Raw genomic sequence first — 144,179 nt, forward strand, 5'->3', positions numbered from 1 at the left:
AGTGTTGGTCCAACCTGTCAGCAGCCGGTGGCCACCAGGGGCAACTCTGGGCTGGCCTACCGGAATCTTGGACAATCCGGTGTGCCCTGAGAACGAGATATGTGCAGCTCCTATCAGGATTTGTCGGCACATTCGGGCGGCTTTGCTAGTCTTGTTTTACCATTGTCGAAATGTCTTGTATCCGGGATTCCGAGTCTGATGGGTCTTCTTGGGAGAAGGAATATCCTTCGTTGATCGTGAGAGCTTGTGATGGGCTAAGTTGGGACACCCCTGCAGGGTTTGAACTTTCGAAAGCCGTGCCCATGGTTATGTGTAGATGGAAATTTGTTAATATCCGGTTCTAGAGAACTTGACACTTACCTTAATTAAAATGCATCAACCGCGTGTGTAGCCGGGATGGTCCCTTCTCGGCGGAGTCCGGGAAGTGAACACGGTTTTGAAGTTATGTTTGTGCGTAAGTAGTTTCAGGATCACTTCTTGATCACTTCTAGTTCACGACCGTTGCATTGCTTTTATTCTCTCTCTTATTTGCGTATGTTAGCCACCATATATGCTAGTGCTTGCTGCAGCTCCACCTCACTACCCTTTCCTACCCATAAGCTTAAATAGTCTTGATCTCGCGGGTGTGAGATTGCTGAGTCCCCGTGGCTCACAGATACTTCCAAATAGTTGCAGGTGCCGTTGATGTCCGTGCAGGTGACGCAACCCAGCTCAGGTGGGAGCTCGATGAAGTCCTTGTTTGTTGTGTTGTTTTGTTTTCCTATTGATCAGTAGTGGAGCCCGGTTGGGGCGATCGGGGATCTAGCAATTGGGGTTGTCTTTTCTTTATGTTGGTTCCGTAGTCGGACCTTGATTGTATTCTAGATGATGTAATGCTATATTTATGTATTTTGTGAAGTGGCGATTGTAAGCCAACTCTTTATCCCTTTCTTATTCAGTACATGGGATGTGTAAAGATTACCCCTCTTGCGACATGCCTACTATGCGTTTATGCCTCTAAGTCGTGCTCCTACACGTGGGAGATATAGCCGCATCGTGGGTGTTACACCCAAACTTGGGGATGCTATGTTTAATGAAGATGATATTTTTAGTCTCCCAAGTTTTGATATGCAAATTTATAATGATGATAGCATGCCTCCTACTTATGATGGTTATATTGATGAAAGTGGGTTTGGAAGAGTGTCAACTTTAGGAAGTAATGATCGCACTATTTTGGAGGATGTTGAATCTTATTATGATAATTATGAAAGTGCATTTGGAGAGGTCATTACTTTATTTAGTGATGATTCCACTATCTTGGAAGAGGTTTCCATCGATTATGATGAGAACAAAGTTGCTACTTATGATGATTATTGCGATGACACGTATGCTATAAAAAGTACTGGTGATTATATTTGTAAAACTTGTCATGATTATGATTACCTTTTTTCTGAACATTACTCTTTTAATGTGGAAACAATTTATAGTATTCGAGTTTCTTATGATACTCCCACTATTCCAAATGAAAAGAATTTTGCTTATGTGGAGAGTAATAAAATTTCTATGCTTGTAGATCATGAAAATAATGCTTTAGGTGCTGGTTATATTGTTGAATTCATTCATGATGCTACTGAAAATTAGTATGAGGGAGGAACATATGATTGTAGGAATTGCAATAATATCAAGTTTCCTCTCTATGTGCTTAAAGTTTTGAAGTTATGCTTGTTTTGCCCTCCTATGCTAGTTGATTATTGTTCCCGTAAGTTGTTTGCTCACAAAATCCCTATGCATAGGAAGAGGGTTAGACTTAAATGTGCTATTCATATTCTTCATGATGCTCTCTTTATGTTCCAATTCTTATCCTTTATGTGAGCATCATTGAAATCATCATGCCTAGCTAGGGGCGTTAAACGATAGCGCTTGTTGGGGGCAACCCAACTTTATTTTTGTTCCTTGCTTTTTGTTCCTGTTTAGTAATAAATAATTTATCTAGCCTCTGTTATGATTGAGTTTTTATGTTTTAGTGAGTGTTTGTGCCAAGTAGAACCGTTAGGAAGACTTGGGGAAAGTCTTGTTGATCTTACTGTAAAAAACAGAAACTTTAGCGCTCACGAGAATTGCTGCCATTTTTATTGGAGAGTGCTATTTAGTTAATTATTTTAGCAGATGATTAATAGAGAAATTCCTCACGTCCGGCAATTTATTTTAGAATTTTTGGGGTTCCAGAAGTTTGCGTTAGTTACAGATTACTACAGACTGTTATGTTTTTCATAGATTCTGTTTTTCATGTGTTGTTTACTTATTTTGATGAGTCTATGGCTAGTAAAAGAGTTTATAAACCATAGAGAAGTTGGAATACAGTACTTATTTTTTTTGCTTGCTGTTTGAATAAAATACCAAGATCTGAAATTATTAAATGTTAGAGAGTCTTCACATAGTTGCATAATTATTCGACTACTCATTGATCTTCACTTATATCTTTTGGAGTAGTTTGTCATTTTCTCTAGTGGTTCACTTATATCTTTCTAGAGCACGGTGGTAGTTTTATTTTATAGATATATATGAACTATTATGCTTCACTTATATTATTTTGAGAATCCTAAACAGCATGGTAATTTGCTTTGGTTATGAGTTTAGTCCTAATATGATGGGCATCCAAGAGGGATATTATCGGTGTCAAAACTGGCGGATCTCGGGTAGGGGGTCCCGAACTGTGCGTCTAAGGCGGATGGTAACAGGAGGCAGGGAACACGATGTTTTACCCAGGTTCGGGCCCTCTTGATGGAGGTAAAACCCTAAGTCCTGCTTGATTAATATTGATGATATGGGTAGTACAAGAGTAGATCTACCACGAGATCAGAGAGGCTAAACCCTAGAAGCTAGCCTATGGTATGATTGTATGTTGTCCTACGGACTAAAACCCTCCGGTTTATATAGACACCGGAGGGGGCTAGGGTTACACAAGGTCGGTTACAAAGGAGGAGATATAGATATCTGTATTGCCTAAGCTTGCCTTCCACGCCAAGTAGAGTCCCATCCGGACATGAGACGAAGTCTTCAATATTGTATATTCATAGTTCAACAGTCCGGCCAAATGATATAATCCGGCTGTCCGGAGACCCCCTAATCCAGGACTCCCTCAGTAGCCCCTAAACCAGGCTTTCAATGACGATGAGTCCGGCGCGCAGTATTGTCTTCGGCATTGCAAGGCGGGTTCCTCCTCCGAATACACCATGGAAGAATTTGAATACAAGGATAGTGTCCGACCCTGCAAAATGAGTTCCACATACCACCGTAGAGAGAATAATATTTCCAAAAATCTAATCTTCTGACTTGTTTTGGCAACACGACATTAAGCCATGGCCCGGTGATTACTCGAACCGTTTCCTTTAACTATCTCCGCACATAACGCGAGGCAGTTTTTTGACATGTCTTGTCAAAGCAGAGATCGTGTCCCCCTTATTACGGGATTCTCATCAATATGGGCGTGGGTAACCCAACCGCGCCATCGATTACGGTGCTTGGGGGATAAGAGAGTTTTACCAGGCTAGTGAGGACGAATAGTTTCGTCCGCCCATATAAAGGGATAAGGATTCACCTTTTCATCCACGCCTTCTTCCTCCTTTGCTCATCCATTTTCGCACACTTGAGCTCCAGCGCCCAAGTCCGCACTTCCCACCTCAACCCTATCCAACCATGTCCGAAGCGGGAGGCAGGTGGATGGTCTCCTCCATTATGGAGGGACACATCAAGAAGCTGAGGAGAGCCGGATACCTGCCCGACGACATCGTGCACCGGCTCCCAGATGAGGGGCAGCTCATCCCCACCCCCAGGCCTCATGAGAGGGTAGTGTTGCTTACCCATTTCCTCCACAGACTGGGATTCCCTCTCCACCCATTCGTCTGGGGGCTCATGTTCTACTACGGCCTGGATTTCCACGATCCGGCCCTGAACTTCATCCTCAATATCTCTGCGTTTATCATCGTGTGCGAGGCCTTTCTCCGCATTCAGCCCACTTCGGCTTATGGCTGAAGACCTTTAATGTCAAGCTGAAGCTAGGGAGTGGCCGCCAGGTGGAGTGCGGAGGCACCATGTTGGGCAAGATGCCCGACGTCACCTGGATCGAGGGCTCCTTCGTGGAGACTGTAAAGGGGTGGCAATCGGGGTGGTTCTATATCACCGAGCCGCGTGACCCCGAATGGGCAGCGGCCCCCGAGTTCCGATCTGGCATCCCCACGCGGCTCACCTCCTGGCAAGAGAAGGGCATGTCCTGGGGTAGTTCAGTAGAGCTGACCGGACTCCAAACATGTATCCCAAACATGGTGAGCAAGAAGCTCAAACTCGTCAACATAGTCCAGGTCATGCTCATCCGCTGGATCCTCCTATGTCAACGACGGGCTTTCAACTTGTGGGAGTTCGACCCGGCCCAGCACCAAACTCTGAACAGGCTCTTCGACACAACACACGAGGATGCCTGGAAGGTGCTATTCAAGGGCGTCGAGGTCCCTCCCTCCCTCACCGACGACCGCGGCCTAAGCGCGAAGAGCCGAGCGCATTCGGTGAGTTCTTATACATCCGATAGGATATTTTATTTCCCCTAGGTTAATTATGCATGGGGTCTGATCTCCATGCCTTTGATAGGACTGAGTGGAGACGTCAGGGTAGATTAACTGTCTGGCCCCTCTGCCCGAAGACACTGCGGACGCTCTCCTTACGGAGATGCTGACTTCGGCCCCTTATAAGGTGCCGGCGAAGACCAAGAAGGCCAAGGGAACCCGAAAGAGTTCCCGATGCCAGGCGTCATCGGACTCATTGTCCGATAACTCTACGACACACTCCTCCCCCGAAGACGAGGAGGAAGAAGAAGATGCTCCCCCTTCAGTTGGGGGAGACAAGAAAAGGAAGGCCGCCCCAACTGGGGAGGCCGAAGGGTCCAAGAAGGGAAGGACTCTCCTTCCGGACAGTTCCACCACCGCCGCCGAAGGAGAAGACGAGTGGCTGCTTAGGGCCAAGCCCCTGGCGAAGTCGTAAGTATTCGGATACCAGAGTAACTCATAGCATTCCTTTGTCGCACTGCTTTCCCTAACGCCGAATATGATTATGCAGGCCGCCACGAGCCCGTATCGATGTATCGTTGGATGGCTCCCTGTGCTTGTCGGATATGGATAGCGACCCACTTTCGACCGCCACCTCCCCTTGCCCTGCGGACGACGCCGAGGTATTGTCTCAAGAGGCACCGGGTCGAGGGGAGACAGTCCCGGAGGCGCCTCAAGGCGACCTTCCGGACTCCGGGAGCAGAGGGAACAAGGCCCCTGAGGTCTCCGAGTTCGGCCCTCAGCCGAACATCGCGCCGGAACCTCTAGTGGTTCTGGACTCGGGCAGGCGGCCTCCTTCCAAGAGGGGCAAGACGCCTATGCCGGTGACCTTTGTCCATCCAGAGGCGCCGGACAATCTATTGGGAGCGCTTCGCAGCGCTTCCATCGACGAGGAGCACCGTACTATTATGAGTGCGGTGGTCCAGAAGGTTCAGTCCGCCAAGAGCGGATTGACTAAAGCCTGTGCCAGCCTTCTAATAGGCTTTGAGGTAAGTGTTTAAAATATAGGAAAAATATTACCGCATAGACAGTAGCCCCTGATGCTCTGTTCGGTGTTCACAAAGAAAAGCCGAACAGAGGATCAAACAATATCGCAGGAGTCTAATATAAGTATGTCAATATGCGTATGCAGGCTTCGCTGCTGGCATCTGCCACACTCACTACGAAGGTCGCCACACTGAAGCAGGACCTTAAAGGGTCCAAGGACGAGCTCGGCCTTGCCAAGAGGCAGCTCGAGGAGAACAAAGGTAAGTAGTACCTAGTCTATGGATATGTATAAAAAGAATGCGATTGCAAAATGACAGGATCATCATGAATTTTCCAGGGGCCACGACCGAAGTGGCGACCCTAAAGCAAGCGCTGTCCGAGGACGAAGATAAAGCAGCCAAGGAGCGCACCGAGCGGGAAAGGCAAGAGGCTCGAGTGGGCGAGGTGCAGCAAGAGCTCCAGGCTCTCATGACGAAGCACGAGGCGTTGGAGCTTGACTCGAAGACGCGAGAGTCTGAGCTTGCCGCGGCCCTTGAGAGCGCAAAGAGTGCCAAGGCCGAAGCCCAAAAGGCCCTCCAGGAGATTGATGTGATGAAGAAAATGGTGGCGGGTAAGGCATTCTATATGCAAAGCAAGCATGTGAGAGTAAATTACCTATTACTTACCCGAATCCGGAGCTCTCCAGGAGCATTCACAGATTTGCCCCGCAGCATGTCAGATGCCGCACAGTTTTACCAGGCCGAGGAGGGAAGCTCAACGAAGAAGCTGTTCTGGTCTCAGTATACTGGGACCGAACACCTGATGCCTCTGAGCGACCAGCTAAAGCAGCTGGTCGAGCTACACAAGGCGGCCGAACAGGCCATGAAGGGCCTTATAGTCCGGCTATGGCCTGGCGACGCCCTTTCGAACAGCTACTTCGGCCTGGTGAGGCGGCTTGTGGATGCCTGCCCACGGCTGGAAGTCGTCAAGCGGTCCGTCTGCATTGAAGGTGCACGCTGGGCTTTCGCCCGTGTGAAGGTGCAATGGGCCAAGCTAGACGCCGTGAAGCTGATCAAGGAAGGACCACCGCAGGGCAAGGAGCATCGCACCCCCGAAATTTATTATGAGGGTGTCCTGAAGGGTGCCCGTCTTGTAGCGGATGAATGTCCAAAGGATGTAATATTTGAGTAAACTTGCTCGTATGATGAAAACTTGTTTCATATGCGCTATGCAACGCTTGTTTGAACTTAAAATATTACCTTCTGTTTGGCTGTTTATCCAATCTGAGAGATGGCTAGTCCTCGGCTTCTGCCCCCATGCCACGAGTGCTGGGGTGTTCGGGATAAACCTGAGCACTCTTGTTCCCATTTTTGGGTCCTTCGAGGGAGGTGCTCAGCACAGCGAACAAGGCAACCGGACTAATAATGCTTTATCACTCTCACTTAGCCATAGAATTCTATAATTTTAAATTTCGGCGAAGCCCCTGGTATTCGGAAGGCCGAATTCGGGGCGCGATACACGCCTTTAAGCCGGACAGGACCGGCTCCTCGCTCTAAGCGGCATAAGTCTTTAGGGACTCGAAACCTCGCCGAACAGCGACCAGTCTCTCGCCTTATCATGACAGTCAGTTTTAGCTTTCTCTACTGAGGTGCTTAGCCCAGCAGAACCAGGGCACAATCACAGTAGTTCTCCTAGTGCTACCTTAGCCGATAGAGCGGAACGTAAGGTACCAAAACATAGGAGCCGGGCAAACCCAACATTTGACCAAAGACATGATTCGGAGCTGATGCATATAATGCTATAAGTTCGGGGTGCCGCACTTGTGGAAGTGTTCGGACTTCTCACACCATATTGTGGGGTACTTAAGCCCCTGGTGTATTGGCCGTACCAAAGTGTACGGTTGCAAGGCGTCATTAATGAACACACATATAAAAAAAGAATGCAATAATAGTCTTAATGCTATGCATTGTTTATTCAAAAAGGTGCATTAAAGCAGAATGATACAGATAGTGCGATAAGCAAAAAGTAGGACTATGTCCCTTCCAAGGGCAAGCTGAGGAATAGTATTAAAGCAAATATTTCATTCGTTATCGTAATCCACCTGGGGGTTCCGTGGTGTGACGTAGCTTTCTGCCTCCTTGGTTGCTGCATCATGTGTTCGGCAATCATGCTGCCAGACAGGGTTTCCACAGATTAAAGTCCTAAAAGAGAAAAATAACAAAGCGGGAAGCCCCTAGTGCGGTTTAAGCCACGTATTGGGGCGTGCCGTAGTTGTGCCCCCCTCCCCGCCTGTGCCCATGGTATTTTTAATGCGTAATTATGTACGTGTGGCATGAATTTCGCCGTTTGGCTTGGGCTGGGGTGGGGGCCGCATTGCTACGCGAGCTCAGATCGTGCCAGGCGGTCTAGTTGTCGATTACTCTGAGCGCGCTTGAAGCTGTCCCGGTCTTGAAACGCCGAACTGGTGTATTGCCTTGAGAGGCTGCTTTGCGCTTCTGCTGCAAGGGCCGCAGTGTGCTCCTCCGTGCGGAGAGAGCGCTCTTTGTTTCCATTAACTATGATGACCCCCCGAGGTCCTGGCATCTTGAGCTTGAGGTATGCATAATGTGGTACCGCGTTGAATTTCGCAAATGCGGTTCGCCCGAGCAGTGCATGATAGCCACTGCGGAACGGGACTATATCGAAGATTAATTCTTCGCTTCAGAAGTTATCTGGGGATCCGAAGACCACTTCCAGTGTAATTGAGCCCGTGCAATGGGCCTCTACACCTGGAATGACGCCTTTAAAGGTCGTTTTTGTGGGTTTGATCCTTCAGGGGTCTATACCCATTTTGCGCACTGTGTCCTGGTAAAGCAGGTTCAGGCTGCTGCCGCCATCCATAAGGACTCGAGTGAGGTGAAATCCGTCGATGATTGGATCTAGGACCAGTGCGGTGAATCTGCCATGACGGATACTAGTGGGGTGGTCCCTGCGATCGAAGGTGATCGGACAGGAGGACCATGGGTTGAACTTTGGGGCGACTGGCTCCAACGCATATACGTCCCTGAGCGCACGCTTCCGCTCCCTCTTGGGGATGTGGGTTGTGTATATCATGTTCACCGTTCACACTTGTGGGGGGAACCTCTTCTGTCCTCCGGTGTTCGGCTGCCGGGGCTCTTCCTCGTCATCGCTATGTGGCCCCTTATCTTTGTTTTTGGCAATTAACTTGCCGGCCTGCTTGAATACCCAACAATCCCTATTGGTGTGGTTGGCTGGCTTGTCGGGGGTGCCGTGTATTTGGCACGAGCGATCGAGTATGTGGTCCAGACTGGACGGTCCCGGAGTGCTTCTTTTAAATGGCTTTTTCCGCTGACCGGGTTTAGAGCCTTTGAATCCGGCATTGACTGCCGTATCCTCGGTATTGTCGCTGTTAATGCGGCGCTTATGTTTATTCTGACATGACCTGCCATTGCCGTCCTTGGTATCCGAAGTACCATGGTTCTTTGATATGTTATTACTGCGAGCCAGCCAGCTGTCTTCTCCCGCACAAAAGCGGGTCATGAGTGTCGTGAGGGCTGCCATAGATTTCGGCTTTTCCTGACCAAGGTGCCGGGCTAGCCACTCGTCGCGGATGTTGTGTTTGAAAGCTGCTAGGGCCTCTACATCCAGACAGTCGACGATTTGATTTTTCTTTGTTAGGAAACGAGTCCAGAATTGCTTGGCCGATTCTTCTAGCTGTTGAATTATGTGGCTCAAGTCATCGGCATCTGGTGGTCGCACATAAGTGCCCTAAAAGTTGTCGAGGAATGCGGCCTCCAGATCTTCCCAGCAGCTAATGGACTCTACTGGCAAGCTGTTAAGCTAATGTCGCGCTGGTCCTTTGAGCTTTAGTGGGAGGTATTTGATGGCGTGTAAGTCAACACCGTGGGCCATGTGGATGTGTAGGAGGAAATCCTCGATCCATACCGAAGGATCTGTTGTGCCGTCATATGATTCAATATTTATGGGTTTGAAACCCTCTGGGATTTGATGATCCATTACTTCGTCTGTGAAGCATAGGGGGTGTGCGGCGCCTCTGTACTGGGCTATGTCACGACGCAGCTCAAATGAGTCGTGTCCGCTGTGGTCGGCCCGACCAGACTTACTTTTACTGTATCTGGCGTGATGTTTATCGTCTTGCATAGTGGCGCGCCCTCGTGATCCATAGATCGATCTTGCATGTTTTGCTTTGTCCTCCAATACGTCTCGCAGGTCTGGCGTATTTCCCCGTGCCTTTTTATTTGAATGGCGTCGGGGTGCAGGCTGAGTTTTTACTGGAATGCCTCTCGATCGCGGCCACGAGGTGGCCGATCAGCCGCGTCATATGCTTCTTCCTCCAGTCGGGGTAGCAACCTGCATTTTGGGTAACTCTTGGAGGGGCGCTCGAGTTTATATTCCTCGACCGCGAGGACTTCAGTCCATCTGTCAGCTAGCAGATCTTGATCAGCTTGAAGCCGCCGCTGCTTTTTCTTAAGGCTATTTGCCGTGGCTATAAGCCGGCGCTTGAAGCGCTCTTGTTCGACGGGATCCTCTGGCACGACGAATTCGGCATCGTCGAGGCTTGCCTCATCTTCGAAGGGGGGCATGTAATTATCATCCTCCGCCTCTCCATCTGCCGCTCTCTCTAGAGGGCTGGCCTTTCCATCCTCCTGTCCTAGATCGTGTTGGAGGGGATTGTTGCCATCTTCGACACTATCCGGAGTGTTATTATCTCCTCTGCCGGTATCACCACTTTTTCTTTGGCGGGACTTAGAGCGGCGCCGCTGACGTCGGCGCTTGGGTTGCTTCTTGGAGGGGTCACCCTCCACTGTCTCATCGCTGTTGCCTTCTTTGGGTGTGTCCATCATGTATATATCGTATGGTGAGGTGGCTGTCCAGTGCCCTGTGGGCAGTGGTTCCTCTTCGTCTCCCGCATCGTCGTCCATACTGTCGATGTCTTCGGAGTCGAAGTCTAGCATGTCGGTTAAGTCATCGACAGTGGCTACTAAGTGGGTGGTGGGTGGGCAGCGAATTTCTTCGTCATCCGCATCCCAATCCTGCCGGACATAGTTCGGCCAGGATCCTCCTGACAAGGAGAGAGACCTGAATGAGTTCAGTATGTCGCCAAAGGGCGAGTGCTGAAAAATATCCACGGAGGTAAACTCCATGATCGGCGCCAATCAGATTCGCTAGCAACTGGCTCCGAATTGAGGGTTGGAGCGGCTGCCGGTGCGATCTCCTGAACATTGTCTGATGGTAGAGCTAAATCGTACTCATCGTGACCGCGTGACGCACAAGGCAGAGGCTCGAATCCGTCAAAGATCAAGTCTTCGCGGATATCGGCTGTGTAGTTTAAGCTTCCAAACCTGACCTGGTGGCCAAGGGCGTAACTTTCGATCTGCTCCAGATGGCCAAGCGAGTTGGCCCGCAGTGCGAAGCCGCCGAACACAAAGATCTGTCCGGGGAAAAAAGTCTCACCCTGGACTGCATCGCTATCGATGATAGAAGGAGCCATCAAGCCTAACGGCGATGACACAGAGGAACTCTCAATGAAAGCACCAATGTCGGTGTCAAAACCGGCGGATCTCGGGTAGGGGGTCCCGAACTGTGCGTCTAAGGCGGATGGTAACAGGAGGCAGGGAACACGATGTTTTACCCAGGTTCGGGCCCTCTTGATGGAGGTAAAACCCTACGTCCTGCTTGATGAATATTGATGATATGGGTAGTACAAGAGTAGATCTACCACGGGATCAGAGAGGCTAAACCCTAGAAGCTAGCCTATGGTATGGTTGTATGTTGTCCTACGGACTAAAACCCTCCGGTTTATATAGACACCGGAGGGGGCTAGGGTTACACAAGGTCGGTTACAAAGGAGATATACATATCCGTATTGCCTAAGCTTGCCTTCCACGCCAAGTAGAGTCCCATCCGGACACGAGACGAAGTCTTCAATCTTGTATCTTCATAGTCCAACAGTCCGGCCAAAGGATATAATCCGGCTATCCGGAGACCCCCTAATCCAGGACTCCCTCAGATATAATAAAAACTTTCATATAAAGTGCATTGAATACTATGAGAAGTTTGATGCTTGATAATTGTTTTGAGATATGAAGATGGTGATATTAGAGTGATGATAGTTGAGTAGTTGTGAATTTGAGAGATACTTGTGTTGAAGTTTGTGATTCCCGTAGCATGCACGTATGGTGAACCGTTATGTGATGAAGTCAGAGCATGATTTGTTTATTGATTGTCCTCCTTATGAGTGGCGGTCGGGGATGAGCGATGGTCTTTTCCTACCAATCTACCCCCCTAGGAGCATGCGCGTAGTACTTTGTTTCAATAACTAATAAATTTTTGCAATAAGTATGTGAGTTCTTTATGACTAATGTTGAGTCCATGGATTATACGCACTCTCACCCTTCCACCATTGCTAGCCTCTCTAATACCGTGCACTCCTCGCCTATATCATACACCCACCATATACCTTCCTCAAAACAGCCACCATACCTACCTATTATGGCACTTCCATAGCCATTCCGAGATATATTGCCATGCAACTTTCCACCGTTCCGTTTATTATGACACACTCCATCATTGTCATACTGCTTTGCATGATCATGTAGTTGACATCGTATTTGTGGCAAAGCCACCATTCATAATTCTTTCATACATGTCACTCATGAGTCATTGAACATCCCGGTACACCGCTGGAGGCATTCATATAGAGTCATATTTTGTTCTAAGTATCGAGTTGTAAGTAAATAAAAGTGTGATGATCATCATTATTAGAGCATTGTCCCAGAGAGGAAAGGATGATGGAGACCATGATTCCCCCACAAGTCGGGATGAGACTCCGAACGAAAAAAAAAAAAAAAAAAGAGGACAAAGAAGCCCAAAAAAAAAAAAGAGAAAAAAAGAGGCCATAAAAAAGAGAAAGGCCCAAATAAAAAATAAAAAAATGAGAGAAAAAGAGAGAAGGGACAATGCTACTATCCTTTTACCACACTTGTGCTTCAGAGTAGCACCATGATCTTCATGATAGAGAGTCTCCTATGTTTTCATTTTCATATACTAGTGGGAATCTTTCATTATAGAACTTGGCCTGTATATTCCAATGACGGGCTTCCTCAAAATGCCCTAGGTCTTCGTGAGCAAGCAAGTTCGATGCACACCCACTAGTTTCTTTTGTTGAGCTTTCATACACTTATAGCTCTAGTGCATCCGTTGCATGGCAATCCCTACTCACTCACATTGATATCTATTAGTGGGCATCTCCATAGCCCGTTGATACGCCTAGTTGATGTGAGACTATATTCTCCTTTTTGTCTTCTCCACAACCACCATTCTATTCCACCTATAGTGCCATGTCCATGGCTCACGCTCATGTATTGCGTGAAGATTGAAAAAGTTTGAGAACATCAAAAGTATGAAACAATTGCTTGGCTTCTCATCGGGGTTGTACATGATTTAAATATTTTGTGGGGTGAAGATAGAGCATAGCCAGACTATATGATTTTGTAGGGATAGCTTTCTTTGGCCATGTTATTTTGAGAAGACATGATTACTTGGTTAGTATGCTTGAAGTATTATTATTTTTATGTCAATATTAAACTTTTGTCTTGAATCTTATGGATCTGAATATTCTTGCCACAATAAAGAGAACTACATGGATTTTATTCCACATCAAAAATTTTGTTTTTATCATTTACCTACTCGAGGACGAGCAGGAATTAAGCTTGGGGATGCTGATACGTCTCCAACGTATCTATAATTTTTTATTGTTCCATGCTATTATATTATCTGTTTTGGATGTTTATGGTCTTTATTATACACTTTTATATTATTTTTGGGACTAACCTATTAACCCAGAGCCCAGTGCTAGTTTCTGTTTTTTCCTTGTTTTAGAGTATCACAGAAAAGGAAAATCCAATGGAGTCCAATTGACCTGAAACTTCACGGAACTTATTTTTGGACCAGAAGAAGCCCACGGAGTATCGGAGTTGGACCACCAGAGTCCCAGGCTGCCCACGAGGGTGGGGGCGTGCCCACCCGCTGGGCCCGCCCCCCTGCCTCGTGGACAGCCCGGAGGTCCACCGACGTACTTCTTCCTCCCATATATACCCATATACCCTAAAAACATCGGGGAGCACAATAGATCGGGAGTTCCGCCGCCAGAAGCCTCCGTAGCCACCAAAAACCAATCTAGACCCGTTCCGGCACCCTATCGGAGGGGGGAATCCCTCTCCGGTGGCCATCTTCATCATCCCGGTGCTCTCCATGACGAGGAGGGAGTAGTTCTCCCTCGGGGCTAAGGGTATGTACCAGTAGCTATGTGTTTGATCTCTCTCTCGTATTCTTGAGGTGATACGATCTTGATGTATCGCGAGCTTTGCTATTATAGTTGGATCTTTTGATGTTTCTCCCCCTCTACTCTCTTGTAATGGATTGAGTTTTTCCTTTGAAATTATCTTATCATATTGAGTCTTTAAGGATTTGAGAACACTTGATGTATGTCTTGCGTGGGATACCCGTGGTGACAATGGGGTATTCTATTGATCCACTTGATGTATGTTTTTGTGATCAACTTGCGGGTTCCACCCATGAACCTATGCATAGGGGTTGACACACGTTTTAGTCTTGACTCTCCGGTAGAATCTTTGGGGCACTCTTTGAAGTTCTTTGTGTTGGTTGAATAGATGAATCTGAGATTGTGTGATGCATATCATATAATCATACCCACGGATACTTGAGGTGACATTGGAGTATCTAGGTGACATTAGGGTTTTGGTTGATTTGTGTCTTAAGGTGTTATTCTAGTACGAACTCTATGATAGATCGAACGGAAAGAATAGCTTCATGTTATTTTACTACGGACTGTTGAATAGATCGATGAGAAAGGATAACTTTGAGGTGGTTTCGTACCCTACCATAATCTCTTCGTTTGTTCTCTGCTATTAATTACTTTGGAGTGACTCTTTGTTGCATGTTGAGGGACAGTTATATGATCCAATTATGTTATTATTGTTGAGAGAACTTGCACTAGTGAAAGTATGAACCCTAGGCCTTGTTTCCTAGCATTGCAATACCGTTTGTGCTCACTTTTATCATTAGTTACCTTGCTGTTTTTATATTTTCAGATTACAAAAACCTTTATCTACTATCCATATACCACTTGTATCACCATCTCTTCGCCGAACTAGTGCACCTATACAATTTACCATTGTCTTGGGTGTATTGGGGACACAAGAGACTCTTTGCTATTTGGTTGTAGGGTTGCTTGAGAGAGACCATATTCATCCTACGCCTCCTACGGATTGATAAACCTTAGGTCATCCACTTGAGGGAAATTTGCTACTATCCTACAAACCTCTGCACTTGGAGGCCCAACAATGTCTACAAGAAGAAGGTTGTGTAGTAGACATCAGTCGTCGCCATGGCCGAGCTCAACCGCATGGCTATCGTGCTCCCAGGCACGTGATACGCTGTCGAGAAGCCTCCTCGTCATTGTCTCCTTCATCTTTGTTGCTGGATCGAGGCCAACACGCCGCATCGCCGTCGCTGTGTCGGTCGTCTTCAACCTCGGTGTTGTGCCGTCCGCCGCTCGATCTGCGTCACCTCGTCCACCCCGGCCTCCCTGAGCACGCCACCGACCTCCACTGTGAGCCCCTCCTCCGATTCCAGGCCCTTACTCCGTCGACCGGTCGCCGTATGTCGCACCCCCACTGCCATGGCTGGACCTCACTCTTGCCGCACCCGAGCTCATGTGCTCGCCGCCCCCCGCATGTCCGGCCGCACTCCCACACGCGGGGTTCGCCCTTGTCCGCCCCCTGTGTTGCCCATGCGCTCGCCGGCTACTTGCCCCATGCCCTCTTGCTCTTCTGTCGACTACTGCCACTGCTCCCGGCCATCCTCTGCTACTTCTTGCCATAGCTCTGCTTCCAGCACTGCACCAGCTGCTCTCTACTATAGTTGCACCATCGCGCCCGCCGGAGCTCACCTATTGCCCTGCCTGCCCGCGGCCCGTGTTGCTGCTGCCGCCCCCTACTGTTGTCGTCGCACACTTGCTTGGCCTTACCCCTGCCTCCCCATTCCACAGCTGCCTCGCTCCCTCCCACCGCGCCCTGTCATGCCGCGTCGACCGCGCCTCCCCGGCAGCCCCTGCTCGCCCGGCTCGCAGGTGCTCTTGCCCGCTCCCGGTAGCCCGCCCCATTTGGCCTCTGGGCCTATGGCAAAGGGGCCCCACGCCTTGGAGATAGGATAAAAAATATAAAAATAATAAATTAATTAACCTAAATAATCCTGTTAATTAACCTCAACACTTAGTTAAAACTAATTAACTCAGTTTAGCTAATTTGTGACATTGACAAACGGGACCCACACATCTGTTGACCCAGTCAAACCCATTGTTGAGTGCTAACATCATGATGACCTCACGCTGACATCATAATTACATTTTTAATTAAATTAATTATGTTAATTCTAAAAATGAATTAAAACTTTGATAATTAATAGAAAATAAACCGTATCTCGGATGAAAATACTTGTTACATGAAAGTTGCTCAGAACGACGAAACGAATCCGGTTGCGTAGCCCGATTGTCTGCCACACATCCCTAGCATGGCGAACATGCAACTTTCCCCCTCCGGTTCATCTGTTTGAAAACCCAAAACACCGGGGATACTTTCCGGGATGTTTCCCCCTTTCACCGGCATCGCCTAGTACCGCGTTAGGGCATACCTAGCACCTCGTATTACCTCGTTATGTTTTGTGATGATTTGTTTGCTCTGTATTTATTATTTCTTCCCCCTCTTCTCTCGTTAGACACCGAGACCGACGCTGTTGCTACCCAGTACGACTACGGTGTTGACGATCCCTCCTTGCCAGAGCAACCAAGCAAGCCCCCCTTGATCAACCCGATATCGCCTATTCCTTCTCTCTACTCCTTGCATTAGAGTGGTGTAGCATGTTACTGCTTTCGGTTAATCCTATTCTGATGCATAGCCTATCTTTGCTACTACTGTTGTTACCTTTACCTGCAATCCTAAATGCTTAGTATAGGATGCTAGTATTCCATCAGTGGCCCTACATTCTTGTCCGTCTGCCATGCTATACTATCGGGCCGTGATCCCTTAGGAGGTGACCGCGGTTATATTACTTATATACATAATATATGATACATGTGGTGACTAAAGTTGGGTCGGCTCGTAGAGTACCCGCAAGTGATTCACGGATTGGGACCAAAAGGACATTTGTCCTGACAGCCCTCTTAGTGGACCTTTGTGGCAGAGTGACAGGGCATGTTGAGACCACCTAGGAGAGAGGTGGGCCTGGCCCTGGTCGGCGTCCGTGGTTACATCAATTAACATGCTTAACTAGATCATGTGATTTGATCCGAGTCTGGCCACTGGCCTATACACACTAACCAACTACGCGGGAACAGTTATGGGCACTCGACGTCGTGGTATTAGCCGAAGCCTTCTTGACATCAGCGACTAAGTGGCGCGCGCCAGATTGGACCGTAAGCCTGTGCTTGTATTAAGGGGGCTAGGTCTGCTTTCGGCCGCATTTGCAACATGCTGGTGTGCAATGGGCGATGGGTCCAGACCCCTGCGCGCATAGGATTTAGACCGGCGTGCTGACCTCTCTGTTGTGCCTAGGTGGGGCTGCGACGTGTTGATCTTCCAAGGCCGGGCATGACCCAGGAAAGTGTGTCCGTCCAGTGGGATCGAGCGTGTTGAGTTATGTGCTGCACCCCAGCAGGGAAGTTTATCTACTCGAATAGTCGTGTCCCTCGGTAAAAGGACGACCCGGAGTTGTACCTCTACCTTATGATAACTAGAACCGGATACTTAATTAAACATACCCTTCCAAGTGCCAGATTCAACCCGATGATTGCTCTCTCATAGGGCGACGAGGGGAAAATCGTTAGGTAGGTTTATGCTATACGATGATACTTGGTGAACTTACCATCTACTTCTCTTCTATATGCTTCAAGATGGAGGCTGCCAGAAGCGTAGTCTTTGATAGGACTAGCTATCCCCCTCTTATTCTGGCATTCTGTAGTTCAGTCCACAGATACTACCCATTTCATTGATACTAATGCATATGTAGTGTAGATCCTTGCTTGCGACTACTTTGGATGAGTACTCACGGTTGCTTTGCTACATCTTTTTCCCCCTTTTCCGATTATTGTGATCATATGATGGAGTCCAGGAGCCAGAAGATCCCGAGGATGATTCTACATGGAGTTCGGCTTCGAGGTGTTGTTAGGAGGTCCCAGGCAGGAGGCCTCGCCTTTTCGATCGTTGCTACTTTTGTGCTAGCCTTCTTAAGGCAAACTTGTTTAAGTTATGTGTGTACTCAGATATTGTTGCTTCCGCTGACTCTTGTGTATTCGAGCCCTCGAGGCCCCTGGCTTGTAATATGAAGCTTGTATTATTTTATTTGTGTCTAGAGTTGTGTTGTGTTATCTTCCCGTGAGTTCTTGATCTTGATCGTACACATTTGCGTGTATGATTAGTGTACGATTAAATTGAGGGCATTACATTAGAGGTGAAACCATATGGTCTTCCGACCAACTCATCATCTTAGGCCGTGATTGAGTCGTCATTTTCCAACCAAAACCTCTTGTAAAACTGACACTTGTAAATAAAAGAAGATGGTCTTGGGCGAAACGCTTGGGTGGTCGATTTTGACTAGTAAAATATACACTGGTCTCTCAAATTACATGCATAACTCGCCGGTTTTTGTTATAGACCTCGGGCCCTCGGTTTCATTACGCCTGTATTTTACCCGTTGTTTCCGATGATGAGTAAATTACACTTGTATCTTAATACAGGTGTGAAACCACTACAAAAAAGACACTTTCGTGATGATATGTGTTTGTCACGGTATGTCATGTTTTCTGTCATGCATGTGCATCCATGACGATTTTATGACAGAATCAAGACAGTCATACCTGTGCTATCGTACAAGTGTTCCATGACATTACCAAAATTATCATCACGGAAGTGTTCACTTCCATGACGATAAATGCCGCGTCATGGAAGTGCTTTCGTCAAGGGTGACTGACACGTGGCATCCACCATAACGGGTCGCCGTTAAGCTATCAGGTCCGGTTTTGTATTCGATAACCCGCTAACAGCCACGACCAATGACGATTTTCTACGTGTAAAATTGTCATTGGCCGATAGAACCACGTGTCAGCTCCGCGTTGGCACATGTGTCACTCATCTAATGGGCAAGATGCACCTATGATATGTTGACACGTGGGCCGGCCCAAAAGTGGCCCATAAAGATTAAATGGGCCGGCCCAACTAAAGGCCCATGAGATTTCACCGACCATAATGGGCCGTCCCAACTAAAGGCCCACGAGATTTCGCCGACCATAATGGGCTGGTCCAGCTAAAGGCCCACAAGATTTCGCCGACCATAATGGGCCGGCCCAACTAAAGGCTCACAAGATTTTGAGGACACTAATGGGTCGGCCCGTTAACAGGCTGCCATGTTTTGGGCCAAATGTTGGCCCATAATTGATCCAGTCCATTAATAGCCTACCACGTTCCGAGCCCAATAAAGGCCCATATGAGATCCGGCCTGTTAAAAGCCTACCACGTTTTGGGCCAAATAATGGCCAAGATCAGATTCGGCCCTTTAAGAGGCTTTGGGCTAAATTATGGCCCATATCAGATTCGACCCGTCAACTGGACGCTATGCGTTTGGGCCCACTTGCTAAAGACCCATTTAGTAATTCGGCCTGATATTAGTTTCGGCCTATTTAACATTTCATCCCTATATTTATTTCGGCCTGTTAAAATCTCGTCATATAGTTGGGCCTAACTACGGCCCGGTTTGCATCCGGCCTGCTCACCGCCGATAATCTGATTGGGCCAAACAAGGACCGAGACAATTTTGGCCTGTTAACGGCCCGTGACGTGATTGGCACAATCATGGGCCGCGGTCTATTTCGGCCTGCCGTCGGCCCGTGAGCTGTTCAGCACGTTTCAGGCCCAACCTACTTTTCAGCCTCCTAAAAGCCCATCAAGTTTTCTTGCAGAAAATAGGGCCGGCGGTTTACTCGGTCTATTAGTGGCCCAAATCTACTAGTGGGCCGGTTTACATTTAGGCCTGTTAATAGACCGATTATGTAGTGATTTGCATGACGGCCCAATTATGTACCATAATTTTACGGTTTGGCCGGTTTACTACGAAGACGGGATATATATATATAGTAAAATAACTGCAGCATCATGAATAAGAAAAAACCTAGACTATACAATAAAGAAATTATAGCATATTAAATCCACTGGGCATCAAAGTTCGCCACTATGATAATAAAGCACAAGCAGACAGCAGATTACATACACTGTGCATCAAAGATCGCCACTAGTGCAAATAAACACGCCGACAAAATAATATACAAAACCGACAACACTTCAATAGAGTTCAAGAAAGGTTCCTGCTCGGGAGCTGCAGCGCAAGCAGCTGAGCAAGCTGATGAAACTGTGCTTGTTTGACACTTATATCCTCCTCACTCTGAAAGATAAACAAGCAGACAGGTGACAGGTTTTGCACATATAAGTATCAGTGTTGACAATTCATCACATTTCTTACTGACGAATAAAGTGACACAGTTTAAAATAGCATTAACACAATATGGTATTGTTCAGGTAACGCATGGCAGGAAATGACATTGTGAAGGAGTTGGCAGCTTCACGACACCACTGGATTACAGATCAAGAACTCATAAGTATCAATGGTTAGTGTGCTGTCAATTTATCGCATTTCATATTGCCAAATAAAGAGATGGTTTAAATAATAGTAGAATGATATGACATTGCTCATAGTTAAGATGTTGCAGAATATGACATTGTGTTGTAGTGGGTAGGTTCACCACACCACTTGATTACGGATCAAGAACAGAAGCATACATGCAGTGGAAAAGAAGATCACTTGCTCTGTATAGTTTAATTACATGGTATGAAGAAGGAACTTGGTTGTACAACTGAAAACTTAAAATGAGAAGGACAAACTTTTGTTTATGAACTACATGACAAACTTTAAACATGCAGTTTGATACAAACACCAAAAATAAATAGTTGTTCAGTCATGCCTAACCAAATATACACAACAAAGTTTGATTATTGGTAAAGACAGGCTCTATAAAGCCAGGCTTGAGAAGGACAAACTTAGATTATTGGTAAAGACAGGCTCTATAAAGCCCTTGTCCATGCTGATGGGGGGGGGGCAATTCAAGAAGTTTACCACAAAATCTTCTTCATAAGCATTGGTATGATGACAGATGGAATATGTATTGATAATGGATGGGATGGCATCTTGACATATATGATGAGTAAACTAAGCACATGGCAGTGCAACAAAGTAGAAGAAATGCAAGAAAACATATGCAAGATACGTGCAATCAATAAAACCTTGCTAAACTAGAATAGACACCTTGATGGGTGAAAAGGACAAGCCATCTGCCTTTGACCCCTCGAGGTTAGAATAGTCATTAGGATCATATTCTGAACAAGAATCTACAGGTGGGGAGCGTATGAGTCTCATTGCATCTATAATGGCACTCAATGCCTTGGTGCCAATTTTGTAAGTCATTGCAGTGTTCCAGAATATTCTTCTGATGCGCGGATTCACTGTAATTTCATATAATATCTGAGAACCATGAAAACATAAATAGTAGTGATATTATCTTTGTAATGCAGAGGATATTCTAATATAGGGGCGCCCCTGTAAACCCTTGTGTGCTATCACTGGATTCTGATGAGAGATCTCATGTGTGCTGTAATATGGTGCGTACGTTAATATAATCTGGCACAAGTACACACAACAATAGGTTCCAGAAGTAAGGATAGTTGGCAGATGATAACAAGAGCACACAACAACTAGGCAGATCATAGTGTACATGAATGGGGTACACCATAACCACGATATATAAATCGGGAAAGTAGAACTGGATGGAAAATACGGTGTTGTATTGCCGCTACTAATTGAAAGCCTATCGATTACAGGCCAACTCTATCAGCTGTTGACTGCAGATGTCCCTGCTCCCCTTCCAGACAAGGAACATACTGTACGTACTAAATACAAAATAACAAAAGAGGAACATGTTAAAGAACAGAAGAGGAAGCATATTCTTCAGGTTCCGCTGCATTGCATACAATGTTGGTTGCCCACTCATGATGAATCACAGCGCCCAAAGAAATGCAATTCCATCCAGTCTCTCTATATTTGGCGACATGCATTTGGAAAATAAAGTGGGAGCATTACCCGACCAATTAAATGTGTGTCTTTTAACTAATATCAGTATCATATCATGATTCGTATTTGAAGAAGTAAGCTTTGGACTTATGATTGGTGTGTTGTTTAGCTTCAAGAGTGGACTGCTGCTAGTGCGACACATAGCAGCTACACAGATCATAGTGTAGATATAACGGGAAAACCGTAAGCATCAGGAGTAAAATCAGCAAAGTGGAACTTGCTGGAATATATGTGCTAGTATTGCCGGTATGGCTAGAAAGGCTTCGGATACCAGCTCTCTTCAACTGAAGGTGCGGTACTGTTAATCTCTATGTAACTCTCAAAGGCGACACAGCTCCCTGCATTTCCTTGCTAATCTTATAGGATTCAAGTGGGCAGGCCACTACAAATCATATTCCTATGTTTACAAAATCGTACAAATCAAAGAGGCCCGAAGAGTTCAATGTGTCCATCACAACCGACCGTATAGACCTCTACACTGCAAATGCCCCTGCTCATCTTCACTACAAGGAACATATTGTACTACTATCATACTCCCTCCGTTCCAAAATATAAGTCTTTGTAGAGATTTCCACTATGGATCACATACAGATGTATATAGATACATTTTAGAGTGTAGATTCACTCATTTTGCTCCATATGTAGTCCAAGGTGGAATCTATACAAAGACTTGTATTTAGGAACGGAGAGAGTACTCATTAAAGAAGAACAGAAGAGGAACATGCGAAAGAAGAGCAAGCAAATTTTGGATAATAAAATGTTCGTTGCGCAGTGCCCACACATGATGAACCAGAGCGCATTAAGAATGCAACTCCCTGCTGTCTCTCTATATGTGGTGCACATGCTTTTCGAAAGTAAAGTAGGAACATTAGCTGACCAATTAAACATTATCCGTTTTAGTAATATCAGCATCATATCAGATTCATATTTGAGAAACAAGTTTGTAATTATGAGTGGCACGTTGTTTAGCTTGATGGATTCAGGAGCAGTGCTAAGCAGGTACAATGATGGTATTGAATATAAAGGCATGTCTGCATGCAAGTCGCGTGACTTTTGTCATTTGGGCCAGTCGACCATTTTAGGCGGTTGGATGAAGATCCTATGTCTCCTAACCCTTCTTATTCCTCGTCTCTGATTCTTGCCATACAGAACACTGCACGGGCCTCCGGCCAAACCACCAGCCCCCACCACCTGTGTTCCTCCGCCACCCCCACCCCACCCATGCCCCCACCCGCGTCGAGTTTTCTTCATTCGTAGAGGCCCCACCACCGCCCCCACAACCACCGTCGCCACCCGGGCCCCTTCCTTCGTACCGGCAAACTCCGGCGAGCTCTCAAAAATCGACTGATTGAAATTTAGTCTATTGTCATTTAACTAGTGTGAAATATAAAAGGGGAAAACCATAAGCATTGCGAGTATAGTGTTGAGCGTGCCATGGTGGATCTGAAGGTGCAAACTGGACAAAGGCAACTTCGCAACCAATGTTTGCTTTCAACTAGCAAGTAAGTGATGGACAAGAAATTGGAGTGAAGCAGTGCTGATCTATTTTCTTGCCGCGATAAATAAGTTGAGAAGATACGAAAGAGTACCGCCTCTGGTGCGGCGCCGTGTATGCATCTGCTGAGAATTTGACGGTGCTGCTGTAGCGATGGCTGTCGGCGGCGTGCAAGCAGATCTAGTAGGGTAGAGGGTGGTGGCGGGGCGCAGTGGACGAGACAGTCATAGGAGCGGCACCAGCAAGGTGGTCGACGGCAGGGATGAAGCGAGAGGACGGGATGCAAGGATCCCGGTCCGAAGCCGCGGATGAGAGAGGTCGATCTCTTGTAATGGACGATGGTGTCGGGGTATCAGCTCTGGCATGGTGGAGGAGGACGGCGGTGGATGGGGTGTCGGATGGAGGAGGCTAGGGTGGAGAGGTTGTTTTGGCGCCCACGGAGTACGAATGGGGAAATGAAGGGAGAGAGGAAGGGGTGAACCATGTCTTCAAGGCACGCTTGTCCCAAATGCGAGGAAATCTACAAAGTTAGCCCCCGTTTAAAATTTCCTACATCACATCAATATTAGTCGGTTGGGGATAGGGCGGTAATCTCGCATACACCGAATATTTGCCGACGAGAGTTTGTTTTGGTGCCCACCATGTATGAATCGGGAGGGAGTCGATTTCGGTCGAGGAGACACTGTGTTTTGGCGCCCACCATGTATGAATCCGGGTGAGAGGCGGTTATGTCACATTTGAGTGAAATTACAAACCTACCCCTATCGAAACCTATAGAAATCAAGCCGATATGCTTTGCGTGTTAGGGATAGGCAGTAATTTCCATCTCGCAGATTTTGGTTTTGGGCGGTTACTACGACTTTCCCTGCTTCGTTCATATTTTTGCAGAGCAAGAGTGCATGTTTACTGTGACAACTCAATTCGAATCCTGTTTGTATTCTATTTTTGTTCGGGCAGGATCCATTTGCAATTTGAATAAAATTATATATACATCATTTTTTATATATACTTTCAAAAGAACAACAAAGAATTCTGCTCCTTTATATGTATATAATATGATTTACAAATACAATGATCTCAAAATCATAGGGTTGAATTCAAAAAAAATTAAACCAAATTATGTTCTACTAAAATGTATGGATCAGTAATATCTACATATTAAATAACATAGATGCGCGTGAATTCATATGAGTATGCAAGTTAGATAGATCAATTTTGGTTCGAGTATGAATTACATGTATCATCATCTCGAGTTCAAATATTTGAATCCCTTTTATGTTGACTCCTTTCACGCCCATCTCTCTGGCATGCTCCTTCATGTAGCTATCATTCTCTTTTCTCCAGCTCACCCGCACTCTCATTTCATGTTTCTCCTATCTTTGCAAACATGGTCTCTCAACATCTCCCTTGAGAAGTGTCACACTCTCCCTATCATTATACATTACATGGTTTTCATTATCTCTCACGTCTCTACCGTTCTCTGGTATCACTAGGTACCTAAGCTTTCTTTTTCACCACCACACACACAGTCTCACTCGTCTTTCACTTTGTCTTTCTCTCTATGGGGTTCTCTCACACACCCTATATGTCTCTAGATATGACTCATACCACTAAAATTACTCTCTTCCACAGACACAACATTTGTTGCGGTCTCCTTTCCATCTCCATCCTAGTTATAAACCGACATTATTCATTTGTTTACCGATCAGACAAACTCCCCCCGCTCTCTCTCTCTCACACACACAGCTCCTGCTTCCACTCCCCTTCCCGACTATCATCTCTCTCTCTCTCTCTCACACACACACAAAACTCCCGCTTTCGCACCCCCCGACTCGTATTTCCCTCACATCATTGATCGACTAGCCTCTGATAGCTTTATACACCCGCACACTCGTGCTTCCACTATCGTGTACATGTCTATTTCGCGCTCCTTTAATCTATGTAGATTTTTCATCCCTTCTTGAGACACGCCCTCTTGATCGTGCACACACACACTATCGCCTCATTTTAAGCTGATACCTCTCGCAAACACACTCTTTGTGTCTTTGTCACGCATGCAGTCCGTCCTCCTCCTCTCTCCCTCTCTCTCACTCACACAACACACACACATGGGCTTTTTGCAACAACTAGCAAGATGCCCATGCGTTGCACGGAACATCAAGATGCATTTGTATGAGTAGTTTATCTTGTGGGAGAAAAGGATGAACGAGGGAAGGCCTTATTTGCAAATGTGGAGAGGGGTCTGGGTATCTTTTTGCAAAATTTCCATAGTTTCCTTCCTATCCGTCTGATATAAATCGAACGACTTCTATTGCAGGATGGCAGGCACACCATCATCACCAACTCCGTTTTTATCTCTAACTAGCAAGATGCCCGTGCGTTGCACGTAACACCAATATGCATTTGTATGACTAGTTTATCTTGCGAGAGAAAAGGATGAACGAGGGAAGGCCTTATTTGCAAATGTGGAGAGGTGTGGGGATACCTTTTTGCAAAATTGCCATAGTTTCCTTCCTATCCGTCAGATATAAATCGGACGGCCTATATTGCAGGATGGCAGGCACACCATCATCACCAACTCTGTTTTTATAAGAGTGTAGATATATATATTATATTATATATTACTCCTATAAAAAGCATAGTCGGTGATGATGGTGTGCCTGCCATCCTGCAATATAGGTTGTCTGATCTATATCTAACAGATAGGAAGGAAACTATGGAAATTTACCTGCACTCCTCTCCACATTTATAGGTAAGGCCTTCCCTCGTTCATCCTTTCTCCCACAAGCTCTTGATGTTCTGTGCAACGCATGGGCATCTTGCTAGTAAGAATAGAAATTAGAGATATACCACTTCTCGAATCTTGAAACCAATAACATTCCTCCCTTATCTCATCAAAACCGCCAAAGGAATATATTTTAAGTGAAACATAAGATATTTTTAGTGATACACGTATTTCAAAACTAGACTCTTTTTTCTATCAAATCAGTGAATATGTATTAATCTACTTTGATCGTGTGGCAACGCATTGGAACATTGCTAGTAGTTATTACTAATGTAATTTTTTGGACACCAGACAAATGGTGGAGTACATATACGAAGAGAAGAGGCGCACGCACGCATTCGGTCTCTCACTGTCTCGCACGCATGAGAGTTACGTAAAGGCACCGTTAACAAATAAACCCTAAAACCCTTGGTGCACGATTGCTGCATGCGCGAGTACCAGGTACGTGGTGGATCGCACCTTTGTAGGAATAGTCAGCTCACATGATAATTTGATTCGTAGGAGTTGATGGTTTGGACCATAGGTGAACGACCTGTAGGCGGTGGCTCGCCAGTTGCCACAGATCGAGTAACCATGTTTAAAATATCATTTTTAGCGGGGTGAGAGTTTTGATTTTCAAGGGCGCGTTATAAGTACTTAAGTAGTTTTTAGAACGATTGGTATGGAGCGAAAATGGAATTCATAACTACTACCTCCTTGGCGTATGGTTGTATGGGTTTATGTTGCGAGATGTTGAACCTGGTAGTTCTATGGCAAATACTATGGTTTAGATGTTGGTTTTCAGTAATGAAAATCGGAAGGGGAAACCCTTCTTTGATAAAAAACTACTACCTCCATCCTGGTTTACTAGTCCCCATCGTATTTTGGGTCAAAGTTGTCCACGAATTTTACTTGTAAAATGTGAAGGGAAAATGAGATTTTCTTATACCCAAACAAAAAAGGACTAGAGGGAGTGATTGCTCTGACAGGGACATAACCTCTCATAGCGCAGGCATTGAATCAGCGCGCCGGCCAAGAGGGCCCCACTCGTTGCAGGCCAGGCTGGACACGCCTCCTTGCCACATGCAATCGGCTTCAAACTGCCCCACCTGCCTCCATCGAATCCGCGCGTGTGGCGGCAACACGTCCTTCCGCGAGCCAGCTGGCATTTTAGAACACAATGTCGGCTGGCTCCTCTCGTCCGCTCTCTATTTAAACGAGGCCAGATGCCTGGCAAGAACCGCACCACACCGATGCTCCCCATATCCTCCTTGCACCATTTCTCCACACTCTCCATAACATCCGATGAGCAGGAAGACGTGTTCTCCATCATAAAAGCCGGCTGGGTGCCCCGACAAGCCAGGCAACTCGCTGCCCACCTCCCTCCCCGCCCCAGGCCGTCAGTATGATGGGCGAGGCTGCAGGTGGGCAAGCGGAGGAGCAAGCCGCCGCTCCAAGCTGGCCCCTGGTGCATCAACTCGATGCTCCAAGCCTGCTCGCAGAGGAGTGGCCAGTTGCTGCACACCGGCACACGAGGGACCACGACGTCCAGTGCACCGTGGTTGGTCGCGCCACCCGACGCAAACGTTGGCGGAACCATGGCATGTTGGTGGAGGTGGCCAACACATTTGCAGCCATCGCCGACACTAAGGAATAGTAGACCACGGGAGCCGCCGCCGCTCTGAACCCACGAATGCTACAACCACCGCGTTGCCGGCATAGACACCCGGTGTGTTGCCCGGTTTGGCTCAAAACATCATGGACCCCAGCCGCGGTCGGCATTAGAAATTAGACCTGCTTCCAGAAGTTATTCGTGATTAGTCAAAAAATTACCGAAATATAATTAATTACGCATGGTCTTGACTTGTTGTGCTTGCACTGGTAGTAGGAACTAGAGGTTATTCTATATTTATAACTCTCCTCACATTTTTTTAGCTTTGAAGTGAATCATGGTTGTGGACATTATCTATGAATGTGTAGATATCTGTGAACATGAGTTTGATGTGGAAGTTGAACTTAGAATGTTGGGCTTGCGCGTGAACTATACCATGTCCAATACTTCGTTTGTTATTGTTTAGAAAGTAATTGTTGTTATTACATGACCCGAAAAAAATTATTTTGTGCCACATCAGTAGATGCACGGACATGACAACAGGCATCCTGACTGGATAAACATTTGAACCTAGCTATTATGAAGGAAAATTTGTATTGACAACAGTTTTAGATAGCAGGAGACGCCTAGCCTGCTCTGCCTCTGCTAGCTTCTTTCTGGCTTCTTCCATCTCTTCTTTGGCTTGGGTGAAGAGAGCATTTGGTTGCTCTTTTCGCATCTTCAGGAACTCAGCTACATTCTCAAGGGCTGCTGAATGCTTTCTTTCACCCTTTACTAGAGCCACGAGGACACGAACAGTTGACGACTCCACCTGGCTTGTGTGTAATCCAGCATCATCTGGGAATTTGCACCTTGTGTCTAATCCAGCATCATTAGGGAACTGGCACCTTGTGTGTAATCCAGCCTCATTTTGGAAACATGATCTCGAGGTTGACCATACTTCCCTCCTCGCAGGAACTGCATCCTGACATGAAGTAACTTCTTTTTTAGATCAATACTCAGACCAACCCAGATCCATTTAGTAGAAGCCAAATAAATAGGACTCGGAGAAGTGAATTCAAAAGGAAAATATAAAAATAGACTACAAGGTGAGAACACCCACTTCCTACATCAAGCTAAAAATGGAAGCACTAGGACGATTAAGACTCTTCTTATTACACATCGAAGAACATGAGGCTAAGAGAAACAGGAAAATACAACATATACACATCGAAGCTCGTTTTACAGGTTCGGTGCAACTCCTCTTTAACTTGCCACGCTCCTTGAAGATGTCCCCAATATCCCGTGCTTGGTCTTCATTTCTCCTTTGCATGTTCGCACTCGTGGGCAACATTTCTCATTTAAAATCTCAACATGGCAAGAAAAATATACTAGTAATACTCACGCATCTTGTGGGCAACATTAAAGCACTTGTCTGCCATGTTAGAGCATCTCCAACAGAAGCGCAATGCGCGGTGCTTTAAAAAAGTGTTTACAGTGCTGAGATCGAGAAGTAGAGATAGAGAGTAGAGACATAGATAGTTCTCGGCATAGATAGATAGATAGATAGATAGATAAAAAATAGATAGTTCAACTACTCCTCGTCATCCGACTCCTCCTCGGCGATGTCCTCCTCCGACGTCTCAATGTAAGCATGAAGATACCGATCATTGCCGAATTCCTAGGGCGACACTGCTCCTAGCCTCATGTTGAATTGAGCGTCAGCTTTTCGCGTACGCTTGTCCTCGCGATAGGAGGCTCGCTCCACCCTCCTCTTCTCCCTCTCTGCCCTCCTTTGTGCGTAGAACTCGCGCTCGTTGATGATGTCCTATAGGAAGCTTTGGCGCCACAGCGCCATAGCTTCCTCGTCCATCTCGGCGATGCCGAGACGGTGCTCCCGCCTTCGGTTGTCTGGACGATCCTCGTCGGTGATAAGCCGCAGCAGAGGCGCGAGCTCCTGCGCCTGCTCCCGTGTCGGCACGTTGGGGAAGTTCAATGTTCTATGAGGCCACCGGAGGCGCCACGTCGCCCCATCATACGCGTAGGCGGCCTCGTTGGTGGTGTTGAAATTGCTGAGGCCAAGGCGCATCCCACGGAACCGGATCTTGGTGGAGAAGCCGCTGGAGGGGCGCGCGCGGACGTTGCGGTATCCCTAAGTTTCCCGGTGGCATGGTGGCACAGCGGCGGCGAGGCGAGAAAGAGCAGGGAGAGAGCGGTGGCGAGGCAAAACTAGCATGTGCCCAGCCGTTTTTCCCGCGCGCGCGTGATCCTTTCCCAATGTCCCTACTATCTCTACTCTCTTCTTTACTGTTATATTTATTTTATATTTTAAATTTATCTCTCCTCTCTTCTCTACTGTTATATTTATTTTATATTTAATATTTATCTCTAATACTCTACTCTCTACTCTTTTTTTTCTAATTTCTTTTCTTTTCTCTTCTCTCCACTCTTATAAAACACCTAGGTGGTGATGATGGTGTGCCTGCCATCCTGCAATATAGACCGTCCGATCTATATCTGACGGATAGAAAGCAAACTATGACAATTTTGCAAAGAGATACCCGCACCCCTCTCCAGATTTGCAGATAAGGCCTTCCCTCATTCATCCTTTTCTCCTACAAGATAAACTACTCATACAAATGCCTCTTGATGTTCCGTGCAACGCATGTGCATCTTGCTAGTTCTAAAAAAATTCCATCATTTGCCACACTACTGGTTGCAGATGAAGAACCTACCCAAGCACGGCACAATACAAGAGCGACACACAATTACAAGCTGATATTTTGTTGGAAAATGGAGGCTATAACCAATTACTTTTATGGGAACAATAGCAACCGAGAAATTTGAATGGTAGGTATGAACAAAATTGGAACTGTACATGTACTACTAAGTGATTCAACACACACATAACCAATCGAGGAGGAGACGATGGTCGCGGCGGCCTCTGTGCATCATGGTCAGCAATGGGAGTCTGTCAATTGTCCACGACGGTGGTGCTTCTGCGCTTGGCGTCGGCTTCCGGGAAGCAGATCCAAGACCATGGAAGACGGTGCCGGGGAAGAGGCTCCGTGTACGACAACGACGATGGACGAGTGCACCGATGGAGAAGGGGAGGAGCACGAAGGCTGTGGTGCCATGGAGAAGTCTATTTTGGTGTGGGGATAGAAAATGGGGAGTATTCAGGTGTTCTACTCTGGGTGCCGGGGTGGGGTTGGCTAGGTAGGGTGAACCTGAAGTTACGAAAACAGGCCCCTACCAAGCGTAATCCGTAGACCTGTTCTGAAGGTTATGATGGTAACTTCGCACTGCTCGGATCAAGGTCATGGGTGATTTTCTCGCCGACCTCAAAATTTTGTGACACTGAACTCCCCGCATGGCATGTTGGGTGATTAGGCTAATCAACTAGCGAGTAGTACTAGTAACTACTAGTACTCCCTCCGATTTTATTAACTCTGAATATTAGGTTTGACTGAAGTCAAACTTCCTAAAGTTTGGCCAAGTTTATAGAAAAACATAAACATTTACCATAACAAATATGTATGATGTGAAAGTAAATTCAATAATGAATCTAATGGTATTTATTTGTTATTGTATATGTTAATAATTTTTGTTATAAACTTTCTCAGAGTATACAAAACTTGACTTTGACCAATGCTAATACGCAGACTTAAATAAAAACGGAGGGAGTACACATTTTTTTCTTAGTTTGTAGTGAATTGATCATCTGTTGTAATTGTGAAATAAATATATTAGGCTGCTGACTTCGAATGTAATGGTCTATACAATTCAATAGTTACAATCATTGTTGAATTCCAAGATGTATACGAGGTCTATAGTACTTCACTATATGCTCAAACTCACATAATCCCAATCAAATGAGAATCTAAATGCATTTCATAGTTATTACTTCATAGGATGCACCAAAACCAACCCTAACTCTACATCATCCATTATAAAATCAACATTTTGAACACATCCCAATGTGTGAATGAAACGTGTAGAGAGAGCTTGCGAAGATGGAGCATATAGGGCGGTAAAGATTGTGTCTATGTGGACAAGACACTAGGAGACAAACCTAAAGAGAGAGAGAGGAATAAGTTAGGTTTGTGATATAGATGGAGACATGTAATATACGTGAGATGTGTGTGCATCCAGATTCTGTAGACGTGGAAGGAGAAGAGACAACAGGTTTGATGAGAGAACTGAAAAAACATGGGCGAGAGGGGAAGGATCTCATGGGTTGAGGGATTGATAATTTTGTGCGGGAGAGAGAGGGATTGGTAATTTTGTGCGGGAGAGAGGGGGGGGGGAGGAATCAGTCAACCATCGTCACATCATCCTGCTTCCACATGGCCCCGCATTCTCTAGTGCAGTGTGGTCGCCGTCTTCGATCTCCTTGATGCCCTCTTTGAAGGATGAGGTGTTGTGCATGCTGGGGTGCAGAGAAGCACAAGCGAGAGTGGTCGCCATATAGCCTTGGATGGGGATGAATTGTGTGCTCGGGGGAGGGGGATGATACGTCTCCAATGTATCTATAATTTTTGATTGCTCCATGCTATATTATCTACTGTTTTGGACATTATTGGGCTTTATTATCCACTTTTATATTATTTTTGGGACTAACCTATTAACCGAAGGCCCAACCCAGAATTGCTGTTTTTTTTTCCTGTTTTAGGGTTTCGAAGAAAAGGAATATCAAACGGAGTCCAAATGGAATGTAACCTTCAGAAACATGATTTTCTCATCAGATAAGATCCAAGAGACTTGGACCCTCCGTCAAGAAAGCCACGAGGAGGCCACGAGGGTGGAGGGTGCCCCCCTAGGGAGCGCCCCCTGCCTCATGGGCCCCTCGAAGATCCACCGACGTACTTCTTCCTCCTATATATACCCACGTACCCCCAAACGATTAAATACGGAGCCAAAAACCTAATTCCACCGCCGCAACTTTCTGTATCCACGAGATACCATCTTGGGGCCTGTTCCGGAGCTCCGCCGGAGGGGGCATCGATCGAGGGATTCTACGTCATCATCCAAGCCCCTCCGATGAAGTGTGAGTAGTTTAGTTCAGACCTACGGGTCCATAGTTAGTAGCTAGATGGCTTCTTCTCTCTTTTTGGATTTCAATACAATGTTCTCCCCCTCTCTCATGGAGATCTATTTGATGTAATCTTCTTTTTGCGGTGTGTTTGTTGAGACCGATGAATTATGGGTTTATGATCTAGTCTATCTATGAATAATATTTGAATCTTCTCTGAATTCTTTTATGTATGATTGGTTATCTTTGCAAGTCCCTTCAAATTATCAGTTTGGTTTGGCCTACTAGATTGGTTGTTCTTGCCATGGGAGAAGTGCTTAGCTTTGGGTTCGATCTTGCGGTGTCCTTTCCCAGTGACAGAAGGGGCAGCAAGGCACGTATTGTATCGTTGCCATCGAGGATAACAAGATGGTTTTTTATCATATTGCATGAAACTATCCCTCTACATCATGTCATCTTGCTTAAGGCATTTCTCTGTTTTTAACTTAATACTCTAGAAGCATGCTGGATAGCGGTCGATGAGTGGAGTAATAGTAGTAGATGCAGGCAGGAGTCGGTCTACTTGTCTCAGACGTGATGCCTATATACATGATCATACCTAGATATTCTCATAACTATGCTCAATTCTATCAATTGCTCAACAGCAATTTGTTCACCCACCGTAGAATACTTATGCTCTTGAGAGAAGCCAATAGTGAAACCTATGGCCCCCGGGTCTCTTTCTCATCATATCAATCTCCATCACTTTATTATTGCTTTGCTTTTTTACTTTGCCTTTTACTTTTCACTATGCATCTCTATACCAAAAATATTATTTATCATCTCTTTCAGATCTCACTTTCGTAAGTGACCATGAAGGGGCTGACAACACCTAAGCGCGTTGGTTGCGTTGAGATATTGTTTTTGTGTAGGTACAAGGGACTCGCGCGTAGCCTCCTACTGGATTGATACCTTGGTTCTCAAAAACTGAGGGAAAGACTTACGCTACTTTGCTGCATCATCCTCTCCTCTTCGGGTAAATCCAACGCAGTGCTCAAGAGGTAGCAAGAAGAATTTCCGACGCCATTGCCGGGGAGTCTGCGCAAAAGTCAACATACCAAGTACCCATCACAATCCCTATCTCCCGTATTACATTATTTGCCATTTGCCTCTCGTTTTCCTCTCCCCCACTTCACCCTTGCCGTTTTATTCGCCCTCTCTCTCTATCCTCCCTCTCTTTCTCTATTTGCCTCTTTTTGCCCGTTTGCTTGCTTGTGTGTTAATTTGTTTGCTTGTCGTTATGGCTAGTCCTTTACCTTCTGCCTCTATGTCTGAAATTAGGGAAACTATTGCCGATAATAATTCTGATGCTCCTACTAAAGAATCCACTATCTCACATATAAAAAGATTCCGTGTTGGTAGTGGTAATATTATTGGAAAAGGAGTTATTCAAGATTTCTTTACTTGTGCCGGTGCTTTACCTTCTATGGGTAGTTCTATTCTTCATAGAACTAGTAGTCTTGCGGACGCTATTGCCATGCTTGTAGTTGAGCTTGAAAGACAATTCATGCACATGCATCCTTCTATACAAAGGATTTTCCTAGAATTTTCTAATATTGAGCATTCTTTTGTTAAGCGTGCCATTACTATCTTTTTGGCTCATGAGTTTCGATTCATAATAAAAGAGGCCAAAGAAATCTTTGCGCATTATAGGGTGGATGCTTGCCGTCCTCCCATAGAGACTATCCTCTTTGATCAAGAAGAAATAATGCGTTTTCAATCTCTAGACTATGTTGCTTTCAATGAAAATCTTAGAAAAAGGGTTCCTACCAATGTTTTAGTTGATAGAATTTCTGAACTTAATGATGATTTAGCTATTCGAGATAATGAATTGGGATATTCTCTTGAATATAGGCTCACAAAGTTGGTTGTGCAATACGAAGGACCAAAGGAGGAACCTATACCTCCCAAGGTTGATCTTGGAGACTTTTGTCCCGTTAAATTTATCCCTTTTGATTACTTTTGCTTGCCTCAAAGAAAACTTTCTGCGGAACATAGAGAATATGAAATGATTTTTAATAATCTATCTTACTATTATGGCAATACCTAGATCTATTCTTGCTTGTTATGCCTAGCTAGGGGCGTTAAACGATAGCCTTGTTGGGAGGAAACCCAATTTTATTTTTATTCCTTGCTTTTTGCTCCTGTTTAGTAATAAATAATTTATTTAGCCTCTGTTTTGGTTGTCCTTTTTGTGTTTAATTAGTGTTTGTGCCAAGTAGAACCGTTGGGAAGACTTGGGGAAAGTCTTGTTGAACTTGCTGTAAACAACAGAAACTTTAGCGCTCACGAGAACTGCTGCCATTTTTATTTGGAGAGTGCTATTTAGTTAATTCTTTTTGCAGATGATTAATAGATAAATTCCTCACGTCCAGCAATTTACTTTAGAACTTTTGGGGTTCCAGATCTTCCGCTAGCTACAGATTACTACAGACTGTTCTGTTTTTGACAGATTCTGTTTTTCGTGTGTTGTTTTCTTATTTTGATGAATCTATGGCTAGTAAAATAGTTTATAAACCATAGAGAAGTTGGAATACAGTAGGTATAGCACCATTATAAATAAAGAATGAGGTTCATTACAGTACCTTGAAGTGGTCTTTTGTTTTCTTTCGCTAACGGAGCTCACGAGATTTTCTACTCTAAGTTTTGTGTTGTGAAGTTTTCAAGTTTTGGGTAAAGATTAGATGGATTATGGAACAAGGAGTGGCAAGAGCCTAAGCTTGGGGATGCCCATGGAACCCCCAAGATAATATAAGGACACCTAAAATCCAAAGCTTGGGGATGCCCCGGAAGGCATCCCCTCTTTCGTCTACTTCTATCGGTAACTTTACTTGGAGCTATATTTTTATTCACCACATGATATGTGTTTTGCTTGGAGCGTCTTTTATGATTTGAGTCTTTGCTTGTTAGTATACCACAATCATCCTTGCTGTAGACACCTTTTGAGAGAGCCATACATAATTTGGAATTTGATAGAATACTCTATGTGCTTCACTTATATCTTTTGAGTTATATAATTTTGCTCTAGTGCTTCGCTTAAATCTTTTAGAGCACGGTGGTGGATTTGTTTTATAGAAACTATTAATCTCTCATGCTTCACTTAGATTATTTTGAGAGTCTTAATAGCATGGTAATTTGCTTAAAATCCTAATATGCTTGGTATGCAAGACTAATAATAAAACTTTCTTATGAGTGTGTTGAATACTAAGAAAAGTTTGATGCTTGATGATTGTTTTGAGATATGGAGGTAATAATATCAAAGTCATGCTAGTTGAGTAGTTGTGAAATTGAGAAATACTTGTGTTGAAGTTTGCAAGTCCCGTAGCATGCACGTATGGTAAACGTTATGCAACAAATTTGAAACATGAGGTGTTATTTGATTGTCCTCCTTATGAGTGGCGGTCGGGGAGGAGCGATGGTCTTTTCCTACCAATCTATCCCACTAGGAGCATGCGCGTAGTGCTGAGGTTTTTGATGACTTGAAGATTTTTGCAATAAGTATGTGAGTTCTTTATGACTAATGTTGAGTCCATGGATTATACACACTCTCACCCTTCCATCCTTGCTAGCCTCTTCGGTACCATGCATTGCCCTTTCTCAAATTGAGAGTTGGCGCAAACTTCGCCGGTGCATCCAAACCCCGTGATATGATACGCTCTTTCACACATAAACCTCCTTATATCTTCCTCAAAACAGCCACCATACCTACCTATTATGGCATTTCCATAGCCATTCCGAGATATATTTCCATGCAACTTTCCACCATTCCGTTCATCATGACACATTCATCATTGTCATATTGCTTAGCATGTTCATGTAGTTGACATAGTATTTGTGGCAAAGCCACCGTTCATAATTCTTTCATACATGTCACTCTTGGTTCATTGCATATCCCGGTACACCGCCGGAGGCATTCATATAGGGTCATCTTTGTTCTAGTATCGAGTTGTAATCATTGAGTTGTAAATAAATAGAAGTGTGATGATCATCATTATTAGAGCATTGTCCCAAGTCAGGAATAAAAAAAAGAGAAAGGCCATAAAAAAGGAGAAGGCCCCAAAAAAAGAAAGGCCATAAAAAAAGAGAAGGCCCAAAAAATGAGAGAAAAAGAGAGAAGGGACAATGCTACTATCCTTTTACCACACTTGTGATTCAAAGTAGCACCATGATCTTCATAGTAGAGAGTCTCTCATGTTATCACTTTCATATACTAGTGGGAATTTTTCATTATAGAACTTGGCTTGTATATTCCAACAATGGGCCTCCTCAAGTGCCCTAGGTGTTCGTGAGCAAGCAAGTTGGATGCACACCCACTAGTTTCTTTTGTTGAGATTTCATACATTTATAGCTCTAGTGCATCCGTTGCATGGCAATCCCTACTCCTTGCATTAACATCAATCGATGGGCATCTCCATAGCCCATTGATTAGCCTCGTTGATGTGAGACTTTCTCCTTTTTTGTCTTCTCCACATAACCCCCTCATTATATTCTATTCCACCCATAGTGCTATGTCCATGGCTCGCGCTCATATATTGCGTGAAAGTTTATAGGTTTGATATTACTAAAGTATGAAACAATTGCTTGGCTTGTCATCGGGGTTGTGCATGATGAGAGCATTCTTGTGTGACAAAAATGAAACATGACTAAACTATATGATTTTGTAGGGATGAACTTTCTTTGGCCATGTTATTTTGAGAAGACATAATTGCTTTGTTAGTATGCTTGAAGTATTATCATTTTTATGTCAATATGAACTTTTGTCTTGAATCTTTCGGATCTGAATATTCATACCACAATTAATAAGAATTACATTAAAATTATGCCAAGTAGCACTCCGCATCAAAAATTCTGTTTGTATCATTTACCTACTCGAGGACGAGCAGGAATTAAGCTTGGGAATGCTTGATACGTATGATACCTATCTATAATTTTTGATTGCTCCATGCTATATTATCTACTGTTTTGGACATTATTGCGCTTTATTATCCACTTTTATATTATTTTTGGGACTAACCTATTAACTGGAGGCCCAGCCCAGAATTGCTGTTTTTTTGCCTGTTTTAGGGTTTCGAAGAAAAGGAATATCAAACGGAGTCCAAACGGAATGAAACCTTCGGAAACGTGATTTTCTCATCAGATAAGATCCAGGAGACTTGGACCCTCCGTCAAGAAAGCCACGGGGCGGCCATGAGGGTGGAGGGCGCCCCCCCAGGGAGCGTCCCCTTCCTCATGGGCCCCTCGAAGCTCCACCGACATACTTCTTCCTCCTATATATACCCACTATCGGTGTCAAAACCGGCGGATCTCGGGTAGGGGGTCCTGAACTGTGCGTCTAGGCGGATGGTAACAGGAGGCAGGGGACACGATGTTTTACCCAGGTTCGGGCCCTCTTGATGGAGGTAAAACCCTATGTCCTGCTCGATTTATTCTTGATGATATGGGTATTACAAGAGTTGATCTACCACGAGATTGGAGAGGCTAAACCCTAGAAGCTAGCCTATGGTATGATTGTATGTTGTCCTACGGACTGAAACCCTCCGGTTTATATAGACACTGGAGGGGGTAGGGTTACACAAGGTCGGTTACAAAGGAGGAGATATACATATCAGTATTGCCTAGCTTGCCTTCCACGCCAAGTAGAGTCCCATCCGAACACGAGACGAAGTCTTCAATCTTGTATCTTCATAGTCTAACAGTCCGGCCAAAAGATATAATCCGGCTGTCCGGATACCCCCTAATCCAGGACTCCCTCAGTAGCCCCTAAACCAGGCTTCAATGACGATGAGTCCATTGCGCAATATTGTCTTCAGCACTGCAAGGCGGGTTCCTCCTCCGAACACATCACAGAAGAGTTTGAATACTAGGATAGTGTCCGACCCTGCAAAATAAATTCCACATACCCCCGTAGAGAGAATAATATTTCCGCAAATCTTAATCTGCTAACACGCTTTGGCAACATGACATCAGGCCATGGCTCGGTGATTATCCGAACCGTTTTTCTTCAACCAGCTCCACACATAACGCGAGGCGGTTTCTTGACGTGTCTTGTCAAAGCAGAGATCGTGTTCCCCTAATTACGGGATTCTCATGAATACGGTCGTGGGTAACCCAACCGCGCCTAGGACTCCTAGATTTTAGGCAAGTCCCAAACGGCCACTAGGAGGACGCTTGATATTCACCCTCTTTATAAAGGGACAAGGCTTTTACTTTTTTCCCTCACGTGCTCAACCGAATCCTTCCCCCGCCTCGAGTTCTAACACCCAAAGCCCAGGTCAGGTGCTTCAGACCTTCAATCATGTCCGGATCTAGCCTTCAAAGCCGGTGGATGCCCTCCTCCGTTACGGCAGAGGATATCAAGAAGTTGAGGGAGGCCAGATACCTGACCGCCGAGATTTCGCATCGGCTGCCTGCCCGAGGGCAGGTCGTCCCTACTCCCGAACCCAACGAGAACGTCGTGTTCATCTCCCAGTTCCTCCGAGGTCTAGGCCTCACTCTAGATTCCTTCGTTAGGGGTTTGATGTTCTATTAGGGGCTAGATTTCCACGATCTATCCCCGGACTCCTTTCTCCACATCTCGGCATTTATTGTCGTATGTGAGGCCTTCCTCCGCATTACCCCTCACTTCGGCCTGTGGCTCAAGACCTTTGACGTGAAGCCGAAGATGGTCGAGGGGCAGCATGTAGCGTGCAGAGGCGCATTGATAAGCAAGATCGCTGGAGCTCCGTTGCCAAAGGGTTCCTTTCCAGAGGTGTCCGGATTATGGCAACGGGAGTGGTTTTACATCACAGCTCCCAGAAGTGCCAAGTGGGTGGCTGCCCCTGCTTTCCGCTCGGGCCCTCCACCACAACTGATGTCATGGATTAGCAGAGGGCTGAGCTGGGGTCCAGCCAAGGATGTGCCTATACTGCAGAGCTGCATTCAAGATCTCTTCAAAGGAGATTTCAGTCTGGTTACAGTGGTGCAAGTCATGATGGTTCGTCGAGTCCAGCCTTGCAAATGTCGGCCCCTCCGGATGTGGGAGTTCAACCCAGAAGGACCGCGCACTATTCAGAATTTCCTCGGCCTGACGAACGAGGAGATGTATAAATCATTCTTCGGACCCCAAATAGAGTGTCCGGATACTACCGAGGACGTGGGCCTGAGCAGCAACTGCACTGCCGACCAAGTAAGTAATCCTCTAGCCGAACACATCGTCTTTCATTTATCATGACGTCATTCTGAGAAATCGCTCTTTGACCAGGACTGGCTAACAAAGGCGAAGATGATTCGGTGTTCGGCCCCCCTTCCCGAGGGTTTGGACAATCCGGTACTGGAAAAGATGCTCGAGCTAGAACCTTGCCTGGAGCCCTCAAAGGAAGATAAAGGGGGGAATAATGAGGGCGAAAGCGAGCCCCCACCGCTACCAATTCCAACCGAGGGAATGAGCGCCTCTGCGAGGGAGGATAACAAAGGGGAAGAATCCAACATTCTATTGCCCCGGGGAAGGAAGAGGACCGCCTTTGAAGATCCGAAAGCCAAGGCTTCCAAACAGGAGAAGAAATCTCCACCAGAGGGTCCGGCCCCGGAGGGTGTTCTTGCCACACAAAGTCCATGCAGAGATCAGCCCTCTAACGAGCTGTAAGTTATTGAAAAATACTTGATAGTAAAGATATTCTACCTTTCTTCCAAGGAAAATAACCGAAGCATTTATCTCGCAGTTCGGATCTTAGCCCTTCTCAACAAAGCTCCTCTTCGGGGGATCTTCTTCCAGAGATGATGGAGAGCGAAACGCCTCCCCCGGACTCCTCCGCTCAAGAAGCGGGCGACCTTGAAGTGTCGTCTCGGAGGGCCTCCCCGGATCCGGTGAGGCCAAAAGATAATCCTATGGTCACCTGAAGTCCCCAGTATCCGGCTCTTGAAGAGAGCAAACAGAAGAGTCCGGCACCGTCTGGTATGTGGTCGGATGTACTGAGTGAGCTGTTGGAGCGAGCGGCCATCTGAGAAGAACACCGTATGTTGATGGGTACGGTGATGGAAAGAATTTTGTCCACCGAAAGCGGGTTGCATGAAGCCTTTATGAGTCTACTGACGGGCTTTGAGGTACGTGAAAAGATATACTTTTTGACAGTACCGCACATTTTTAGGTGTGCCCTGTGTAGATAGTAGCCCCTGAGACTCTGGTTGTCGTCGAGAACGGCGGTGAACAGAGGATCGTAGTCCCAGGTAATAACCAAACTGCCTTCATGTGCAGGTGGTTGAAGCTCCGGTGGCTAGCCGGACTAAGGAGTTTGCCGAACTAAAGCGGCAACTGGATGCAGCAGATGCCGACATCGAGCTTGTTAACAAGAGGCTTGACGAGGCACAGGGTAAGTGATGTTTTCTGGTGAATGTCACATAGGAAGAGCAGCGTAACGCCAATATCTTTAATATGTTGTGACTGCAGATGGAGCTGCCACCGTGGAGACCCTTCGGGCGGAACTTGCCCGAGCCAAGGAACAATCAAGAATTAGTAATGCGGCCGCTTTAAAGGAGGCCGAAGAGTTAAGAGCCGAAAAGGCTGCACATTGCGAGAGCAAAGACAAAATGGCCAAGATGGCTGTAAAGTTAAAAGACACTGCCAACCGTTGCCAGTTCCTTGAAGAAGAGAACTAAGTGAAGGCGACGGACCTTGAAAAGGCCACGATGGCGGCCAAAGACACCCGCTCTGCCATGAGGGCAAAGAAGGAAGAGCTGCGTGAAGGTGGTGATATTGTGGCTGGGAAGCCCTTTTTGCCGTGGAGGAAGTTCGGAGATCCGCGGTATGCCCCTCTGGATCGGCTATGGAGTTCGGCAGACGCATATCTGGATTTGACGGCGAGTGTCGTCGATGCGGCCGAATACTTCCGAGATCAAACAGATCGTGAAGTGGACAAGCTATTCTGGTCGCAGTTTAACGTTCCAGAGCGTCCGCTTCCACTAACTGATCAGCTTGCCGAATGGGCCGAACTCAATAGATTGCCCGGACTTGCCATGAGGTCCGTCATAGATCATCTGTGGCCGGAAAAGCCGAAGCCGAACAACTATGTCAGCTTAGTGCAGCAGTTCCTTGGTGCGGTGCTGCGCATCAATGCGATGAAGAGGTCGGCGTGCATAGAAGGCTCGCGGATGGCCCTTGCCCGTGTCAAAGCATACTGGGCAGAGATGGATGCTACCACTGTTGTGGCGCAGGGTTCGGCCATAGGCCGAGTGGCTGCCGAGCACTATTTTGAAGAAGTTCTTGAGGGTGCTCGTTTGATAGAGGCCCAGTGCTCGAAGAATATTATGTTTGAGTGACATGTATTCCTATTGTAAAAACAATGTTTATGAAATTTATTAAGGTTGTATTTATACTTTTGCCTGAAAGTAATATGATGCTTCCTGTGCGGCCTTATGTATATATGTATATAACCTGAAAGATTGCAGTCGTCGGCTTCAACCCCCACGCATATAATGCGGAGGTGTTCACAGAAGACGCGTGTTCACACTTAATCCAACATCTTGGTCCTATTAAGGAGGTTATAGCGCAGCGAACAAGGCAATCGGACTATAATGCTTTAACACTTTCACTTAGCCATAGGAGTTTGACGGTGGGTCTACTATATAGCCCCTGGTGGCTCCGCACTGTCCCGAATTCAGGGTGCGTACATGCCTGGCCGGGAAACAGCCCTTCGTTAAGGCGGAGGAATTCTAACATTCCGATAGGTCATCGAGTGGTTGACCAGTCTCACGCTATATCATGACAGTCAGTTTTCGGCTTTCTCTACTGAGGTGCTCGTCCGGATGAACCGGGGCACAATCGCAGTAGTTCTCCTGGTGCCGCCTTAGCCGATAGAGCGGAACGTAAGGCAGCAAAACACAGGAGCCGGGCAAACCCAACATTTGACCAAAGACATGATTCGGAGCTGATGCATATAAGGCCAAACTCGCAACGCCAAACACTCCCTAAGGTATTTGGTCTTTATGGTATAAACCGGGCCTAAACAGTGCCCTTTGTAAGAAGCCCCTGGCGTCCAGGTACGTGCATTATTCTGACGTGGCCACATGCCAAGACGTCAGCATCCTTCTCAATAGTACTGAGAATCCGAGGGATGTGTATCAACAAGAGACAGTAAGAAAGGTTTACACAGGGTCTTAATCTAAAAAGAATCCTTGGAACGGGTCCCTGCTGCACGTCTGCGCCCGTGTCTCTGTTGTGCCGTATCCTGGACGGGTGTAGCACCATGGTCATTTGTAAAAGAGAGGAACTTAGGTGAAAAGTTGTCGTGCAAAAAGGTAGGTTATATTAAAGAAACCATGTAAAATTCAAGATGAGCGAAAATTGCCACTTGTTTACGCGCATGGAGCCCCTTGTATTGTGATAGGAGTGTGGCCATCAAACCTGTATTAATTACATATAGCTGCGCCGTGTCCGTGGTCTTAACGACCTGTCAAATGCTTTAGTTGGTGAGGCCATTTAGTGTGTGGCTGCCAAGGCAGCCGCATTTTCTTCGGCGCGCAGGGATCGCTCAATATTTCCTTTTACTGTAATGATGCCACGTGGACCGGGCATCTTAAGCTTGAGGGAAGCGTAATGCGGTATTGCGTTGAAGCGGGCGAAAGCTTCGCGTCCAAGTAGTGCTTGATAGCCACTTTGGAACGGAGCAATGTGGAAGGTTAAATTTTCGCTACGGAAGTTGTCGGGGAAGCCGAATACAACCTCTAGTAGAAGGGAGCCCGTGCAATGAGCCCCTGGGCCTGGCGTTACTCCTCTAAAGGTAGTATTGCTGCGGCAAATTTTTGTTGGGTCTATCCCCATTTTGCGGATTGTGTCCTGGTATATCAGGTTTAAGCTGCTGCCGCTGTCCGTCAGGACTCGTGTGAAGTGGTATCCTTCAATTATTGGATCTAATACCAAGGCAGTCCATCCTGCGCTCCGGATACTTGCTGAGTAATCCTGATGGTCGAAGGTGATTGGTTGAGACGGCCAGTGGCAGAACTCCGCGGTGATAGGCCCTTGGGCATATTTATCTGGGAGTGCCGCTTTGTTTCTCCCCTTTATCACGTGTAACACGTTTACTGTTTTGACTTCTGGTGGAAATTTCTTCTGTTCCCCAGTGCTTTGCTTGCGAGGCTCATCCTCATCTTCGCTTGGTGTATCCTGCCCCTTATGTTCGGCGTTGAGCTTGCCGGACTACTTGAAGACCCAACATTCTCTGTGGGTATGATATGCAGGTTTATCGGGGGTGCTATGGATCTGACATATTTGGTCCAGAATTTTGTTTAGGCTGGACAGTTCATCTCTGGCGCCTTTAGAGGGCGGCTTTTGCTGACCTGGCCGAGAGCTTCTGAATCCGGCGTTTACCGCCATGCTCTTCGGGCTGTCTTCTTTATTCCGGTGCTTATTATTTTTGCTCCGTCCTGATTTCCCGTTTCCATCTCTAACTTCGGATGTACTTGGGTCGCTGGTGCTGCATCGGGCTAGCCATCTATCCTCGCCCGTGCAAAAGCGGGTCATGAGGCTTATTAATGCTGCCATTGTTCTCGGCTTTTCTTGGCCGAGGTGTCTGGCAAGCCATTCGTCTCGGACGCTGTGTTTAAAAGCTGCCAAGGCTTCGGCGTCTGGACAGTCGACTATTTGGTTCTTTTTAGTAAGAAACCTGTTCCAAAGCTTTCGGGCTGACTCTCCGGGCTGTTGAGTTATATGACTTAAATCGTCCGCATCCGGAGGTCGGACATAAGTCCCTTGAAAATTTGCCCGAAAAGCGTCTTCGGGCTCTTCCCAGCTTCCAATGGAGCTTTCAAGGAGGCTTTTAAGCTAGTGCCGAGCTGGCCCTTTGAGTTTGAGGGGTAAATACATAATGGCGTGGAGATCATCTCCTCGAGCCATATGGATATGGAGGATATAGTCCTCAATCCAGACCCCAGGGTCTGTTGTTCCGTCGTATGCCTCTATGTTTATGGGTTTGAATCCCTCTGGAAATTCATGGTCCAGCACCTCGTTGGTGAAACATAGGGGGTGTGCGGCACCCCTGTATCTGGGTGTACCGTGTTGTTCGGATGTTTGTTGTGTTGCATCATATGCTGGAGCGCGCTTGCGTGGTCCATAGGGGGTGTGCGCCGTCCTTTGGATGTGAGCCCTCGCGTGGATCGCGTATTGCCTTATGTGCGGCATTGTTTGCCGCTCTATGTTGGCCGTGAGGTCGTCTATCCGGCCAGATGGCCGTTTTAATTTTTGGTTGCGGGGGATCTAAGGCCTCCTCATCGAATTCAGGTAGCTACTTCCGCTTTGGGTAGCTCTTGGTGGGGCGATTACCGCCGTACTTCACTGCTGTGTTGAGTACTTTACTCCATCTGATTCTGAGTGTGTCTTGCGCAGCCTTGAGCCTTTGCTTCTGCTTTTTTAGACTCCTCGCGGTGGCAACAAGCCTTTGACGGGGATTCTGTTGCTCCGGGTGTCTGTCCGGTTTGATATCGTTCGGACTATTATGTTTGACAGAGTCGGGTTGTTCGGTTTGATTCTCCATGTTGCCATGGTCCGGCGATGGTTCACCCTGCTCTAATGCTGGGTCTATATGATCGTTGTTTCTGCCAAGGCGGGATTTGGAGCGGCACTTACGCCGCCACTTTGACTGCTTCTCGAGGGGATAACCCTTCGTTGCATCCATCAGTTCCTCGTCGTCGTTTTCTTTTGGTGTGTCCACCATCTATACGTCATGTGATGAAGTGGGCGTCATGTGCCCTGTGGGCAGTGGTTCCTGTTCGTCTCCTGCATCGTCGTCCATACCGTCGATGTCTTCGGAGTCGAAGTCGAGCATGTCGGTTAAGTCATCGACAGTGGCTACTAAGTGGGTGGTTGGTGGGCGGCGAATTTCTTCGTCATCCGCATCCCGATCCCGCCGGACATAGTTCGGCCAGGACTCTCCTGACAAGGAGAGAGACTTTAATGAATTTAGTATGTCACCGAAGGGCGAGTGCTGAAAGATATCTACGAAGGTGAACTCCATGATTGGCGCCCAGTCGGATTTGATAGGCACGGGCGCAGGCGGTTCAGAGTCTGTGGCCGGGGAAGGATCCGGCAGTTTGGCAACACGGATCTCGTGAAGGGTAAGGTCCATATTCGGCTCGATCGCCGCTGAGGATATGGCCTCCGTGAGGGGGTCTATCCACCCGTCCATGGATGGCGCGACTGGCTACGAATTGAGGCTCGGAGCGGCTGCCGGTGCGATCTCCTGAATACGGTCCGATGGTAGAGCTAAATTGTACTTATCATGACCGCGTGACGCACAAGGCAGAGGCTCGAATCCATCGAAGATCAAGTTGTTGGAAATATGCCCTAGAGGCAATAATAAATTAGTTATTATCATATTTCATTGTTCATGATAATCATTTATTATCCATGCTAGAATTGTATTGATAGGAAACTCAGATACATGTGTGGATACATAGACAACACCATGTCCCTAGTAAGCCTCTAGTTGACTAGCTCGTTGATCAATAGATGGTTATGTTATCCTAACCATGGACATTGGATGTCGTTGATAACGGGATCAAATCATTAGGAGAATGATGTGATGGACAAGACCCAATCCTAAGCCTAGCAAGAGATCGTGTAGTTCGTATGCTAAAGCTTTTCTAATGTCAAGTGTCATTTCCTTAAACCATGAGATTGTGCAACTCTCGGATACTGTAGGAGTGCTTTGGGTGTGCCAAATGTCACAACGTAACTAGGTGGCTATAAAGGTGCACTACAGGTATCTCTGAAAGTGTCTGTTGGGTTGGCACGAATCGAGACTGGGATTTGTCACTCCGTGTAACGGAGAGGTATCTCTGGGCCCACTCGGTAGGACATCATCATAATGTGCACAATGTGACCAAGGAGTTGATCACGAGATGATGTGTTATAGAATTAGTAAAGAGACTTGCCGGTAATGAGATTGAACAAGGTATCGGGATACCGACGATCGAATCTCGGGCAAGTATCGTATCGATAGACAAAGGGAATTGTATACGGGATTGATTGAGTCCTTGACATCGTGGTTCATCTGATGAGATCATCATGGAGCATGTGCGAACCAACATGGGTATCCAGATCCCGCTGTTGGTTATTGACCGGAGAGTTGTCTCGGCCATGTCTGCATGACTCCCGAGCCCGTAGGGTCTACACACTTAAGGTTCGATGACGCTAGGGTTATAGGGAAAGTATGTACGCGGTCACCGAATGTTGTTCGGAGTCCCAAATGAGATCTCGGACGTCACGAGGAGTTCCGGAATGGTCCGGAGGTAAAGATTTATATATGGGAAGTCCCGTTTTGGTCACCGGAAAAGTTTCGGGTGCTATCGGTAACGTACCGGGACCACCGGGAGGGTCCCGGGGGTCCACCAGGTGGGGCCACCAGCCCTAGAAGGCTGCGTGGTCTAAGTGTGGGAGGGGACCAGCCCCAGGTGGGCTGGTGCGCCCCCCACCAAGGTCCAAGGCGCAAGGGAGAGTGGGAAGGGGAAAACCCTAGGTCCAGATGGGCCTTAAAGCCCACCCTAGGTGCGCCCCCCTCTCTCCCCCCTTGGCCGCCACCCTAGATGGGTTTTGGGGCTGCCGCCACCCCTAGGGAGGGAACCCTAGATGGGGGCGCAGATCCTCCCCTTCCCCTATATATACTTGAGGTATTGGGGGCTGCAAGACACACGAGATCATCTCCCTCTTGGCGTAGCCCTACCTCTCTCCCTCCTCATCTCTCGTAGTGCTTGGCGAAGCCCTGCTGGAGTTCCGTGCTCCTCCACCACCACCACGCCGTCGTGCTTCTACTGGACGGAGTCTTCCCAACCTCTCCTTCTCCCCTTGCTGGATCAAGGCGTGGGAGACGTCACCGGGCTGCACGTGTGTTGAACGTGGAGGCGCCGTGGTTTGGCGCTTAGATCAGAATCAACCGCGATCTGAATCGCTGCGAGTATGACTCCTTCATCCGCGTTCTTGCAACGCTTCTTCTTAGCGATCTACAAGGGTATGTAGATGCACTCTCCTTCTGCTCGTTGCTAGATTACTCCATATATTGATCTTGGTGATGCGTAGAAAATTTTAAATTTCTGCTACGATCCCCAACAGTGGCATCATGAGCCAGGTTTATGCGTAGTTTCTATGCACAAGTAGAATTCAAGTTGTTGTGGGCGTCGATTTTGTCAATTTACTTGTCGTTACTAGTATTATCTTGATTCGGCGGCATCATGGGATGAAGCGGCCCGAACCGACCTTACACGTACTCTTACGTGAGACAAGTTCCACCGACTGACATGCACTAGTTGCATAAGATAGCAGGTGTCTGTCTCTCCCACTTTAGTCGGATCGGATTCGATGAAAAGGGTCCTTATGAAGGGTAAATAGAAATTGGCATATCACGTTGTGGTTTTTGCGTAGGTAAGAAACGTTCTTGCTAGAAACCTATAGCAGCCACGTAAAAACTTGCAACAACAATTAGAGGACGTCTAACTTGTTTTTGCAGCATGTGCCGTGTGATGTGTTATGGCCAAAAGGATGTGATGAATGATATATGTGATGTATGAGATTGATCATGTTCTTGTAATAGGAATCATGACTTGCATGTCGATGAGTATGACAACCGGCAGGAGCCATAGGAGTTGTCTTAATTTATTTATGACCTGCGTGTCAACATAAACGTCATGTAATTACATTACTTTATTGCTAAAGCGTTAGCCATAGTAGTAGAAGTAATAGATGACGAGACAACTTCAAGAAGACACAATGATGGAGATCATGGTGTCATGCCGGTGACAACGATGATGATGGAGCCCCAAAGATGGAGATCATAAGGAGCAAAATGATATTGGCCATATCATGTCACTATTTGATTGCATGTGATGTTTACCATGTTTTACATCTTATTTGCTTAGAACGACAGTAGCTTAAATAATATGATCCCTCGTAATAAGTTCAAGAAAGTGTTCCCCCTAACTGTGCACCATTGCGAAGGTTCGTTGTTTCGAAGCACCACGTGATGATCGGGTGTGATAGATTCTAACGTTCGAATACAACGGGTGTAAGCCAGATTTACACACGCAATACACTTAGGTTGACTTGACGAGCCTAGAATGTACAGACATGGCCTCGGAACACGGAAGACCGAAAGGTCGAGCATGAGTCGTATAGAAGATACGATCAACATGAAGATGTTCACCGATGTTGACTAGTCCGTCTCATGTGATGATCGGACACGGCCTAGTTGACTCGGATCATGTTTCACTTAGATGACTAGAGGGATGTCTATCTGAGTGGGAGTTCATTAAATAATTTGATTAGATGAACTTAATTATCATGAACATAGTCTAAATTGTCTTTGCAAATATGTTGTAGATAAATAGCTCACGTTGTAGCTCCCTGTTTCAATACGTTCCTAGAGAAAGACCAAGTTGAAAGATATTGTAAGCAATGATGCAGACTGGGTCCGTAGTCCGAGGAGTGTCCTCACTGCTACACAGAAGGCTTACGTCTTTGATGCACTGCTCGATGTGCAAACCCCTACAACGTCGTCTGTGGATGTTGTGAACACCTGACAGACACATCCTGATGACTACTTGATAGTTTAGTGCACCATACTTTACGGCTTAGAATCGGGATTCCAATGACGTTTTGAATGCCATAAGACATATGAGATGTTCCAAGAGTTGAAATTGGGATTTTAGGCTCATGCCCGTGTTGAGAGGTATGAGACCTCTGACAAGTTCTTTTGCCAACAAGATGGAGGAGAATAGCTCAACTAGTGAGCATGTGCTCAGAATGTCTGGGTGCTACAATCACTTAAATCAAGTGGGAGTTAAACTTCCAGATAAGATAGTGATTGATAGAGTTCTCTAGCCACTATCACTAAGCTACTAGATCTTCATGATGAACTATGACATGCAAGGGATGGAGTTGATCCTGGAGCTGTTCACGGTGCTTAAGACCGCAAAAGGTAGAAATCAAGAAGGAGCATCAAATGTTGATGGTTTAACAAGACCACTGGTTTCAAGAAGGGCAAGGGCTAGAAGGCAAACTTCATGGATGGCAAACCAGTTGCCGCTCCAGTGAAGGAACCCAAGGTTGAACCCAAACCCAAGACTAAGTGCTTCTATTTTAAGGGGAACGGTCACTGGTAGCGGAATTACCCCAAATGCATGGTAGATAAGAAGGCTGGCAACTTCAACAAAGTATATACGTGTTATTAATGTGTACCTCACTAGTACTCCTGGTAGCACCTGGGTATTGGATACCGGTTCAGTTGCTATTATTGGTGACTTGAAGCAAAAGCTACGGACTAAACGGAGACTGGCTAAGGGCGAGGTGACGATGTGTGTTGGAAGTGTTTCCAAAGTAGATGAGATCACCATCGCACGCTCCATCTGCCTTCGGGATTAGTATTGAACCTAGATAAATGTTATCAGGTGTCTACGTTGAGCATGAATATGATTAGATCATGCTCATTGCAATACGGTTATTCATTTAAGTTAGAGAATAATGGTTATTCTGTTTACATGAATAATACCTTTCATGGTCATGCACCCTATGTGAATGGTTCAGTGAATCTCGGTCGTGGTAATACACATGTTCACGCCAAAAGATGTAGATAGTACCACTTTCTTGTGGCACTGCCGCTTAGGTCATGTTGGCGTAAGATGCATGAAGAAACTCTGTGTCGATGGATGTTTGGAGTCACTTGATTTTGAATCGCTTGACACATGCGAGCCATGCCTCATGGGCAGGATGAATAAGACCCCGTTTTCAGGTACAATGAAACGGGCAAGTGACTTGTTGGAAATCATACATGCTGATGCATGTGATCCAATGAGAATTGAAGCGTGCGGTGGATATCGCTATTTTCTCATCTTCACTGACAATTTGAGTAGATATAGGTATATTTACTTAATGAAGCACAAGTCTGAAACATTTGAAAAGTTCAAGCGGTTTTAGAGTGAAGTTAAGAACCATCATAACAAGAAGATCAAATTCCTATGATCTGATCGATGAGAATTTCTGAGTTATGAGTTTGGCAATCACTTAAGACATTGTGGAATTGTTTCACAGTTGAAGCCACCTGGAACACCATAGGGTAATGGTGTGTCCGGGCGTCGTAATCGAACCTTAGATATGGTGCGATCTATGATGTCTCTTACCGATCTACCATTTTCATTTTGAGGATATGCGTTAGAGACAGCTGCATTCACTTTAGATAGGACACCATCTAAGTCCGTTGAGATGACGTCGTATGAATATGGTTTGGCAAGAAACCCAAATTGTCGTTTCTTAATGTTTGGGGCTGCGATGCTTAAGGCTTCAGCCGGAGAAGCTCGAACCCAAAAGCGGACAAACACATCTTCATAGGATACCCAAAGGTGACAGTTGGGTATACCTTCTATCTCAGATCCGAGGGAAAATTGTTTGTCGCTAAGAACAGGTCCTTTCTCGAGAAGGAGTTTCTCTCGAAAGAATTGAGTGGGAGGAAGATAGAACTTGATGAGGTTGTTGAACCTTTACTTCAACCAGAGAGTGATGCAACACAGAAAGTTGTTTTCTGTGGCGCCTACGTCTGTTGAATAGGAAGTTAATGATAGTGATCATGAAGCTTCGAATCAAGTTGCTATTGAACCTCGTAGGTCGACAAGGATATGTACTACTCCTGAGTGGTACGGTAATCCTGTCTTAAATATCATGTTGTTAGACAACAATGAACCTATGAGCTATGGAGAAGCGATGGTGGGCCCATATTCCGACAAATGGTTAGAAGCCATGAAATCCGAGATAGGATCCATGTATCAGAACAAAGTATGGACTTTGGTGGACTTGTCCGATGATCGGCGAGCCATTGAGATAAATGGATCTTTAAGAAGAAGACGGGCGTGGACAGTAATGTTACCGTCTATGAAGCTCGACTTGTGGGAAAGAGTCTTTTCACAAGTTCAAGGAGTTGACTACGATGATAATTTCTCACCCGTAGCGATCCTTAAGTCCGTCGGAATCATGTTAGCATTAGCTGTATTTTTTGATTATGAAATCTGACAGATGGATGTCAAAACAAGTTTTCTTACTAGTTTTCGTAAGAAAAAGTTGTATATGATACAATAAAAGGTTTTGTCGATCCTAAGGATGCTAAAAGGTATGATGGCTCGAGCAATCCTTCTATGGACTAGAGCAAGCATCTCGGAGTCGGAATATATGCTTTGATGGAGTGATCAAAGCTTTTAGGTTTATACAATGTTTGCTAGAAACTTGTATTTACAAGAAAGTGAGTGGGAGCACTACAACATTTCTGATAAGTATATGTGGATGACATATTGTTGATTCAAAATAATGTAGAATTTCTGGAAAGCATAAACGGTTGTTTGAAGAGTGATTTTCAAAGGAAGACCTGGATAAAGCTTGCTTACATATTGGGCATCAAGATCTATAGAAATAGATCAAGACGCCTGATGATACTTTCTGTCGGCGTTCTGGGAACGGGGGTCCCCAGACTTGCCTGCCTGCGGCCTGCGGCGTGGCTCAAAGGGGGGCCCAGCACGACCCATCTTCTTCAACACAGACCCAAGACCCTCGCGAGGGGCCAAGCCTCGCAGGGCAGACGACACGGAGCTTCCTCAGGCATGGCCTCATCAGGCTGGCTCACGAGGAGGCGGAGAGATCAAGGCGGGGTACCTCACGAGGTTCCCATGACGCAAGCCATGACGACCAAGGGCGCCAGGCGGGTGCCAGCCCGCGCAGTGTCCTCCTTTCCTCTTTGGTGCAAAGGGGGCAAGCGCAGCCGCGGAGTACCGAGGTGTCAGGCAAAGGTTGCCATTTCGGTGCAACAAGACCAAGACCAGGAGGACTACAAGATGGAGGTCATCGTGGAGCCCAAGACGGCGTCACCACCAGAGCTTTGTGCAGGAGAAGACTACTTTTGTTAGGGTAGCGAGTACTAGTTGTGCCCCTTCAAATTAGCCCGCCATTGTTGGCTCCCTTCCCGCTCGATATTTGGGAAGAGGACCAGGGCCTCTATAAATAGGACCAGCCACCCACAGAAGAGAGGGGTCTTTGGGGGGAAGGATTAAGAAGAGGGGTTCGGAGGGGTTAAGAAGAGAGAGAGAGAGAGAGAGAGAGAGAGATAGAGAGAGAGAGAGAGAAGGGTGGCTGAACTCCTCCCAGCAGGTCATCGCCCCAGCCAAGAACAGACCCTCGCGAGGCTGTTCTTCCTTGTATCATTCATCATCATGAGCCCAAGAGGCAATCCACCACACCACACACTGGTGTAGGGTATTACACCACAACGGTGGCCCGAACCAGTATAAACCCTGTGTCTCTTGTGTTGTTCTTTCCATAGCTTAGATCTCAGCGAGGTGGAGGGGTGTAGGTAGGTAGGAAGCGAAATCTCCGCGTGCACCCTAGTGTTCGAACCTCAAGGGTCTGCCAGAACCCGAAATCCGACACTTTCAAAGAACGCACACCTTGACATGTTTTTGAAGGAGTTCAAAATAGATCAGTCAAAGAAGGGGTTCTTACCTAAGTTGTAAGGTGTGAAGTTGAGTAAGACTCAAAGATTGACCACGGCAGAAGAAAGAGGAAGGACGAAGGTCGTCCCCTATGCTTTTGTCATATGATCTATATGGTATGCCATGATGAGTACCGCACCTGATGTGTGCCTTGCCACATGTCAGGCAAGAGGGTACAAAGGTGATCTAGGAGTGGATCACCAGATAGCGGTCAAAATTATCCTTAGAGGAATAAGGAAATGTTTCTCGGTTATGGAGGTGATAAAGAGTTCGACATAAAGAGTTACGTCGATGCAAGCTTAAGACCTATCCGGATAGCTCTGAGTAGAGATACCGGATACGTATAATGGAGCAACAATTTGGAATAGCTCCAAGTGGAACGTGGTAGCAGCATCTACGATATGACATAAAGTTTTGCGAAATACATAGGGATCTGAATATTGCAGACCCGTTTACTACAACCTCTCTCACAAGCATAACATGATCAAACCTAGAACTCATTCAGTGTTAATCACATAGTGATGTGAACTAGATTATTGAGTCTAGTAAACTCTTTGGATGTTGGTCACATGGCGATCTGACCTGTGAGTGTTAATCACATGGCGATGTGAACTAGACTATTTACTCTAGTGCAAGTGGGAGACTGTTGGAAATATGCCCTAGAGGCAATAATAAATTAGTTATTATCATATTTCATTGTTCATGATAATCGTTTATTATCCATGCTAGAAATATGCCCTATTGACTCAGTACATGTGTGGATACATAGACAACACCATGTCCCTAGTAAGCCTCTAGTTGACTAGCTCGTTGATCAATAGATGGTTACGATTTCCTGACCATGGACATTGGATGTCCTTGATAACGAGATCACATCATTAGGAGAATGATGTGATGGACAAGACCCAATCCTAAGCCTAGCACAAGATCGTGTAGTTCGTATGCTAAAGCTTTTCTAATGTCAAGTGTCATTTCCTCAGACCATGAGATTGTGCAACTCCCGGATACCGTAGGAGTGCTTTGGGTGTGCCAAACGTCACAACATAACTGGGTGGCTATAAAGGTGCATTACGGGTATCTCCGAAAGTGTCTATTAGGTTGGCACGAATCGAGACTGGGATTTGTCACTCCGTGTAATGGAGAGGTATCTCTGGGCCCACTCGGTAGGACATCATCATAATGTGCACAATGTGACCAAGGAGTTGATCACGGGATGATGTGTTATGGAACGAGTAAAGATACTTGCCGGTAACGAGATTAAACAAGGTATCGGGATACCGACGATCGAATCTCGGGCAAGTATCGTACCGATAGACAAAGGGAATTGTATACAGGATTGATTGAATCCTTGACATCTTGGTTCATCCGATGAGATCATCGTGGAGCATGTGGGAACCAACATGGGTATCCAGATCCCGCTGTTGGTTATTGACCGGATAGTTGTCTCGGCCATGTCTACATGACTCCCGAGCCCTTAGGGTCTACACACTTAAGGTTCAATGACGCTAGGGTTATAGGGAAAGTATGTATGCGGTTAACGAATGTTGTTCGGAGTCCCGGATGAGATCTCGGACGTCACGATGAGTTCCGGAATGGTCAGGAGGTAAAGATTTATATATGGGAAGTCCCGTTTTGGTCACCGGAAAAGTTTCGGGTGCTATCGGTAACGTACCGGGACCACCGGGAGGGTCCCGGGGGTCCACCAGGTGGGGCCACCAGCCCTAGAAGGCTGCGTGGGCCAAGTGTGGGAGGGGACCAGCCCCAGGTGGGCTGGTGCGCCCCCCCCCACCAAGGCCCAAGGCGCAAGGGAGAGTGGGAAGGGGCAAACCCTAGGTCCAGATGGGCCTTAAGGCCCACCCTAGGTGCGCCCCCCTCTCCCCCCCTTGGCCGCCACCCTAGATGGGTTTTGGGGCTACCGCCACCCCTAGGGAGGGAACCCTAGATGGGGGCGCAGCCCCTCCCCTTCCCCTATATATACTTGAGGTATTGGGGGCTGCAAGACACACGAGATCATCTCCCTCTTGGCGCAGCCCTACCTCTCTGCCTCCTCGTCTCTCGTAGTGCTTGGCGAAGCCCTGCTGGAGTTCAGCGCTCCTCCACCACCACCACGCCGTCGTGCTGCTGCTGGACGGAGTCTTCCCAACCTCTCCTTCTCCCCTTGCTGGATCATGGCGTGGGAGACGTCACCGGGCTGCACGTGTGTTGAACACGGAGGCACCGTGGTTCGACGCTTAGATCGGAATCAACCGTGATCTGAATCGCTGCGAGTACGACTCCTTCATCCGCGTTCTTGCAATGCTTCCGCTTAGCGATCAACAAGGGTTTGTAGATGAACTCTCCTTCCCCTCGTTGTTAGATTACTCCATAGATTGATCTTGGTGATGCATAGAATATTTTAAATTTCTGCTACAATCCCCAACACAAGTCTCTGCGGATATCGGCCGTGTAGTTTAAGCTTCCAAACCTAACCTGATGGCCAGGGGCGTAGCTTTCAATATGCCCCAGATGGCCAAGCGAATTGGCCCGCGGTGCAAAGCCGCCGAATAAAAAAATCTGTCCGGGGAGAAAAGTCTCGCCCTGGACTGCGTCGCTAATGATGATCGAAGGAGCCATCAAGCCTGATGGTGACGACACAGAGGAACTCTCAATGAAAGCACCAATGTCAGTGTCAAAACCGGCGGATCTTGGGTAGGGGGTCCCAAAATGTGCGTCTAGGCGGATGGTAACAGGAGGCAGGGGACACGATGTTTTACCCAGGTTCGGGCCCTCTTGATGGAGGTAAAACCCTACGTCCTGCTCGATTTATTCTTGATGATATGGGTATTACAAGAGTTGATCTGCCACGAGATCGGAGAGGCTAAACCCTAGAAGCTAGCCTATGGTATGATTGTATGTTGTCCTACGGACTAAAACCCTCCGGTCTATATAGACACCGGAGGGGGCTAGGGTTACACAAGGTCGGTTAGAAAGGAGGAGATATACATATCCGTATTGCCTAGCTTCCCTTCCATGCCAAGTAGAGTCCCATCCGGACACGAGACGATGTCTTCAATCTTGTATCTTCATAGTCTAACAGTCCGGCCAAAGTTTATAATTCGGCTGTCCGGATACCCCCTAATCCAGGACTCCCTCACCCACGTACCCCCAAACGATCAAATATGGAGCCAAAAACCTAATTCCACCATCACAACTTTCTGTATCCACGAGATCCCATCTTGGGGCCTGTTCTGGAGCTCCGCCGGAGGGGGCATCGATCACGGAGGGCTTCTACATCATCATCCAAGCCCCTCCGATGAAGTGTGAGTAGTTTACTTCAGACCTACGGGTCCATACTTAGTAGCTAGATGGCTTCTTCTCTCTTTTTGGATCTCAATACAATGTTCTCCCCCTCTCTCGTGGAGATCTATTCGATGTAATCTTCTTTTTGCGGTGTGTTCGTTGAGACCGATGAATTATGGGTTTGTGATCCAGTCTATCTATGAATAATATTTGAATCTTCTCTGAATTCTTTTATGTATGATTGGTAATCTTTGCAAGTCTCTTCGAATTATCAGTTTGGTTTGGCCTACTAGATTGGTTGTTCTTGCCATGGGATAAGTGCTTAGCTTTGGGTTCGATCTTGCGGTGTCCTTTCCAAGTGACAGAAGGGGCAGCAAGGCACGTATTGTATCGTTGCCATCGAGGATAACAAGATGGGTTTTTTTATCATATTGCATGAAACTATCCCTCTACATCATGTCATCTTGCTTAAGGCGTTACTCTGTTTTTAACTTAATACACTAGATGCATGCTGGATAGCGGTAGATGAGTGGAGTAATAGTAGTAGATGCAGGCAGGAGTCGGTGTACTTGTCTCGGACGTGATGCCTATATACATGATCGTACCTAGATATTCTCATAACTATGTTCAATTCTGTCAATTGGTCAACAGTAATTTGTTCACCCATCGTAGATTACTTATGCTCTTGAGAGAAGCCACTAGTGAAACCTATGCCCCCCGGGTCTCTTTCTCATCATATCAATCTCCATCACTTTATTATTGATTTGCTTTTTTACTTTGCCTTTTACTTTTCACTTTGCATCTCTATACCAAAAATACCAAAAATAGTATTTATCATCTCTTTCAGATCTCACTTTCGTAAGTGTCCATGAAGGGACTGACAACCCCTAAGCGCGTTGGTTGCATTGAGCTATTGTTTTTGTGTAGGTACAAGGGACTCGCGCGTAGCCTCCTACTGGATTGATACCTTGGTTCTCAAAAACTGAGGGAAATACTTACGCTACTTTGCTGCATCATCCTCTCCTCTTCTGGGAAATCCAATGCAGTGCTCAAGAGGTAGCAGGGGAGTGTGTGTGTGTGTGTGGTGTGTGTGTGTGTGTGAGGTATTGAGAGAAATCAAACCTATGGAGATAAATGTGTGTGTATGTGATGGAAAGCTACATGCTAAATAGGGTTTTCCCAAAGATATTGTGCGTGCGAGATAGAGAGCGATGTGTTGGCCTTGAGGTGGGCAGGGGCCGGGTGAGGGTGTCAAAATGTGTGCGTTGATGCATGTGTTACACGCGATTGTGTGAGGGACGGACGAATCGAGAGAGATGGTGTTGTGTTATGGATGCTCCTCTCTCTCTCACGCACACACAAGTACAAATAGAAGACTGTTCTCTCATGTATACACAATGTATCGGCGTCTGCCTACGTCTCACTCATGGATGATCATTTGCACATTCACACCTCTCTATGTCTCTATCGCACGCACACCGTCTCCACATCGCCCTTCCGCCACAACACACATATGGACACATACACACATTCTCTCTTAGTCACACACACAAAATCAGTATTAAAAAAACTAGGGTGCACCTAAAACGTCCAAATCCAAATAAACACAAACTGGAGCTAAATTCAAATATATGGAAATATTGTAGCGTCAAGAACTTTTCCAGGAAAAAAAGTTGAGTAATATTCGGGGATTGTTTTCACACACACAAAAAGGTTCGGTGGGTGTCCTTCGAGCGCGACACGGTGACACACCGTTCGATCGACCGCGCGGCCGCGGTTCACGCGCTTGCACAGGATTCCGTAACGTGGCTGTGGTAACTAATATAAGCGTTGCCTCAGTCTAATGTTTACGTGTACTAGTACGGCTTTCTTTTAAGTTTGACCAACCCGATATAAAACTAAACTAAGCTCCGATACGCGCACTCATCAATATGCCGCCGCCGCCGTTGCGCATGCCGGCGCCCGCCTGCTCCAGCCAACCATTTCTCGCCCATCACCACTGTGTCGCCACCATCCCTCTACCATGAAGCCGAAGGCTCACCCGCTCACGCCGTCTGTAGTCCCTCCTCGTGATGCCGCCGCGCTGCCAGGCACACGAGCAGCTGGTGGAGCCGCGTCTATGCATGCAGCGTACGAAGAGGAGGACGAGCGCGTGCTCCAACATGTCGGCAAGGAGGAACTAGCGTGTCATTGTCGTCTCCGCCCGCGCGGAGGAGGCGCGCATGGTGGCTATCGCGGCGGAAGCCGGTCGCGCCCGCACCGAGCCCACAAACCGGGTGCGGACGCGGAATCTACCTTCGAGACCTTGAATGCCACATGGATCCTGCAATCTGAAGGAGCAATTTGGGTCAGTCGACTCTTGTGAGTCGTTGGATGCAACATGGATGGCTAGAAGGGCCTCCTCAACCTCCGAAATTGATGCACTATTCATCTTCTCAGCCCACCACACGCCTAACCGCCTGCTGCCGCCGCCCTGCCCTCCCCTGAACCGCCTGCCACCGCCACGCTCCCCCCACCCCCGCCATCCGTTTAACCCCGGGCATGATCCATTTTTCCGACGAACTGCATTCCACACCCAACACTCATAAGATAGATCATGGGCACCCTGCCACCCTAATATAGATACTGGGGTAGCTTCTCTGCCGTCTTCTTCTTTCACAAATCGACTGACCCAAATTGTACTACTAGTACAAACGTATTAAGTACAGTAGGAACACGAAGATACGAGCAGTAGTATCAACTGCAAGAAGAACAGTAGTAAGACATAGTACTAGTACTACCGTATGTACTAAAGAGTCAAATAACGAGAAACAACATAAATATAGTTCTGCTGGGGGCTCAACACAACACACCCCTGAAATAAAACTAAGCAACTAGTCCGTTTGACACTATAGTAGAACCAGCATGAGCGACGACACTGCCACCTTACTCGGAGTCCGAGTCCATGTCCTCGTCCCTCTTCCTCTTCCTCTTCGCCGCCGCTTCTTTGCTTGAACCGGACACTAGGCCCTACTTCTTCATCCAACCCTTGTAGATATTTAAACAAAGGTAGGCATCCATTGGTGCGTACATGATGTGATCTTCATCTATTGTCTTTGACTCCCATGCATGATGAAACTCGTGGTGAGGTTTCTTTAGTTTAGCGTATGAAGGATCAATCATGGATGCTGCTAGGGTCAGCATTGAAGGCTGAGAGGAGGACACCAGACTGCCTTCTAGAGATTGAAGGGCTGGCCTACAACGAGGCCTATCCGACCCAGGACGCCCCTGTCGTTCCTAAAGTATAGACTAACGAATTTCACTCTTTCGTCCTTGAGGAAGTTCTTAAAATACTAGCACTCAACATCGGCATGGAATATGTGGTAGACCAAGCACACATTATGTACGCAAACCTGGATGACGGCGGGCTTCTTCTTCTCTGCCTCCTTTAGAATCTTCTCACTTTCCAGGACTGTGGTGTACTCAACATCTAGCCCAACGACCCACTCATCCTTTGAGTTTTCGAACATGCTTCTGAAGCGAGCAAGGCATCCTTTCACTGTAGCGGATCCATGGGTGTAGATGACGATGAACTCATCGCCGGTGATGGCTCTGTCGAATTTCGGGTTCCGGCAAAACCCTTGAGGTTCGAACACTGGGGTGCGCACACAGATCTCTCCCCCTCTCTAGATCGCACACCCTATGATCTCACGGTCTAGCTCGACGAACCCAAAGAACATGAGACACAAGATTTATACTGGTTCGGGCCACCGTTGTGGTGTAATACCCTACTCCAGTGTGGTGTGGTGGATTGCCTCTTGGGCTGAGGATGAGCAGTTACAAGGGAAGAACAACCTCGCGAGGAGAGGTGTTCTTGTTCTTGGTGAGCTTGGGTGGTTGGGGTGCTATGGATTCGATCTAGGTCTGAATCAGCATCCCCCTATGGTGGTGGCTAGTCCTATTTATATAGGCCCTAGTCCTCTTCCCAAATATTGAACAGGAAGGGATCCCACAAAAGCCAAATTCAAAGGGAGACAACTAGTACAAGCTATCCTGACAAAAGTAGTCTTCGCCTGCCAAAGGCTCTGGTGGTGACGCCGTCTTGGGCTCCGGTGACCTCCATCCTGCCGTCCTACTGGTCTTGGTCTTGTTGCACCGATATGGAAACCTTTACCTGATGCCTGGGACTCCTTGTCTGCGCTTGCCCCTTTAGCACCAAAGAGGAAATGAGGACACTGCACGCTGGCGCCCGCCTGCCTCCAGTCGTCATGGCTTGCGTCACAGAAACCTCGAGAGGCGCCCCTTACCTTGATCTCTCCGCCCCTCGCGAGCCAGCCTTGTGAGGCCGCCCCTGAGGAGGTCTTGCATCGTCCGCCTCGTGAGGCTTGGCCCCTCGTGAGGGTCTCGAATGTTTGCTGGTGAAGATGGGCCATACGGGGCCGCTGGTGGAGCCACACTGTGGGCCGCAGGCAGGCAAGTCTGGGGACCCCCGTTCCCAGAACACCGACAGTAGCCCCCAGGCCCAAGGCCCGCTCGGGCTTAGCTTCGAGGCGAAGCCAAAGGGCAAGCGTGGAGTGCCAAGGGCCCCATCAGCCTGCGGCCATGGTTGGCGCGTGGCGACTGATTTGACGTGGGCATCTCCACTTCCCCACGCTGCCTCGGCAACTGCCCAACTGACAAAAAGGCCGGTGCGGGCAACGCTTGCCTTCATTGCTTTCCTCCGCCTTGCTCCAGATCCCCTCTCTCGCTCCTCACTTCTGAAATCTCCAGATCTGCTCCGATCTCCTTCCGAGCTTCCGACCAATGGCGCCCCGAAAGCCCAAGGTTAATTCGCCGCCTGCCTGGTACGAGCCGGCTCTGGAGGCGCCCAATGTCTCGGAGAAGAACCTTGCCGCCATGCTCCTTCTGACGGCAGGGGAGAATAACGAGAAGGGGAAGACCGAGCTCTGGGCTGGCTCCACCGTTCCCGAAGCTTCGAAGAGCTCCTTATACCCCTTCTTCATGAGCAGCATCGTGGCTGGCCTCGTTCCCCCCTTCTCCGACTTCTTCTACGTAGTCCTCCGACACTACGGGTTACATGATCTTCATCTCCATCCCAACCCCGTTCTTCTTTTTTCCATCTTTTCCTTCTACTTTGAGGCGTACATCGGGGTGATGCCGTCCGTGGCACTGCTGCGCCACTTCTTCAACCTCCGGATCAACGACGGCCACACCATGGGGTGCGCCAACTTCATCGTAGCCGGCAAGGCTAACGCGATTTCGAAGACCGGGAAGAAGGCCGATGGCTTCAGGAGCAAGTGGGTTATGATGGATGCCAAGTGTGTCCACCCACGACTGAAGCTGCCGATAGGGATGCCCCAGCCTAATGAGGGATGGTCCCGCGCGAAGCTTACTAACGACCGAGCGAAGTTGGTGCTGGAGAAGATGAACGCCGACCTGAAGCCGGGCAAAGCGAAGGCGGCGAAGCTGACGGGGGCCATGCTCCTGAGGGAATTCTTAGCGCTGCGGGTGGCTCCTCTCCAGGCGCGCACACGCCCCTTATGGATGCTTGTGGATGAAGAAGACAAGCTCCGCTTGAGTCCGAAGGCCTGTCCGACGAGGAGCTGGCGTGGCCCTCTGTCTCTTGGTCGGAGACGACCAATGGTATCCGCCGAATCCCCATGCTCCCTTGTTCCTCCAGAAGGACGGGGCATAGGTCGTAGCCGCCATGCCCACCTTTGACGGGCGCGGCCTGGTGCCGCCAGCGCCTTCTGAGGTTCCTGTGGTGACGGCAACGGTGGACGTGTTTTCTAGTGATTCTAGAGAGGACGGGGAGGAGGAGGAAGACGAGGAGCGCGACCCGGAGGTGACCCCCGAGGGGATGGGGGAGACCTCCCCCCTTGAGCAAGGCCGACATCCTCCGCCTCCTGCCTGACAACGATGGTGACGCCGACATCCTCCCGGAGAAGGGGGAGCCACCCGTGGTTCCGACGAAGGGAAGGTCGGCACTGCTTTCCCGGGACGATGCTCCTACCTCACCGCCGCCTGGAGCTGCTTCCGGTCCAGCTGCTACCCTTGCTTCTGCTCCCAGAGCTGGCACGCCCGCACCTCGTGCTATGAAGCTCTCCGGCTTCAAGCTTACGAAGCGGAGGGACTATGCCGCAGTGGACCAGTAAGTGTTCTCAAATGACAAGTGTCAGTTTCTCTCGGAGCAGCCAACCAGCTAGTGGTTGTAGGGGCGGCTATTTATAGCCTAGGGAGCAGCCTGACATGATAACACATAAATGCCCTTCAATGATATGACCGTTAGGTGGGTAGATATTTTGGGACAGCTGGCGCATAACACAACAACGGTCGGAATTTTAAGTATCAAATTCCTCAGGGCTATCATGTTCCTCACTATGTAGGCAATCCGCATTGGCGAATTCCTTACTCCTCAGTCAGAGCAAATTCCTTAGAGACCAGAAGAACTTCGTCTCTGACACTGAAAAAATTGACTGAACTGTATGAGATTTCCAATGGCTTCACTCGAAGGGATTGGTAGGTGTAGGATTTGAGTTGAGCATCACATGGAAATTTTTCCTTAGTATTTCCTCAACCCCCTTTAATAGTACGTTGTTTCCTGACTCATGAAAGAGAAAATGAAACTATGAAAACAAAAGTCTTCACGCTTCATGTTCCTCGAATGAATACCAAGTCTTCAGGATCACACCAATGTCTTCACTTTCAAAGTCTTTAGGAAGTCTTCAGAAATCCAAAGTCTTCAGTCGAAGAACTTTATTTTTAGGGGTCGACTTTCTTTGTAAATATCAAACTCCTCACAGACATATAGACCTGTGTACACTCACAAACACATCAATCCCTTAACCAGAATCACTAAGGGGCACTAGATGCACTTACAAGGGACTATGCCACGGTGGACCAATAAGTGTTCTCATCCTGCCTTGTTCTCGCTTCCACTACTCGTTTTTGAGTCTTCTTCTTTGTTGTGCAACTAGGCCGACGCCTGGGCGAAGAGGAGAAGGGAGGGCGAGGTGGCACTGCTTGAGCCCAGATCGCCTCCTGCGGTCGCACCCCTCTCCATGAGTAAAGGTGGTGACGACACTCGTGCCTCTCCAGCCCGATCATCCTCGCGAGGCTGGGTGGAGCATCCTCGGGAGGTGTCAGCCCCTGAGGCCCCGCTGGCTCCGGAGGTGCCAGTGTCCGGCTCGGGCGCTGGGGTACTCGAGGCTCAGGAGCCTCTGGCCTCTTAGGCCATGGTGATGACGACGTATCTTCCTCCTCCTTCTGACGTACTGCTGACCCCAGGTTCCTCTGCCTCTCCTGACGTCTGGGAGCGAGCTCTTTCTGCAATGGCCCTGTTGCTAGAAGACCTTTAGGGCACCGACCTTCGCCTGGTGGCCGGACACCTGGAACTGGTGTCTGGCTGGCTTCACTCCGACGCATCCGTCTGGGTGGCACTGAGCCAAGCTACTGCTGACTCTGACAAGGACAGGGAGGTCGCCGCCCAGGCTGTGGCCGCCCGCGAGGTAGCGCTGAAGGATGCGGAGGCCGCCCAGGACCGCTGCCGGTGGCTGGCAGCCGAGCTAGAGACCGTGCGGAGGGAGCGCGCGAAGGAAGCCCGAGGCCGCGTGGCGGAGGAGGAGAAGATGAAAGCCCGAGAGGACACCGTCAAGGATCGCGACGCTGAACTAGAGCAGTTGGTGAAGGCGCAGGCCATGGAGCGTAGCCGGCTGGAGGAGTTGGAGCAGAAGCTGAAGGCGGAGAAGGCCGATCTCAATGCTAAGGTGAAGGTCCTGACTGAGGACCGCGCGGCCTTCAAGCTCCTTTAAGAGAAGGCTCGGACGGCGCTGAAGTCGCTCTACGAGAAGGGCTTGGAGGAGCTGCTGGTTTTCCGACAACGAGGTCCCCAACCAACTGGTTGCTTTTCTGGCTGATGTGCTTGAGGGTCGTTGCTGCAGCTGTCAAGGGTCAGGTGGAGGCCCTACTGAAGAGGTTCCCCGCCTTCGCTCCCGCGCCGCTGACCGGCGGTGCTACCGATCCTACAACTCCGGCTGGTGGTGCAGGTGAAGTCGACACCGTTAGAGAAGAAGCATCCCTTGTAGGCGACGGCGGTGTCCGGGGATGATGAGGCAACCTGCTGGTGGCTCCTTTCCTGTTTTAGCTTCTGCCATATGCACCATGCCTCATGGAGGCGTTAAACTCGCGTTTGATTTTAGGGGAACAATTTGTCCTGTAATATTTGCTTTGAAATTCTGTGATTTCCTTTCTATTTGCTTTACGTTCTACGTCGGCAGGGCCCGACCCCGCGCATACCTCAGCCACCATTGGGCCGACCGGATCACCAGGACGGACCAAGGAGTGAGGGGCTATGTGGTCAGTTAGGCTCCTCAGTCGTGATGCTCAGGAGTCCCCCTTGATGTTCAAACGACCTTCGTACCTTAGCTCCACTTTGGAGGGCGCGTGACGGCCAGGTCCGAGGGACCTGGAAGGGTGGCGTACACTTGGGCGTGACCCGAGCGCCGCCCCCGTGCCCAGCCACCTCGTGTGACTCTCCCGAGGGGAGGTGTTGCGATGAGGCCAGACAACGAGCTCGGAGGCTCCCTGCGGTTGATACGGCCGTGAGGCCGCCCTGAGTTGTTTATCACTAGGACGGACCATGGCGCTTCCGCACTTGCACGGGCATAGCCGCTCCTCGGCAGTGTCGACTGCCAGCGCGGAGCATGGTGCTTCCACTGGTACGTGGGAGGGGACTTCCTACTGCAGAGAGCCCCCAGGGCGTGTACAACCCCGCCCTGACACGTGGCTTGCACGGCAGGGCTAGACCAGGTGTATCTGGGCACCCGTGAGCCAGCACGGGACTCATGAGGCCCTACCTCAAGGCAGGTGCGCCTAGTCTTGGTTCTTGACGGCTGTAGCATTCCTGCGAGATGGTTAGACAACCTGCGCCGAATGGATTTCCTGAGGCTACCGCACGAGAAGGCCAAGCACCAACGACCCCAGGAGGTGACGTGAACGGGGCCTAAAAGTGCGTTATATCGACTAGAGGGGGGGTGAATAGGCGATTTTTATGAAATTCTTCACTGAGGAATTTGCCGGTGAGGAAATTCCTTAGCGAAGAACTACTAGCAGCGGAATAAGTACTCAAAAGTAAACATAACAGAATACAAGCATAGTCATCATGATGAAATGAAGACAGGCACAGAGTACAGGAAGCGTAATCATAGGATAACACAGGAGAAGACAAACAGACTGAAGAAATTGAACTGAGGAAATTGAGAAAGTCTTCAGTCAATGTCTTCAAACACATATATGAACAAACACACAACACATTTATGAGGAAATGAAAGAGTTGAGGGAATAGAACCAGTAAGCTTGGTGAAGACAATGATTTGGTAGACCAGTACCAACTGCTGTCTCACTTGTACGTCTGGTTGGAGCGGCTGAGTATTTAAACTTGAGGACACACAGTCCCGGACACCCAGTCCTGAACACGCAGCTTAGGACACCCAATCCTCACCGTATTCTCCTTGAACTAAGGTCACACAGACCTCGTCTAATCACTCGTGGTAAGTCTTCAGGTGACTTCCAAACCTTCACAAACTTGCTCACTCGGCGATCCACAATTCCTCTTGGATGCTCTAGACCATGACGCCTAACCGTCTGGAAGAAGCACAGTCTTCAAAGGTAACAAGCGTCAGATCCACGCAAGATCAATCTCTTCAGTGATGCTCAATCACTTGGGGTTTGTAGGTGTTTGGGTTTTGGGTTTGGGGTTTTTGGTTTTTCCTCACTTGATGATTTTTGCTCAAAGTCCTCAGAGGATGGGTTGCTCTCAAATGACAAGTGTCAGTTTCTCTCGAAGTAGCCAACCAACTAGTGGTTGTAGGGGGCGGCTATTTATAGCCTAGGGAGTAGCCCGACATGATAAGACATAAATGCCCTTCAATGATATGACCATTAGGTAGATAGATATTTTGGGACAGCTGGCGCATAGCACAGCAACGGTCGGAATTTTGAGTAGCAAAATCCTCAGGGCTATCATTTTCCTCACTATGTAGGAAATCCGCACTGGCGAATTCCTAAATCCTCAGTCAGAACAAATTCCTCAGAGACCAGAAGAACTTCATTTCTGTCACTGAAGAAATTGACTAAACTGTATGAGATTTCCAATGGCTTCACTCGAAGGGATTGGTAGGTGTAGGATTTTGAGTTGAGCATCACATGGAAATTTTTCCTTAGTATTTCCTCAACCCCTTTAACAGTACGATTATTCCTATGACTCAAGAAAGAGAAAATGAAACTACGAAAACAAAAGTCTTCACGCTTCATGTTCCTCGAATGAATACCAAGTCTTCACGGTCACACCATTTTCTTCACTTTCAAAGTCTTCATAAAGTCTTCAGAATACCAAAGTCTTCAGACGAAGAACTTCATTTTTAGGGGTCGACTTTCTCTGTAAATATCAAACTCCTCATAGACTTATAGACCTGTGTACACTCATAAACACATTAGTCCCTTAACCTATAAGTCTTCAATACACCAAAATCACTAAGGGGCACTAGATGCACTTACAATCCCCCCCTTTTTGGTGATTGATGACAATATAGGTTAAGTTTTCAACAGGGATAAACATATGAAGTGTAACTACTAATATTGAGGAATTTGATTGCAAGATATAGAAGAACTCCCCCTGAAGATGTGCATAGTGAGGAATTTGCTTTTGAAGCAATGCACACTTGAAGAGTTGAATCATGGAGATCTCCCCCTATATCTGGTAATTCATACACACATTTGACATCTAACAGTGAAGCATTTGAAATGCATGATGAAATATGGTGACTGATGTAATTCAGCATGCGTGCAATAACATTAACGAGGAATAAGCATGAAGAAAAACGTATCAAGAGTATCAGAGCACCATCGGGTTTAAGTTTACAACTCAATCCAATAAAGTTGCAGAAGAACGAGAGTTGTAACTTAACAAAAAAACACCCATATAGAAAGACCCGCTTGAAGACTAACTCAAAATTCCCCCCTTTGTCATCAAATAACCAAAAGGATCGAATATGAGGACTAACGCCCCTGAAGAATATCAAGTTGAAGAAGGAGCACCAGTGTTGTTGGGGTCGTTTGTCGTAGTAGGGCCTGCCGCAGTGTCGTCCAAGTCTTCATTTTCATCAGTGTCGCGCGATGAAGAATATGAGCTGGCCACCAGAGAAGGAACCTTGACCTTCTTGAATTTCTTCGGTGGAGGTGCAGACCAGTCAAAATCTTCTTTGAGACCCATGTTCTTCAGATCTTCTTCACCATATAGATGTGACAGGATTGCCCAGGTGTGACCGAAGACTTGATGGAGGTAGTAGTGGTTTTTCTTCACTGCATTGTGTGTGGCAGTCATGTTGTGAAGAAGTGAACCAAACTGACGCTTAACCCATTTCTAATTTTGATCCACCTTCTGGTGAAGACTAAGTACAAGTTCACGGTCAGTCATCACGCGCGGAGCAGTGGCTTGAGGAGTGGACTTGGGTGCATTGGCAGAGTCATGTGTGGCAGAGTCATCATTGGTGGAATAAGATGCAGCTTTGCGAAACTGACCATCCAATGGATGAATGCCTTCATGTATTACAGCTGGTGACTTGCCCTTTCCATCAACCGAGGAATATGTCTGCTTGAGGACTTCAATTGGGGGCAAGTAGCTGAGGTGATTCTAGAAATCAGCTTTGTAGTTGAGTAAAGACCTTGTCCTGAGGAATCTCATAATCCAAGGTGCATAAGGCTTCAACTCAAACGGAGACAGTGCAACATTGGCCATAGTCCTCATGAAGAAATCGTGATAATTGACAGGAATGCCATGAACGATGTTGAATACCAGATTCTTCATGATGCCAACAATTTCCTCATAAGATGAGTCGTGGCCTTTGATAGGACTGATTGTCCTCATAAGAATACGATAGACAGTTCTGGGCACGTACAACAATTCCTTCATGAGGAATTTGGTTCTTGGTGCCTGACCTGGCTTCAAAGGTTTCATCAGCACCTGCATGTAATGATGTGTGAGCTCAGGTTCACTGTAGATGTAGCGAGCTTCTTCAAGGGGAGGACTGAGTGGTAGAGCACGAAGCAATTCAGAGGCTGGTGCAGTGTAGTGAGTGTTTTCGGACATCCAGTCCAACACACATGAATTCACATCTTCAGCATCTCCAGTGATGTGCAGCGTTGCATAGAATTGAATAATCAGTTCTTCATTCCAATCGCAGATGTCAGAGCAAAAGTTTAGCAGTCCAGCATCGTGAAGAACACTGAGGACTGGTGCGAAGCACGGCAGAGATTCCATATCCACGTGAGGAATATGCTCATGGTAGAAGATCTTCTCCTTGTTGAACAGCACTGAGGAATAGAAATTGGCTTGACTAGCAGTCCAGAAACGCCTCTTCCTAATGCGAGCAGAGTTATATGGGTTGTAATCTTCAAAGAATACGTGCTCGCCAAAGAAATCATCAGCCTTGAACTTTTGCTTGCGTGAGAATGGGTCCTTTGGCTTCGGCAGAGGAGTGCCAGTGAGTTGCACCACGACCTCAGGAATCTCAATCGCAGGTTCTTCAGGCTGAGGAATTTCTGGTTCCTCCTCAGTGACAGTCTGCGTCGTTGGTTGTTCAGCAGCAGCAGTTTCTTCAGTGCTAGTGGCTGGAATTTCCTCATGGACAGATGGAGTGGGATGAGTTTCTTCAGAGCCCATATGTACAGTTTGTGTGGGGGACTGAGGAATTTGCTGTAGAGGGGTCAACATTGGTGAGTTTGGATGCTGACTCTCCCAGAATTCATCACTGATTACGGGTGTGGAGCAGCCAATGTCCACATCTTCATCTTCCATTTCTTCAATGCCAGCCTCTTCAGCTGTGAACTGAGGCATAGGCGAGGAGATGATAGGTGTTGAAGGGATCACATCCACTTCAATTTCTTCATCCAACGGTTCAGACGAAGCAGCAGAAGGAGTTTCTTCATCAGATCCGCTGGGGATCACATATTCTTCATCAAAAGGAACAAGGTCCTTTGATGGGCTGGTTGAGATGGGAACAACATCAATCGGATTTGCAAATGAACTTGTCATAGGCTTCATTTTCTTTGGAGCTGAAGAATCTGAAGCAGCTGATGCTTTCCTTTTCTTTACTGCAGCATGCTCTGCAGCCTTGGTCTTCTTCACATCCGATGCAGATGGAAGGATTGGAGTTGAAGTTGGTGCAGGAGCAACTGAGGAATCTGGTTGATTTTCTTCAGGCACAACTGATGCAGTTGCCCTGAGTTCTTCAGTTTCTTCAGGCGGACCACTAGTGGGTGCCCTGGCAATTTCTTCAGTGGCTGAGCAGATGCTTCAGCCTGAGGAATTTCTTGTTGTGTTGGGGCTGCAACATTGGAAGTCAAGTTATCTGCAAGTTTCACAAAACGAACCTTGGCTCCAAGCCAATCAGCGCGATATGCGTCAAAGTCATCACTGAGTTTCTTAATCTCAGTCTGAATAGTGACAAGTTCTTCAGTTGTCATAGAGACAACGTTTTTCTTCAGATAGCGCTCTTTCTTGTACTGCACTTTCTTAATCTGCCTAGCCTTCTCAAATTTCCACTTTTCTTCTTGAATGAAGTGGGTCAGCATGTGACTCTGGCCAGGAGTCAGCTTGAAGTCAGGCAAGGGAGTGTTGGGGTCCTTGTGCCAGACATCAATGTAGTCGAGGATCAACTTGGGATCCAAAAGCAGTGACACCTCTGATCCTTTGGCTCTAGCGGCCCTGACTTGCCTATCTCTGATGATTTCTGCAAGTTCATCATCATCAGCTTCATCTTCTTCAGACGGTACTTGGGAAGCGACTTGTTTCTTTTGAGGACTTGGGCGAGGACCTCGTCCAGCAGTGGCCTTTGTCTTCAGCAGTGAGGGCCAGCTGAGGAACTTGGTGTAGCTGAGGAACTAGCTGAGACACCCGAGGCAATGGAGATGCCTGCAGTCCTTTGGCACGAGGCGAGATGCACAGGTGCTGAGGATTTAGTCGGAACAGCCGAGGGCTTTGAGGATTCTGGTCGTGAGGGCATTGCTGAGGAACTTGGCCTTGAGGGCATTGTTGGTGAAGCACTTGGCTTGCGCGCAGGCTTCTTTGACATAGCCTTCTTTGGCTTGACAGCAGAGGCCTCAGCAGTGGCAGAAGCAGCAGCAGAGTATTCATTGAATTTCCTCACTACTTCTCTGGCTTGCTTAGCCAACTTGGCTTGGCGCTTGGCCCATTCATCAGGATAGTCCTCACCGCGCTTGAGGCTGGTGGGATCAGCGATTTGGCTAGGTGCCAATGGAGGTATTGGGCATGGAGGATTGAGTGCAAATTTCTTCATGTACTTAGGAGTGACATATCTATATTCCCTCCACTCTCTTGCCCATCTCCTCTCTATCTTCTGAATGCGCACTTTGCGCTCATTCTTGGTTATGAACAGAGTATAGTTGATGAGAACCTAGTGATTCAGCAACTGACATGTGTACCTGTGAACAGAGTATAGTTGCGAGGAATTTGGAGAGGTCATATGCGTTCTCAGAAGGTTTTGTAAAAAGAACAAGTTAGAGGAATTTGACCAGATGAGTCTTGAAGAATTTCACTAAGCATTCTTTGTCTTAGGTTCAGGAGATGTGTAGATTAAAAATCCACACATTTGAGGAATCTTGAAGAAAAACATGGCTTAGAGAAACGAATCAAGAACAGATGACTTGTGAGGTGTTTAGTGTGTGAATCTATGAAGAAAAAACACCTTTGAAGATTTTGAAGATAATCATTCGAATCAACAAGGGTAGTAAAAGTAAATTTTAATTACCCTGGACGAAGAACACGACGAACTGGAGTGAGGAGATGTGAAGTTCGTCTGTGCAGATCTTCCACGCCCTAATTTGGCGGAGGAAGACAGCTACGGCGGCGGCGGAGTGAAGATTTCCACGGTCGGCGCTAGTATGTCGGCGACGAGGTCGAGGCAGTGAAGCTCTTCCTCACCGGCGGTGATGAAGTAGCAGCGGCACTAGGGTTTGAGAAGCTCGAGCTGGAGAGAGATCGAGCGGAGTAAAAGAAGTGAGGAAGGGAAGGAGGGGTATTTATAGCCACGGTGAAAAACTGCTCGCCCGAAGAAATTGGACGAACGTGCCCCTGACCCTTCTCATTCGCATGACATGTGTCACCCACATGGTGAGAGGTGGAGATAATGTTAGATCGTGGGTGAGTGGATAAGTATATCGTGGGATGCGGAACGGTTTGAGCGGCAAAGCCGAAAATTTTGATAAGATAGGTTTTAAAGTTCCGTTCGCAATTTCTTCAGCTGACAAGGACACAATGAAGATTTTGAACGAGTTTCAAATAGAACGCACATGAAGAATTTGTGAACAGATTGGGTTGAGTATAGCATAGAGGGGAAGGGTCCGATCACATTCACTTAGCAGAAAACCAACTTGAAGAAATAGCAATAAGTGAATGTTGTAGAGGACATAAACTCTTATATATATATATATAGCCAATGAAGAAAAACGACAGAACCAGTGAAGACTATGCAAAGTTGAAGAATATGAATAATTTGAGGAATTTCAACTTTTGGTGGTGGCGTGACCCACCGTATAAGAATGATGATTTCAGACACCGCATACAATTATCGTATGGTTCTGAGAATCAAATTCTTCATTAATTTCTTCACACTAAGAGTGTTATTCTTCATTGATTGAGAAAAAATGTTTCGTCATGTGTTGCACATCTAAGTCATCAATTTTGCATAAGTGTTTGGATGAGTGTCCTTTTCAAAGAACATTCAAAGATTCTAGGATATTTAGCTCACATCGCAACTTGCTAAATTTCTTCTCATCCAAGGGCTTTGTGAAGATATCGGCTAGCTGTTCTTCTGTCTTCACATGCTCAATATAAATGTCACCCTTCAATACATGATCACGAAGAAAATGATGACAAATCTGAATGTGCTTTGTCTTCGAGTGCTGAACTGGGTTGTGAGCAATCTTGATGGCACTCTCATTGTCATGGAAGAGAGGCACATTCTTCATGTTGATGCCATAGTCCTTGAGAGTTTGCTTCATCCATAGCAATTGGGCACAGCAAGAACTAGCGGCAATGTACTAGTGATACACAGTTTTGTTTCTTCGAGGACCAACAGACCAAAGATCGTCCGAGGAAATGACATGTACTAGATGTTGACTTTCGGTCCACACGATCACCAGCATAGTCAGAGTCAGAATATCCAATGAGATCAAAAGCCGAGCCCTTGGGGTACCATAACCCAAGTGTTGGTGTGTGAGCTAGATATCGAAGAATATGCTTCACAGCCTTATGGTGTTATTCCTTTGATGTAGCTTGAAATCGGGCACACATGCAAACACTAAGCATTATATCTAGCCTAGATGCACATAAGTACAATAAGGAACCTATCATGGAGCGGTATACCTTATGATCGAGGTCAATACCATTTTCATCAGTGCACAGATGGCCATTTGTGGGCATAGGAATTTTGACGCCTTTGCAATCTTGCATGCTGAATTTCCTTAGTACATCCTTGAGGTATTTCTCCTGAGATATGAATATGCCATTGCGTTGTTGACGAATTTGAAGACCTAAGAAGAATTTCAACTCTCCCATCATAGACATTTGATATTCTTCACTCATCATATAGGCACATTCATCACTATAACGTCGGTCAGTACAGCCAAAGATAATATCATCAACATATATTTGACACACAAAAAATTCACCATCATAAGATTTAGTGAAAAGGGTAGGGTCGAGTGAACCGGGTTTGGAGCCTTTCGTCATGAGTAATTCCTTAAAAGTATCATACCAAGCCCGTGGGGCCTGCTTGAGGCCATAGAGGGCCTTGTTGAGTCTGAAGACTTTGTCAGGATTCTTTGGATCTTCAAAACCTGGGGGTTGAGCAACATATACTTCTTCCTCAAGCTTGCCATTGAGGAATGCACTTTTCACATCCATTTGATATAAAGTGATATCATGATGGTTAGCATAAGCAAGTAATATGCGAATAGCCTCAAGTCTAGCAACAGGAGCAAAAGTTTCATCGAAATCAATTCCTTCAACCTGTGTGTAGCCTTGAGCTACAAGTCGTGCCTTATTCCTCACCACAAGGCCATTTTCATCTTGCTTGTTGCGGTAGATCCACTTTGTGCCGATGATATTGTGCTTGCGAGGATCTGGATGTTTGACCAGTTCCTAGACATTGTTGAGCTCGAACTGATGTAATTCTTCTTGCATGGCCAGAATCCAGTCAGGCTCCAGAAATGCTTCATCTACCTTAGTGGGCTCTGTAATAGAGACAAAAGCATAGTGCCCACAAAAGTTAGACAAATGTGAAGCTTTTGAGCGTGTGAGAGGACCTGGCACTTTGATGTCATTGATGATCTTTTCAACTTGCACTTCTTTTGCAATGCGAGGATGAGCTAGTTGCCGTTGAAGAATTTGATCAGCGTTTTCTTCAGCACCATTTTCTTCAGCATTTTCTTCAGGTGCATTAGCTCGACGTTCTTCATGTTCTGGAATGAATTCTTCAGCAGATTCTTCAGTAGGAATGACATCCTCAGTAGCCTTGAACTTGATAGTTTCCTCAGGTGCTGGTTCATCTATCACAGTAGGTAGGTGCTCTCTTTACGAGCCATTAGTTTCATCGAACCGCACATCTACAGTTTCAACAACATTGGGAAGAACGTTGTTGAAGACTCTGTAGGTGTGCGAGTCCTTTCCGTAACCAAGCATAAAACCTTCATGTGCTTTCGGTGCAAATTTTGAGTTGTGATGAGGATCTTTAATCCAACATTTAGCACCGAAGACTTTGAAATAACTTACATTGGGTTTCTTATCAGTGAGGAGTTCATAGGCAGTCTTTTTGAAGAATTTGTGACGATATACTCTGTTGATGATGTGGCACACAGTATCAATTGCCTCAGTCCAGAAACGACGAGGCGTTTTGTATTCATCAAGCATAGTGTGAGCCATCTCAGCAAGAGTCCTGTTCTTGCGCTCCACGACGCCGTTCTGCTGAGGAGTATAAGGAGCAGATAACTCATGAGTAATACCAAGTTCATCAAGATAGTCATCGAGACCAGAATTCTTGAACTCAGTGCCATTGTCACTTCTGATGTGCTTGATCTTCACACCAAAGTTGGTTAAAGCCCTCGAGGAAATCGTTTGAAGACTTCCTGCACTTCATGTTTGTAAGTAACAAGGTGTACCCATGTGTAGCGAGAATAATCATCAACAATAACAAAGCCATATTGAGATGCTTCATTTGAAATAGCAGAATAATGATTAGGAACAAAGAGATCCATGTGAAGCAATTCAAATGGGTGAGTGGTGGTCATGATGGTGTTCGCTGGATGCTTGGCCTTGGTCATCTTCCTAGCTTCACAGGCTCCGCATAGGTGATCCTTGAGGAATTTGACATTCTCGATGCCAATGACATGCTTCTCCTTCGCAAGCATGTGCAAATTCCTCATGCCTGCATGACCAAGTCGTTGATGCCAGAGCCAGCCTTCTGAAGCCTTTGCAAGTAAGCACACAACTGGTTGTGGTCCTGTAGAGAAATCAACAATATACAGGTCTCCTCTCCTAAAGCCTTCGAAGACTTTGGAATTGTCAGCTTCCATAACTACAACACAACGGTACTTGCCAAAGACAACAACCATATCAAGATCACAAAGCATTGAGACAGACATAAGGTTGTATCCTAAGGACTCAACAAGCATGACTTTGTCCATGTGTCGATCCTTTGTAATCGCAACCTTACCTAGACCCAATACCTAACTTTTGCCTTTGTCAGCAAAGATGATATGCTTCAGATGCTACGGAGATAATGGAGCATCCATCAATAGATTCTTGTCACCAATCATGTGGTTTGTACATCCACTATCGAGGACCCACTCAGTGGCTTTGGGTTGATCATCCTGCAGATGAATTAGTGCAGCTTACAAACTCATATACTTCACCAGTGAAGAATATGACATCAATTCATCAGATCAATTTCATCAAGTAAAAGAACTGATAAAGCAATATGAGGACATGAGAAATGAAAGTTCATTTCTTCATGATTAGCCTGCGTCCTATCAGGCATGCTCAGGTCTACAGCAAATTCTTCAGACGATTACGTACGTCTGGAGACCTGACCCTGCAGAAGAGATTAGTTCTTTTTCTTCACCACCCACATCTGAAGGGGTGGCAAAGAGTTCATCATTCTGCGAGCTCCATACGAGAAGGATGGCATAGAAGCCAGTCCATTTCATTTCACATAAGAGGGGTTAGAGTAAGCATAAGAGTATGCAGAGAAATTCTTCGAGGACTTATGGACATAATGATTTGAAGAATAATGCACATATCCATAATCCTTAGATCTTCCTTGCGAAACAGACGGGTTAGCACGATGATGTTCATATGAGGACTTTGATCCATATGAGGAATTTGGTCCGTATGAGGACTTGAATCCATATGAAGACTTTGGTCCATATGAAGAATTTGATCTGGGGTTCCTATTCTTCACAGGTGGCGTCATGATGACATTCACCTGAAGATTTCCAAGGCATCTTTTGGGAACCCAGATTTTCTTCATCGGGGAGCCGTTCCTGCAGTTAGTGCCAACATATCTAGCAAATACTTCACCATTCTGATTTTTGAACAGTTTATAGTTGGAGTCAATTGACTCATCATCAGAATGAGGAGATTCACATGCAAATCCAGATAAGTTAGATGTATCAACTGGAGGTCCCTTTGCAGCAACCCATGTAGTTTTGGGGTACTGCTCAGGCTTCCAGTATGTACCATCAGCATTGAGTTTCCTCTCAAAGGCAATACCCTCTTTCCTAGGGTTCCTGTTGAGGATCTGCTTTTTAAGCACAACACAAAGAGCCTGGTGCCCTTTGAGGCTTTTGTACATGCCTGTCATGTACAATTCCTTCAGCCCTGCATCGTCAGTGATACTAGCAATGTCCTCAGACGAGGAATTAGTGATAGCAGAGGCATGTGAAGAATTTGAAACATTAGCAGCATTTGAACATTCAGGTGAAGAATTAGCAGTTTCAAGTTCAATGCATTTCAAACATGGAGGAACAAATTCTTCCTGAGATGCGCTGATTTGTTGAGCAAGTAATGAATCGCGCTCCTACTGAAGATCTTCATAACTCACTCTTAGCTTCTCAAGGTCTTGCTTTCTTTGAAGAAATTCATAGGAAAGCTTCTCATGATCAGATAAGAGAGTGTTATGTTTTTATCTTGAAGGGTGTCATACTTAGTATGAAGTCTCTGAAGACTTTCAGCCAAAGCTTTTGACTGATCCATTTCTTCACCCAACATATCATCGCTGTTGTTTAGCATATAGTGAAATTTTTCCAAAGCTCTTTGTTGTTTAGTGGCAAGGGAAGCAAGTTTCACATAGCTGGGTCCAAATTCATCACCAGATTCATCATCACTAGACTCGGATAGGTAGCATTCAGTTACCTCAGCATCTTTTGCCATAAGGCATGATGCAGAAGATGATGATTCTGGTTCGAATGTCATCGCTTTGAGAGATTCCTTGAAGTCCTCAAACCAAGGATGATGACAGTTTTGATGACCTTCATAGACCTCAGAGAGACGGTCCCAGATAAGCTTCGCATGATCGAGATGCATGATATTCCTGAACTGATTTTGTGACAGACTGGAGCAGATGACATCCTTCACCGTGAGGTTGAGAAGAGTGTACTTGCGAATGTCATCAGCTTCCGCCATCTTGCACAGATCGGTCAGACCAATCTCAGTGACGGTCCACAGCTCACTGTTCATCGCCATGAGACCTTTCTTCATCATGGCCTTCCACTTGGGATACTCGTGACCGTCAAAGATGGGGCATGTCACTTTTGTCATACCTGCGGTCGACATAACTAAAACTCCAGGCGGTTAAACCAAAATCACACAGAACAAGTGTAACGCCCCGTGACCGATGTGCCAGGTGCCCTCCAGTTATTCGATGTTGTTGCATCTTGTCATTGCATCATGTGCATTGCATCATCATCTTTTCAACACTTGCATCCGTCCGGGTTCCCCACTTCCGTCCGTTGTCCATCCCGAGCCCAACCACACTTGCACGCGCCCGCGGCATGTCCGAAATATTATTTTATAAGTGGCCGGAAAATGTTCTCGGAATGGATTGAAAGTTGGCATGCGGTGTTTTTTTGTTGTCAGTAGGTCGCCTGCCAAATTTCATCGCATTCGGAGTCCGTTTGACGCCCCAACGGTTAACTATAGCAGCAATATAGTCGGTCAAATCGTCGGACGTTTTCGGTCTCTGGAAACAGATGCCGGGCCCGCGCTCTCTCTCTCTTCTCCCCCTCGCAGTCTCGCCACAGCCCACCTAGTCCATCCTCCTTCCCCTCTTCGCTTTCGGATTTGTCCAATGCGACCGCACGGTCCGAAACCCTCTCTGCTCAGTGCATCAAACCCCCTCGCGCGCGCGTCCGAAAAGTTGTCCCGGACCCGACCCGGACTGTCGCCACCGTTGTGTCCGGATCATCCCCAAATATCTACAAAACATCTCCGTTTTGTTTATTGGTCTACCTAGCCTATTTTTTTCCGATCGTCTGATTTGGAGGGACTCGGTAGCCCCTAACGTAATCCCCTACCTATATTTGAGCCTAACCCTAATCCTAGGATGTCCCATCAGTCCATTCCGCCCACCGCCGCCAGCCCACCTGGTCTCCCCCTTTCCTCGGGATCTTGCCCGATCCACCCAATCGATCCTGCCTTCTCCTCATTTTCCCCATCCCACCAACCAGCAAACCCCATCTCTCCTTCTCAGATCGACTTTGCGCTCGATCCCGAACGGATAAAGGCGCTGCCTTCGCTCCCGTGCCCGAGTGCCTGCTGGAGCTTAACCTCGCGTGGGCCTCGAACCTATTCATCGTCCCGAGAAGGAACGCTCGACCCTGAGCTCCTCCTTCCCCGAAGCTCCTCCTCGTGCGCCCCTCCTCGACCCTGCGCCCCTGCATCCCCATCGTCCTTCGGCCCTGCAGCCGCCTTCGTCCGCGACCACAGGAGCAAGAGCTCCTATAGCCGCGAGCGCCCGAGCCCCCATCACCAAACACCACCGTGGAGAGCCGCAGGAGCCCGGCTGGACCAAGCCGGAACTCCCCTGCTTCCTTCCGTGATCTCTTTCTTCTTCTTCCTGCTGGAGCTCCTCCTCCCGAGCGCCTTGGCCAGAGAACCATCACCCGTAGACGGCTTCGCCGGAGCAGCAGCGCTGCAATCATGCCAGGGCCCTCGCCGCCTCCCCTTATTTCTCCTTCCTCCCCTTGTTATCTTCCCCTCACATAGTTATGTCCCTCTCTCTGAACCTTCACAGGACAGGAGCCATGGCGTGCCGACAGGAGCAGCGCCCGCTTGGACCGTCTACGTCGACCCCCTACGTCTGCTCCAGCCCAGCCGTCGCGCCAAGTCCGCCACTGCGTCCGCTCCAGCCCTGCCGTCCCTTTGCTACTACATCGAGTAGGAGGTCGATGCCTCTGTACTGAACCTGCTGCTGCCCTGAATCAGTTCGTCATCCTGCTCCGGGACCTTCCATGCGCCGCCTCCTTCAGCTTCGCCCGCGCGCCACCTCGCCGGAAAACTCTGTCACCCGCCTGCATCCACCCGTCTCCGCCGCCTCCTTGCGTTCCCCACGTGGACGTCGTCCCCTGTCCCACCTGAAGCCACTGCGGTCGGCTTCAGTCTCTGCATCGAGTAGAGAAGGGCGACGCCTGCTGCCTCGTGCCTCCTCGTCGCTTGCGTGGGCTGCAAGAGCGCCAAGGCCCAGCGCATCTACCGGCCCAGCTTGCCCTCTGTTGGCCTCCTCCTCCCCACCAGCCGAGTTGAAGCCCGTGGTGAGACAGCCCAGCGTCAACAATTTCGGCCCATAGATGTTTTTTTTTCAGTTATGCGAATTTGTCTAATATCCAGGAGTTTGCCTATTTTATAGAAAGCCCCCTTGCACTTCATGCATTTTAAAACTCACAAACCGTGCATCATATTAAAACTTTATATATGAAACTTGGTTAGAATTTTGTCTAGTTAAATAATTTCCAATTTTCATCCATGTTTAAAATGCTTAAAGTGATGTTTGCTTTAATTTGCTCCTATGCCATGCTAAAATGTTTTAATTCATAACTAAATAACCGTAACTCCGAATTTAATAATCTTTATTTGTAAATGGGGTAGAATTTTGCCTAGTTTAACATGGTGACCTTGCTTTGCATATTTAATAACTCTAAAATTGTATTTAGGGCAGAACAGTTCCAAACCTAACATATGCATATGGGGATTTACCGGAATTGTTGTTCGTTGCTTCCGGCCTCATTTAAACTTGCCTAGATAGATAGTTTCATTATGCTTCACCTCTTGCCATGCTAACAACATTTAACATTGTAGAGTACATAAACAAGATCGAACTAAATAAGTCACGTGGTGCTTCGTCAATATGGAACGGAGTTGCATATTGAGCTCCACTTAATTTGTAGGATTGCTTGTGCATATTGCCACGCCATGCCTCATTAAACCGGACATGCATCATACTTGGTTGTGCATCATGCCATGCTTGTGCTGGTTGTTTACCATGTTGTTTGCTTCTTTCCGGTGATGCTTCTTCGAGTTGTTTCCGTTAATGTCGCGTTCGTGAGGAACCGTTCGACTACGTCCGTTTGTCTTCTTCATGGACTCGTTCTTCTTCCTTGCGGGATTTCAGGCAAGATGACCATACCCTCGAAATCACTTCTATCTTTGCTTGCTAGTTGCTCGCTCTTTTGTTATGCCTATGCTGCGATACCTACCACTTGCTTATCATGCCTCCCATATTGTTGAACCAAGCCTCTAACCCACCTTGTCCTAGCAAACCGTTGTTTGGCTATGTTACCGCTTTGCTTAGCCCCTCTTATAGCGTTGTTAGTTGCAGGTGAAGATTGAAGTTTGTTCCTTGTTGGAACATGGTGATGTTGTTCCTTGTTGGAACATGTTTACTTGTTGGGATATCACATTATATCTTATTTAATTAATGCATCTATATACTTGGTAAAGGGTGGAAGGCTTGGTCTTATGCGTGGTGTTTTGTTCCACTCTTGCCGCCCTAGTTTCCATCATATCGGTGTTATGTTCCCGGATTTTGCGTTCCTTACGCAGTTGGGTAATAATGGGAACCCCTTGACAGTTCGCCTTGAATAAGACTCTTCCAGCAATGCCCAACATTGGTTTTACCATTCGCCACCTAGCCTTTTCTTTTCCCTTGGGAGTCGTGCTCCTGAGGGTCATCATTATTTTTCCCCCCGGGCCAGTGCTCCTCTGAGTGTTGGTCCAAACTAGAGTCCTGTGCAGCGCCCCCTCGGGGAAACTCGAGGTTTGGTTTTAGTTGTATGGAGCGCTCATCTGAGTGTACCCTGAGAACGGGATATGTGCAGCTCCTATCGGGATTTTTCGGCACATTCGGGCGGTGTTGCTGGATTTGTTTTATCATTGTCGAAATGTCTTGTAACCGGGATTCCGAGTCTGATCGGGTCTTCCCGCTAGAAGGAATATCCTTCGTTGACCGTGAGATCTTGTGATGGGCTAAGTTGGGACACCCCTACAGGGATTTGAACTTTCGAAAGCCGTGCCCACGGTTATGGGCAGATGGGAATTTGTTAATGTCCGGTTGTAGAAAACCTGAAGTTGACCTTAATTAAAATACATCAACCACGTGTGTAACCATGATGGTCTCTTCTCGGCGGAGTTCGGGAAGTGAACACGGTGTTGGAGTTATGCTTGACGTAGGTTGTTCTAGGATCACTTCTTGATCATAGTTGTTCGATCGTGCTTTGCTTTCTCTTCTCGCTCTCATTTGCGTATGTTAGCCACCATAGATGCTAGTCGCTTGCTGCAGCTCCACCTCATACCTTTACCTTACCCATAAGCTTAAATAGTCTTGATCGCGAGGGTGTGAGATTGCTGAGTCCCCGTGACTCACAGATACTTCCAAAACCAGCTTGTAGGTGCCGATGAGTCCGTGCAGATGATGCAACCAAGCTCAGGAGGAGCTCGGTGAAGATCTTGTCCTTTGTGTTGTTTCGTTCTAGTTGATCGGTAGTGGTGCCCAGTTGGGGTCGATCGGGGACCGTGTCGCTTTTGGGGTTCTTCTTTTATTTTGGTTCCGTAGTCGGACCTTGATTGTATTTGGATGTTGTAATGCTTTATTCATGTAATTGTGTGAAGTGGCGATTGTAAGCCAACTATGTATCTTTTCCCCTATTATATTACATGGGTTGTTTGCGAAGATTACCTCACTTGTGACATTGCTTTCAATGCGGTTATGCCTCTAAGTCATGCTTCGACACGTGGGAGATATAGCCGCATCGAGGGCGTTACAAGTTGGTAATCAGAGCCTTCCCCGACCTTAGGAGCCCCCACTGCTTGATCGAATTAGCGGACGAGTTGAGTCTAGAAAAAAATGTTTTGAGTCATTTAGGAATTATATATCGGAGAGTTTAGGAATTCTTTTTACTCCCCAGTCCCTTCATCGCTCTGGTAAGGCATCCTGACATAGAGTTTTGACTCTTCTTTTCCCAAATTTCACTAAAAAAATTTAGGATCACGCGGGTATCTTGGAATCGTTCTGATGGTTTTGTGACGAGAACATTGTTCTTGGTGCCTCCTGACATTTAGGGGTTGTGGCAGTGTCCCGGGGAGTTGAGCTCCGAGGTGTTATCGTCACAATTTTATCATTGCAGTTCTGGAATACCTGAGTTTAGTTCGCCGACATCGAAAATCTCTTTTATGCAGTTGTTGGTGAGATAACCTCGACGCCACCCAGTACTGGGGCGGGAGTTCGGGAGTATTGCCATAACTCGTATAACAGATGCTTTTTGAAGGTTGAGGTAGATGATTTCCAAAGCTTTCTTGGTTATGTGTTGAAGGATGGATACAGCTGGATGTAGGATTTGTTAGTTTTGGGTGAGATATTATGCTTCCCCTGTATCCCCAACACCTGATTGCATAACCAGAAAATTTTGGGAGTTTATAAGTGGGAAATCAAGTAGCTCTTAGGATATTTTTCCGACAGATGTATGATATGAAATTGGGGTTCGACATCTAGTGGTCCGCCTATTCACGGTCGGTTTTACAGTGGTCTCGTTGTGTCTTAAAGAGTCCTTGGCTATGCTGACTCGGGGACGCTTCGTATGTCATGTGCACTGCCTTGTACATGATGGTGCTGAACGATCGAGCCCGTGTAGGCCCCACCATGAAAACTTCGGACGAAATCTCTATCATATGTTTGTTCCGGCTTATTCTGCAAGCCAATCCTTTGTTTTGTTTTTGAGCTGTGGTATTCGAGTTGCTTCGAAGTCAAATGTTGAGTCCATACCTTTCCTAAATGGTGTTCTCATATCTCTATGTGAATACTAATCCTTCTTGATAATCGAGATTGTCATGTCAATTCTTTTCAACCGGTGTGTTTCTCTTCAAATGGATCCGATCACTTCAACATCTGCAGGATTCAATCTCAGCTTTCTCAACGGTGTTTGTTTCATCCGTCCCAAGCTGCCTTTGTTTTCCCCCCCCCCCCCCCTTGTTTTCTTCAAGGACTCAGATATCTTAATCAAGTAGCCATTTTATTCATGAGAAGTCTCTCTTTTCCTTTTCCGTCAATACGGTGATTTTCATGAAGATCCTAACGGAACCTCAAGTACATCTTTACCCATTCTAATTCTTCTCCGGTGGATCCAAGTCAAGCTTTGTTGATCATACCCCTTTTTCCTCGTTTCAAATACCTTCTCATGCCGGCGCACCTCTTAATCATCCACTTCTTGCTATTCTTTTGTTCCGTAGTGCTCAAGATATTTCGAAGATTCATGTCTCTACTCTGCTTTCGGTCAAGATCTTTCGAGGATGTTATCTCATTCAAGCCATTTAATTCAACCGGCGCAATCTATCTTGTAAATCATTCAACGGTGTTTCTTTTGAGAGGGCCCTAACCCACAGGTCTTTTTCCAGGATCTTACTTGACTCTTCTAATTTTCCCGGAGCTATTCTCAAATTTCTTTTCGAAGTTTGACGTAAGAATGATTTATCATCAGTCAAATGTCCTCTCCAAGATCTGTCAAATTCTTTTCATCGTTGGCTCAACCTTTCCATTCTTCATTCCGGAGTGTCTAAATAATTCTTGGTGGTGTTTCTCATCGGTATTCTCAACATTTGAAAAGACCGAAGAAGATTTGCTCTCAATCTTTTCCATTCTCTTCAAGATTCATGGCTCTAGCTTCATGTCATCCTCTCATAATTGTTTTCGATTGCGAGATATTCTTTTCACCTATCCGGAGCAATTCAGGAGTCTTTTCAGTTTGATTATCTGAAGCCCATCATTTCAGAAGACTTATTCATTCTCAGCCTTCAGCTATCATTCTCCTAATCATACCGGTGCATCGTTCAAACATTCTCTTTTCGGCTCGTGATCTCTTCGTTCTCATGTATCTAAATCCTCTCAAGTATCTTCGTTCGTTTCATAATTCTTCTCGGTTTTTCTTTATCTTTACTTCGTTCATAATCAATTCTTACGGTGGTTCGTTCAAGACTTCTCGTCATTCGTTTATCATATCAACTCTTTCGTTCTTTTCAATCCTACCGGTGGATCATTGAAGACCATTCTCAAGTTTGTGCTATATCCGTCTTAATCCTTTCTATGAGAATAAGCAATATGCTAAATCCGTTCATTGTCATCAATTTAATTGGTGAAGGATAAGCATAACATAATTCTTATTCTTGTTCATCCAAGTGATTAATTCCTTATTCCGGAGGCTCACCAAATTCTTGGTTTCAATAGCTCATCTTTCTTTTCCGGAGTTCCAAGCTCTCGCAATTATATCATCTCGGAGATACATCTAAAGGATTACAAGGTTTCACCTTGTGTTTTTCGACCTCTCTTTCCTTCCGTTTGATCATTTCTTTTGTTGCCCGAGTTCTTCAGGGAGGTTCTACATGATGATTCATCAAGGATTTAATTCCTTCTCGAAGTGCTCATCAAGATTCTTTTCAGAGGAGTTCAAGCATTATTCATCTTGCATCCCAAAGTCCAATTCGTTCTATCTTATCTTTTGAGGTGGTGTTATGTCATTTTTGGTAATTTTCCTTCGTGTTTCATGATTCACAAGTTATCAAGAATGAGATATTTTAAATCCATCAATCTCGTCATTGGAGTTATCTTGGGCTATATTTCACCTTAAGCTTTCCCTAAGGATCATTGCTAATTGTGGTGCTCATAAATGATCCAAGTTCTTCATTTATCCTCCCGGTGAAATAAGTTTCTCGTCTCCTCGTTGTTATCAATCCAATCTTTTCCATGAGTGGCAAGTTGTCACCTCATAACGTTGGGATGCCTTCTATAAGACCATATCAAGCCTATTCTTTTCGTTGTTGGTGTTCCAACAACTCCGTTCGACCCTTCCCCTAAAGATGCCTCTTCAAGCTCTTTTGTGGCAGAAGTTGGCATTTTCTTCTCAATTCTCCTATGGCAATTATCTATCTTCTATTCTTTTGTTCCGGAGGCATTGTGATGTTGCTTTCTTCAACCATCATCTTGTTTCATCAAAGATAATGTTCTTTTCGTGCTTACCGTTTTAACCAGAGTGTTGTGCCCTTTTGCTCAAGATCTTTTCATTTTATCAAGTTTTTGACTTCCATTTCAACCGGAGTGTTGTCCGAATTTGTTCTTCCTTGTTCCTCTTTCCTAACGGGGTGTTTTCAACTTCGTTCATCTCCGTTGTATTCTTCTCTCGAAATGGCTTAACCTTTTCAAGGTTCTTTGGTTTCATTCGTTTGTCAAAGGAGCAACTTAGTTTTACCTCTTCTCTTTATCTTCCGTTTTTCCCTCCGGTGCCATTCTAGATCTCGGGACGAGATCCTCTCATAGTGGTGGAGTGATGTAACGCCCCGTGACCGATGTGCCAGGTGCCCTCCAGTTATTCGCTGTAGTTGCATCTTGTCATTGCATCATGTGCATTGCATCATCATGTTTTCAACACTTGCATCCGTCCGGGTTCCCCAGTTCCGTCCGTTGTCCATCCCGAGCCCAACCACACTTGCACGCGCCCGTGGCATGTCCGAAATATTATTTTATAAGTGGCCGGAAAATGTTCTCGGAATGGGTGAAAGTTGGCATGCGGTGTTTTTATGTTGCAGTAGGTCGCCTGCCAAATTTCATCGCATTTGGAGTCTGTTTGACGCCAACGGTTAACTATAGCGGCAATATAGTCCGTCAAATCGTCGGACGTTTTCGGTCTTCGGAAACAGATGCCGGGCCCGCTCTCTCTCTCTTCTCCCCCTCGCAGTCTCGCCACCGCCCACCTAGTCCATCCTCCTTCCCCTCTTCGCTTCCGGAGTTGTCCGATGCGACCGCACAGTCCGAAACCCTCTCTGCTCAGTGCATCAAACCCCCTCGCGCGCGCGTCTGAAAAGTTGTCCCGGACCCGACCCGGACTGTCGCCACCGTTGTGTCCGGATCATCCCCAAACATCTACAAAACATCTCCGTTTTGTTTATTGGTCTCCCTAGCCTATTTTTTTCCGATCGTCTGATTTGGACCGGAGGGACTCGGTAGCCCCTAACCTAATCCCCTACCTATATTTGAGCCTAACCCTAATCCTAGGATGTCCCATCAGTCCATTCCGCCCACCGCCGCCAGCCCACCTGGTCTCCCCCTTTCCTCGGGATCTTGCCCAATCCACCCAATCGATCCTGCCTTCTCCTCATTTTCCCCATCCCACCAACCAGCAAACCCCATCTCTCCTTCTCAGATCGACTCCGCGCTCGATCGCAAACGGATCAAGGCGCTGCCTTCGCTCCCGTGCCCGAGTGCCTGCTGGAGCTTAACCTCGCGCGGGCCTCGAACCTGTTCGTCGTCCCGAGTAGGAACGCTCGACCCCGAGCTACTCCTTCCCCGATGCTCCTCCTCGTGCACCCCCTCATCGACCCTGCGCCCCTGCATCCCCATCGTCCTTCGGCCCTGCAGCCGCCTTCGTCCGCGACCACAGGAGCAAGAGCTCCTACAGCCGCGGGCACCCGAGCCCCCGTCGCCAAACGCCACCGTGGAGAGCCGCAGGAGCCCGGCTGGACCAAGCCGCAACTGCCCTACTTCCTTCCGCGATCTCTTTCTTCTTCTTCTTCTTCCTGCTGGAGCTCCTCCTCCCGAGCGCCTCGGCCAGAGAACCATCACCCGTAGACGGCTTCGCCGGAGCAGCGCCGCTGCAATCATGCCAGGGCCCTCGCCGCCTCCCCTTATTTCTCCTTCCTTCCCCTATTATCTTACCCTCACACAGTTATGTCCCTCTCTCTGAACCTTCACAAGACAGGAGCCATGGCGCGCCGACAGGAGCAACGCCCACTTGGACCGTCTGCGTCGACCCCCTGTGTCCGCTCCAGCCCTGCCGTCGCGCCAAGTCCGCCACTGCGTCCGCTCCAGCCCTGCCGTCCCTTTGCTACTGCATCGAGCAGGAGGTCGACGCCTCTGTACTGAACCTGCTGCTGCCCTGCATCAGTTCGTCGTCCCGCTCCGGGACCTTCCATGCGCTGCCTCCTTCAGCTTCGCCCGTGCGCCACCTGGCTGGAAAACTCCATCACCCGCCTGGATCCGCCCTTCTCCGCCGCCTCCTTGCGTTCCCCGCGTGGACGTCGTCCCCTGTCCCACCTGAAGCCACCATGGTCGGCTTCAGTCTCTGCATAGAGTAGAGAAGGGCGACGCCTGCTGCCTCGTGCCTCCTCGTCGCTTGCATGGGCTGCAAGAGCGCCAAGGCCCAGCGCATCTACCGGCCCAGCTTGCCCTCTGTTGGCCTCCTCCTCCCCACCAGCCGAGTTGAAGCCCGTGGTGAGATAGCCCAGCGTCAACAATTTCGGCCCATAGATGTTTTTTTCAGTTATGCGAATTTGTCTAATATCCAGGAGTTTGCCTATTTTATAGAAAGCCCCCTTGCACTTCATGCATTTTAAAACTCACAAACCGTGCATCATATTAAAAATTTATATATGAAACTTGCTTAGAATTTTGTCTAGTTAAATAATTTCCAATTTTCATCCATGTTTAAAATGCTTAAAGTGATGTTTGCTTTAATTTGCTCCTGTGCCATGCTAAAATGTTTTAATTCATAACTAAATAACCGTAACTCCGAATTTAATAATCTTTATATGTAAATGGGGTAGAATTTTGCCTAGTTTAACATGGTGACCTTGCTTTGCATGTTTAATAACTCTAAAATTGTGGTTAGGGTAGAACAGTTCCAAACCTAATATATGCATATGGGGATTTACCGGAATTGTTGTTCGTTGCTTCCGGCCTCATTTAAACTTGCCTAGATAGATAGTTTCATTATGCTTCACCTCTTGCCATGCTAACAACATTTAACATTGTAGAGTACATAAACAAGATCGAACTAAATAAGTCACGTGGTGCTTCGTCAATATGGAACGGAGTTGCATATTGAGCTCCACTTAATTTGTAGGATTGCTTGTGCATATTGCCACGCCATGCCTCATTAAACCGGACATGCATCATACTTGGTTGTGCATCATGCCATGCTTGTGCTGGTTGTTTACCATGTTGTTTGCTTCTTTCCGGTGATGCTTCTTCGAGTTGTTTCCGTTAACGTCGCGTTTGTGAGGAACCGTTCGACTACGTCCGTTTGTCTTCTTCATGGACTTGTTCTTCTTCCTTGCGGGATTTCAGGCAAGATGACCATACCCTCGAAATCACTTCTATCTTTGCTTGCTAGTTGCTCGCTCTTTTGCTATGTCTGTGCTGCGATACCTACCACTTACTTATCATGCCTCCCACATTGTTGAACCAAGCCTCTAACCCACCTTGTCCTAGCAAACTGTTGTTTGGCTATGTTACCGCTTTGCTCAGCCCCTCTTATAGCGTTGTTAGTTGCAGGTGAAGATTGAAGTTTGTTCCTTGTTGGAACATGGAGATGTTGTTCCTTGTTGGAACATGTTTACTTGTTGGGATATCACATTATATCTTATTTAATTAATGCATCTATATACTTGGTAAAGGGTGGAAGGCTCGGTCTTATGCCTGGTGTTTTGTTCCACTCTTGCCGCCCTATTTTCCGTCATATCGGTGTTATGTTCCCGGATTTTGCGTTCCTTACGCGGTTGGGTAATAATGGGAACCCCTTGACAGTTCGCCTTGAATAAGACTCTTCCAGCAATGCCCAACATTGGTTTTACCATTCGCCACCTGGCCTTTTCTTTTCCCTTGGGAGTCGCTCTCCTGAGGGTCATCATTATTTTTCCCCCCGGGCCAGTGCTCCTCTGAGTGTTGGTCCAAACTAGAGTCCTGTGCAGCGCCCCCTCGGGGAAACTCGAGGTTTGGTTTTAGTTGTATGGAGCGCTCATCTGAGTGTACCCTGAGAACGCGATATGTGCAGCTCCTATCGGGATTTGTCGGCACATTCGGGCGGTGTTGCTGGATTTGTTTTATCATTGTCGAAATGTCTTGTAACCGGGATTCCGAGTCTGATCGGGTCTTCCCGCTAGAAGGAATACCCTTCGTTGACCGTGAGATCTTGTGATGGGGTAAGTTGGGACACCCCTACAGGGATTTGAACTTTCGAAAGCCATGCCCGCGGTTATGGGCAGATGGGAATTTGTTAATGTCCGGTTGTAGAAAACCTGAAGTTGACCTTAATTAAAATACATCAACCACGTGTGTAACCATGATGGTCTCTTCTCGGCGGAGTTCGGGAAGTGAACACGGTGTTGGAGTTATGCTTGACGTAGGTTGTTCTAGGATCACTTCTTGATCATAGTTGTTCGATCGTGCTTTGCTTTCTCTTCTCGCTCTCATTTGCGTATGTTAGCCACCATATATGCTAGTCGCTTGCTGTAGCTCCACCTCATACCTTTACCTTACCCATAAGCTTAAATAGTCTTGATCACGAGGGTGTGGGATTGTTGAGTCCCCGTGACTCACAGATACTTCCAAAACCAGCTTGCAGGTGCCGATGTGTCCGTGCAGATGACACAACCAAGCTCAAGAGGAGCTCGGTGAAGATCTTGTCCTTTGTGTTGTTTCATTCTAGTTGATCAGTAGTGATGCCCAGTTGGGGTCGATCGGGGACCGTGTCGCATTTGGGGTTCTTCTTTTATTTTGGTTCTGTAGTCGGACCTTGATTGTATTTGGATGTTGTAATGCTTTATTCATGTAATTGTGTGAAGTGGCGATTGTAAGCCAACTATGTATCTTTTCCCCTATTGTATTACATGGGTTGGTTGCGAAGATTACCTCACTTGCGACATTGCTTTCAATGTGGTTATGCCTCTAAGTCGTGCTTCGACACGTGGGAGATATAGCCGCATCGAGGGCGTTACAACAAGGGAGTACCTTGCTCTGATACCAATTGAAAGTGTGTTATATCGACTAGAGGGGGGGTGAATAGGCGATTTTTATGAAATTCTTCACTAAGGAATTTGCCGGTGAGGAAATTCCTTAGCGAAGAACTACTAGCAGCGGAATAAGTACTCAAAAGTAAACATAACAGAATACAAGCATAGTCATCATGATGAAATGAAGACACGCACAGAGTACAGGAAGCATAATCACAGGATAACACAGGATGAAGACAAACAGACTGAAGAAATTGAACTGAGGAAATTGAGGAAGTCTTCAGTCAATGTCTTCAAACACAGATATGAACAAACACACAACACAATTATGAGGAAATGAAAGAGTTGAGGGAATAGAACCAGTAAGCTTGGTGAAGACAATGATTTGGTAGACCAGTTCCAACTGCTGTCTCAGTTGTACGTCTGGTTGGAGCGGCTGAGTATTTAAACTCGAGGACACACAGTCCTGGACACCTAGACCTGAACACGCAGCTCAGGACACCCAGTCCTCACTGTATTCTCCTTGAACTAAGGTCACACAGACCTCGTCCAATCACTCGTGGTAAGTCTTCAGGTGACTTCCAAACCTTCACAAAGTTGGTCACTCGGTGATCCACAATTCCTCTTGGATGCTCTAGACCATGATGCCTAACCGTCTGGAAGAAGCACAATCTTCAAAGGTAAAAAGCGTCGGATCCATGCAGGATGAATCTCTTCAGTGATGCTCAATCACTTGGGGTTTGTAGGTGTTTGGGTTTTGGGTTTTTGGTTTTTCCTCCCTTGATGATTTTCGCTCAAAGTCCTCAGAGGATGGGTTGCTCTCAAATGACAAGTGTCAGTTTCTCTCGGAGCAGCCAACCAACTAGTGGTTGTAGGGGGCGGCTATTTATAGCCTAGGGAGCAGCCCGACATGATAAGACATAAATGCCCTTCAATGATATGACCGTTAGGTAGATAGATATTTTGGGACAGCTGGCGCATAGCACAGCAACGGTCGGAATTTTGAGTAGCAAAATCCTCAGGGCTATCATGTTCCTCACTATGTAGGAAATCCGCACAGGCGAATTCCTAACTCCTCAGTCAGAACAAATTCCTCAGAGACCAGAAGAACTTCGTCTCTGTCACTGAAGAAATTGACTGAACTGTATGAGATTTCCAATGGCTTCACTCGAAGGGATTGGTAGGTGTAGGATTTTGAGTTGAGCATCACATGGAAATTTTTCCTTAGTATTTCCTCGACCCCCTTTAACAGTACGGTGTTTCCTATGACTCAAGAAAGAGAAAATGAAACTACGAAAACAAAAGTCTTCACGCTTCATGTTCCTCGAATGAATACCAAGTCTTCACGGTCACACCATTTTCTTCACTTTCAAAGTCTTCAGAAAGTCTTCAGAATACCAAAGTCTTCAGATGAAGAACTTCATTTTTAGGGGTTGACTTTCTCTGTAAATATCAAACTCCTCATAGACTTATAGACATGTGTACACTCATAAACACATTAGTCCCTTAACCTATAAGTATTCAATACACCAAAATCACCAACGGGCACTAGATGCACTTACAGGGCCGGCCCACCAGACGGAGCTCGGCCGTTGGATTTATCGACGCTGCAGGGACGGGCCCGAGCACAAACGACGTGCCTAGCCTTCTTATGCGAAGGATCTTGAAGAAAGACAATCGGCGCGCGACTCCCATGGTGGGTGGCAATAAGGCAAGTGATATCCATAGATAGATTACGCATGAAAAGCAACTGGCTTAGGTAAATGCGAGAATGATACATGCCACTGGGTTGGACCCGAGCGGGTTGGGGTTAATGCAGCCCGAGGGGTGCTCCCAGCAAAGCGACCTAAAGATGCAAGCGGATACATGCCGCAGGGACGGACCCATGCGGCCTAGGGATGATGCAGCCTAGGGGGCGCTCCTAGCTGAATGAACTTGGAAAGATGTCGCCTGGTTTGGCTGTCGAACGGGTGTTGGGGTAGCTGAAAACACGTAGCGAAGAAGTCGCTTCTCACGAGCTGCCGAGACCCTGAACCTCGAGAGGTTCTGGTGGCCTCCGGAGGACCGACTCCATCTCCGCCAGTACCGTGTGGTGCCTGGCCTCCTGGCCTGCTAGGATGCTCCACAGATTGCGCTGGAAGGCGACAGCCACACTCAGCAGGCCGAGCGGCATGCGAACGCTGCTATGAGGCGGGCCCTCACACCAGCCAGCACGCGAAGGCCAGAAGCGCTCCTGAGATGCGGCCCTGCTGAGCCCAGGGATGTCGATGCAGACGTGAAAGCACAAGTGCTCCCTGGGTGGTTTTGGTAATTAATGTCAACATATCTCTTGTTGGACTAACACTTTTACCTAGTATGTTTCAGATAAGTTCAATAATGGAGTGGCATGGACTAGAGGATGTGGAACCCCTTCAAGATGCTAAGGACAAAGGATTGGCCCAAGCTTCAAGATCAAGACTCTACATTTTCTATTTTAGTGATCCAAGATCACATTGAGTCTATAGGAAAAGCCAATACTATCAAGAGGGGATGAGGTGTTGCTTAATGGCTTGCTTGCTCAAAGTGCTTAGTGATAAGCTCCAAACCCTCAACTACCTTCCCACATCCACATATGACCAAAACCAGAAGTCAAACTCGGCCCCACCGATTCTTTCTATCCGGAGCCACCGAGTTCAGTTAACATAGCCACTGCCAGAAACCCTAATCAGTTCGGTCTCACCGATGGGATCTCGGTCTCACCGAGATGGGCTTACAAACTCTCTGTTACCTGTTGCAATATTTTTGGTCCCACCGAGATATGCAATCGGCCCCACTGAGTTTGCTTGGACAACTCTCTGTTTTGCTTATTACCCAAATTGGTCCCACCGAGTTTGAGTAATCGGTCAAACCGAGTTTTGGTTTTACCCTAACCCTAGCACATCGGTTCCACCGAGTTGAACCAGTCGGTCCCACCAAAAACCCTAACGGTCACTAGGTTTACTAAATCGGTCCGACCGAGTTTTTCCCTTCGGTCTCACCGAGATTGGTAAATTGAGTGTAACGGTTAGATTTTGTGTGGAGGCTATATATACCCCTCCACCCACTCTTCATTCATGGAGAGAGCCATCAGAACATACCTACACTTCCAATACACATTTTCTGAGAGAGAACCACCTACACTTGTGTTGAGGTCAAGATATTCCATTCCAACCATATGAATCTTGATCTCTAGCCTTCCCCAAGTTGCTTTCCACTCAAATCTTCTTTCCACCAAATCCAAATCCTGCGAGAGAGAGTTGAGTGTTGGGGATACTATCATTTGAAGCACAAGAGCAAGGAGTTCATCATCAACACACCATTTGTTACTTCTTGGATAGTGGTGTCTCCTAGATTGGCTAGGTGTCACTTGGGAGCCTCCAACAAGATTGTGGAGTTGAACCAAGGAGTTTGTAAGGACAAGGAGATCGCCTACTTCGTGAAGATCTACCGCTAGTGAGGCAAGTCCTTCATGGGCGACGACCGTGATGGAATAGACAAGGTTGCTTCTTCGTGGACCCTTCGTGGGTGGAGCCCTCCGTGGACTCGCGCAACTGTTACCCTCTGTGGGTTGAAGTCTCCATCAACGTGGATGTACGATAGCACCACCTATCGGAACCACGACAAAAACCTCCGTATCTCCAATTGCATTTGAATACTCCAAACCCTTCTCCTTAAATTATTGCAAGTTGCATGCTTTACTTTCCGCTGCTCATATACTCATTGCATGCTTGCTTGATATGTATTGTGTTTGTTAAACTTGTGCTTAAACTCCACTTAAACTTAAGAATATTAAAAACTGCAACTTTTGGCACTTAGTGTCTAATCACCCCCCCTCTAGACACCTCTTCTCAATCCTTTCAATTCGTATCAGAGCATTGGTCTCCATTGCCTTGGTTTAAACACCATTGGAGGAAGATGGATGTGTCTACTTTGGGGAGTCTTAGACATAGAGTGCCTATTCTTGATGGAGAGTATTTTCATGAGTGGAAAAATCATTAGGACTGTGCACCTCATGTTGATCCTTTGCACCCTACCCTAGATGAAGATATTGACATGATTCACAATCTTAGAACTGTTAATCTTATCACTAGAGGCTTGCCTAGAAACTTGATTGGATGTTTGCCGACTCTTAAGTGTGCCTACAACATATGGAAATTTCTTGAGGAACTCTTTCCTAATTACTCCTTGAAAGATCTAGATGAAATCCTCCATAAGTCTATTGCTTTGATTAAGATGAGTTCCAATGATCCCAAATTTGGTGACTGCTTATTTGAGCTTACTGATCTTACGAGTGCCAAAGGAGATGTTGGAATCATTAGCAATATCATTTCCAAAGCTATTAGAATTCATAAAGATAACTATAGAAATGATCATTTATCTAATGAATTGCCCTCGCTAGGAATTGATCAATCACAAGATGATGTTGAACATGAATACTTGGATGAGGATGATGATGATGATGATGATGATGATAGTGACTATGATCTCGATGATGTGATGAGACACTTTGGTATTATGGCAAATCTTCGGCTACATGGCTGGAGGAAAGGAATGGGTCCTTGATAGTGGATGTACTGATCATATGACCGGAGATAAAGACATGTTCCGTGAGCTTGCTAAAAATGAAGGCCCTCGAAAGTATGTCACTTTTGGTGATAATTCAAAGGGTAAGGTGGTTGGCCTTGGTAAGGTGGCCATCTCACATGATAGCTCCATACAAAATGTCATGCTCGTTGAATCTCTTGGCTACAACTTACTTTCAGTATCTAGACTTGCTGATTTCGGTTTCAATGTCCTATTTACTGAAGTAGACTGCCAAGTGTTTCGTAGAGATAATCATAAAATGGTCTTTACCGGTATAAGTAGAGGAGATCTTTACATTGTTGATTTCACTAAAAAGGCTCAACCTAAAACTTGCTTAATTTCTAAATCTTCTAAAGGCTAGTTGTGGCATAGAAGACTAGGTCATGTTGGTATGCGAAATCTTGATAAGCTTATTAAAGGTGATCATATCCTTGGAATAAAAGATTTCATATTTGACAAGGATAGACTTTGTAGTGCTTGTCAAGTAGGGAAACAAGTTGGAGGAAGTCACCGCGCGAAGAACATCATGACCACAAGAAGACCACTCGAGCTACTTCACATGGATCTCTTTGGTCCAAATGCCTACAAGAGTCTCGGTGGTAACTCATTTGGTCTAGTCATAGTTGATGATTTTTCAAGATTTACGTGGGTGTTCTTTCTTGATGACAAATTGCAGGTCCAAAAGATCTTCAAAAACTTCGCTAGGAAGGCCCAAAATCAGTTTGACGTGAAGATCAAGAAGGTTCGGAGCGACAACGGAACAGAGTTCAAGAACGCAAATGTGGACACCTTTCTTGACGAAGAAGGGATTTCACACGAGTTCTCGGCTACGTACACACCTCAACAAAATGGAGTTGTTGAAAGGAAGAACCGGACTCTTGTCGAGATGGCAAGAACGATGCTTGATGAGTACAAAACGTCAAAGCACTTTTGTGCGGAAGCGGTTGAGACAGCTTGTCATGCAATAAATCGCTTGTATCTTCACAAGCTACTCGGCAAGACGGCATACGAGCTCCTCACCGGTAACAGACCCCAAGTTGGATACTTTCGAGTATTCGGCTCAAAGTGCTACATTCTTGATAAGCATCATCGTTCTAAAATTTCTCCTAAATCTCATGAAGGTTTCCTACTTGGTTATGGCTCAAACTCTCACACTTACCGTGTCTACAACAATTTCACCCGAAAGGTTGAAGAGACGGTAGATGTGAAGTTTGATGAATCTAACGGCTCGCAAGTAGAGCAATTGCCAATTGATGTAGGAGACAAAGACCCTTCGGAAGCAATTCAAGACTTGTCCATTGGCAAGATTCGTCCAACGGAAGTGAAGGATAGTACCTCGTCCGTCCAAGTGGAAGCTTCTACCTCACGACAAGGTGAACCAAGAGTTGATACAGAAGCATCCACAAGTGGGACACGCCAAGATGAAGAAAACGAGGGAGCACACCAAGATGAACATCAACAACCTCCTTCTCCACCACGACAAGAGAACGACAATGTCAACAATGAAGAAGGCCAAGAAGAAGAACAAGATGAAGAGGATGTTCCACCCCGACCCAAGAAAAAGCTTTCACGAGTTCGAGCAAGAATTGCCAAAGATCATCCCGTCGAGCAAATCTACAATGATATCCAAACCGAGAGAATCACTTGCTCTAAAACTCGTTTAGCTAACTTTTGTGAACATTACTCGTTCATCTCTAGCATTGAACCTATGAAGGTTGAAGAAGCATTGGAGGATCCGGATTGGATAAACGCTATGCATGAAGAGCTACACAACTTTGAGAGAAATCAAGTGTGGACTTTGGTCGAGAAGCCCGACAACAACCACAACATCATTGGTACCAAATGGGTGTTTCGCAACAAGAAAGATGAAGATGGACAAGTGGTTCGCAACAAAGCACGTCTCGTCGCCCAAGGCTACACACAAGTTGAAGGTATGGACTATGGTGAGACATATGCTCCCGTTGCTAGACTTGAGTCCATTCGCATCTTACTTGCTTATGCTAATCACCATGATATCACCTTGTACCAAATGGACATTAAAAGTGCTTTTCTAAATGGAAAAATCGAAGAGGAAGTTTATGTTAAGCAACCTCCCGGCTTCGTCAATCCTAAGAAACCTAATCATGTGTACAAACTTCACAAAGCCCTTTATGGTCTTAAACAAGCTCCTAGAGCATGGTATAAATGCTTGACCAAGTTCCTTATTGAAAAAGGCTTTGAAGTTGGTAAAATTGATTCTACTCTTTTTACTAAAAGGGTTAATGGAGAACTATTTGTGTGCCAAATTTATGTTGATGATATCATATTTGGTTCAACTAACCCTCATTTTAGTGAGAAGTTTGGAAAGCTAATGTCGGAGAAGTTTGAGATGTCTATGATGAGTGAACTCAAATTCTTTCTCGGTTTGCAAATCAAGCAAACTAAGGAAGGTACCTTTGTCTCTCAAATGAAGTACACCAATGACTTATTCAAGAAGTTCAATATGCAAGAATGCAAAGGTATGACTACACCAATGCCTACTAGTGGACATCTTGATTTGACCAAAGATGGTGAACCGGTTGATCAAAAGGTTTATCGCTCTATGATTGATTCATTGTTATATCTATGTGCCTCTCGTCCCGATATTATGCTAAGTGTGTGCATGTGTGCAGGATCTCAAGCTGCTCCTAAAGAATGTCATCTTAAGGCTATGAAAAGGATAGTGAGATACCTAATCCATACACCAAATTTTGGCATTTGGTATCCTAAGAGGTCCTCTTTTGATCTTGTTGGCTACTCCGATTCGGACTATGCCGGAGACAAGGTTGATAGAAAGTCCACTTCGGGTACTTGTCAATTCCTTGGTAGATCTCTTGTCTCTTGGTCTTCCAAGAAACAAAACTCGGTATCCTTATCCACCGCCGAAGCGGAATACATTGCCGCTGGTTCATGTTGCGCTCAATTACTTTGGATGACCCAAACTCTTAAAGATTATGGGATATATGTGAAACATGTTCCATTGCTATGTGACAATTAAAGTGCTATTAAGATTGCTCACAATCCCGTGCAACATTCTCGAACTAAGCATATTTAAGTTCGTCATTATTTCATTCGAGATCATGTTGCAAAAGGGGACATTAACCTTAAGCATGTTCGCACCGATAAGCAATTGGCGGATATATTCACTAAACCACTTGATGAGAAAGTGTTTTGCAGGTTGAGAGGTGAATTGAACACCATTGATGCTTCAAACTTGGAGTAGGAACTCCATTTGATACATGCGGGGCATGAGCCTATGACTAATCCTCGATATTTCTCTTATGATGCTATTCATATGTCTTGGATATATTTGTACATTGCATGTTATCTAACCCGTGTAGGTACTTGGTTGAATCTAAATCTATGAGATTGCAACTCACTCACATCTTGAGCAATTTCTACATCACCAAGTCTCTACACAATGGTGGTTCAAGACAAGGAAGCACGAAACCATTCAAACATATCCTTTGGCAAATTCCATGTTGAGTCTCATGATTGTCATTTTGGATACACAAGTGCTCTTCCTTGCAAAGCTAACCCATGTAGGTAGATGAACTCAAACTCCAAGTGGTGCTCCCAACCCTTGATGAACTACATCAACCTTGAGCAACCCACACAAGTTCAACTACATGAACAAGATCAACACCACCACCCAAGGTATGTTATTCCATCTTAGAGAAGCTTTACTCCAAGTCATGAGTCAAAGCAACTCGACAAGATGTGGATACATTAAAAGGCTTAAACGAAAAATGGTAACCCCATTTTGAGCTTAAACGATGAGCATGACCTATGATCAAGTGCTCTCACTTGACTCCTAAGTCATTATACTCTAACATAGGTGACTTTGTCGCCGACCATTTCTAGATGAAGTTCTCTAGTGTTTCTCCGTGCATTTGCATTTGCATATTTGTTTCCCCTTTCAAACTTCATCTAGAACTTTTAGTTTCTTTTCTTTCCTTTTTGCTCTGCATTTTCTGCATCCAATTCATTGCAAATCTTTCAGTTAATTCCTTGCATATCCTTGTGAGATCTTACTTGTCTAGTGAGCTGAGGTGACAAGTGATTTCACTCTGATGAACTTGGTCACACGGTTTGTTCTCTTCGGCCCAACCGAAATACTTCGGTGGAACCGAAGCACACAACTCGGAGTCACTAATTTCATCATAGGAAAGCCAACTTGCCACTTATTCCTGATTTCTGTTTGCTCCAGCTCCACTCAATGATTCTTGTCCTTTGCCAGCATCATATTAGACATGCTACTTTTCTCTGTGACTCAAGGACCAACCCATTTGTATCACATGTCCAGAAGAGCCCTTCTTGGAAATTGATGTCAAAGGGGGAGAGAGAGATCACATCAAAGCTTAATCCTTCCTATAGGGGGAGAAAGAGAGAGTACTCAGGGGGAGAGAGTTTCTCAACTAGGAGAAAGTAATATCATCAAAGACCTCAGATGCTTGCTGTTCAAGAGGAGAGATGTCACATGTCTTTAAGAGGGGAAAGACATGTTTGGTTGCTTGCTTTAGCACAAGCTCTGTTGTTTCTTTTTTGTTGCTCTGATCTTCTGTTCCCTATCTTCTCCCAATATCCCATGCAGATTCAGGGGGAGCAAGACATCTAAGGGAAGGAAATATCTGATTTTATTTGCATATCTTTACCTTTGGTGGCATGTCTATATCCAATGTGGTACTTAGTACTCACTCTACATGTCATCCCAGTCTTGGTTCTCTTATGGTTTCTCTTGTTTGCTCTGGTCAGTAGGTGTATCTGTGTTATTTAACCTTGTTTGCGCAGGTTCATCCCATCCTAAGCTAACTCAAGACCACAAGGTAAGTATATGCATCACAGTCATGTGAATGAGAAGTTCTTGCTGATGTACATACTGTTTGCAAGGAGGACTCATGACCATGAAGGTACATTTCTCACATTCACATCATTTGCTCTGATGCATATAGCCAAGATACATGTAACACATTGCTTACTCTGTTATGTTTACGCATTCACATGCTCCTATATTCAATATTCACATGATTGCATACATGTAGGGGGAGCCTATGCATGTTACATGTCTTTCCAAAGCTTTACTTGCTATTATCTATATCTTTATATAAAGCTTTGATGTATGTTGTCATCAATTACCAAAAAGGGGTAGATTGAAAGCACAAGTGCTCCCTGGGTGGTTTTGGTAATTAATGTCAACATATCTCTTGTTGGACTAACACTTTTACCTAGTATGTTTCAGATAAGTTCAACAATGGAGTGGCATGGACTAGAGGATGTGGAACCCCTTCAAGATGCTAAGGACAAAGGATTGGCTCAAGCTTCAAGATCAAGACTCTACATTTTCTATTTTAGTGATCCAAGATCACATTGAGTCTATAGGAAAATCCAATACTATCAAGAGGGGATGAGGTGTTGCTTAATGGCTTGCTTGCTCAAAGTGCTTAGTGATATGCTCCAAAACCCTCAACTACCTTCCCACATCCACATATGACCTAAACCAAAAGTCAAACTCGGCCCCACCGATTCTTTCTATCCGGAGCCACCGAGTTCAGTTAACATAGCCACTGCCAGAAACCCTAATCAGTTCGGTCTCACCGAGATGGGCTTGCAAACTCTCTGTTACCTGTTGCAATATTTTCGGTCCCACCGAGATATGCAATCGGCCCCACCGAGTTTGCTTGGACAACTCTCTGTTTCACTTATTACCCAAATCGGTCTCACCGAGTTTGAGTAATCGGTCAAACCGAGTTTTGGTTTTACCCTAACCCTAGCACATCGGTTCCACCGAGTTGAACTAGTCGGTCCCACCGAAAACCCTAACGGTCACTAGGTTCACTAAATCGGTCCGACCGAGTTTTTCCCTTTGGTCTCACCGAGATTGGTAAATTGAGTGTAACGGTTAGATTTTGTGTGGAGGCTATATATACCCGTCCACCCACTCTTCATTCATGGAGAGAGCCATCAGAACATACCTACACTTCCAATACACATTTTCTGAGAGAGAACCACCTACACTTGTGTTGAGGTCAAGATATTCCATTCCAACCATATGAATCTTGATCTCTAGCCTTCCCCAAGTTGCTTTCCACTCAAATCTTCTTTCCGCCAAATCCAAATCCTGTGAGAGAGAGTTGAGTTTTGGGGAGACTATAATTTGAAGCACAAGAGCAAGGAGTTCATCATCAACACACCATTTGTTACTTCTTGGAGAGTGGTGTCTCCTAGATTGGCTAGGTGTCACTTGGGAGCCTCCAACAAGATTGTGGAGTTGAACCAAGGAGTTTGTAAGGGCAAGGAGATCGCCTACTTCGTGAAGATCTACCGCTAGTGAGGCAAGTCCTTCGTGGGCGACGGCCGTGATGGAATAGACAAGGTTGCTTCTGCGTGGACCCTTCATGGGTGGAGCCCTCCGTGGACTCGCGCAACTGTTACCCTCTGTGGGTTGAAGTCTCCATCAACGTGGATGTACGATAGCACCACCTATTGGAACCACGACAAAAACCTCCATGTCTCCAATTGCGTTTGAATACTCCAAACCCTTCTCCTTACATTCTTGCAAGTTGCATGCTTTACTTTCCGCTGCTCATATACTCATTGCATGCTTGCTTGATATGTATTGTGTTTGTTAAACTTGTGCTTAAACTCCACTTAAACTTAAGAATATTAAAAACTGCAACTTTTGGCACTTAGTGTCTAATCACCCCCCCTCTAGACACCTCTTCTCGATCCTTTAAAGACGCGCAGCTCACCACCCTCGCCTGGGTGGGGAGCAACGCCAGGTGGGCGGCGGTCGCCGCGCATTGCTCTTGCTTCCTGAAGCTCATGAGATGACTTGGCGATGAACTCCTAAGCGCCAGGCGCTCCTCGCCCGGTGTCCTCCTGAGGGAAACATGCCGTGAAGCATGCCTTCACGTGGTGCCCTAGCGCCTCCCTTGTGATGCTGGCCAGGTCTGAGGCCCTCCAGAACAGAGCCCCTGAGCCCTGCCCGAGGAAGGCGTGGGGGCGCCTCCCTATGTGAGGGAGGGAGGCGCCCCAGGCGCTGGCGCGGATCCTGAAGTGGCGCCGCTGGAGGTGCCGCTCCCTTGAGGCCCAGTGTGGAGTAGTCGCTCCTTCTTCTTGGGGTTGGCCTCAGGAGGGTATTGCGCACCCGCGCTGTCAGGGTCTTCGATTGATGCAGCTTGGAAGGCGCGCTCGAGGAAGCACATTGTGTCTCTTTCTTCGCAAGGGACCATGATTATTGCACTGCTTACCGACATCTTGAGGACGTTGTAGCCATGGTGGGCGACCGCCATGAATTTGGCCTGTGCTGGGTACCCGAGGATGGCATTGTACGGCAGACGGATGTGGGCGACATCAAAATCGATGAGCTCGTTGTGGTAGTTGTTGCACTGATCGAAGGTGACAGGGAGGCGAACTTGCCCTATCGGGGTGGTGGAGCCATCTGTCACTCCTGAGAAAGGCTTGGTGGGCTGGAGCTGATCGTATGGCACTTGACGGCTATCAAACGTCTCGACGGACAGGACACCTGAGTCTTGCGCCGCCGTCGATGAGGGTCTTGGTGACTTGGACATTGCTGATGACGGGTGAACAGAGCATCGGGAGGACGCTAGCGGTTGCCACGCATTTGAGCTGGTCTGCTGAGCTAAAAGTGATGGCGTACTTGGACCACTTGAGCGGGCGCGTAGCCTCAAGCTTGGGGAGGGCTGCATTCACTTCGCGGGAGAACTGTTGAAGACGCGTTGGGAGCCTAGGGCCTGAGCGCCACCCAAGATGCAGGCGACGACATGCGACTCCTGGAAGCCCCCAGCCTCTTCGTCCTGTTGATGGTCGTCGTTCCTTCTTGGCGGCGGCAGCGGAGGGAGACCAGGGTTGCCCTGAGGACGATCCTCACGAGGCTGGTCCCTCCAGGCGCCCTCACGAGGCTGGTCCTGCCAACGATCCTCGCGAGGCTGGTCGCGCCAATCTTGGCGGGGCCCATGGTCGTCCCAATGTCCTCCACCTCGTACACCTCCTCGGACGTAGCCCCGGTCGTTGCGCTCAGGGCGTTGACTGATACGTCTCCAATGTATCTATAATTTATGAAGTATTCATGCTATTATATTATCTGTTTTGTATATTTATGGGCTTTACTAAACACTTCTATATTATTTTTGGGACTAACCTATTAACCGGAGGCCCAGCCCAAATTGCTGTTTTCTTGCCTATTTCAGTGTTTCGAAGAAAAGGAATATCAAACAGAGTCCAAACAGAATGAAACCTTCGGGAGAGTTATTTTTGGAACGGAAGCAATCCAAGAGACTTGGAGTAGACTTCAGGGAAGCTTCGACGAAGCCACGAGGCAGGGAGGCGCGCCCTACCCCCTGGGCGCCCCCAGCCTCGTGGGCCCTCATGGCTCCCCTGACCGACTTCTTTCTCCTATATATGTCCATATACCCTAAAAACATCGGGGAGCAGAATAGATCGGGTGTTCCGCCGCCAGAAGCCTCCGTAGCCACCGAAAACCAATCTAGACCCATTCCCGCACCCTGTCGGAGGGGGGAATCCTTCTCCGGTGGCCATCATCATCATCCCGGCGCTCTCCATGACGAGGAGGGAGTAGTTCACCCTCGAGGCTGAGGGTATGTACCAGTAGCTATGTGTTTGATCTCTCTCTCTCTCTCTTGTGTTCTTGAGTCGGCATGATCTTGATGTATCGCGAGCTTTGCTATTATATTTGGATCTTATGATGTTTCTCCCCCTCTACTCTCTTGTGATGAATTGAGTTTTCCCTTTGAAGTTAACTTATCGGATTGAGTCTTTAAGGATTTGAGAACACTTGATGTATGTCTTGCATGTGCTTATCTATGGTGACATTGGGATATTCATGTGATCCACTTGATGTATGTTTTGGTGATCAACTTGCGGGTTCCGCTCGTGAACTTATGCATAGGGGTTGGCACATGTTTTCGTCTTGACTCTCCGATAGAAACTTTGGGGCACTCTTTGAAGTACTTTGTGTTGGTTGAATAGATGAATCTGAGATTGTTTGATGCATATCGTATAATCATACCCACGGATACTTGAGGTGACATTGGAGTATCTAGGTGACATTAGGGTTTTGGTTGATATGTGTCTTAAGGTGTTATTCTAGTATGAACTCTTGAATAGATCGATCCGAAACAATAACTTTGAGGCCGTATTGTACCCTACAATAATCTCTTCGTTTGTTCTCCGCTATTAGTGACTTTGGAGTGACTCTTTGTTGCATGTTGAGGGATAGTTATATGATCCAATTATGTTATTATTGTTGAGAGAACTTGCACTAGTGAAAGTATGAACCCTAGGCCTTGTGTCAACACATTGCAATACCATTTGTGCTCACTTTTATCATTAGTTACCTTGCTGTTTTTATATTTTAGGATTACAAAAACCTATGCAAGATATAAAGATATACCTTCAAGCGCTAACCTCCCATGCAACGGCGCTAGAAAAGAGCTTGATGTCTACTACACAACCTTCTTCTTGTAGACGTTGTTGGGCCTCCAAGTGCAGAGGTTTGTAGGACAGTAGCAAATTTCCCTCAAGTGGATGACCTAAGGTTTATCAATCCGTGGGAGGCGTAGGATGTTGATGGTCTCTCTCAAGCAACCCTGCAACCAAATAACAAAGAGTCTCTTGTGTCCCCAACACACCCAAAACAATGGTAAATTTTATAGGTGCACTAGTTCAACGAACAGATGGTGATACAAGTGCAATATGGATGGTAGATAACTACAAAAAATGGAATTAAGGCTACCTCATATGCTTCATATTTTAATGTCTTACGTGAGAATAAGGATTCCGATAATTGTGCCAAAGTGTTAGAAGAATAATGCATTAGAATGTTTGGCACTAAATCTTTGTATGATGAGCATGATTGCAATGTTGTTAGTATGAATTCCTTGGATATCTATGATGCTAATGATATGCAAAGCCACAAGCTTGGGGAAGCTATGTTTGATGAAGATGATATTTTTTGTCCCCCAAGTTTTGATGAGCAAATTTATTATGATGAAAGCATGCCTCCTATTTATGATGATTATATTGATGAAAGTGGATTTGGAGAGGTGATGACTTTATTTAGTGATGAATCCACTATTTCGGAAGAGGTTCCAATTGATTATGAGAACAAAGGTGCTATCTATGATGATTATTGTGAGGACCTGTATTCTATAAAGAATTATGATAACCATGAAACTTGTCATCATGATTTTAGTTTTCAATTGGATCATGCCTAACATGATAGTTATTTTGTTGAGTTTGCTCCCACTATTATGAATGAGAAGAATTTTGCTTATGTGGAGAGTAGTAAATTTTCTATGCTTGTAAATCATGAAAAGAATGCTTTATGTGATGGTTATATTTTTGAATTCATTCATGATGCTACTGAAAATTATTACGAGGGAGGAATATATGCTTGTAGGAATTGCAATAATATCGAGTTTCCTCTCTATGTGCTTAAAATCTTAAAGTTATCCTTGTTTTACCTTCCTATGCAAGTTGATTCTTGTTCCCACAAATTGTTTGCTCACAAAATCCCTATGCATAGGAAGTGGGTTAGACTTAAATGTGCTAGTCATATTCTAGCTACCTCTTGAGCACTGCGTTGGTTTTCCCCAAAGAGGAAGGGATGATGCAGTAAAGTAGCGTAAGTATTTCCCACGGTTTTTGAGAACCAAGGTATAAATCCAGTAGGAGGCTACACGCGAGTCCCTCGTACCTACACAAAACAAATAAATCCTCGCGACCAACGCGATAAGGGGTTGTCAATCCCTACACGACCACTTACGAGAGTGAGATCTGACAGATATGATAAGATAATATTTTTGGTATTTTATGATAAAGATGCGAAGTAAAATAAACGCAAAGTAAAAAATCAAAGGAAATAACTAAGTATTGGAAGATTAATATGATGAAGATAGACCCGTGGGCCACAGGTTTCACTAGTGGCTTCTCTCAAGAGCATAAGTATTTTACGGTGGGTGAACGAATTACTGTTGAGCAATTGAAAGAATTGAGCATAGTTATGATAATATCTAGGTATGATCATGTATATAGGCATCACGTCCGAGACAAGTAGACCGACTCCTGCCTGCATCTACTACTATTACTCCACTCATCGACCGCTATCCAGCATGCATCTAGAGTATTAAGTTAATGAAAATAGAGTAATGCCTTAAGAAAGATGACATGATGTAGAGGGATAAACTCATGCAATATGATGATAACCCCATCTTTTTATCCTCGATGGCAACAATACAATATGTGCCTTGCTGCCCCTACTGTCACTGGGAAAGGACACCGCATGATTGAACCCAAAGCTAAGCACTTCCCCCATTGCAAGAAAGATCAATCTAGTAGGCCAAACGAAACTGATAATTTGAAGATAACCAATCATACATAAAAGAATTCAGAGAAGATTCAAATATTGTTCATAGATAGACTTGATCATAAACCCACAATTCATCACTCTCAACAAACACACCGCAAAAAGAAGATTACATCGAATAGTTCTCCACAAGAGAGGGGGAGAACATTGTATTGAGATCCAAAAAGAGAGAAGAAGCCATCTAGCTAATAACTATGGACCCGTAGGTCTGAGGTGAACGACTCACACTTCATCAGAGGGGCTATGGTGATGATGTAGAAGCCCTCCGTGTTGGATACCCCCTCCGGCGGAGCTCCGGAACAGGCCCCAAGAAGGGATCTCGTGGATACAGAAAGTTGCGGCGGTGGAATTAGGGTTTTGGCTCCATATTTGATCGTTTGGGGGTACGAAGGTATATATAGGAGGAAGGAGTACGTCGGTGGAGGGCGCGCCTGGGGGGGGGGGGGTAGGCGCGCCCCCTACCTCGTGGCCTCCTCCTTTGTTTCTTGACGTAGGGTCCAAGTCTCTTGGATCATGTTCGGCGAGAAAATCACATTCCCGAAGGTTTCATTCCGTTTGGACTCTATTTGATATTCCTTTTCTTTGAAACCCTAAAATAGGCAAAAAAACAGCAATTCTGGGCTGGGCCTCCGTTTAATAGGTTAGTCCCAAAAATAATTTAAAAGTGGATAATAAAGCCCAATAATGTCCAAAACAGTAGATAATATAGCATGGAGCAATCAAAAATTATAGATATGTTGGAGATGTATCAAGCATCCCCAAGCTTAATTCCTGCTCGTCCTCGAGTAGGTAAATGATAAAAACCGAATTTTTCATGCGGAGTGCTACTTGGCATAATTTTAATGTAATTCTTCTTAATTGTGGTATGAATATTCAGATCTGAAAGATTCAAGATAAAAGTTCATATTTACATAAAAATAATAATACTTCAAGCATACTAACTAAGCAATTATGTCCTCTCAAAATAACATGGCCAAAGAAAGTTCATCCCTACAAAATCATATAGTTTAGTCATGCTCCATTTTCGTCACACAAGATGCTCTCATCATGCACAACCCCGATGACAAGCCAAGCAACTGTTTCATACTTTAGTAATCTCAAACCTATAAATTTCAAGCAATATATGAGCGCGAGCCATGGATATAGCACCATGGGTGGAATAGAATATGATGATGGGGGTTATGTGGAGAAGACAAAAAAGGAGAAAGTCTCACATCAATGAGGCTAATCAATGGGCTATGGAGATGCCCATCGATTGATGTTAATGCAAGGAGTAGGGATTTCCATGCAACGGATGCACTAGAGCTATAAATGTATGAAAGCTCAACAAAAGAAACTAAGTGGGTGTGCATCCAACTTGCTTGCTCACGAAGACCTAGGGCACTTGAGGAGGCCCATTATTGGAATATACAAGCCAAGTTCTATAATGAAAAATTCCCACTAGTATATGAAAGTGACAAAACAAAAGACTCTCTATCATAACGATTATGGTGCTACTTTGAAGCACAAGTGTGGAAAAAGGATAGTAGCATTATCCCTTCTTTTTTTGGCCTTTTTTTATTTTGCCTTTCTTTATTTTTTTTAGGACAATGCTCTATGAATGATGGTCATCACACTTCTATTTACTTACAACTCAAGAATTACAACTCGATACTTAGAACAAGACATGACTCTATATGAATGCCTCCGGCGGTGTACCGGGATATGCAATGAACCAAGAGTGACATGTATGAAAGAATTATGAACGGTGGCTTTGCCACAAATACTATGTCAACTAGATGATCATGCTAAGCAATATGACAATGATGAATGTGTCATGATAAACAGAATGGTGGAAAGTTGCATGTCAATATATCTTGGAACGGCTATGGAAATGCCATAATAGGTAGGTATGGTGGCTGTTTTGAGGAAGATATAAGGAGGTTTATGTGTGAAAGAGCATATCATATCACGGGGTTTGGATGCACCGACGAAGTACCAACTCTCAATGTGAGAAAGGGCAATGCACGGTACCAAAGAGGCTAGCAATGATGGAAGGGTGAGAGTGCGTATAATCTATGGAATCAACATTAGTCATAAAGAACTCACATACTTATTGCAAAAATCTACAAATCATCAAAAACCAAGCACTACGCGCATGCTCCTAGGGGATAGATTGGTAGGAAAAGACCATCGCTCGTCCCCGACCACCACTCATAAGGAAGACAATCAAATAACACCTCATGTTTCAAATTTGTTACATAACGTTTACCATACGTGCATGCTACGGGACTTGCAAACTTCAACACAAGAATTTCTCAAATTCACAACTACTCAACTAGCACGACTTTGATATTATTACCTCCATATCTCAAAACAATCATCAAGCATCAAACTTCTCTTAGTATTCAAAACACTCATAAGAATTTTTTTTACTAATCTTGAACACCTAGCATATTAGGATTATTTAAGCAAATTGCCATGCTACTTAAGACTCTAAAAATAATCTAAATGAATCATGAGAGATCAATAGTTTCTATAAAACAAATCCACCACCATGCTCTAAAAGATATAAGTGAAGTACTAGAGCAAAACTATATAACTCAAATGATATAAGCGAAGCACATATAGTATTCTAACAAATTCCAAATCAGGTATGGCTATCTCAAAGGGTGTGTACAGCAAGGATGATTGTGGTAAATTAAAAATCAAAGACTCAAATCATACAAGATGCTCCAAGCAAAACACATATCATGTGGTGAATAAAAATATAGCTCCATGTAAAGTTACCGATAGAAGTAGACGAAAAGAGGGGATGCCTTCCGGGGCATCCCCAAGCTTTTGCTTTTAGGTGTCCTTGGATTATCTTGGGGGTGCCATGGGAATCCCCAAGCTTAGGCTCTTACCACTCCTTATTCCATAATCCATCAAATCTTTACCCAAGACATGAAGACTTCACAACACAAAACTTAAAGTAGAAAATCTCGTGAGCTCCGTTAGCGAAAGAAAACAAAAGACCACTTTAAGGTACTGTAATGAACTCATTCTTTATTTATATTGGTTTTAAACCTACCGCATTCCAACTTATCTATGGTTTATAAACTATTTTACTAGCCATAGATTCATCAAAATAAGCGAACAACACACGAAAAATAGAATCTGTCAAAAACTGAACAGTCTGTAGTAATCTGTAGCTAGCGCAAGATCTGGAACCCCAAAAATTCTAAAATAAACTTCTGGACGTGAGGAATTTATCTATTAATCATATGCAAAAATAATTAACTAAATAGCACTTTCCAAATAAAAATGGCAGCAGTTCTCGTGAGCGCTAAAGTTTCTGTTTTTTACAGCAAGATATCAAGACTTTCCCCAAGTCTTCCCAACGGTTCTACTTGGCAAAAACACTAATTAAACACAAAAAACACAACCTAAACAGAGGCTACATAAATTATTTATTACTAAATAGGAGCAAAAATCAAGGAATAAAAATAAAATTGGGTTGCCTCCCAACAAGCGCTATCGTTTAATGCCCCTAGCTAGGCATAAAAAGCAAGGATAGATCTAGGTATCGCCATCTTTGGTAGGCAATCCATAAGTGGCTCTGATAATAGATTCATAAGGTAATTTAATTTTCTTTCTAGGAAAGTGTTCCATGCCTTTCCTTAACTGAAATTGGAATCTAATATTTCCTTCCTTCATATCAATAATTGCACCAATCGTTCTAAGGAAAGGTCTACCAAGAATAATAGGACATGAAGGATTGCAATCTATGTCAAGAACAGTAAAATCTACGGGTACATAATTACTATTTGCAACAATAAGAACATCATTAATTCTTCCCATAGGTTTCTTAATAGTGGGATCCGCAAGATGCAAGTTTAGAGAGCAATCATCAAAATCACGGAAACCTAACAAATCGCACAAAGTCTTTGGAATCGTGGAAACACTAGCACCCAAATCACATAAAGCATAGAACTCATGATCTTTAATCTTAATTTTAATAGTTGGTTCCCACTCATCATAAAGTTTTCTAGGGATAGAAACTTCCAATTCAAGTTTTTCTTCATAAGATTGCATCAAGGCATCAACGATATGTTTAGTGAACGCTTTGTTTTGACTATAAGCGTGAGGAGAATTTAGCACGGATTGCAATAAGGAGATACAATCAATCAAAGAGCAATTTCCATAATTAAATTCCTTGAAATCCAAAATACTAGGTTTAGCAACATCTAGGGTTTTAATTTCTTCGATCCCACTTTCATCAATTTTAGCATCAAGATCTAAAAACTCCGAATTCTTGGAACGCCTTCTAGGTAAAGGTGGATCATATTCAGTCCCATCATTATTAGGATTCATATTGTAAAACAAAGATTTAATAGGGGATACATCAATAACTTTTAGATCTTCATCTTTATTTTCATAGGAACTAGAAGAACACGCTCTTATAAAGCATCTTTCTTAACACGTATCCTACCGGTTCTTTCTTTGCACTCATCAATGGAAATTCTCATGGCTTTGAGATACTCATTGATATCATGCTTAGGTGGAATAGATCTAAGTTTCAAAGAACCAACATCAAGAGAAATTCTATCAACGTTCCTAGCCAACTCATCAATCTTAAGCAATTTTTCTTCAATCAAAGCATTGAAATTCTTTTGCGAAGTAATAAATTCTTTAATATTAGATTCAAAAGCAGAGGGAATCTTATTATAATTTCCATAAGAATTGTTGTAGGAATTACCATAATTATTAGAGGGATTACTAGGATAAGGCCCAGGATTAAAATTTCCTCTATACGCGTTGTTACCAAAATTGTTCCTACCAACAAAATTAACATCCATAGATTCATTATTATTCTCAATCAAAGTAGACAAGGCATATCATTAGGATCAGAAGAAACACTTTTACTAGCAAATAATTTCATAAGTTCATCCATCTTTCCACTCAAAACATTAATTTCTTCTATCGCATGCACCTTTTTATTAGTAGATCTTTTAGTATGCCATTGAGAATAATTAACCATAATATTATCTAGGAGTTTAGTAGCTTCTCCTAAAGTGATTCCATAAAAGTGCCTCCCGCGGCCGAATCTAAAAGATTACTAGAAGCAAAATTCAATCCGGCATAAAATTTTTGTATAATCATCCACAAATTCAAACCATGAGTAGGGCAATTACATATCATTAAGTTCATCCTATCCCAAGCTTGTGCAACATGTTCATGATAGAGTTGCTTAAAATTCATAATATCGTTTCTAAGGGAGATGATCTTAGCGGGAGGAAAATATTTAGAGATAAAAGCATCTTTGCACTTATTCCATGAATCAATACTAGTTTTAGGCAAAGACGAGAACCAAGCTTTAGCACGATCTCTAAGCGAAAAAGGAAATAACTTCAATTTAACAATATCATTATCCACATCTTTCTTCTTTTGCATATCACACAAATCAACGAAGCTATTTAGATGGTTAGCGGCATCTTCACTAGGAAGGCTGGAAAACGGATCTTTCATGACAAGATTCAGCAAGGCAGCATTAATTTCACAAGATTTAGCATCGGTAAGAGGAGCAATCGAAGTGCTAATAAAATCATTGTTGTTTGTATTGGTAAAGTCACACAATTTAGTGTTATCTTGATCCATCGTGACAAGCAAGCAATCCAACACACAAGCAAACAAAAAGCAAGCGGACAAAAAGGAGGAAAATAGAGAAAGAGAGGGAGGATAGAGAGAGCGGGGGGGCGAATAAAACGGCAAGGGTGAAGTGGGGGAGAGGAAAACGAGAGGCAAATGGCAAATAATGTAATGCGGGAGATAGGGATTGTGATGGGTACTTGGTATATTGACTTTTGCGTAGACTCCCCGGCAACGGCGCCAGAAATGGCTTGTTGTCAGGAGTCAAATCTTGACTTGCGCGAACCTCCCCGGCAATGGCGCCAGAAATCCTTCTTGCTACCTCTTGAGCACTGCATTGGTTTCCCCCGAAGAGGAAGGGATGATGCAGTAAAGTAGCGTAAGTATTTACCTCAATTTTTGAGAACCAAGGTATCAATCCAGTAGGAGGCTACGCGTGAGTCCCTCATACCTGCACAAAACAAATAAATCCTTGCAACCAACGCGATGAGGGGTTGTCAATCCCTACAAGGCCACTTACAAGAGTGAGATCTGATAGATATGATAAGATAATAGTTTTCGTATTTTTATGATAAAGATGCAAAGTAAAATAAAAGCAAAGTAAAAAAGCAAAGGAAATAACTAAGTATTGGAAGATTAATATGATGAAGATAGACCCGGGGGCCATAGGTTTCACTAGTGGCTTCTCTCAAGAGCATAAGTATTTTACGGTGGGATAACGAATTATTGTTGAGCAATTGACAGAATTGAGCATAGTTATGTGAATATCTATGTAGGATCATGTATATAGGCATCACGTCCGAGACAAGTAGACCGACTCCTGCCTGCATCTACTAATATTACTCCACTCATCGACCGCTATCCAGCATGCATCTAGAGTATTAAGTTAATGAAAATAGAGTAACGCCTTAAGCAAGATGACATGATGTAGATGGATAAACTCATGCAATATGATGAAAACCCCATCTTGTTATCCTCGATGGCAACAATACAATATGTGCCTTGCTGCCCCTACTGTCACTGGGAAAGGACACCGCAAGATTGAACCCAAAGCTAAGCACTTCTCCCATTGCAAGAAAGATCAATCTAGTAGGCCAAACCAAACTGATAATTCGAAGAGACTTGCAAAGATAACCAATCATACATAAAAGAATTCAGAGAAGATTCAAATATTGTTCATAGATAGACTTGATCATAAATCCACAATTCATCGGTCTCAACAAACACACCGCAAAAAGAAGATTAGATCGAATAGTTCTCCACAAGAGAGGGGGAGAACATTGTATTGAGATCCAAAAAGAGAGAAGAAACCATCTAGCTAATAACTATGGACGCATAGGTCTGAGGTGAACTACTCACACTTCATCGGAGGGGCTATGGTGATGATGTAGAAGCCCTCCGTGATGGATACCCCCTCCGGCGGAGCTCCAGAACAGGCCCCAAGAAGGGATCTCGTGGATACAGAAAGTTTCAGCGGTGGAATTGGGGTTTTGGCTCCGTATCTGGTCGTTTGGGGGTACGTAGGTATATATAAGAGGAAGGAGTACGTCGGTGGAGCAACAGGGGGCCCACGAGGGTGGAGGGCGCGCCTGGGGGGGGGGGTAGGCGCGCCCCCCAACCTCGTGGCCTCCTCCTTTGTTTCTTGACGTAGGGTCCAAGTCTCCTGGATCATGTTCGGTGAGAAAATCACGTTCCCGAAGGTTTCATTCCGTTTGGACTCCATTTGATATTCCTTTTCTTCGAAACCCTAAAATAGGCAAAAAAACAACAATTCTGGGTTGGGCCTCCGGTTAATAGGTTAGTCCCAAAAATAATATAAAAGTGGATAATAAAGCCCTATAATGTCCAAAATAGTAGATAATATAGCATGGGGCAATCAAAAATTATAGATACGTTGGAGACGTATCAATTCTTCATGATGCTCTCTTTATGTTTCAATTCTTATCTTTTATGTGAGCATCATTGAAATCATCATGCCTAGCTAGGGGTGTTAAACGATGGCGCTTGTTGGGAGGCAACCCAATTTTATTTTTGTTCTTTGCCTTTTGCTCCTGTTTAGTAATAAATAATTCATATAGCCTCTGTTTAGATGTGGTTTTATGCTTTTAATTAGTGTTTGTGCCAAGTAGAACCTTTGGGAAGACTTGGGGAAAGTCTTTGCGATCCTGCTGTAAAAAACAGAAACTTTAGTGCTCACGAGATTTGCTGCCATTTTTTAATGGAGAGCGATATTTAGTTAATTATTTTTGCAGATGATTAATAGATAAATTCCTCACGTCGAGAAATTTATTTTAGAATTTTTGGGGTTCCAGAAGTATTCGAAACCTACATATTACTACAGATTATTCTGTTTTTGACAGATTCTGTTTTTCGTGTGTTGTTTGCTTATTTTGATGAATCTATGGCTAGTAATAGGGTTTATGAACCATAGAGAAGTTGTAATACAGTAGGTTTAACGCCAATATAAATAAAGAATGAGTTCATTACAGTACCTTGAAGTGGTGATTTATTTTCTTATACTAACGGAGCTTACGAGTTTTCTGTTAAGATTTGTGTTGTGAAGTTTTCAAGTTTTGGGTAAAGATTCGATGGACTATGGAATAAGGAGTGGAAAGAGCCTAAGCTTGGGGATTCCCATGGCACCCCAAGGTAATATTCAAGGACAACCAAGAACCTAAGCTTGGGGATTCCCCGGAAGGCATCCCCTCTTTCGTCTTCGTTCATCGGTAACTTTACTTGGAGCTATATTTTTATTCACCATATGATATGTTTTTTGCTTGGAGCATCAATTTATTTTATTAGGATTTTCTTGATGTTATTTAGAACAATTTTTTTCATCTTTTATTTCAATAAAAGTGGCATTGATAGCCTTTACTATGCCTATTTTACAAGTCTGCATGTTGCTGTTTGAAAACAGAAAGTTTACCGCTGTTGCAAAAGTTCCCTAGAAAAGTCAGAATGTGATAAAATGTTGAAACCTTTTGCATATTAAGATCTGATAAATTTAGTACAGTGGAAATTTTCTTTCATAATTTTTGGAGCTAGGGAAGTATGGATCTTGCTGCATTCTTTACAGACTGTCCTGTTTAGGCAGATTGCTGTTATGTTTGCATTGTTTGCATCTTTTTGCTTGTTTAATGATTCTATTTGAGGATAGGACTATTAAATATGCGGAGGCATTTAGTATGCAATGTTGATTAATAATTTTAGTGATTTGCTACAGAAGAGTATGATAAGGTTTTTGCATTGGTTTATACTAACTTATCTCACGAGTCCTTGTTGAGTTTTGTGTGGATGAAGCTTTTGAGATTTAGGGAGACTGTGAGATGAGAGGAATTAAGGAGACACAAAAGCTCAAGCTTGGGGATTCCCAAGGCATCCCAAGATAATATTTCAACAAGTCTCAAGCATCTAAGCTTGGGGATGCCCCGGTTGGCATCCCACCTTTCTTCTTCAACAACTATCAGTTAGTATCGGTTGATCCTAAGTTTTTGCTTCTTCACATGATGTTTGCTATTCTTAGATGTCATTTTATTTTGTTTTGCTTGCTGTTTGAATAAAGTATCAAGATCTGAAATTATTAAATGGGAGAGTCTTCACATAGTTAAATAATTATTTAACTACTCATTGATCTTCACTTATATCTTTCGGAGTAGTTTATTATTCATTCACGTGCTTCACATATATCCTATGAGTAAATGGTTGAATGAATTGAATATAATAAATCTGAAATTATATATGTTTCATATGCTTATCCCATGGGCAGTAATGACTTCACATATAAGAAGTAGAGGTGGTAAATTTATTGAAGGTTAGCATACATGTATTGGTCACTTGAACAATTCATGAAAGAATATTGAGGGAAGAGAGATTTCACATATAAATATACTATCTTGGACATCTTTTGTAATTGTGAGCACTCATTAAAATATGACATGTTAAAAGGTTGATGTTGGAAAAGGAAGACAACGCAGTGGGTTATGTTTTCTTATATCTGAAATAAAGTATATTATCATGGATCATTCAACATGCTGAGCTTGCCTTTCTCCCTCATGCTAGCCAACTCTTTGCACCAAGTAGAGATACTACTTGTGCTTCCAAACATCCCTTAAACCAGTATTGCCATGAGAGTCCACCATACCTACCTATGGATTGAGTAAGATCCTTCAAGTAAGTTCTCATCGGTGCATGCAATAAAAATTGCTCTCTAAATATGTATGATCTATTAGTGTGGAGAAAATAAGCTTTATACGATCTTGTGATGTGAAAGCAATAAAAGCGACGGACTGCATAATGAAGGTCCCTATCACACGTGGCAATATAAAGTGACGTTCTTTCGCATTAAGATTTTGTGCATCCAACTATAAAAGCGCATGACAACCTATGCTTCCCTCTGCAAAGGGCCTACCTTTTATTCTTGTCTTATACCTTATGCAAGAGTCATGGTGATCTTCAGCTTTCCTTTGTACATTTTATCCTTTGACAAGCACATTGTGTTGGAAAGATCCTGATGTATATATATATATATATATCCAATTGTATGCAAGGCATCATGAACTATTATTGTTGACATTACCCTTGAGGTAAAAGGTTGGGAGGCGAATCTATAAGCCCCTATGTTTCTCCGTGTCTGATTAAAACTTTGAACCCATTAATATCACGTGAGTGTTAGCAATTGTGAAAGACTAAATGATAGTTGAGTATGTGAAGTTTGCTAAATCAAAGCTCTGACATAGACCCTTCCTGAAAATAAGATGAATTGTAATTGTTCGATGACAAATAACACAGTTTGTTAGCTTCTAAGAAATTTTATGATCTATACTTTAACATGTGAATAGCTTGTTACTTGATCATGAGAAGTCCTATGAGTTGAGCTACTGTTATGATATATAATGATGCTAGAAAAGGTGATTGAAATTACCATCGATCAAACTTGTGCACCTGCTAGCATTCACACTTCATAAATTCTTTCTTTTATCATTTACCTACTCGAGGACGAGCAGGAATTAAGCTAGGGGATGCTGATACGTCTCCAACGTATCTATAATTTATGAAGTATTCATGCTATAATATTATCTGTTTTGGATGTTTATGGGCTTTACTAAACACTTTTATATTATTTTTGGGACTAACCTATTAACCGGAGGCCCAGCCCAAATTGTTGTTTTCTTGCCTGTTTCAGTGTTTCGAAGAAAAGGAGTATCAAACGGAGTCCAAACGGAATGAAACCTTCGGGAGAGTTATTTTTGGAACAGAAGCAATCCAGGAGACTTGGAGTAGACGTCAGGGAAGCTTCAAGGAAGCCATGAGGCAGGGAGGCGCGCCCTACCCCTGGGTGCGCCCCCACCCTCGTGGGCCCCTTGTGGCTCCCCTGACCGACTTCTTTCGCCTATATATGTCCATATACCCTAAAAATATCAGGAGCAGAATAGATCGGGAGTTCCGCCGCCAGAAGCCTCCGTAGCCACCGAAAACCAATCTAGACCCGTTCCGGCACCCTGCCGGAGGGGGGGAATCCTTCTCCGGTGTCCATCTTCATCATCCCGGCGCTCTCCATGACGAGGAGGGAGTAGTTCACCCTCGGGGCTGAGGGTATGTACCAGTAGCTATGTGTTTGATCTCTCTCTCTCTTGTGTTCTTGAGTCGGCATGATCTTGATGTATCTCGAGCTTTGCTATTATATTCAGATCTTATGATGTTTCTCCCCCTCTACTCTCTTGTGATGAATTGAGTTTTCCCTTGGAAGTTATCTTATTGGATTGAGTCTCTAAGGATTTGAGAACACTTGATGTATGTCTTGCATGTGCTTATCTGTGGTGACATTGGGATATTCACGTTATCCACTTGATGTATGTTTTGGTGATCAACTTGCGGGTTCCGCTCGTGAACTTATGCATAGGGGTTGTGTAACGCCCTCGATGCGACTATAGCTCCCACGTGTCGAGGCACGACTTAGAGACATAATCGCATTGAAGGCATATGTCGCAAGTTAGGCAATCTTCGCAAACATCCCATGTAATGTAATAATAAAAGGGGAGATAACATAGTTGGCTTACACTCGCCATGTCAATCAGGTACATAAATAACATTACATCATCCAAACACTCATGGCCCGACTACGGCGCCAAAATAAAAGAGAATCCAATATGCGACACGGTCCCAATCACCCCCAACTGGGCACCACTACTGATCGTCGGGAAAAGGAAACATAGTATCGTTGAGAGTCTTCGTCGAACTCCCACTTGAGCTCATACGCGTCTCCTGGAGCGGAATCATCTAGACCTGTATATGGTATAGTAGGAATCTGTGAGCCACAGGGACTCAGCAATCTCGCACCCTCGCGATCAAAACTATTTAAGCTTATAGGAAAGGTAAGGCAAATATAAGTGGAGCTGCAGCAAGCGACTAGCATATGTGTTGGCTAACTTATTCGTAAAAGAGAGCGAGAAGAGAAGGCAAAGCGCGAGCGAGAATCTAGAGGAACAACCTGCGCAAGCATTACTCCAACACCGTGTCCACTTCCCGGACTCCGCCGAGAAGGGGCCATCACGGTAACACACACGGTTGATTCATTTTAATTAAGTTTATGTTTAAGTTATCTACAACCGGACATTAACAAATTCCCATCTGCCCATAACCGCGGGCATGGCTTTCGAAAGTTCAATCCCTGCAGGGGAGTCCCAACTTAGCCCATGACAAGCTCTCACGGTCAACGAAGGAATAGACCTCCACCCGAGACGTTCCGATCAGACTCGGTATCCCGGTAGAACAAGACATCTCGACAGGTTAAAACTAGACCAGCAACATCGCCCGAATGTGCCGACAAATCCCGATAGGAGCTGCACATATCTCTTTCTCAGGGCACACTCAGATGAGACATCCTACGAGTAAAACCAACCCTCAAGTTGCCCCGAGGTGGCCCCGCAGTCTACTCGGTTCGGACCAACACTCAGAGGGAGCACTGGCCCGGGGGGGTTAAAATAAGATGACCCTTGGGCTCTGGTAACCCAAGGGAAAAATAGGCTAGGTGGCGAATGGTAAAACCAAGGTTGGGATTGCTGGAAAAGCTTTAATCAAGGTGAACTATCAAGGGGTTCCCATTATAACCCAACCGCGTAAGGAACACAAAATCCGGGAACATAACACCGATATGACGGAAACTAGGGCGGCAAGAGTGGAACAAAACACTAGGCGAGAGGCCGAGCCTTCCACCCTTTACCAAGTATATAGATGCATTACGATACATAGAAATATAATGATATCCCAACAAGTAAATAAAAATGTTCCAACAAGGAACGGCCTCCAATCTTCACCTGCAACTAGCAACGCTATAAGAGGAGCTGAGCAAAGCGGTAACATAGCCAATCAACGGTTTGCTAGGACATGGTGGGTTAGAGGTTCAACATGGCAATTGGGAGGATGACAAGAAAAAGGTAGGCATCGTAGCATTGGCATAGCAAAAGAGCGAGCAAACTAGCATAGCAAAGATAGTAGTGATTTCGAGGGTATGATCATCTTGCCTGCAAAGTTGTCAGAGTTGACTGTATCCTCAAAAGCAAACTCAACGGGCTCCTCGTTAGCGAACTCGTCTCCCGGATCTACCCAAACAAGACAAATAAGCAACAAGGATACAATCAACCACGTGCAAGCTCACACAATAAGATGCAATGATGGTATGCTATGCGGGATGCGATGCGGGATGCAAAATGCAAGATATGACAGGAAATTCATGAACCTGGCCTCAACTTGGAAAATCAAGTGTGCCACTGGAAAGATGGGATGAAATCGCTTGAAAACGATATAAAGATCATCGGAATCGGAGTTACGGTTTGGAAATGGCAAGCGATTTAAGAATGACACCAGTCTGCGATTTACAGCAAGTAGGCCTCTAAATGCAACGAAATGAACATACTACAGCCACCAAACAAGACAAAAAAATACATGGAAGGGAAGAATTCAAGATGCTTAACAAAATACTAGCACTGAGCCACGTCCAATTCATCCATTATGAGGTTCAAACAAGCATGGCAAAAACGCAAATGCAAAATAGATTTCAGACTTGGTGAAATTAACACTTGTCTGAAATTTCAGATCATGAAGCCCTCTTCGGAGCAGCAAAACAACATGCTAAAGGACCTGATTATGACAAAGGAGAACATGGCATGGAGCTACTCAACAAGCTTAACAAAAGTCCCTAAGTGACCTGGGGCCAAAAGGGATCACAAAATATACTAACAAGCACACGAACATAGCTAAAACACAATCAGTTTTCAGACTTAGTGAAAACTGAGACATGCTGAAATATAACTCACGAAGGCATGTAAATGATCTCGATGCACTCACTACGGTGCAAGTCATGGCAAGGAAAGCATACATCCATTAAGAAGGCACAAAAATCTAGCTATACATGGCAAGAACAAAGGCATAGCATGCACGGATCAACTACAATAGCATCGGCAAAATCGCAAACAAGTTGACGATCTGCCCAGATTCACAACGAAGCAAAAGTAGAGCTCGATTGACTCAAGCTAGGTTGCTCCATAATTGCAAGTAAAGACATGGATGGATAGAGCATAACAAGATTAACAAAACTCCTTTACTGATCATCCTCAAAAGAGGCACGGATCACTAGGAAACAGCAAGAACATATGGCATCATGAACTAAATAATCCCAGACTTAGTGAAAACTACTAAGTCCCTGAAAACAGATTTACCGGGTGCCTCACTTTGCAAGGTTGCACAAGTCACCACACACATCACAAAAATGCATGGGTTGCACCTCTGGAAATATAACAAGATGCTTAACAAAACATATCAAGGACTCACAGGCATATCATGCACACAATAATTATGGCAAAAATGACAAAAGTCTAAGATGAACTAGCAGATCTGACAATTAACTCACGAAGCCTCCTTCTAACAGCATTTCGGGAATCAAGATGAACTCAAATAAAAATGATGCAATGGAATGAAATGATGTACTCGTCAAGACGAACATTTTGATATACTATATGTCCAAAACAGAGCTACGGATGCGAAGATATAGCCGGTCAAAGTTAGCACAAAAATTAGGGTTCGGAGGAGAAGTCAACCAAGGGGATTTTAGATCCAGATCTGGCACGGAAAACGCGGATCGCCGGGGTTGAATCCTGTTCGCCGGGAAGACGACGGGGATCGCCGGAGAGAGCCGGATCCGAGGCTGGTGAGACGGGGGGGCGCCGGGGCGCGGTCGGCGGCGCCGGGCGGTGGCAGCGCTCCTAGCCGGCGAGGTGGCGGAGCTTGGCGTCGGCGGCGGCGGAGCTTGGCGTCGGGCGGCAGCGGCGTCCGGCGACCGGAGATGGGAGAGACAGCGGGGCTCGGCCGCGGTGGCTCCCAAGCGACGCGGCGAGCCGAACGGGCGTCGGGGGCCCCGGCTGGGCCGAGCGGGCCGGCGGGACAGAGGCGGCGAAGTGGGGCGCCCGCGGGACAGGTGGCGGCGCGCTGTTGGTCCGGGCGGAGCGGCGGACGTGTCCGGCGCATCCGGACGTGTCCGACGCGTCCGGACGTGTCCGGTGCGCGAGATCTGTTTTGTTTTTTTAGGGTTAGAGAAGGGGATCCGCGAATTTTGGAGGGGGGGGGGTGTATTTATAGGCATAGAGGGAGCTAGGAGAGTCCAAATGAGGTGCGGTTTTCGGCCATGCGATCGTGATCAAACGCTCTAGGACATGGAGCAGAGTTTGGTGGGTTTTGGGCCAAATTGGAGGGGTGTTGGGCTGCAACACACACGAGGCCTTTTCGGTCCCTCGGTTAACCGTTGGAGTATCAAACGAAGTCCAAATGGTACGAAACTTGACAGGTGGTCTACCGGTAGTAAACCAAGGCCGCTTGGAAAGTCTCAGTCCAATCCGGAAATGTTTAATCCCCACACATGAAAGAAAGGTAGAAATGACCACCGGAGGAGAACAAAGCGCCGGAATGCAAAACGGACAATGGGGAAAATGCTCGAATGCATGAGATGAACACGTATGCAAATGCAATGCACATGATGACATGATATGAGATGCATGACAATGATAACAACACACGGAGACAAAGACCCGAACCCGAGGAAATAAATAACTTAACGCCGGAAACGACAAGAGTTGAAGTACAAATAGGGAAAGTTACATCCGGGGTGTTACAGGTTGGCACATGTTTTTGTCTTGACTCTCCGGTAGAAACTTTGGGGCACTCTTTGAAGTACTTTGTGTTGGTTGAATAGATGAATCTGAGATTGTTTGATGCATATCGTATAATCATACCCACGGATACTTGAGGTGACATTGGAGTATCTAGGTGACATTAGGGTTTTGGTTGATATGTGTTTTAAGCTGTTATTCTAGTACGAACTCTTGAATAGATCGTTCCGAAAGAATAACTTTGAGGTGGTTTCGTACCCTACAATAATCTCTTCATTTGTTCTCCGCTATTAGTGACTTTGGACTGACTCTTTGTTGCATGTTGAGGGATAGTTATATGATCCAATTATGTTATTATTGTTGAGAGAACTTGCACTAGTGAAAGTATGAACCCTAGGCCGTGTTTCAACACATTGCAATACCGTTTGTGCTCACTTTTATCATTAGTTACCTTGCTGTTTTTATATTTTCAGGTTACAGAAACCTATATCTACCATCCATATTGCACTTGTATTACCATCTCTTCGCTGAACTAGTGCACCTATACAATTTACCATTGTATTGGGTGTGTTGGGGACACAAGAGACTCTTTGTTATTTGGTTGCAGGGTTGCTTGAGAGAGACCATCTTCATCCTACGCCTCCCACTGATTGATAAACCTTAGGTCATCCACTTGAGGGAAATTTGCTACTGTCCTACAAACCTCTGCACTTGGAGGCCCAACAACGTCTACAAGAAGAAGGTTGTGTAGTAGACATCATCGACCGAAGCGTTCATCTCGAATGGCCCTGAACTCTTGAAAATCATTGGTGTTGTGCGTGCACACATGGTGGAAGGCATAGAACGTACGACCGCCCTTGGATGACTCGGGAAGATCTCGGCCGCGCTTGGTGTCCGGTTCTGCCGCGAGTACGGCCACTCCTTTGTGTTTCATGTCCTTGACCTTGGCCTTCTTCTCCTCTGGATCAGCAGCAAGGAGCTCGAGGAGGGAGAGACGCCCCTCCTCACCCGTTGCACACTTGGTTGCTATGTTGAACAGCTCCAAGGTCGGGCACAGCTCCTCATGGATGGCGAGCTCCTCCTTCATCTTGACGTTGCGGATGCCATCGGAGAACCTGAGATGATGGCCTCGTTCGTCACCTTGGGGATCTTGATACGTGCGTTGTTGAAGCGTTGGATGTACTTCTGCAGGGTTTCTCCCGGTTGTTGCTTGATGCGGCGCAGGTCACCCGCGACCGGGGGGCGGTCGCGAGTGCCCTGTAAGTTGGCAGTGAAGTGGTTGCGCATCTCATCCTAGGAGGAAATCGAGCCTGGGGGCAGGTTCAGGAGCCATGAGCGGGCGCCGTCCTTGAGAGCCATGGGAAATCAGTTTGCCATGACCTTTTCGTCGCCGTTGGCCGCTTCGATGCTAGGCTCGTAGAGCTGCAGAAACTCTGCTGGGTCGGGGGTGCCGTCGTAGTGAGGAGGCAGATCCCGCTTGAACTTTCCCGACCAGACGATGCTACGCAGCTCAAGAGTGAAGGCGCGGCAGCCCTCCATGGCCATCAGGGCCCGTCGTGGATGTGGATCTTGACCTTGGTGTCCCTGTGCTGCCATGGAAAGCGGCACATGGCCCTGCCGCAGCAAGTGATCCTGACGTGGTGGTGCCGGAAGCGGTGGAGCATCTTCTTGCAGACAAGGAACCTCGTGGCAAATTCTTCCTTCATGTGTGGGCACATGGCGCGGCGGATCACGCCATTGCGCCGCGCATCTTGGGGCGAGGATGCCGTCTTAACGCGGGGGAGGCTGAGGTGCTCCATGAGCCACGTGCCTCGGCGCGAGGGTGCCATCTTGGTGTTGAGGGGGGAGGCGCTCCGTGAGTCACATCGCGCGTAGCCGGGGGCAGGCGAGGCAACGAGAGGGATGGTGCAGGAGAGCCCCCGCGGCGCTGACGAGCTCGGCGATGCGGTCCAACCAGTCCTCGTAGAGGTCGTCGACCGGGCGGTAGCGCAGGAGCTCGCGTGCCATGAGAAGTGTGGCCTGCGCGTCTGTGGGGGCGCGGCGAGCGTGAGACGATGAGACGGCCGGAGTCAGCGATGGGGTGGCGGTGCGACCATCTCGCCGCACAGAGGGGTGCAGTGAAGAGGCTTGCTGTTCGTTTGCTGCCGGGCCGGTGGCGGCGTTGGCGGTGGGTGATGAAGAATGATGGGGAGTTCCGCTGACAGGGGCGGTCTGAGCGACACGGGTGGCGAGAGGGGCCCGGCGCTCAGCGTGGGCCCGGCGAGCGTCGGCCATGAACTTGGCAGAGTGGTGAAGCGTGGATCGACGAAGAGGAAAGCTTCGGCGCACTCCTACTTGGAGCACCAAATGTCAGATTTCGGGTTCCGGCAAAACCCTTGAGGTTCGAACACTGGGGTGCGCACAGAGATCTCTCCCCCTCTCTAGCTCGCACACTCTATGATCTCACGGTCTAGCTCGACGAACCCAAAGAACACGAGACACAAGATTTATACTGGTTCGGGCCACCGTTGTGGTGTAAGACCCTACTCCAGTGTGGTGTGGTGGATTGCCTCTTTGGCTGAGGATGAACAGTTACAAGGGAAGAACAGCCTCGCGAGGAGAGGTGTTCTTTTACTTGGTGAGCTTGCGTGGTTGGGGTGCTATGGATTCGATCTAGGTCTGAATCAGCTTGCCCCCTATGGTGGTGGCTAGTCCTATTTTATAGAGGCCCTGGTCCTCTTCCCAAATATTGAGCGGGAAGGGATCCCACGACGGCCAAATTCGAAGGGAGACAACTAGTACAAGCTATCCTGATAAAAGTAGTCTTCGCATGCCAAAGGCTATGGTGGTGATGTCGTCTTGGGCTCCATGGTGACCTCCATCCTGCCGTCCTGCTGGTCTTGGTCTTGTTGCACTGATATGGAAACCTTTGCCTGATGCCTCGGGACTCCTCGTCTACGCTTGCCTCTTTAGCACCAATGAGGAAACGAGGAAACTGCGCGCACTGACGCCCGCCTGGCTCCAGTCATCACGGCTTGCGTCACAGAAACCTCATGAGGCACCCTTTGCCTTGATCTCTCCACCCCTCTCAAGCCAGCCTAGTGAGGCTGCCCCTGAGGAGGTCTTGCGTCGTCAGCCTCGCGAGGGTCTCGAATGTTTGCTGGTGAAGATGGGCCGTACGGGGCCGCTGGTGGAGTCACGCTGTGGGCCGCAGGCAGGCAAGTCTACGGACCCCGGTTCCCAGAATGCCGACAGGCTCTAACCTGGTACTCAGCGGCGACCATGGAGATTTGGGAGGCCATGGATTTTGGAGGAGGGTTAGGAGAAGTTGAACTGGTGTAATGTGAAAGGACGGGATGACTGGGAGTGAACTATTGTAAGGTAGAAGACTGGGATGAGTAGGGAGTGCGAACGACGTGGGGTTGTTGGCTTGCCCGGTGGATAAATGGTTGCAAGCCCCCAATGAGTTCTCGAGTACTATGTGGGACCCACTAGATGTCATGTCTACTAGACTCATATCGTAGGCCTAACGGTATAGCTTCTGCCTGTTCGCCCGCCATGCCGGCGCGTGGATAACTTCACTTAATTCCCTCAACCGTTGTGCCTCCCACGACCTTCGCCTCCCTCGCGCGGTCGCGCCCTTTGAGACTTCGACCGGCTATAAATGAGCAATTTTTTGCCTACTCTGCATGCATGATACTCCCTCTGGTCCTTTTTACTTCCGTCAACCGTTTGCAAAGTTTTTGACCAAATTTGTACTAAAAATATCAATATCTAGAATACTGATTATAATGAGTATAAAAACTACGTTTTATAATGAGTATAAAAATATTGATTTGACATTGTGAATGTTGATGTACATTTTTCTATAAGTTTGGTCAAAGTAGAGGTACATTGACTTCAGACAAAACTTAAATGCACAATGCAGACTAGTTCCTCCGTCCTGGTGCGTGCCATGTCCTATCTAGTCATCACAACAAGGTTAACTATGAGAGTACCACTACCTCCCTTCTACTCTTACCAAGATAGGAGCGGTGGAATAGTTTTTGTAGTGGTTTCTAGAGTCTGGACTCCATCTTCAGGAACCTTCGCCGCCGCCAGCAAGAATGCAAGGAGATGAACCAGAAAGGAAATGAGGCTGGAATGAGTAGTTCAGTATTTTATACAGTGGCAGAGGTGGGTAAATATCTGCTATCAAGTACCTCCGGTGGCAAGGCCATGTCTCTATGCACACACACCTCAATTGTTGGCTCCAAGTAGATCGTATCGTACGACTCACGTTGTCCAGAGGCAGACATACCATCACCACCAACTGAGATTTTTATAGGAGTGCTCATGCATGCATGTGGTGTAATTAATCCATCGGTTTACACAAATTTTTGAGAAAAAAAATGAGAGTACTAATTAAGTACTTTTGCAAACCATGGAATTAATTCCACCATTCATCATCTACCTTGGTTGAAGAGATTTTCAAATTAAGCCCTATAAACCGGAAAGGAGGGAGTACCACATTACCACCACTATGGCCATCCTTAATCATCGCATGCAATAATTTAGTGCACCTTGAAATCAGAACGCCTACTTGACTCTCCTTATCCCTCCAGCAGTCGCACCACTCCACCCCGTGTGGAATAAACCTGCATGCATGACTCTCCTCACCCATGCTCGTCCAATCCGTTGTGACCAATAATATTTCCACCCCTTCCCTCGCCCGTAATTTACTCCAACAAATATGCCCACATAGCTCGTTTAGTTACTTAACTATAGGTGCATTGGGTCACTGACATGTGGGCCCAACAGGCATTTGGCCCACATGTCAGTGACTCAACTGGACCTGTAGTTCAGCCAGTGAAGCTCAATCCATATATTACGTAGGTGTTCCATTGCTTGCTATAAATACTACGCCTCCCACGACATTTGGGAGAACACTCACGTTCATCGCTATCTCCTCCCCCTCCCTCTCACGTCGACCACCATGGCATCCCCCCTCCCAAGCCCTAGGCGCCCCTCGCTACACCGCGCGGACGGTCACGTGTCGCTGTTCCGTTCCTCGTCGCCACTAGTCGAGGAGGACGCGTCGCCATTACGTTCCTCGCCACCACTAGTCGAGGAGGACGCGTCGGCGTTCCGCTCCTCGCCGCGACACGTCAGCATTCCCAATCTCGCTAGCACGTGCGTCGGAGGATGCGTCGGCTCCCCACTACAAGGAGAACGCCGCGCCACCCGTCGAGCCCCCCCAGCCTTGAGGAGCTTTGGAAAGAAATGGATGTCACCTTGTGGGAGGCTTTGCCTCTGGCAGAGTGCGCCAAAATAGAGGCAGAGAAGAAGGCTGAGGAAGAGAAGCGCGCCGTGGGGCAAGCTGCCTGGCAGGTCTATGTCGCGTCTGAGAGAGTCAGGCAATTGGCTCTTTGGTAGAAGGCTCATGCATGGGCCGTGAGAGTGGAGGAGGACGCCCGTGCCAAAGCCCTGAGAGCAGTCTGGTCCAAGCGCCTCATTGACGCTTGGCGGTACGTGGACCGGGTGCACGCTTCCAGCGAGGAGGAGTACCTGTTGGCGCCGGATCACCACACCGGTGAGATTGCGCTCGCCCGCCGGCAAGCCGCCAATCATCACATCACGAGTTGGGAGGCTGAGGAAGAGGTGTTGTGTCGGCGCACTCAAAACGGCCGCGCACCAGGGCAGTAGTGACGCGCCACATGCGCTCCTGCGAGCGTCGTGGCTTTTATTAGTAATATAATTTAGTTTCGTAAGGCGATCTCATTAGTTTTGGGACACAAATGATAAATTGTGAACGTTCAAGAATTATTAGCGTCCTTAATTAAGTATGCAAAAGGAAAGGTTTGGAAACCTTGTGTGTCCGTACGCATTTTGTAAGTACGTGCATATGTCACATGCACTGACATTTTATCAGTTAAATCTTTGGTCAAAATTTAGCACAAATTACAATGGTGACGAATAAACCAGGACGGAGGTACTAGTAGTAGTTTAGAAGCCCAAACAAATGAGTGAGACGCCTTAATGTTACTCTCCACTGTGACTAGTCTTATGGGAAAAGCTTGGGAAGAGACGGCTTATTTTTTTTAAGCTGCCAAAAGAACTGGCCCTATGAGTGGTAGCTAGGGATACTAGGAGTAGTAGCTAGGGATCGAGTGTGTGATATGAACTGGATAAAGTAAATGTAGATAGATGAAATGCAAAAAAGACGGAGGGATGTGATGGTCGCTTGTCCGTTTATTTTACCAGGCCACCTATTACTGGGAGTGGTTGGGATTTGTGATATGACGACTTTACTACCGTGCCACGAGCGGGGTCAGACTCGCCTGCAGTGCCGCCCTCTACACCAGTACTACATCGGTCGTGGTTTATTACTCCCCCATTGAATTTGACTGAATATTTAACTGAAAAAATGTTAGTGCATGTCAACAAAAACTATATCATTGGATTCGTATTTGAACATAGTTTTCAATGATATAATTTTAGGTGACATGCATCAGCATTTATCGTACTATATATAATGTTAATTCAATTTTGGTCATACTAATCTATAGTAAGGTGCCCGTGCATTGCACGGAATAGTGCAATGCACTGATCGGGGAGTTGTTTATTTTGACAAAGGATGTGGGGGTCATCTCATGTGTAACAGGTACCGATAGGTTTCTTCGGATATTATTTCATCTCTAAAGCTCACAAACATCCGGGTGAAATAGATAAAAAAGTATCTTTTGCAAACAAAAGCGTTCAACTGTTCAACCTGCATCCAAAACTTGTGAAGAAATAACACTTATTGTGCTTTGCAAGAAATGATCTTTAAGAATTAGTTTTTGAGTATCGATTATTATACATGTTGGCTATAGATGACATGGCACTTTATTATAGTCAACAGTTGGCTATACTATTAAGTATTAACCATGCCCGTATACACCTAGATGGAGGGATTAAATCAGGATGACTTGGAAGCGGGCAGACGAGATGTAAGAAATGGTTCATCATAAGTCTTTCACCAGTACTATAGTAAAAATTTCATACATGGAAGATTCTAGAGTAAATGATAAATGGATGCACTTTTATTCATGCGCGATACTCCAATAAAGCAAGATCATGCATGGAAGTCTCCACATGCTTAGACAGCGGATTACATTGAGTGAAGACTAATGATCAACATTTAACTTGGTAATGCATATGTCCAGGTGAACCTCCTTGGAGTCCCCGTGCACCACGTTGGGGGGGGGGAATCATACCATGCATCTTCCATGTCCACATCGGCGGGGAGGTCCCAGCTCGGCACAGTCCTAGTCAGCTTCCTGTAGCCAGTGTCGCTGCCCACGTAACTCGAACGGGTAGTAATAGTGAGCACGCACCCGTACATTGGCCTCGTGTCAGTGTCAGCGTCAGCAGCGTCGCCCCTGACACACACTACAGAGATGGGGCGGCAGCCTGCGCGGGCCTCGCCGGTGCCCACGATCAAGAGGAAGACGCTGCCGTCCTCCTCTGAGACTAGCAGGCGGCGGTGATCCTCCAGCGACTCCGGCACGGTGAACGGGTAGCACGTCTCGTACTTGGTGTTCTCCGCCAAGGGACAGTAGTGATAGAAGGACGGCTGCGTGAGGTGATGCACAAGGTCCATCGACGAGCCCCAAAATGGCATCGGGCACTCATAGCAGTAGACGAAGGGCTCCTTGGAGGCATCGACCAGGTCGTCCATGAAACGGGAGTGGCTGTAGGGGACGGTGCGCCAGTTGAATATATGAGCAAGTTACTACAAGATTTAGTCTGAATAAGCACAAAATAAATCATGACGGCTATAACAGAGATTAAACTAATCATATATCCTAGCATAGTAGATGAACAGATCAAATCTAGGACACAGACTAGAAACATGAATTCTACCACAATTTCGAACAGGAAGGACAGAAACACATACGGTGCAATGGGAGCAGCACCATTGGCGTTGAGGTTGTCGCCCATGTCATTGAGGAAGAGGTTGCTGAGGTTAGGGAAGAAGTCGTCGTCGATGAAGTCATCCCTGCCAGCAGTCACGAGAGTGCGCTCCCCAAATTTCAACAGCGCCCGCCGAATGGAGCGCAGGAGGGAGTGGCTGGGAGCAATGCTACATGTACAAATAACTATAGTGTTTTATAGGGAAGGATTAACTTGTGTGTTTGTGATTGGTCAATAGGTTGTGGAGCTGGCCCACTCCCTTGAAAATCAAGGGGGCAAAGTTTGTGATTGGTCAGTAGATAAAAAGAGTCTGTAAAAACCATGTAATTGTTCGTAGGTCTAGCATTTTTCGTAGGGGTGGTTGCGGCAGCCGAATGGAGCGCAGGAGTAGCACACGAAGCAGTAGATGGTGCTCCTCCCTAGTCTCTATCTCTACTCTTATCTCTATCTCTACTACTCTTCTTTATTTTTAATAATATACTACTTCCTCCGTTTCAATTTACAAGTCCTGTGCGTATACCTAGGTTGCCAATTTTATCACCCTATATAAACTATATGACACAAAATTATACCCTTTGAAAATAGAACACCTGAAGTTTATATTGGTATATTTTTTGTAATATATGACGACCTAGGGGTACGTGCACGCCCTGTAAACTAAGAGAGGGAGTAGTAGCTATCAAATCGAATAGTACTGCGCCGCCCGCTGCACGCCCGGCTGAACACGCCTCCTCGCCTCCATCAAACCCTTCCGTTAAACCTGCATGCAAACCGAGAAACCTACTCCGGCCCACGGGAGGAAATTTGCCGGTTGCCGTTGGAGAATAATAGAGTCACGTCCAATCCATTTGAGTTAATTGCGTGTATGATTCTCCCTCTATAAAAAGTTAATTGCATCCTTAATCTTGTATTCTAAGTACTTTGTGGGTTCCACTGTTAGTATAGTGTACACTACTTGCATTGAAGTTTGTAGCTATTTTAGATTAGAATATACTAATCCTCTGGTGCTAGTAGTAGAGCAGAGTCCTGCTCCACTACTACTCTAGTCAAGCAAGTTAGGGCATAGTAGTAGGTACTATAGGGAGTACCAGTACTGTGATCAACCAAGCAAGTTGTCTGGCATCGATATGACCCTACGCTGCTGGTACGTGTCTCGTAAGTCAAGCGGCGTGCTGTAGTCATCATCACCTGTCCACTTCCCGTAGCACATATTCGGTTCTCCATCCTTGTACACACATAATCGTCCAATCTTCCATCCCCGCTAAGGCGCCTCCCCCTCTTCCAAAACCCAAGCACTAACAATGGCAGAACCGAGCAGCGTCCGCCGAAAGAGTGGCTGGAATTCGCTCCCCATAGAAGTAATCAAGCTCATTGTTTCACGTGTGGACAATCTCAATACCATGCCGCTCGCCACGTGCTTGTCGGGGCTGTACCATTTACTCAATGCCCTCGAGCCGGAGCTTTTTAAGCCAGCTCATTGCTTGCTGATGCCGCCTGATCTTCAGAAACGGCGTGTCACGCAGCATAACAATCGTAGGGTGGCGAGCATCAACCCTCTTTACTGCGATCTGATCCCCGTCACCCTCAACTACAGTAATGGTATGTACTGGGTTGGCATAAACACGTCTTGGATGGTGCTCGTCAACGGTGGCGGCAGCTGGATGCTCGTGGAGGTCTACACCCAGTGATTGATCCCCCTTCCTTCGATTAACACTGCATTACATTGGCACCGCAGGCCAGAATACTCGGAATCTTACCGTAGCCAACATGATACCAAGTTTGATTTGCTCAAGGTTGTAATATGCGAAGTGCCCACAAGAACTGCGAATTATAAAGACGTCATGCTAATTGCGTTCTTCAACCGCGGTCTCGCCTATCTGATAGGTCGCCGCGGTAAGTGGATAAATCTTCATGTCCATCGCAGGATCATACATCCTCCATGGTTCTCCAATGCCATTGAACACAAGGGCTTCATTTATGCTGTCGACTCCTTCTATGGCTGGACATATTGCTAGCCTACTCCAGTCATCGCTGCAAATGGCTATTACAGCAGTATGTTACTTCCTATGATATCATGATGGCTTGCTTATATTACTGTCAACATTTACTGAAAAAATATTCATGCTCATAACATGTTGTTCTTAAGATTGACTACATTAAGAGACCTTTTTTATTTGACTCCAACTTGATATGATGTTGTAGGCCGCCTGGTGTCCCTTCCTAATCCTAGAACCTTTCAAAGAAAAGCGGCATGGCAGTTGCAGGTGGTTCCTAGCCTGATTAGATGACGGTGAACGATTGATGATCGTTCGCACGTACCGGACGTGTTCTTTTGCGGAATACAATCATAGTGACTGCAAGGTCTTTGAGCAGGATCCCAGCTTCTCTGGGCCTTCAAGATATTTTTACTAGAAGCTGGTAAGTAGCCTTGCTACATGCTCTCTATTTCTCAGACTGAATTATCCGATTAACCAGGAGATAACCGATGGCAAGGATCATGATGGCAGTGCAGTTTCGTTCATCAGGCAAAACTGTGTGTACACAACGTACTGTGCATCTCTGCATGCACCATACCCTGATATGTGCCGCCACGCCCTGCAGCCCAAAGTAGGAGAGAGGGTCGCAAGTATCGGACTTCGACCTACTGGCTGGAGTTTCTCCCGCCAGGCACCCATCTGGTTCAATCCGTCAGCCAATCTCCATAGCTTAATAAATAGTAACGTCTAATTGAGCCAGTTAGTTAGATGCGTACAGTTGGTGTTGTAGGATCTTTATTTAGTTTGATGCATACACTTCTTCTTTTTTGGTAGCCCTTTTGTAATGATGGCTGATGTTTGGTTTGGAAGAGAGAGCTGCGTCTTTACTCTTCTGGCCTGCTTACTGCTTCTGTTACACCCCCAGCCCTGGTTGACGCTGCTGCTATTTTCAATGTACAATCAGTAGTATATATATTTCATCTGTTGGTTGAATAAATGTGTTGTTAGAATGACAAACACAATGTTTTGGGAGTCGTTGCACGGTCCGATCCTTTAGTGCCCCGTACCGTACGTAGGGCATACTATTTTTCGTAGGAACACATTTTCCACTTGTTGATAACATGCAGCCCACTGATGAAGGCCCAATAGAGGAGCCCATAATTAACTGGAAGGGAGGCTCTCACATGAATCCGGCCCAGGTACATGCTCATGGTCCCCTAAACATAAATAAGTACTTAAATAAATAAATAAAGCTAAATGCTCATGCACTAGTTCTTTATATTCACGATTTAACAGGAGGATATTATTTCCTATAATAGTGTCGTTACATTCAGTCGATATACTTCTTAGGCAAAGATAGCGAGCAATCTTCTTTCTCCCACCATTTTCTTGCTACAACCAGCGGACCCATGCAAATCATAGTCAACGTCGTAAATAGTTCCGGTCCATTTTTATTTTTCAATAAGAACGTCCAACCCAGCCCAGCACATTGGTAACAGCACTTTATCCTCCGCCTTGGTGCACTCACCAGGGCACCGCCGTCCGGCCCTGTCAACATAGTGAATCGGGAGAGGACTGTAGATGTGAGTATGACAGTACGGACCCACCAGGTCCAATCCAGAACACAAGCAAAGCGCCTCTTTTACAACTCAGATGCACCCCTCATTTTTTTACTCTAATCCACCCTGCTGATATCTGGGACCCACATCATTTTCAATGTATAGTCAATTAACGACAGAATTGCATAATTTTTTTTGAGGATTTGTTCGGAGGAGCAGGCTATAAACTGGGTTGTGTGGTCTCTGTGGCCCGTCTAACAACATGACCAACCCATCAGTTTTTTCTTTGGCAAAATAGGTAGGCCACTATTTCTTTTTGAAGAATACCCAAGCTAGGCCTATTTGTTTTCTCTGACTTACAGGGCTGCTAATCTTTTAAGACGAGGAGGGATGCATTCCGGCCTGGCCAAAGAGTTTGGTCAGTATCTGCTAAAAGTAAATGGGAAAATTAGTTTCTTTTTTTGTTTTTTTTCTTCACTGATATTTTATATTTCATTGGATTTTAACATGACATAGTACTAATTTTATTTTTAAATTTGTTTTAGTACGGCTAATAATTTTTGGATTAAGAATATTTTGTTCCCCAACAAAAAAATGCGAATTTTCAAAATTTCGCACATTTTTAGTTCAATTTTTAACCCTGGTACTGACCAGAAAATGGGCAGCAATTCTAAAAATGGAAAATGGGTTGCAATAAATTCCATATGAATTAGAAAATGAGTAAAAATTATAAAAATAATAGCAAATGGGCTGTACATGCCACAAATTTCGAGGCGGCTGACTTGTTTATGCAAGGCTTTGTCAGTCAACACACGATTCTAGCAGCAATGACTGTTGGATGTCCATCCAACGGCCGATGTGCTTCTTCAATCTCTGATCTTCCTGGTCCAGCCGCCTAAACCAGCGCTAGCGGGAGTGCCTGCTCCCTTCTCTTGTGGCCAGCTCTCATGAAGCGTAGGCTTCACCGGCCCACCATACTCCCTCCGCTATCCTAGCCGCATGCAATCAACTGCCTCCTTATTACGCGAAAAAAGGATTCCTCCCACTGACATCTGGGGCGCACTGGTTCAGAGGCTGACCTGTGGGCCTACTAAGTTGACGCATACGCAGGGCTTTGTCAACTTAGTTAACAAACGATTCTAGCAGAAGTGACCATTGGATTTGAATCGAGCGGTCCTGTTGTTTCTTCAATCGCCGCTCTTCTTGCACCAGCCGCCCAAACCAGCGCCGGCGAGACTGCCTGCTCTTGCCTCCAGTGGCCGGCTGTGCTGCTGTTGAGGCCTCACCGCCCCCTACTACTCCCACCGCTGGCTAGGCCCTGCCGTGACGGCAGGCTCACACTACCGCCGAACCAGTGAATCCTCATACTCCTCTCTGTGTAGGCATCCACTGCCGCGTCTTCCCTGGCTCCACGTTGTCCCCTTCCTAGGCCTCGTCATCGTCCACCGCCCTGGTGCTCTCGGCGTGCCGTGGTCAACGTGGTCAACGAACGACATCCATCGGACGTGGACTTTACGTGGAGAGGCTGACAGCTGGGTCCACGGCCGCACATAAGGAAATGCCTCCTTATTACGCACAAAATAATGATTCCTCCACTTGACATTTGGGACCCATCGGAAGGGCCTCTATATTTCGCGAAAAAAATTTCCCCCACTGACTGGTCGGACCCACTAGCTATATCTTCGCACGCAAGGACGTGCCTCCTTATTACGCACAAAAAAATGAATACTCCCCCTGCTAGCTAGGACCCAGCTTAGTGGGAGGCTGACATGTGGGCCTACTAAGTTGACGGGGATGTTGGGCTTTGGCAACTTAGTCAATATGAACGATTCTAGCTCTAGTGACCGTACGATGTCCATTCAACAACCATAGTGCTTCTTCAACCTCTGGTCTTCTTGCTCCAGCCGCCCAAAGCAGCGCCGGTCGTGCCACCTGCTCCTGCCTCCCGTGGTCGGCTATGCTGCCGCGGAGGCTTCACCTCCCCTACTACTCCCATCGCTGGCCAGGCCCTGGGGTGACGGCAGCCTCACACCGTAGCCGAACTAGTGAACCCTCGTACTCCTCTCCGCATGGGCATCCGTTGTCGCGTCTTCCCCGGCTCCGCGTCGTCCCCTTCCTAGGCCTCACAGTCGTCCACCGCCTTGGTGCTCTTGGCGCGGCGTGGTTAATGTGGTCAACGACCGACTTCCAATGGAAGAGTACTATATGTAGAGAGGCTGACAGCTGGGTCCACGACCGCAGCAAGGAAGTTCCTCCTTTTTACGCGGAAAATAATGATTCCTCCACCTGACAGCAGGGACCCACCGGATGAGCCATCGTATTTCGCGAAAAAAACATTTCCCCCTTGACTGTTGGGACCCACCAGCTACATCTTCGCACGCAAGGAAGTGCGTCCATATTATGGGCAAAAAATGATTCACCCCCCTGACTGCTGGGACCCACCAGCTACATCTTCGCATGCAAGGAAGTGCCTGACAGTCCGGACCCACCTGGTTGAACCGTACATAGTGTTGTCATTCTGGTCACGAACGTGTACGTACATACGATCGATCTGTCTGTAGGCTGTAGCGATGAATCGTGGTCATGTAAGGAAGGGCACGTGTCATAGTAGAGGCGTGCACGTAGCATGTACATGTACGTACATCGGCCAGGGTGCAAGAAAGTAAATATGGCCACGTACGTACATACGGGCGGGGTCTCGAACGCCTACTCACGCATACATACGGCCAGGGCTCAGGTACATGGCTGGGTCGGAATGGAGAAGCTGCGCCGCCGTCGTGATCATGGGGAGGCAACCGACTGCGTCGGAATGGAATGCGTCATCGTGTTCATCAAGAACCAACCAGCTTGGACGGAACAGCCGATGGAAACGAGGCTTGGCGTACCGCAGAATGGAGGAAACGGCCTTGTGTTCGACCGGCCACGGTTGAAATGGGATCCTATTCACCGGGAGGGGTCTGGCGTACCTCAAAACGGAGGAAACGGACCTCCTACGGTCGAAACAGGGTCCCGTGGATCGGGAGGGGTGTGGCGTACCGCAAAACATAGGAAACGGACTTGTGTTGGAGCGCTACGGTCGAAACGGGGGCCCTGTTCATCGGGAGGGGTGTAGCGTACCGCAAAACGGGACTCCACGGGATACTGTTCATCTCCACCGCCGACTGCCTCCACGGGCTATTGTTCATCCACCGTCGACTGCCTCCACGGGCTCCTGTTCATCCACCGTCGACCTCCTCCACCCTCCACCTGCGACTGTTCATCCACGGGCTCCTGTTCATCCAGCCTCCATCGTGCGCTCCTCCACCAGCTACTGTTCAACTAGCCCTCTCCACGGAGTCCTGTTCAACCACCCCTCCACGGGCTACTATTTATCCAGCCCTCCACCGGCTACTGTTCAACCGACCCTCCACCAGCTACTGTTCAACCAGCCCTTCGCCCGGTCCTATTCATCCAGCCCTCCACGGGATCCTGTTCATCCACCGGCTCGATCGATCGGGGTACTGTTCATCCAACGGCAACGGCTTCTACTACCACGGGGTCCTGTTCATCCAACCCCCATCAGGAACTGTTCATCCAAACCCCCCAACAACACTCACTATTCATCCAGAGGCAGCATCGATCGGCTTCAGTTAGCAGCAGTAGCGAAGGAATCACTCGGGTTCAGTTAATAGCAAGGGATCGATCGATCGCTCGGGTTCAGTAACGCGTAGCCTGCAGTGCAATCGCTCGGGTTCAGTTAGAGCCCAACGCCTCACTCGGGTCCAGTTAGATCCCAATGCCTCACACACACGCACGTACGTACGTACGAGAGAAACACGCATCGCTCGGCCCCTGACAACCCACCGTAACTGGGAACTCCCCAATATTTTCTTCGCCCTCGCTTCTACCACGGTTTTTTCCGTCATGGACGGCCCAAAGAATGTCATGCAACTGCATCTCCAGCCCGCCCAGGACAAAAAGCCCATTTTCTGTCATGACTTTTTGTCATAGAAGTAGGACCCAACCTCATCTATGATGATACTAGGTTTTGTCACAATTATCATCATAGAAGTGTCATAAGTATGACATGATTTTTTTCGTTCGTCCCAAAATGTCACGGATGTGCCTTTTTTGTAGTGAACAATCCAGACCTCCCAAGCGCGGCCTTACCGTTTCATGTCGTCTCAGTCTCTCGAAGGTGCTCATAGGTGTTCGATGATCCTGGCTTCCTGAATGAGCACTAGGCGCTGTATCAGACCATCCGTAGGGCCCGCGAGGCCCTCTCCATCGTCGTTCGAGTTGTTGCGCTCACCGTGGTGCCGAGCATTGTTAACATGGTCAACGAACATGAGGAATTAGGAGATGACTTTATTTGGACTGGATGACAGTAGGGACCCACTAGGGCCATAGCCGTACGTACGCAAGTTCCTCCTTATTATATATATATACAACTATATTTTTTTGCTTCCTCTTGGTTTCCTGACATCACGGTCCCACACCATCGTCAACCTATATAGTCAATAAACAAGAGAATTGCACAAGGAGCGGCCGACAGTTGGGACCCAGCAGCTTGAGCAGTATTTGTTTTTCTAGGTGTAAGAGGAGTTTTTTTGAGCGATGTTTTTGTTGTTGTTCAGAGGAGCGGGGTATCAACTGGGCGGGCTGTGGCCCGCCTAGCCCAGGCTATTATTTTATGTCGACCAAATATCCAGCCCATATATTATTTTTTCAACGTGAAAATGGCTAGCCCAGCTATACTTTTTTTGCGGAATACCCAACCCAAGTCAACTTGTTATTCTCCGCCCCGCAGGGCTGTAAATCTTTCCTATGAGGGATGCATTAGGCCTAACAAGAAAATGGGCTTGAAGAAATAATAAATGGGATGTAATTATAAAAACTGGGTTGTAGATATACAAAAACGCACCAAGTAGGTAATTAGTTTCAAAAATATTGTTGTTTGAATTTGGAAATTTTAATTTCATTACTTATTACGCGCACAATATTTCTTTAGATTTTTACCTAATACAAATTCATTTATAAATTATATTTAATTTGACTCCAAATTTTGGGATAATTTTTTTGGGTCCCATCAAAATGTGGGATTTTTGGTTGAATTCTGTTTTGAGAGGTTGGTTGAAATTATTGATTCGTTGTCCTCGCTAGAAAATGGGTTGTAATTTTAACATACTGTAAATGGGTTGTAGTAAATTCCATTAGAATTCAAAAATGGGTTGTACACTATTGCAAATCGCAAATGGGCTATATGTTCTCTGCCACAGATGTGATGCTCACTTGTGGGCCTACTATTTTTTTGAGAATTATGGTCAGTGACGCATACGGAAGGCTTGTGGGCCTACTAAGCCGTACGGAAGGCTTTGTAAACTTATAGTGAAGACACGTTTCTAGCAGCAATGGCTGTTGGATGTCCATCCAACGGCTGTTGTGTTTCTTCATTCTCGGATATTCTTGCTTCAGCTTCCCAAACCACCGCCGATGGTACCGCCTGCTACCGCCTCCCGTGGCCGGCTTTGCTGCCGCACAGGCTTCACCGGCCCACTCTACTCCCAAGTGTCGTCAAGGCCATTCCTCTAATCACCAACACCTCATGTTCTTCATCGGCGATGGCAGCCTCACGCCGCAGCCGAACTAGTGAACCCTTGTACTCCTCCCCGAGTGGGCATCCACTGCTGTGTCTTCGCCGGCTCCGGATCGTTCCCTTTATAATACTCGCCATCGTTCACTGCGTTGGTTCTCTCGGCGCGGCGTGGTCAACTTTGTCAACAAACAACAGCCATCGGATGAGGCATGTACGTGGATTGGCTGACAGTAGGGACCCACAGGGCCCATGGCCGCACGCAGCAATCGCCCCCGTATTATGTGAAAACAAATAATTTCTCCCCCTTACAGGTTTGACCCACCAGCTACATCTTCGCACGCAAGGAAGTGCTTCCTTTATTATGCAAAAATAAAAAGTTTCCTCCCCCTGACATCTGGGACCCACCAACTGTACCAAAGATTGTACCAAAGATCCTAAATTGTTTTCTTTTTATTCTAACTCGAAAAAGAAGAAATAAAAAACCAGAAAACATCTTCCCACGCAAGGAAGTGCCACCTTATTACGTGAAAAAAATTGATTCCCCCTGCTAGCTGGGACCCACTAGATTTGGAGGCTGACTTGTGGGCCTACTAAGTTAATGCGTATGCAAGGCTTTGTCAACTTAGTCAATAAATGATTCTAGCTACACTGACCGTTCGATGTTAATCCAACGGCCAAGCTGCGTCTTCAACCTCTAGTCTTGTTGCTCCTGCCACCCAAACCCGCGCCCGCCGTACCGCTTGCTCCAGCTTCCCGTGGCCGGCTGTGCTGTTGCGCAGGCCTCACCGCCTGACCATACTACTACTGGGCATGCCTCCCTCTACTCACACACACCCCCTGTTATTCTCCGGAGATGGCAGCCTCAAACCACAGCCGAAGCAGTCAACCCTCGTACTCCCCTCCGCGTGGGCATCCACTGCTGCGCATTCCCCGACTCCGGGTCATTCCCTTCCTAGGTCGTGCCGTCGTCCACCACCTTGGTGCTCTCGAGCGGTACGGCATTGTCAATGCGGTCAACGAATGATATCCATCATAAGAGGATTGTAAGTGGAGAGGCTGACAGCTGGGTCCATGGCCGCACGCAAGGAGGTGCCTCCTTATCACGCGCAAAATAATGATTGCTCCACCTAACACCTCAGACCTACCAGAAGGACCTCTGTATTTCGCAAGGAAAATGTTTCCCCTGACAGCTAGGACCCACCGGCTTTATCTTCGCACGGAAGGAACTGCCTTCTTACCCCCTGACAGCTGGGACCCACCAAGTTGAAGAGAAGGTAGCATTATCTGTCCGGCCAAGAACGTGTACGTACATAGCGGTCGATCGGTGTCTCTACAACAACGTACCGTGGCCGAGTAAGGAGAGACAGAGACACGTGTTGAAGTAGAGGCGCCGACGTAGCATGTCACGCAGTCCCGTCTATATCGTGTACACGTACGTCCGGCCATGCTGCAAGATAGTAAATAAGGCTACGTACATACATACGGGCGGGTCGGAACGGAGAAACCGCGTCGTGTTCGTGGGGAGGCAATGGAATGCATCATGTTCATCGGGAGGCAACGGAATACGTCGTGTTCATCAGGAGCCAACCAGCTTGGATGGAACAGCCGATCGAAACGAGGCCTGGCGTACCACAGAATGGAGGAAACAGTCTTGTGTTCGAAGGCCTACGGTTGAAACGGGATCCTATTCATCGAGAGAGGTCTGGCATACCGCAAAACAGAGGAAACAAACTTCTCATGGACCTACTATGGTCGAAACGGGGTCATGTTGATCGGGAGGGGCCCGACGTACCGCAAAACAGAGGAAACGGACTTGTGTTGGAGCACTACGGTCGAAATGGGGGTCTTGTTCATCGACAGGGGTGTGGCGTGCCGCAAAACGGGACTCCACGGGCTATTGTTCATCTCCACCGTCGACCTCCTCCAGCCTCCACGAGCTACTGTTCATCCACCGTCGACCTCCTCCAGCCTCCACCTATGACTGTTCATCCACGGGCTCCTGTTCATCCAGCCTCCAGCGTTCCTCCACCGGCTACTATTCAACCAGCCCTCTCCACGGGGTCCTATTCAACCACCCCTCCACAGGCTACTAATCATCCAGCCCTCCACCGACTATTGTTCAACCAGCCCTCCACGGGGTCGTCCTGTTCATCCAGCCCTCCACGGGGTCATGTTCATCCACCCCCAATCGGGTCGATCGATCGGGGTCCTGTTCATCCAGTGGCAACACCACGGGGTCTTGTTCATCCAACCCACCCCCAACAATGCTCACTATTCATCAAGGGAAGGAGGCAGCAGGTTCGATCGACTTCAGTTAGCAGCAGTAGTGAAGGAATCACTCGAGTTCAGTTAATCGATTGGGGTTTAGTAACGTAGCTAGTGCAATCGCTCGGGTTCAGTTAGAGCCCAACGCCTCGCTCAGGTTCAGTTAGAGCGCAACACCTTGCACACACACGCGTATGTGTACGAGAGAAATGCGCAAACCTCCACGCATCGCTCGGCCCCAACCACCCACCGTAACTGGGAACTCCCCGATATTTTCCTCGCCCTCGCTTCTACCATGGTTTTTTCCCTCATGGATGACCCAAAGAATGTCATCCAGCTGCGTCTCTGGCCCGCCCAGGATGAAAAGCCCATTTTCTGTCATGATTTTTTTCATAGAAGTAGGAGCCCACCACATCTATGATGATACCGGGTTTTGTCACAATTATCGTCATAGAAGTGTCATAAGCATGACAGGAAAAAAATTCGTTCATCCCAAAATGTCACGGATGTTTGTTTTTTTTAGTGTTGAGAGGACACCGTATAAACCGTGGTTTGGCAAGAAACCTAGGCTATCGTTTCTTAAAGTTTGGGGTTGCGATGCTTATGTGAAAAAGCTTCAGCCTGATAAGCTCAAACTCAAATCGGAGAAGTGCGTCTTCATAGGATACCCAAAAGTAACTGTTGGGTACACCTTCTATCACAGATCCAAAGGCAAGATGTTTGTTGCTAAGAATGGATCCTTTCTAGTGCAAGAGTTTCTCTCGAAAGAAGTGAGTGGGAGGAAAGTAGAACTTGATGAGGTAAGTGTACCTTCTGTTGAATTGGAAAGTAGCTCATCACAAAAAACCGTTCCCATGATGCCTACACCAACTAGCGAGGAAGCTAATGATAATGATCATGAAACTTCGGATCAAGTACTACCGAAACTCGTAGGTCAACCAGAGCATATTCCGCACCAGATTGGTATGGTAATCCTGTTCTAGAAGTCATGTTACTAGATCATGACGAACCTACGAACTATGAGGAAGCGATGATGAGCCCAGATTTCTATAAATGGCTTGAGGCCATGAAATCAGAGATAGGATCCATGTTTGAGAACAAAGTATAGACTTTGATTGACTTGCCCGATGATCGGCGAGCCATTGAGAATAAATGGATCTTCAAGAGGAAGATGGACGTTGATAGTAGTGTTACTATCTACAAAGCTCAAATTGTAGCAAAAGGTTTTTGACAAGTTCAAAGGTATTATCTTATATCATGATAAATGTTTCTTATCCATGCTAGAATTGTATTAACCGGAAACTTGATACATGTGTGGGTACATAGAGAAAACACCGTGTCCCTAGTAAGCCTCTACTAGACTATCTCGTGAATCAAAGATGGTTAACTTTCCTAACCATATACATGTGTTGTCATTTTATGAATTGGATCACAACATTAGGAGAATGATGTGATGGACATGAGCCATCCGTTATCTTAGCATTTTGATTGTTCGGTTTTATTGCTATAGCTTTCTTCAAGTCATATACATGTTCCTTTGGCTATGAGATTATGCAACTCCCAGATACCGGAGGAATACCTTGTGTGCTATCAAACATCACAACATACCTGGGTGATTATAAAGATGCTCTACAGGTATCTCCAAAGGTATTTTTTGGGTTGGCATAGATCGAGATTAGGATTTGTCACTCCGAGTATCGGAGAGGTATCTCTGGGCCCTCTTGAAAATGCACATCATAATAAGCCTTGCAAGCAATGTGACTAATGTGTTAGTTACGGCATTACAGAACGAGTAAAGATACTTGCCGGTAACGAGATTGAACTAGGTATGAAGATACCGATGATTGGATCTTGGGCAAGTAAACATACCGATGACAAAGGGAATAATGAATCACTTCACCATCACCGTCACCATGCCATCGTGTTGACGGAACTCCTCCACGACACTTTACTGGATCAAGAGTTCAAGGGACGCCATCGAGCTGAACGTGTGCAGAACTTGGAGGTGCCGTACATTTGGTGCTTGATTGGTTGGATTGAGAAGACGTTCGACTACATGAACCGCGTTATGCTAATGCTTCCGCTTTTGGCCTACGAGGGTATGTGGACACACTCTCCCCCTCTCGTTGCTATGCATCTCTAGATAGATCTTGCGTGCGCGTAAGAATTTTTTTGAAATTGCATGCTACGTTCCCCAATAGTTGGGGCCCTGAGGCCGACTCAATTGAGTACGGGTATCGGGTCCGCTTCGATGGAATTCACGTCTTCATCGACTTCTGAGCCTGAGCCAGATATCTCCACCGACCTCTTCGAGTAAGCTCGGCGCACGCAAGCCGCCTGGGTTCAACCCAATTGGAAGCATGCCTCCATTGGTTTCACACAAGGCTTATTGCTTGCAGAAAAGCCTACATCTGGTGGGGCGACTCTCGTTTATTCTAATAATGAGTCCACCGGAGAGACGGAGTCAATCTATCAGCTTCAAGATGGTGGGTGGGGATATTCCGTTGGCAACAGTATTTCGGACCCTTATGAGCCGCCATACAGGGCTGCTATCTTTATGGTTGTGTACCAGCCGGTTCTAAACTCATCAACAACTGCAGCTATGACGTCTAGATCGACTGCGGCTGCGACATCTAGGGCTAGCGGCTCAGTTATCCCGCAAGCTCAAGTTTTGTCAGACCTCTTGGGAAATTTGACAACCTTGTTGGCAACTGAGGTGACTGCGGCAGATCAGGCAGAGCGCAATGCAGAGATTGGGAAGATTCAGGCAGAGATCACTAAGGCATAGGAGGATGTCAATGCAGAGAACGCGAGGATGGCAGAGCAACAGGCTCAGATCACGGCAGAATAAGAGCGAGTAAGAGCAGAGGCTTGGCGCTTAAACCTGGATCAAAACACCTCTAATGCAGTTTTTCATAGAAGGCACTAGACCCATCTGCCCTTACATTATGAACCTATGAACCAGTTTAACACCCCTGGAGCAGGTTCAAACACTCCTGGTGCTCAGGTAAACCCTTAGTTAAACCCGTACGTGCCTACAAGCGGCGCGGCGGCTCAGCCTCGACAGCCTGAGCCGGCAAGGAGGGATAAGCGGATGCCACATGCACAAGATCAAGATTGGAACACCAGCTTAAGTCAGAGGTTAAAGAACCAAGAGACTTGAAGAATCAACATGCAGCTCAGAGAGATCGAGATCGAGCCAAAGGAACAGAATATCGGCA

The sequence above is a fragment of the Triticum urartu genome, chromosome 3, assembly GCF_003073215.2.
Source record: "Triticum urartu cultivar G1812 chromosome 3, Tu2.1, whole genome shotgun sequence".
In the NCBI taxonomy this organism is placed as follows: Eukaryota; Viridiplantae; Streptophyta; class Magnoliopsida; order Poales; family Poaceae; genus Triticum; species Triticum urartu.